The sequence below is a fragment of the Eulemur rufifrons genome, chromosome 5 (assembly GCF_041146395.1).
Source record: "Eulemur rufifrons isolate Redbay chromosome 5, OSU_ERuf_1, whole genome shotgun sequence".
In the NCBI taxonomy this organism is placed as follows: domain Eukaryota; kingdom Metazoa; phylum Chordata; class Mammalia; order Primates; family Lemuridae; genus Eulemur; species Eulemur rufifrons.
In genome coordinates, this window is record NC_090987.1 from 13385792 (window position 1) to 13500245 (window position 114454).

The 114454-nt window shown below is 41.7% G+C and overlaps 1 protein-coding gene and 1 pseudogene across 2 annotated transcripts; both read right to left on the minus strand.

Annotated features, from left to right (window-relative positions):
* Positions 1-35984: 35984 nt before the first annotated feature.
* Positions 35985-36085, minus strand: LOC138383528 (U6 spliceosomal RNA; annotated as a pseudogene).
* A 5222-nt stretch (positions 36086-41307) lies between these two features.
* Positions 41308-97620, minus strand: MALT1 (MALT1 paracaspase). 2 transcript variants are annotated; one of them, XM_069467962.1, is made up of 17 exons: positions 97427-97620; positions 89495-89661; positions 78251-78372; positions 73939-74089; positions 70280-70458; positions 69769-69865; positions 69148-69180; positions 66284-66310; positions 64270-64302; positions 56514-56717; positions 48779-48956; positions 47933-48007; positions 47169-47296; positions 45888-46037; positions 44076-44233; positions 42763-42888; positions 41308-41748 (listed from the first exon to the last, which is right to left on the minus strand). In XM_069467962.1, exons 1-17 carry the CDS (start codon positions 97618-97620, stop codon positions 41308-41310), a joined length of 2463 nt encoding a protein of 820 aa, XP_069324063.1. The 2 variants fall into 2 exon arrangements, with proteins under 2 accessions (XP_069324063.1, XP_069324064.1); XM_069467963.1 differs by lacking the exon at positions 69148-69180.
* Between the last annotated feature and the right edge of the window lie 16834 nt (positions 97621-114454).

The following is a 114454-nucleotide window of genomic DNA, read 5'->3' on the forward strand; positions in this document are numbered from 1 at the left end:
GTGGCGGTCACCCTCTGCGGTCATGATGGCTGGGACAGAGCCCGCCCGGAAGACTCCCACCCCCCAGGCTTTATTGGGAACTCGTTGTCTCTGACATGCATCCCATTTGAGCGCACTGGCTTCTCTGCTTTCTCAGCTCGCAGTAGGTTTACAAAATGAAACAGCAAACGTGAAAGGAAATGTTCAGCTGCTGGATGCAGGACACTAGGGAGGAGACAGGAAAATCGGAAAGCAGACAGGGTAGTAGCTAAGCCAAGCAGTGCAGGACTGTTTGGTAACGTGATGAGCCAGCTTTTGGCCACCAACCTCGAGAGCCCTCACAGCTGGGGGTGTGACCCTCAGGAGAGGGTGAGGGGGTGACTGGTCTGCCCTATTTAAGGAAGCAGGAACATGTGTCATATGTTGGAGAAAATTTCCATTAAAAAAAAATTTTTTTTTTTTACTTGTGAGGTTTGAGCTATAAGAAAAAAAGATAAAAAAAGAAAAATAATTTTTCTAAAAGTTTGGCATTTAAAGGGATAGGACAAAACATTTCTTAAAATGCATCTTTTAAATTGTGGTAAAATATAGACAATACAAATTTACCACTGAACTATTTTTAAGTGTACAGGTCATTGGCGTTAGGTACATTCACACTGTTGTGTAACCATCACCATCGGCATCTCCAGAACTTCTTCATCTTCACAAACAGAATCTCCACATCCATTAAACAATAGCTCCCCACTCTCCCCTATCCCCCAGCTCCTGGTAACTCCCATTCTACTTTCGGTTTCTATGAATTTGCCAGTTCTAGGCACCTCATATAAGTAGAATCATACAGTATTGGTCATTTTGTGACTGGCTTATTTCACTCAGAATAACGTCTTCAAGTTCATACATGTTGTAGCACATCACAATTTTCTTTTTAATGCTGAATAAATAATCCACTGTATGTATATACCACAATTTGTTTGTCCATTCACCTGTCTGTGGACACTTGAGTTGCTTCCCCATTTTGGTTACTGCGAATACGCTGCTGTCTATAAACATGGATGTAAAAGTATCTGAGTCCCTACTTTCATTTCTGTTGAGTGTATACCCAGGAGGGAATTGCTAGATCATATGGTAATTCTGCAGTTAATTTTTCGAGGAACCACCATACTGTTCCTATGGCAGCGGCACCATTTTCCATTCCCACCAGCAACGTACAAGGACTCCAATCTCCCTGCACCCTTCCAACATGTGTTGTTTTTCGTTTTGTTGTTTGTTTTGGTAATAGCCATCCTGACAAGTGAGGCTGAAATTTTGCTTGCATGAAGAAACTTGTTCTTCAGTGGTACCCAAGGAAATAAATGAGACTTTTCCGTACTTGGCTGAAGGGAGCATTTTCCCAAATCTGAAGGAGTAGCCCAGGGATTCTCCACTGGAGGTAGGGCGGGCACCCTCCCCTCCCTCTTCCCTTCTCGGAAACTGTGAGAATCTCTCGTATATTCTTGAGAGTGTGATACATAGAACAGGAAGAAGGAAAAAGAAAAGGTTGAGAACCAGCTCAGAAAGATGCTTAATCTATTTTGTTGACTTTACTTTTTCTAACTTGTACGGCTTGGTGGCCATGAGCCAATATTTCCACTAGGTATCCGTTGACATTTCCACCACTCTCTTCTTCTTGTTCTGTCCAGTTTCTTTTCTTTCCTAATCTTTAAGTAGCATTCTTGTCTTAATTTCAGTATGCATTCTGTCCTTGTGCATAAATTAGGTATGGTTTTCTGCTCTTTATTCTAAGTAGCCTATTTCTATTGCAAATTACACCATTCATAATTTCCAGTTTACTGCTTTTCTCCAAGCACTTTTGCTTTCATTACAAGTTCATAAATTAAAAGTCAGCTGCCCTAATCCCAAAGATTAAAGAGATAAAAGCCTGCAGTGTGGGGAAACGTCCCTCACCAGGTATGCATGTCACATGGAAGAGCTGGCTTTGCAATCCTACAGTCAGCTTGAGCGCCAGGGTTGGAGAAAAACAGGCACAGTCACAGGGAGCCTGAGCTTCCAGTAGCTCGACAGTTCCACATAAGTGGGAATCCGAACAAAATGTGAACACGGCATTGTGAGGCCGACCTTGAGCTGCGTGGTAATCGGCCAGATGATCCATGAGACATCGATATTAACTTTTTTTAGATGATCACCAAAAGGGAAACATAGAGCTGGGCGCGGTGGCTCACACCTGTAATCCTAGCACTCGGGGAGGCCAAGACTGGAAGATCACTTGAGGTCAGGAGTTTGAGACCAGCCTGAGTAAGAGCAAGACCCCGTCTCTACAAAATATAGACAGATTAGCCAGGTATGGGGGTGCACGTCTGCAGTCCCAGCTACTCAGGAGGCCAAGACAGCAGGGATCACCTGAGCCCCGGAGTGTGAGGTTGCTGTGAGCTATGATCACGCCATTGCACTCTAGCCCAGGAGACAGAGTGAGATCCTATCTCACAAAAAACAAAAGGAAACACAAAAGTTTTAAACCTGCAAAGAACACTCAGGGCCCTTCATGGAGAAATGGCTACGTCATGTGGCCAGTTGTGAATTCTGTCATGCTTTGTGGCCACGGTTTAGGGCACCCCACCCTTACCCATGGTTTCGCTTCCTGTGGTTTTAGTTTCCCTTGGTGAACTGAGATCCAAAAATATTAAATGGAAAATTTCAGAAATAAGCTAAATTCTAAGCCGTGCGCATTCTGACAGTGTGCTGAAATCTCATGCCCCGGTGTGATCCTCCCTGTGTCCGGGGTCCCCACGCTGTCTGTGCTCCCCCCGGTGAGCCACCGGGAGCTGCCTCGGTCGTCAGATCGGCTGCTGTGGGACGGCAGCGCTGTGTTCAGGTCACCCTTATTTCACCCATTCCGGCCCCAGAGCACGAGAGCAGTGATGCCGGCAGTCGGGGTGTGCCAAAGAGCAGCCCTCCGGTGCTTCCTTTAAGTGAAAAACGAAAGTTCTCGACTTAATAAGGAATGAAAAAAATTGTCTGCTGAGGCTGCTAAGACTTATGGTGACAACAAATCTAATACCTGGGAAATTGAGAAGAAGGAAAAAGAAACTTGTTCAGTTTAGAATTGGTGTCATAGGTTTTATAGTCTTTCTTCTCTTGCTTCCTCGCTTGCCAGGAGTGTGTCTGAGAGCAGAGTTGTGTTTGAAAATTTAAGTTTTATTATTATTGGGGTACGGTGAGGCCAACCGATCAGGAGGTGACTGCCACTGAAAAGACAGTTACTCACGGTTCCCTAGAAACAGGAGGCTTGGGACGCCACTCGGGAGCATATGGGGCAACACCAGGCTTGGTCAGGAGGCCGGAGCAGCCCGGGAGAGCATGAAAGAGGGCCTTTATTGTGATTTTCATGGGAAGGAATGGGTGAGGCAGGGTGAGCAGGGTAGACAGGTTTAGGATTGGCTGGTCGAATAATTTCTGCAGGCTCTGGGGCATAGAGACTGTCTCTAGTCACCTGGTACCTGGTACGTGGCTGGTGTGTAAGAGCCAGGTACAGAGGGTGGCTTGGACTATGGATCTGGACTGGCTGGTTTGCAAACGGAAGGCGCGCTCCCAGGGCAGTGGTTTGCTATCTCTAGAAGTTGGCCGACCTCCCCTGGGAAGGGCAGAGTGTCCTGGTTCAGGGAGGTCCCCGACACCAGAGCATCAAGAACACAGAAAGCAACAAAACATAACGAATATGGTTAGTGAGCGAGGAACACAGACTGGCTCCCAAGTAGGAAGGTCCTGGCTCCCTTGGCCCAAACCTGCCCCTTTGGCTAAGTAAACAATCTACCGGCCTGAGAACAGGAGTCAGGAAGAAAAGGGGCTCTCTTTCCCCCAATTCCGCAAGGATTCTGACTTTCTAGTCCCCTGCAGCTTTCCCCTTTCTTCACACAGAAAGGTTTTAATCCTCTAATGATAAATATCTAGGCAAGGTTAAAAAATAATGACCTCTATGGGAAGAAAGTGAAATCCTCGCTGGAAAATTTCAGGGCAGAATGGCTCTCTTTCAAAGAGGAGATCTTTAAAAAACAAGAGAGAGGGAGAGAAAGAGAGATGATCAAGAACAGTAATAAACATTACAATAAAACATATTTTCAAATGAGGGTTGCTACTTAGCTGTAAGGCTTCACTGAAGTCTAATCTTGAAAAAAGACTTTGAAATAATAAACCTAGCTCCAAATTAGGAAGGCCTGCAAATGTAGTAATTTCTACCTAAGAGGCTTTGTGTCCAAACATGTCATCCGAGATCCCGGCGGACAAAGGAGAAGGCCCTTGGAAACAAGGCGGCCATTCAGCCCGGCAGCCCGAGGGCATTGATCTCCTCCCTGGGCTCAATAACATTTTCAGCCACATTAGGCACCAGCTTCAGACCTGGTGGGAAGCAAATTTAAGTGTCTCTTTTAGTGGAAAACAATGCAAATGCTGTAGTTCACAAAAGAAAGGAATGCCAGCACTTTTGGGATTGGCAGACCTGGCGTCAGAATGATTCCGACAGTAGCTTGTACTCTCGGTGCTGATTTTTAAAGACATTTTTGGGCTTACCAAACGTCCCCCCCCAGGGAAGAAATGCCCCAGATCCGCAATGAACACAAGTTTTTCAACAGCCTAGGAAAAATATTTATCCTCTTCACACTTATCTTTATATTCTCAGGGATAAATGAATGAACTCGGCAATGAATGATCCGTCCTATAACCAGAGAGGCAGAAGGGCTGGACCCACGGGCACAGGAGAGGGTACACAACAACAGGTAAAACGAGGTCAGAGAGCAGGGAGACCTCTGGTCAACAAACACAAAATAAAACAAAAAGACTAACACACCAAGGATTGAGACGTGAATGGGACAGATTTACTATCAAGCAAGGGCCCTAGTTCAGGACAGCGTCTAGGCTCCAGGGGATGAAGTTAGAGAAGGAAATGGTGTCTTTTAAAGCCAGAAGACAAGGACCCATCTCTGTCCCAGTGTAGTCTCTGAGTGGGGCTGAGAGATCTCTGCATTAGGTAAGCCCTGGACTTGCTAGAGGTGAGCAGCTGCGGTGTTGGAGGCGTGTAGCTCCCTCTCCTGTGCGTGTGAGGTGCCCAACTGGGATCACGGTGCCCCGTTAGGTCTACACAGTTGTCAGCAGGCCAGGAGGCCTGGTCGGGATTTGTCATGCCAGGGAGGGTGGCCAGAAACTGCATGGGTGGAGAGCCTCCTACCTCAATAACTCCTGCTCTTGCATATACTCTGAGGCCCTTGTGGTAGGAAGAATCCTAAAATGCTGCCCACTCTCAAGATTCTCTGTCCTAATCCCAGGGTCTAGGAACATACCGATTATGTTCCATTCCGTGGCAAAAAGGGATTTTGCAGATGTCAGTAAGGCCACTAATCAGTTGATTTAGAGTTAATCGAAGGGGGATTTTCTGGGTGGGCCTAATCTAATCACACATCCATTAAAAGCAGAGAGTTCTGTCCAGCGGATGACAAAAGGGGAAGTGGGAGGGATTGAGAGTATGAGCAGGTTTTGCTGTAGACTTTCTAGCCTGAAGATGGAAGGGTCACACGGAGGACCAAACAGGAGACTCTAGGAGCTGAGAGTGACCCAGCTGGCAGCCCACAAGGTCACAGGGACCTCAGTCTCAGCTGTGAGTTTATAAATAGATGCTAGTTTTCTTGTTTTTATTTTATTTTTACAGACAGGTCTCACTCTGTTGCCCAGGCTGGAGTGTAGTGGCTCAACCACAGCTCACTGCAGCCTCAAACCCCTGTGCTTAAGTGATCCTCCCGCCTCAGCCTCCCGAGTAGCTGGGCCTACAGGCGTGTGCCACCACACCTGGCTAATTTTTTAATTTTTATTTTTGTAGAGATAGGGTCTTGCTATGTTGCCCAGGCTGGTCTCAAACTCCTGGCCTCAGACAATCCTCCTGCCTCAGCCTCTCAAATTGCTGGGATTACAAGCGTGAGCCACTGCGCCTGGCCTAGGTGGTTTTTTAAACAGCTGAGTTTGTAGTAATTTGTTATGCAGCAATGGAAAATCAACACAACCTTCTTAGAGTCAAACATTGGGCTGGATAGTATAGAGACATAGCTGTTGCCTTCAGGAGTCTTTAATCTTGTGGGGACAACAGATGCAGGCCAGTGCAGAAAAATGCAGTATTAAAGGCCAAATGAGCAGGGCACAGAAAATCACTGAGCAATCACTTCTGAGATGTTCTGAGAAGAGAGAGGGGACAATGGGCTGTGGCGATGAGGACGGTGTCAGGGATGAGCTGGGTGGCTCCAGTGATAACATAACCCCCAACATTTAGCTGGTCCTGCGGCCCCAGGGATGATCTATGGAGGGGCGGGTATACATACGGGAGCAATTCCTCCTTCTCTTTTTGACATCAAAATCAATGGGGGAAAAAAGCCAAGAAGTGAGAATTTAGTTAAGGAGAGGATATAGGGCGAAATGCTGCTTGTTCCTAAGAACTAATGACCTGTTTCCTATGATGTTTATTCCAGATCCCATTCATAGACTGTATCCGTTTTGCTTTAAAAGATGCTGCTGCTGCCCAATTATCCAAAATTCTGTTTCTTTTCAACAGTACTTTATAAAAAGCCAGCACATTAAAATAAAAGGACTGTTTGGGAAGCCCGGGGAGATTAAGCTGTCAGCCAGCTGAGGCAGGCCGTCTCCTGGGAATAGATTAATTTCTTCTCTTTTTATCTCTGCAGACTCTTCCCAAGACCTCCAAAGGATGAGGATGTCAGTGAAGAAAATACACCTAACTGCAGACTCCTCCTTCCTCTGGAGGGCGAGGGGAGGGGAGCGGCTGGGGGAGGTCGGGCAACGACAGATGGGCAGAGGGAAAGGAACCAGTGCTCACTGAACTATGGCCTGAGAGGTCCCCGGAAACATTACTCAGAAGGGGGCCGTTTGCATCCTGCCAATTAGCATCTCCAAAGACCTTGCTACACCAATGGCAAAACAGCCATTCCGCTGCATGTTGCTACATTCAGTTTGCTCTGCCGTGACAGTGGGTCTCTCCCTCAGGTTCACAGAACATTTTCCCTCTTCCTTCCCGGCCTAAAATACAGCAGAGGATTAGAGACCTCAGATTATGAAGGAATAATCCAGCGACAGAAAATAGTTATATTTGTACAAGTCAATTTCTGAGCTTCCATTCACAGGAGTATTTATCTTGGGTACCGTGGGACTTATTTCGGGTTTTGGACGGGGTGGGGCATTGAGGATGGGCCTGGCGTTGACTCACCCATGGGGGTGTGGCTGTGTCCTTGCCTTCCCTCGAAGGGATTCCGTGGGTGCTTGGCGCAGGACGTGTCCTCAGCCTTTGCGTCAGTGTCTCCCTTAATGGCTGTCCGCAGGTTTCCTCCGCGTGGCCTGCTACGACTCGCTCCTGACCATCTGTCCAGTTTCATATTTGGAATTCTTCCCTACATACTGACTGCGGCAGCCACTCTGGGCTGCTTTCTGCCCCCCAGATACCCTGTGCTCTGTCTAGAAACTTCTGGACACCTCCTCCTTTCTTTACTGGGCAACATTCTACTGAGTCTTCAAGTCTCAGCACAAAGTCTGGCTCTATTAGGCTTCCCATGATTCTCCCAAACACGCGGCAGGAACTGGATCCCCTGCTCCTGCCGGCCCTTGGTTGGCACAGTGGACTGTGACTGCGTCTGTCTGTACGGCTCTCGCTTGGACTCAGCTAGTGGAGACAGAGATCCTCTGTCGTTTCCTTTTCATATCTGTACCACTAACATTATTAATCTTCTGGAGTTAATATTTGCCAGCTGAATGACCACGGAGATGAGGGCTGTGGTATAGGTGGAATTTGTGAAGAGTTCTGCACATCTTTGTCTAGCTTACCCACCGCTGGTGCCCAAGAAATCTTGGGCTGCTTGGGGAAAAGGAGTGAAAGGACTAATAAAAACGCGGAGTCCTTCTGAGTGGAACCACTGACGGGCTAACATACCTGGGGGGAGGGCTTATTTGTGGTGGGAAAAAACAATAACACTCTGGAAAAGGAGTGTGAGACATTCTGCTTTTGAGAATTGTACTTTGATGACCCATGAGAGCAGGAAAAAAGGAGTAGATGCCAGTGTCCCGTTGGCTCTGGTGCCCATCTGCAGTCTTGCTGATTTCAAGTGCTGTCTCCTTCTGGCAGGCCACGCATCACCTCCCTGGCGTGTCTTTTCTCTTTTAACTCAACAGTGGGAAGGGCCAGAAGACTCCTAAGTCATAGCCTCGACTCTGCCACTCTCTGCAAAGGTGACCTTAAGCTCTCAGTTCCTCAATTATGTCATCCTCAAAAAGGAGGCGTAACAATGACAGTGGAAATAGCCCCACAGGGCTGTGGTGACTGTCACATGAGAGACCTTACATGTTGTTAACAGATCATTTTTTAAAAAAATGATAACATTGGCCTGATGCAATGGTTCGTGTCTGTAATTCTACCACTTTTGGAGGCTGAGGCAGGAGGACTGCTGGAGGCCAGGAGTTTGAGGTTGCAGTGACCTGGGATGGCATCACTGGACTCTAGCCCTGGGCAACAGAGTGAGACCCTGTCTAAAAAATAAATAAAAGAATAAATAAGATAAAATCATTCAAACAATGATTTTCATGCAGCTACAAAATAGACATGTGTCAAAGATTTTATTTAACTCATTAATTAATATGGGAGCCAGGGAAGTATTAAAAACCAATTCAAAGGAGATGCCAGAGAGCAGACACATACCCGGTCATATCAGCAATGCCAACAGATGCAAAACTGGCTTTGTCATGGGGGGAGGGTTGCGGGGAGGGGCAAGGTGGTGGTGTTGGTTGTGGTGGGGATCCATTGCATCTCAACTGGACAAAATTCATTTGCTTGTCTATGCAAGAGTCATTACTATCAGTTTTCTAAACTTACAGGCTTGTAAAATAGCTCTTAGAGCTGATAAAGCAACGTGCAAATGGTAGTCCTCTTAGCTCCCAGACAATGAGTGGCACAATGTTTGTGGAAGAGGCTGTCAGGCTTAGTAAGCCTCAAAAATCATCTTATATTTTGTGGGTTTTTTTTTTTTATCTCTAAGACTCTGTGTTGTTTTTTTTAAACCTATGTTAAATCCTAATTTTCAAAAAAGTAAAATCCTGACTCTCACGCAGAAATAACATGAACATGTGTCAAAGATTTACGTAACTCATTGGTTAATGTGGAAATCAGTAAGATGTTAAAACTGGTTCATTACGAGAATACAACTTACAGAGATTTTTATTCTTTATAGGACACAATTCCTTTGCATTGTCGTGAATAGGCTGTGTGTTCCTATGGACAAGAAAAATTTACGTTGTCAGTTTTCTACAACTTAACTTCTATCCCTGCAGAGTTGCTAAATAGCTTAGTTAATCAAAAACAATCCAAGGTGCACACCCTTACAGAGTCAAATGTTTCCTGAAAGGCCCACTAGAAACACCCAGCACCTCACTACAAGGACACCAGGATTCTCTTGCCCACTTCCAAGTCTTTGATGGGTTTTCCTGATGCCCAATGGCTGGGCACTGCCCAGCTTCCTGGACAATCCCGTCTTGTCCTTCGTTGACTTTTTCTTTTTCTCCTTGACAGCTACATCACACCTTTCTCTCACTCCTGCCATCCCGCTATCTTCTCCATCGAATGAGATCCCAACCCGTTTTCACCGGCCTTAGAAAAAAAGGTATCCCGTTGATGGGGTTCAGGACGTGCTACCCCAAAACATTTTAAGATGAATTTGAGAAAGAACATATGCAGGAAGTTATTTCTGACTTTTCTCTGCTCTTTTTCCCCTGAATCAAATTATAAAACCTAGGAACGATTTTCTGACCTTCCCCTGAAGCAAGTTATAAGACCCTCATGTGAGAGGTTCCGTCTACGCAGAGAAAAGGAGCATCCTTACCTCTGAAGACCCCGGGACACAGAGAAGCTGAATTAACGGGGGTGCCAAGCTTCCCCCAGTTTATTACCATTAGATCAGACTTTTTTGCTCTATCATATTTCTCAATGACTATGCACTCTTTATCAAACCTCGCATAAAAACACTCATGTTTAACTGTTTCTTTGAGTCTTCATTTGCTTGTGAAGGCTCCCATGTCATGTAAAACTTACATTAAATAAATCTGTATGCTTTTCTTTTGTCAATCTGTCTTTTGTCGTTGGAGCTGCAGCCACGGACCTAACTGAGATGGGTGGTTCCTCCCCTGCACCTTCTTCTTCAAGACCGTTCTCCTTTAATGAACATTTCTTTCTTCTGCTTTTTCAAGTGTAACTCAAAGTACAAAAAAAACCCCCAAAACCAAACAAAAAAAAACCCTTGACATTTTGATGGCAAAGAGCAGGGATCAACAACTTTTTTCCTTAAAGTGCCAGGTAGTAAACTTTTTAGGCCTTGCGGGCCACATAGGGTCTCTGTTGCATATTCATTTTGTTTTTCTTTACAACCCATAAAAAATGCAAAAGCCATTCCTAGCTTGTGGACAGTACAAAAATATACTGCAGACCAGGTTTGGCCTGTAGGCTGTAGTTTGCCGATTCCTGGTTTGCAGAAACAAGTATTGAGTTTTCCCTCATGCCTCTGAGACAGAGCGGAAGGTCCATGCTTTCCCCCATAAATGTGGGGCGTGGCCATGGCAGGTGGAGTGTTAGCAACTGTGAGAAGATGATGCTTCAGGGACCTGCTGGTCCAAGAAGGAGAGACATATGGAGCTGCCCTGGATATAGACTCCAGCTTGGAACCAAGCCCGACCGGGCCCAGCGTAGATCAACCAAACCTCAGTGACGCTGTGCAATTCGAATGACAGACTACTTAAAAGTAAACTGCCAAAGTAGGGGAATTCGGTAATTTGCAGTTGTTTCTATTTTGCTCAAGAAAGTCTTAGTCCCAACACAAAGAAATGATAAGTGTTTAAGATGATGGATATGCTAATTACCCTGATATGATCATTATACATTACATACATATCGAAACGTCACCATATACCTAGGAATACATACACTTTTTATTTGTCAATTAAAGAATAAAATTAAAATACTGAAAAAAGAAAGTCTGACTAGTGTTTCTCAAAGTGTGATCAGGGACCACCTGCAAAGTGTGATGAGCCAAGTATGAGTTTCCTGGGCCCTCACCTTAGAAGTACTAATTCGAAATATCTAGGGAGAAGACTTAATAATGTGCATTATTACTAAACTCCCTGGGGAGTTTGAGAATGACTGTCTCAGACTTTTTTTATAAGAGTTCTTTGGTTCAGCTTGGTAATAGCTACTTTTGCTGGGCACCTACCATGCATCACTTGCTTTGTGTAGATACATGATCTCATTTTTATTTTTATTATTTTTTAAGAGGCAGGATCTTGCTCTGTTGCCCAGGCTGAAGTGCAGTGATACGATCATAGCTCATTGCAGCCTCGAACTCCTGGGCTCAAGTGATCCTCTTGCCTCAGTCTGCTGAGTAGCTGGGACTACAGGTGTGTGCCACTCTGTCTGGCTAATTTTTAAAAACTTTTAAAAATTTTAAATGAGGGTCTCACTATGTTGCCCAGGCTGGTCTCAAACTCCTGGCCTCAGGCAATCCTCCCACCCTGGCCTCCCAAAGTGCTGGGATTACAGGTATGAGCCACCCCAACAGGCTGTCATCTTATTTTTAAACCTTGTAACAAGAAGTCTATGAGGTAGGTATGACTATTTTACATGCTACATTTTACAGCTATGACCGTTTTACAGCTAAGGACACTAAGGCTTAGGAGAGGTTAAATAACTTACCTAGGATCACATGAGTAGCAAGGAAGAGGGTCGGACTTACCCTGAGATTCTTCTGCTCTGCTGCCTGCTGGCATAGCTAATTTGGTTTGCAGCTTTAGTCTTGGGTTATATAATTATGCAAGCGGACTTGTGCAGTCAGTCCTTGTAGCCAGAAGAGTCCAGTGAAGCAGAAGAGAGGACGAGGGCAAGGGGTGGGCAGGGCAGTGATCCCGGGAAGCTGTGCCCAGGGCTGCTGGCCAGGGGCAGGGCCTGGTCTACTCCGTCGGGGTGGACAGGGCATTTCCGGTTGCTGGGGACGTACAGAAAGGAGGTAGGGAGAAGAGTAGGGTCAGCCGGGAAAGCAGGCCCAGGGCAGGGTTGAGTGGTCACACCTGCCACGTCTCCCAGCGGCGACAGCCTGAGAAGCAGGCAAACGTCCACGCAGACGGCGCAGGCCGCTGTCACGAAGCACCAGAGATGGGGCGGCTTACAAAGCAATCGTCGTTCATTTCCCACAGTTCTGGAGGCGCAAGTCTGCGGCCAGGGTGCCAGCGTGGTCGGGCTCTGGCGAGGTCTCTCTTCCAGGCTGCAGACTGCCGACTCCTCCTCCTCCCCAAGAGGGAGAGAAGGAAGGAAAGAACTGATGGCAGCTGTCTGTGAGACAAGTTCTCACGTGGTGAGAAGAGAAGGAGGAAGTTCTCTGGGGTGTCTCTTTTCAAAATTGTTTAAAATTTTTAACTTTTCTGGAGGCGGGGTCTCGCTGTATCACCCAGGCTGGTCTCAAACTCCTGAGCTCAAGTGACCCTCCCACCTCAGACTCCCAATTATCCCGGACCACAGGTGAGAACCACTGTTCCAGCTCTGTGGTCTCTCACAGGGGCACTAATCCCATTCACGAGGGCTCCACCCTCATGACCTAATCACCTCCCAAAGCTCCACTTCCTAAGACCATTACCTTGGGGGCTGGGATTTCAACATTTGAATTTGGGAGGGCCACAAACCTACACCAGGTGGATTACATTACATTGGAGTCTCCCGTAGAGGTGTTTCAAACACTGCTCCTCAGGCCTTCCTCCTCCCCCCAGGACTCTGGTGCCTGGGGAATCATTTTCAGCAAACTTTCTGAGTCTCATCCTAGTGTTTTCTAAACCACATTTTGAAAAATGCCAAACAAAAGAAATGATTCATGAATTTTTTTCTTTGAAAAAAATTACATAAAGAATATGTAGCATAAGCAAATTCCAAAATGGAAAAAAATCACTCGAAATCCCAACAGTCAGGAGTACGACTATTAACATTTTGATGTATATTCTTCCACATTTTTCCTGTGCGTGTGTGAGTGTGCACATGCGTGCATCCTGTGTACAGATGGGACCATACTCTATATAATACAGTTAACCCTTGAACAACATGCCAACCCCCATGCAGTCAAAAGTCTGAATATAACTTACTTTGTTGTTGTTGTTGTTTTTTGAGACAGCTGCTCACTCTGTCAACCCGGGTAGAGCTCAGTGGCGTCATTATAGCTCCCTGCAGCCTCACACTCCTGGGCTTAAGCGATCCTCCTGCCTTAGCCTCCTGAGTAGCTGGGACTACAGGCACACGCCACCATGCCCAGCTAATTTTTCTATTTTTTATAGAGACAGAGTCTTGCTCTTGCTCAGGCTGGTCTTGAACTCCTGGCCTCAAGTGATCTTCCTGCCACGGCCTCCCAGAGTGCTAGGATTACACACCTGTGCCGCCTTAGTATAACTTTTGACTCCCCAGACTTAACCACCAATCAGCTCCTGTTGACCAGAAGTATTACTGATAACATGAACAGCCGATTTCGTACGTTCTATGTATTATACTCTGTATTCCTACAGTGAAGTAAGCTAGAGAAATGAAAATGTTATTAAGAAATTCACAAGGAAGAGAAAATATACTTACTATTCATTTAATTGGAAGTGGATCCTTATAAAGGTCTCCATCCTCATCGTCCTCATTTGAGTAGGCTGAGGAGGAGGAGGAGGAAGAGGAGGGCTTGGTCCTGCTGTCTCAGGGGTGGCTGAGGCAGAAGCATCCATGGCTAGGTGAACCCGCACAGTTCAAACCCATGTTGTTTGAGGGTCAGCCGTGTTTTGTAGCTTGCTTTTTACTCTTGCTGAGTCTTAACACACCCTTCCATGTCAGTCAATACACATGTACATCGTACTTACCATAGATTCAGATATCAGGGGAGATACTTGTTTGGGGGGACTGTCTGTGACCTTTTACTTCCTCTTCAACTCACACTATCCAGCACCCCCCCCACTCTGACCTGGGTACACTTACAGCACCTAACTGGCTCGGAGGTGAGGAGCTCTGGCTGGTGCTGGGCCTGGCGTGTCCTTTACTGGCTGTGAATCAACGCTCCTGGGCTTCCCAAAGTAGTCAGGGGTGTTTTAGCCTGTGACGCTGACACTGAGGGTCTTCCAGCTCCATGGCCACCGTGATCTGCACGGCTGGCAGCTGTGGGTTACACAGAGTGTTCATCCCGGTACCAGCCCCCTTCCTCCCGCACACGCGAGGCCAGCGGGGATTGAGTTTGGGACTGAAACCTTGAGCCAGTGAAAGCAGAGCCTTTGAACTGTGGAGACGGCTCCCCCAGCTCCCTCAGCACCCCCGTCCCACGGAGGCCCCAGGGCCCCAGCAACCATGCAAAGTTCAAATCTATGGCTCCCTGCAAGCCCATTTGGGAACCATTAGGCGGCCCCTGACCTCCTCTCACCCTGGGACAGACGTGTGACCCCGGGGCCACCCGCCCTGCCACAGAGACTGGGCGTGAGTCCTTGAAACCAAAGGAAAAACTGCTGTAGTGGCCTGTTTGGGAGAAGAAATGAATTTAAAATATAATCTCTAGTAAACTTTTTTTTCTTTTTTAAAGTAATTGGGATAATTGGCTGCAGTTTGAGAGATAAACAAACAAGAGAGCAAACCCTTTAACCTGCTGTTGGGGGCCACAGAGGGCCCTGCATTTGTATTTTCCTGGCGCTTTTTATGACCCAAGGGCTGGCCTCTCTCTGCCTCTGGGCTGGGGCTGGCACAAAGCCAGGTTAATCACAGAGCAGTTTCGGAAATGAGGGTCTTGAATGGAATTTCCTCAACACGCCCTCTGCGCCCTCCGCAGTCTGCAGCCTCCTTGCGGAGCTGCCCCTTCTGGAAGGCCCTGGGCTGGACAGGCCCGGAGAACAAAGGGGCCATTTCTCTGAGTCTTCCCCGGAGCCCAGAGAGCCTCATGTCTGTACAAAACTTCAATAAAAGCGACTCTTCTGTTTCCTTCCCTGTGCCAGAGCCATCAGAAGAAAATAAATCAAGTGCTGCATATTCATGTAGAGTTCACAATGTGTAAACCTCCGTGGGGGGAACAAAAAGATTGTATATTGTAGATAGGTGTCTTGCCCTCAAAGAGCTTAATGTTTACTTGGAACGTCATGACTAGTCACAGCAAGAGGGAAAAGTCAAGTCACAATTCGTGGCAGCAATCCAAGCAATCTTTGGACAAATGAAAGTTATAAGCTTTAAGAGTTCAGTGAGGGTAAAATATTCGTTGTGCATCTCTTCTGCTAGACAAGGTTGCGATACCCCTAAAGTGGTAACTTGTCCGCCAGATGGCTGCCATCAATTCTTTCCTTCCTTCTGTGCACCTTCTACTCCCTCTTGGAGAGGTGGAGTCTCTCTCTCCACCCCTTGAGATCTGGGCTGGCTTACGGCCGGCCTTTAAGAGGACTGGTAATTTCTGCTTCCCCTCTCTTACAAAGGACCCAGCTGACATGCCCTCAGGAAGTCGCACAAGCCACCTGGAAAGTCCAAGTGGAGGACAATTGAAGCTCCACAACCATGGCCCCAGCTGGGCTCCCTTCCAATAGCACAAACCCGCCAGCTCCCTGAGTGAGCCACTGGGCAGCGGTAGATCCTCCCTCCCCTGGATCCACCTAGGCCGACACTACCCGGAACAGGTGTGAGCTGTCCCTGCCAGGCTCGGCCCCAGCTGCAGAACAGTGAGCAGACAGACGATAGTGGTAGTGTTCCTACATCTGCTTCGTCCTCACCGCAGTCTTATAAAGAAGACATCGTTAGTGTTATCTCCACTTTGTAGATGAGGGATTGTGGTGGAAGACGTTGATCAAATTGTCCAAGGTCACACAGGTAGGAGGTGGAGGAGGCCCAAGGACACAGGGCATGTCCTGGGATTGGAACACACACCAATTTGGCAGGAGCTAGAGATATTCGTGAGGAAGTTGTGGGATATATTAATCAAACAGGAAGATGGATGGATTGGGATCAAATTAAGGAGGGACCCCTGTGCCAGGATAGGAAGTTAGCACTTCATTTATTAATAGCCATTTACAAGCTGCCATCGATGGCTTTTGAGCAGGTGAAGGGACAGGGCAAACTTGAGCAAGTGGTTGAACATGGGATAGTCTGAAGGGACAAGAGGCTATAATCAGATGGCCCAGCAAGGAGACAGAGTCGTTCAGGAGGGAAGTGATGGGGGAAGGCTGCCCGTGGTGGCTGCAAGAGGAATGGAAGGAGACACATGGAAAGATGTCTAAAAACCCAGTGCAAGGATTCCACCAGGGACTCAAGTGGGTGTCCCAAAGGAGGATGGGCGATGCCACTGAAGAAACTGGCAAGGCAAGAGGGAGAGCCAGTTTGGAGAGTTTGGTTCACTAAAAGAGATGTTTGTGGAGTTGGCACAGAGTTGGGGGAGATGAGTTTAGTTTTGGATATGCTGAGATTGAAAAGTTGGCAAAGAATGAAGGTGCTCGAATCATGGCCCCAGCCCTGGAGCGGTTAGTAATCCTGTGTCCTCTCTCTCTTACATACACACACAAATGTGCTCACGCATACACATTCTTGCACACATACACACACACGAGAGAACTAAGTAAAAGTAGGACATAATAAATAATAATAAAATGAATAAACTGCCGAAAACGTTTGGTACTGAGAATAATGCTATGGGTGATTTGGAAGGAAAAGATCAATTGGCCCTAGATGACATCTAGCATCCAAAGGTGTCACAATAGAGACAGAGGAGGGACATTCCTGTAAGACATACATACAGGCTTTGAGCTGCAAGACAAACGTCCCGGATGTGCAGGGATGGTGGGAGAGAAAGATTATCATAGGCGTCACACATGCTCTGAAAATGTGATTTGAATGACCACAGAATATTCTACCTCGTGAATAACCACAATGTATTAAACTATGCCTCTAATTTTTTCCATTTATGAAGTTGACAATTTTGGCCATTGTAAATAACATTACAATGAAAATCTCTGTAAATAAATGTTTGCGTGCATCTGATTATTTTTGGAAGATAGATTCCCAGAAATGGTATTAGTAGGCTGAAGGATGACAATTTTAAATATTCTTGCTACTCATTGCCAAATAGCCTGATGAAAAAATTCGTCCATTCACACTTTTTCCAGTGGTATACCGGGGCCCAGCTGGCCACTCAGGTTCCAGCAGAGAATGAAGAGGACATGCAGCTGTGCATTCTGTGTGGCTTGTTTTCCACATTAAATACAGGAAAATAGGTGGAAAGATAGCACAACACCAGATGTTAACAGTGTCCAACTCTGGGTGTTGGGGTTTGGGGTTTGTGGGTGTGATATTTTCTTCTTTTTACCTTTCCGTATTTGTAAAGTTCCTAAATAGTATGTGTGTTACTATTGAAAAAAAATTTTTAAGTAGCAGAAGTAATAGGGCAGAAAGAATACTGTGCTCAAGTCCAGAAAACTGCGGTGGTTCCAGGTGTCCTGCGGACGGTGTAGACTTGGACAAGCCACCACGCCTTAGCTCACCTGAAACAGCCTCCGGGTCTCAGCCCAGGGACACCTTCAGATTACCTGGGGCACTTAAGGAACACCTTTCCCTGAGTCCCTCAGACTCCCTGAATCTGTATTTGTTGGGTGGGGAGGTCTGGGCATGGGTATTTTTAAAAGGCGGCCATGAACACTAATGTGCAGTTCGGGGGCGAGCGTCCCCAAGCGAAAGGCTCCAAGGAAGCCTTGAATGCCACCACGAAGACCCCTCCCCGGGAGCTGTGGTCACCTTCAGAGCTGGGAGAGAGGAGGCAGCGGGTGGAGACTGAGGCGCACCTTTCCGCCTATGTTGGCGGCAGCTCAGCCGCAGGTAGAAGGTGGGGTCCGATTCACGGCCACCCACGTTTACAGACAATGAGTCAGAACCAAAGCAAAGCACGTCTCTCAAGAGGGCAGCGCGTTAGAGCCCAAGCGCTGGGAGAGATCGGTGCAGCCAGGCCAGGCGGAGCGTGGCTCGGGCCTTCCCTTCCAGAGCCGGGAAGCAGGGCTGGTGGTCCCCCTTCCTGGGGGGCTGCAGGCGGTGGAGGATCGGGAAGTGTAGACGGGGCAGGGGGCAGAGGCAGGATTAGGCCTGCGCCCGCTGCTTCCTCTGGGCCAACGGGGAGCTGCCCCCTCGCGCTGGCCGGGCGCCGGGCGCCTCTGAAGCCTGGAGATTAGGGCGATTTAATCCTCTGCTCCTCTCCCCGGGCTATTTCTGTGCAGAAGGGGGCTGGGCGGCTGTGGTTCCCTCAGCAACAGGCCTGGCCTGGCTCCATTGTGCGGAGGGCCCCAGCTGGGAAAAGCAGGGGGGAAGGAAGGGAGGAGATGGCTTTTCCAGGCCTTCCCTTCTCCGGGCTGTCGACAGGAGAGCCCTTGGGTCCAGAAGGGGAGGGGGAGGCCGGAGCGGGGCCTGTGGGCATGATTGAGCTCATTGTTTACACGTGGAAAATTAGGGTGCAGCCAGTCTTGGCTGCATCCGGTGGGAGGAGGTGTCAGAAAGAGGAGCAGGGCAATCTTGCCCTTTGATGGTGCCGGAGGGGCAGACTGCGGGGCTTGGCGGGCTGCCGGGCCTTCAGCCTGAGCGCCACGCTGGGCATTTTCTGACCCGTGCCCCTCAAAATGGCTCCACGTTCGTCTTGGCATTTCCACTCGCAGAGCTTCTGACAGGCTTCTGCCTCTCAAGTCTCCTGGCGGATTCCCAAACCTTCACCCTCTAAGCTCTGTCTTATCTCCTTCTCCTCCATCTCTGTTAGGTCTTGTCCACGATCCCGCATTCCTTCCTCCCACTTAGCCCCCATCCGCAAACACACACAAATCTCCCACCCTCTTTCCAGTCTCTGTTTATTCTCAGGATAATAAAAGTCCTCTCAGAGGTCAATAAAACCATCCAGGCTAAAAGACATCAGCAAACATTGTGAGCTACGTGTGTGATAGACTTTAGAAAGCTTTTGTCCACGGTCATATTTAAACGCCTTGGTGTTTAAAGATTTGAGCTGCCAAACCTAAAATACAGTCACTATGAAAGTCACCACTTTTCTGACCATACCCGATCACAAGGATGTCAGTGTATTTTACAAACGTGATTTAATTAAGTCCCTTAAAGAAGAAAATAAATAAATGCCTTCTGGAGAGATACGTTGCTATTTTTAGTAATTTCCCATAATGCCATTTCCTTAGGGACCATTGTTTCAACCTGGAAAACGTCATGTTATTATTAAATGCCACACGGAGGAGACTCAGTCTCCCATTTTGTGAGTGTTTTTAGCATCACCAACATAGAGGGACACTCCCAGGGACCAGTAGAACAAAGCAGGTAAACCCATATCTAACCCCTCCTGAAGGCTCCTCTCCTCACTGTTCTCCCCCAATAAAAATATCCCAGTTTATTTCTCACAGGAAGGAGTTAGACCCCCTGGGCCGGCACAGCTGTCCTCAGACAATTCACACAGTCCCTTCAGCACTCAACTTCCTTAGGCTTCACTTTCTACTTCTGCAAAATACGGTCTGTTGTGAGGGTTAAGATAATTTATGTATGTTGAGCACTTAGCACAGTAAGCAATATTAATATGGACTTTGACCTTTTTGTTTTGTGAATATGCTTATGTTATATTACCGAGACAGTAAGATATTAGATGATCAAGACTCACAATAAGCTAGCGCACAGGGATTATTAACTTCGATTTACAGAGAGGTGGAAGCTTAGGCACGTTCAATAACTTGCCCAGAGCCACCCTGCCAGTTAGATGGTGGAGTCTGGATTTGAACTCAAAGCGCTTATCAAAATAAACCACAAGCTCCTTCCAGAGCATCAGCTGCCCGCTCTGCACCACGGAAGTGTAATAAATGGCTTGCCTGACCCGAGTCCCTGGAGGTTTGTTCTTTGCAGACAAGTCCATTATGTCAATACATTGGAAAACTGCCGGAGGCAGTTCCTGGGTGGATGGCTTTTAGTGCCTATTAAGCAGGTGGGGACAGAGCTAGATCAATGCACAGTGATGTTTTTGCAGCTCCCGCACACGGGCTCGCAGTCCCTTGTGTGCCGCCCAGGTCCTCTGCTCCGCTGGAGTCTCCCAGCCTTAGAGGAGAACGACTTTACACAAAGACAGTGGGGGTGGGTTTCCCACGCTGGTGTCATCTCAGCGGGATGGGAAGGTTCCCTACGGAAGTATCTTCTAGATCCAGGTCGTCTAACATGGAATGTGCCCGAAGTGCCCACGTTCAAGGATCTCTCTTCTGAGGTCTTCGCTCTGTCCTCTTTTCGAACACACGTGCTGACAAGCAGGAAAGCAGCAGAGTGAGGCTGACTCCATGAAAGCACTGAGGCTCGGCTGGCTGGGGTCGGGGAGGCCCGGGGGTGGGGACCCTAGCACAGGGCCGGGGGGAGAGAACGGGCAGCAAGGAGGGTGCTGAGGACCCGCTGTCCTGCCCAAGGCGTCTTCAGAAAATACCTTCCATGTGACATTTGTTTCACAGTCGCTGCTGGGTGTTCTCACTGCTCTTTGCTAATTTTTCACCAGAAATGGAGAAGAGGGATGAGGGTGTGTGGTGAGCGGTGGAGCATGAGGAAGAGTAAGAACTGGCTGCCGGCTGAGTGGCAGCAGGGTGGAGAGAGGAAGCTGTCCCTCAGCCCCATGCAGGTGTGTGCACGCACGCTACACACACCACACACACACTACACACGCCACATCACACTCGGTCATATATACACCCTGCACCATATGCCACGCACACATATACTCATGCACACACACCGTACACACATACACCACAGACACCCCCCCACACACCCTTAGCATTTTAAAAGAATAACAGTGCCACCTGGTGGCTACTTAGGTGCAAAGACCCTGCTAAACTTTAAAACATTAAATAACAAGTTGTGTTACTCTGTACTTACTGACTCTGGTTCCCCACAGTCAAAATTCCCTCTAGTCCCTCCCGTCCTTTTCTCAGAAAATGAGCCAAACCATTAATGCACTTCCGAGAAGTGTCTGACAGTATTCCCGGGAACTCTGGGTGGGACGGACACTAACTCAGAAAACATCTTCCGAGCAGAACTCCCAATGCTCCCAGCGCTCTGTCTTCATACCCAGAGAATTGGGCTTATCTGGAATAGTGGCGGCAGACTTGAGGAAGCAGAGAACGGCGAAGAAAAGGCTTCGATGTCAGGAATTGGTTCCAGCCACTGTCCAACACTGCACATTTCTTAGCTATGGATTACGAGAAAAGCAGAGAACCCTGCACTATCAAATATCAATTTCTGCTTCTCTGACCCAAGCTTGGTATCCCCAGTAATGGTGATAAGGAAAACCGCCATCTATTACTTGGCACAGCAGCCACCTGAGACCCCCACCCCTCACGGAAGACCCACATCAGCATAATACTAACCTAACACCTGGCCCATCAACTACTCTATCACCTGGCACATCAGCATAACACTAAACCTATTACCTGGTGCATCAACCTAATACTAACCTATTACCTGACACATCAACTAACCTATTACCTGGCGGGCATTAGCCACCTGAGACCCCCACCCCTCGGACCACCCCAACATAATAAAAGTGGGAAAAGTCGGGTAGACGGGGCTCAGAATTTGGTGGTGAGACCCCTCTGAGCCCACTGGCAAATAAACCTTGATTCTCCACCTCTCCGTGTGCTGCTCGGTTTGTCCTCAGGACCACCCGCTGTAACACTTGCTGTAACAATGGCTCATCTCACTTTGTGATAATTAAAAGAGATGCCATCCATTTGCATTAATGAGTTCCTGCCCTGAGCCAGAAACAGTGCATGGGACTCTACCCGCTGCTGGTGACTTCAGTCCTCCCAGCAGACGCAAACACACGCCTGCAGCTTTGCTATCCAACCAGTGACGCAGCAAGCCCGGGCCACAGGTGGTCTTTATCTGCACCTACATCCATGCAGTCACAGAGTGCAACTGAACGAGATCACATGACAATGAGTGTAACTCACTGCCTGCTACATCATAAATGTTCTGTAATAGCAGCTAGTTATGTATATAACTAATAACTATCACTAGGGAGCAACACAAATTTTTAAGTGCTTTGGGATTTTATAAGGACCCATTACAAGACATCAGAATTTCCAGGTGGGAGATTTTTGATTTATGAAGAAGTTCAAAGAGTTCTTTCCAAATGCTAACCCATGAATCCTTGCAAAATCCCCTGGAAGTTGCTGCCCAGAAAAGGGGACGCTGGCTAACCATTACTCTGAGTAACACGGCAGTAGAGTTAGGACAAGGTGCAAGCAGTTCTTCAAGCCTCCCCCCAAGTCTAGAGCAATAAAACTACATTGTAAACACTGTAAGTTCTAGGTAAAGGAAGACTCCCTATTTGCCCCCAGGCAGGGGAGGACTACAGTTCTGAAAAATGATTCAGGGTTCATCCATGAGTAGGGGAGCAGGGAGGATTGGAGGGCTCATCCCTTCCTCCTTCTCCAATGCTGAATGCAAGTGAAATCAGGTTAAAATGAGTATCAAGAGAGCCTCAATAGGGAGGACGTAGGAGAGGAATGCAGAAAGGGACATCAGATGGGTGTGCAGGGGCCTTGGAGGAAGAGGTGGCTCTTGTGCACTAGCTCTCCTCAGTCACGGGTTGAGCAGGTAGGGGTTGGTGTGAATTCCTTGGCACTTCCAGGCTGCTGTGCACAGGTACCACCGCCTCTGGAGAAAGCTCTTAGGAAAAAGGTGCAGATATTGGTGTTTGGAAGTTGGCCAGAGCTCACTGAAGTGGTAGCCCTGCAGGGTGTGGGCAGCGTACTGATAATGTCTGCTATGGAAAGGAAGAGGAGGGGAGGGAGGGAGAGAGGGAGAGAGGGAGAGGGCGGGGAGAGAGAGAGAGAAATTATGTAAGCATATTTAAGCCCCCAAAGGAGTACCTGCTCTATTCAGCTTCCTGAAGTTATGTCCATCTTAGCTCCCCTGCAGACAGCACAGCGCCTGGCACAGAGTGAGTGTTCTGTGCACCTTTGATTGTTGAGGAAAAGGGGTTTCTCAGTTAGCAAAGCGCAGACGGTGCAGAGGTTCTATGCCAGGCAGTGGGAAGAGCAGCACATGATGGGACTATCAGCCTCGTCCATACTGGCCATGGTTCCTACCTCTTTACAGACTCAGGGAGGCCTGCGCCCTAGGGTGGGTGTGGTGGGGGCCTGCGGCTCTAATTGCCGGTGGGACCTGGAGCAAGTCACTTGAGCCTTGGTTTCTATATCTGTAAAATGGTGATAATATTACATACCTTTCAATGTTACCTAAGGTTTAAATGAAATTATATTGGTAAAAACTGTGAACACAGTGCCCATGACAATAAACGGTACCAGCTCAGGAAATGGTATTTCTTACTCTTTCTTACTATGCCTGGAAAGGTGGTGCGCATAGTAGGTGACTATGCATAGGTCGATTATTAAATAAATGGTGAATGAGTGAAGACACATACTAGGTGTGTTAGTTTTCTATGGCTGCTTTAACACGTGATCACAAACATCCTGGCTTAAACCAACACACATTAATAAAATATTCTCATGCAGGTCTAGAGATCAGAAGTCTGAAGTCAGTTTCAGTGGGCCAGAGTCAAGGTGTCGGCAGGACTGGGCTTCTGGAAGCTCTGAGGGGAGAGTCTGTTTCTTGCCTTTTCCAGCTTCTATTGGCGGCCCGTGTTCCTTAGTGCGTGGTCCCTTCCTCCATCTGCTGTCACCACATTGTCTTCTCCTCTCTGGCTCTTTCCATGGTCCCGTTATAAACACCCCCCTCACCCCACCCCCACCCCACCCCACAGCGTGAACTGCCACCTGTGCAGGCCCCGAGCACACCGGCTTTATTGCTGCCCCTCTGTCCTAATATTGTGGCTTTGAAGTCCTCAGTGGGAGACCTCACAGACACCACGGAAGGGGAAAGGTGGCCCCTTGGGGAACCATTGAGGTTGTTACAATGACCATCACAGCCTCTATGCTCTGCGGGTCAGTTTCCCAGAGAGCCTCCGTTTTGTGCTAAGCTTTCCCTTGGGAGGGGTCGGCTATATCTCTACAAAGCTGTGGACAGACCCAAGATTAGGGTGAGCACACTTTCCTTCTTCAAAGCCTTTACTCTTTTAGGGTCCTTTCATCCCCTTTGATTGCATCAGGAGAAAAATCTTAACGAGGGGCGTGTGAGTTAGGAATTTGTTAGGCTGCAAAATACAAAAAACTCCACTAATGCCAGGTTAAACAGGGCAAGGTTTGCAACCTCAGCACTATTATTTTGGGGCAGATACTTTGTTGTGGAGGCCGTCCTGCGTATTGGAGGATGTTCTGCAGCATCCAAGCTTCTATCTGCCACCTTAGTGATCCTTAACCAGGGACAATTTTGCCCCCCAGGGGACATTTCTGGTTGTAACAACTGGGGATGAGGCTTTGGGGGTGGTGCTACCGGCAGCTCATGGGCAGAGGCCAGGAATGCTGCTAAAATATCCCACAATTCACAGGATAGCTCCCAACAACGATCACCTGGCCCTAAAATGCCAGCTGTGCCGAGGTTGAAATGGCCTGCTCTAAAGGAATGGAAAGGGACATTGAAGTTGATCCCACAGGGTGCCCAGGAAAAGATCCCAAGGGAATGACATCCCCAAACACAGAATTCATATGGTATTCTCTCTGCGAAACCTGGCCCCGTGCTGAGAAAGGCAGAAATAGTTGGTTTAACTGATGATTACTGGCACGAAATTCCTCACCGGCCCACTCCCTGGGAAAAGGGACTGCAAAATTCTAAAAGCCACCAAATGCAGCTGCATTTGGCAATGGGAGCCCTGTAAATACGCTGAAAAACAAAACAAAACAAATCCTGAAAGGACCAGATGCAAACACAGCCCACCTGAGACAGCGGGCAGGGCGGCCCCCGCGTCCTTTCTTCCCCAGTACTCAACATCTGTTGAAACACTTCTGGCTCTAAGTGCATTCGAATGTCACCCACTCATACAGATAAATGAAAGCCTCCATTACAAAAAATAATGAACAGATACCGAAGGGAAAAAGGAAGGTGTATAAGCACAAATGCCTCAGCTACCAGTGGATCGAGCCCTGGGCATGAAAGGCTGTACTTTCTGTTCATGATAAGTACGGCTAAGCGATGAGAAGTAAGTAGACATGGGTTGTCACCCATTAGAATAGCTGCTGGTTCCCTCCCCACACCATTTCCCCAGTGACAATGCAGTGGGTACAGGGGGAGGCGGAAGGTCAGGTACGAAGCCGAAAAAAGGAAGGTTCATTAAAGTCAGGGTGTGCATAGCTGCCGTGGGCACCGGAAATAACATTGTTTTCAAACCTTTTTCTTTTCCACCCATCACTAGCTTGAAATCTAAGAGCTCATATGCATTTTTAGAAATCAAGTACAGGAAAATAGAAAATCATTCCAGACATCCTGTTCTCCTTTTGCTTTTGGCCCCTTTGGTGTTATCAAGAGATATCACTACCCCTCGGGCTGCCCTCCGGCCAAGAGTTCTCAGGCTCAAGCCCTTTAAAGGGCTGGACAGGCAGAGGAACGTCCTCCAGAGGCAGTACATCTCCAGACATGCTGGGCTATTAAAATATTCCAGATTTTCTCAGGCCTTCCGTCAGCATTAAAACAAAATTTCTTGTACTAAGGCTGAAACAGAAGGAACGTAGTGGCCAGAGGCAGGATGGTTGGCGAGTGCAGGTCAGCATGCCTGTGGTTGCACTGTTAATCCTGGTTAAAGTATTCAAGTGAAAATTTACCAGTCAGAATGGACAGATTTAGGGCAATTCTATTAATAGCTCCCCAAGACTGGTGACTCTGACAATGTTCGAAGTCAGTGGACTCACCCTTCTACCAGCTTCTGAGCCTCCCAGGGTGGGAGCTGCCCGGTCTCCCCAGCACCTTGCACAGTATCGGGCAAGGATGTGACGTCACTGGAGCCAGTCTACCTGGGCCCAAATCCAGGAGCTACCATCTACTTCCCCTGTGACCCTGAACAAGTCAGCCAGCCCTGCGGCTTCAATTCCCTTCTCTGTAAAATATCAGCGTCTCCATCACAAAGAACTGAATGAGCAAAGCGGTTAGCACCATGCCAGGCTTATAGTACATGCTCTCTGTGTTAGCCAATATTATTATGAGGGGGTCAAGTTCTGTCCTGCTCTGCTTTCTAGCTCACAGTAGGCCAAAGACCCAATGCATTTCATTGTTGAATATTTTTTGTCACAATTACTCATAACTTCCCATTTACATACTGCACAGATTATTTCCACCGTGACATTGCAGAGGTTTTTGATTAGCCTTGCTCCTATTTCTGAACGTGGCCCGGGATCCCTTCCGGGTACCCACGACCCACTCTCAGACGAGCCACGGGTTCTGTCTGGCCAGTGTGTGGGGAAGGCGTGGTGGGGAGACATGACTGAGACGTATAGGGTGTAAACCCTGGGTGGAACAGGTGTTCTGGAAAGTTCTTAAGTGCACAGTGGCCTGCCAAATCTTTCATGCTTACCTTGGAATTCCTTCTGTATTTTTCTCAGCAAAGTCATCCTTCAGGTTCTTTGAGGTTGACTGTGTCTCTCGGTGGGGCATTCTGTGTCTGAGAAATCACAGTATAAATCTGGAGTGAAACAATGTAAAAGTACTTAACACTATGGAACTGTACACATAAAAATGGTTAAGATGGCAAATTTTCTGTTATGTATATTTTACTACAATGAAAAGTAATAGTAAAAAATTCAATCATTAAAAAACAAAAACAAAACTAGAGTGGGAGGGATGTACGGACCTTCATGCGTCATTTGACGCCCACTTCGGAGAGGCCCAAGCCCAGAGTCCGGTTCTCTGGGAGCAATCACCGCATCCTCCTTTCTTTTTCCTTGTGGGCGGCTTGGTGTCAGCTCAGCTAGGACGCTGCCTTCATTTGCTTCTGTGCCCTGACCCCGCCCAGGGGGGCCCCGCGTGTCTCGATGACTGTCGGAGCAGGAGCCCTCAGAGGAGGTCGGGTGGCCGTGGCCAGGCTCGGCCCAGGAATGGCGCTTTTTGACATTTCTCTGCCCTTTTTCGGGGCGGACGTGGGAGAGGAAAGCAGAGGAGAGAGGAGAGGCGGCTGCGAGGGCTTGTTCCTTTGGCCAGAGTCTGGCGGCCACCCCGCAGCCCCGGGCGCCCTCCCTCTGCCTCCCTTCGCCCGCGGGCTGCCCTGGCTTCCCTCGGCGTCCCGGGCGCACGGGAGCACCTGCGAGGGCAGCGCGGGAGCACCTGCGCGTGGTCCTGGAGCGCACACCGCCGGGGGCCTGGGGCGGGGCGGATGGGGCACCCCAGAGGTGAGCGGGGCACGGCGCGGGCCTGCGCTGCCCTCGGTGGGGACCCGGCCTCGGCCTTCCCCAGCTCAGACGCAGAAGGGGGCCCCAAGGCCACGCGGGGGCGCCGCAGAGCAGGGGCAGGGCAGGAGAGGCAGCGGCCTGGAAGGGGTGCCTCGAGTCCCCGAAGACCCCCAGGCCGGCTCGTGGCCGGTTCCCCTCCCCTGGGCCCCAGCGATTCTCGCGGGTCCGCCCCCGCCTCTGTGTGGGTGCAGGCTGGCACGTACCAAGCCATTTCTAGGTCACCAGGACGTGCTCTCTCCACTTCGGGCTAGGGGAGCTTCACCTCTCCCCGTGGGGCGGCTGTGGGCGCCCTGCATCCCGCTGGCCCCATTTGCTTTCCAAAACAGAGGTGTAGGCACCTGCCCATCAGTCCCCAATCCTTGCAAGAGCCAACCCCCACGTGACTCTGCAGCCAGACTGATCTTTCCAGAACACTAATCTGATTCACTTCCAATTCGGCCAATGCACTCTCATTCGCGGCCACCCCAGAATGGGTCCGCCTGGGCAGCGACCAAACTGTTCTAAAAATCGTAAACTTCAGAATTCCACCTTCTCACAGCAACCACCCATCCTCCTAATGTAAACTCTTTAATATTTGCTCATTTTCTTCCCAGATAATCCAGATTTTTGGCCCCTCCTTTTCTTTCAACCCATCAGGTCTTCCTAGCTTTTTAAAATTTCCCTGCTGAGTTTATATATTACTGCTCATTTGAACTCTTTTTTTTTTTTTTTGAGACAGAGTCTTGCTTTGTTGCCCGGGCCAGAGTGAGTGCCGTGGCGTCAGTCTAGCTCACAGCAACCTCAAACTCCTGGGCTTAAGCGATCCTACTGCCTCAGCCTCCCATGTAGCTGGGACTACAGGCATGCGCCGCCATGCCCGGCTAATTTTTTCTATATATATATTTTAGTTGGCCAGATAATTTCTTTCTATTTTTAGTAGAGACGGGGGTCTCGCTCTTGCTCAGGCTGGTCTCGAACTCTCGACCTCGAGCGATCCACCCTCCTCGGCCTCCCAGAGTGCTAGGATTACAGGCGTGAGCCACCGCGCCTGGCCTGAACTCTTATTCTTTTATTCTCTTACACATTCATTCATTCTTCATTCACCCAGTAAATACCCATTGAGTGCCTTCTACGTGCCAGGTACCGTGTTAGGCACCAAGCACACACTATGTCTGCCCAGAGCTTAGAGTCTAGTGGAAGAAGACAAAGCACATTAAAAATCCCACAGTTAGGAATTGAGAAAAGTGCTAGGAAAGTGGTGAACAGGGCGCCGGCATGGAGAATGAAGTCGAGGACTGAAAGAGGAGGGTCTTCAGGGATGATGACAGAAAAGTATCACTGAAAAGCATTCACCACATTGAGGCCCTTAGAAAGTTTGACAGGGACAGTTTCAGGGGGAAAGTGCTGGGATTGGAACACGTCCAGAGGTGGCGACAGTGAAGAAGCAGAGATGCAAACGGAAGTAGAGGTGGTTCCCACAGGCTGCTCTTTTGACAATTTAGAGAGGGAGGCAGAGCAAAATGGCAGATGCTACAGCCGGCAGGACTGGCCTCTAGTTCAAAGATTATGAAGAATTTATAAACAGCGACGGCAGAGCAGTAAAGCAAGCACGGTGCCCTGTGTGTGACTGCAGGGGTCCTGTGCTGTGAAGCTGGTGCCGACGGTGGGTGTGCGCCCCAATGGGAGTCATTTGTTAAAAAGAGCAATATCGATACTGTAACAAAGAGAGGGGATGCCCATGAAATGAAGTCAAAAAGGAGATGGGACCCCAAGTCTACGTGGAGGGGCTGGTTAGACAGGAGGAGGCCTCCACCCTTGTAGCAGGAAGAGAAAAATGTAGATGCAGGAGGGTTGGTGATACTCTGTGATGGCTTCTGTTCCTCAACAACAGGCAGGGCTCTCAGGAGGAGGAGGAGGAGGAGGAAGGCGGGTGTGAGCAGACAGAAATAGTGTGGAAGGTGGTGGGGCTGGAGCTTTGCCAGTTAAAAGAAAGTGGGGGAGAGTGGATCGAGGGAGCTGGATGTGCGGGCGAGAATGATGGTGAGATGAAACAAGAGACTGGGTTAGGCAGGAAAGTTAGTTCAGTCCAGAGAGACTCATCTGGCATCAGCGGGACCACTGGGTGAGCAAGTTGATCCCGGTGAATCTTCACGATTGGAGAAAGTGAGCTGAAGCACAGGACATTGTGATCCCAGAGGGCACAGTTTAAATCCGAGCTGTTGGAAGTGTGCACTTACTGTGAGGACATGGCCGGGGAGGGCATCTCCAGGGAGGCTTGTGGCTGTGTTACAAGAAGTCTCTGTGGGCGAGGAAGTCAAGGCATGGAGAGGACCAGGGACTGGGCTGTTAACAAGGAGTGGAAATGACCAAGGATGACCAGAGGGGACGGATGAGCATGAGGCTTCAGGACAAGTGCTAAAGTCTTCACTTTTTTCTCAAGGAGGAAAAAATGCTACTTAAAAATTTATTTAAATTTACTATTTAAAGATTTGTTCTTGCAACCATATTTCTAAATTTTCAGATGGCCTCGGTTCTCCCCTTTCCTCTGCGAGGGGACTAGACTGTTCTGCTTGTGGGCCAGGAGGGGGCGCGCGAGACTGCAGCGCGAGGGCCGCCCCTCCGGCGCCTCTCGGAGAACAAAGAGGTGCGTGATGAAGGCGCTCGCAGCCCCTCCGCCCTTCTGTATTCGTTTCCTAGGGCTGTTACAACAAATTTCCGCTAGCTTGGTGGCTTACAGTAACAGAGAGTTGTCCACGCATAGTTCTGGAGCTCAGAAATGCAAAATCACTGTGCTTGGGCGGAAATCCGGGTGCCGGTGGGGCCTGGCTCTGGGGGAGAATCCTCCGTTGCCTCTTGCAGCGGGGGTGGCTCCGGGTCTGTCTTGCCTGTGGCTGCATCACTCCAGTCCCCGACTCCATCCTCACGTGACCTTCTCTGTGTCCATGTCTTCCCTTCCATCTCTCACAAAGACATTTGTCACTGGATTTAGGGCCCACACTAATCTAGGATGCTCTTATGACCAGATCCTTAACTTAATTACACCTGCAAAGACCCGATTTCCAAGTAAGGCTACACTCACAGGTTCAGGGGTTAGGAGGTGGTTATGTCTTTTGGGGGGGCCACCATTCAGCCCACTACATCTTCCTTTTTTCTCCTGCGTAATGAAATAACTCAATGGGTGGCCCAAATTTTGTTATTTATTTTTTGAGTCAGGGTCCCCTGCCGTTGCCAGTGCTAGAGTGCCATGGCGTCATCATAGCTCACTGCAATCTCTTTCAAATTACCTTATTTAATGCTCACAGTTAGCCCGAGGGCAGATAGTACTGTTTACATATAAGAAAACTGAGGCTTCGAGAGGTGAGTCGGCTGCAGAGCCCGGCTTCGAACCCAGTGGCACTGCCCTCTAATCCCAGGCTGGTGCTACCTGCCTCTTCACAGCGGAAATGTGTCCGCAGCCTCTGCCGGTCACAAGGACTTGTTCCATTGTATTAATAATTGATTGCATTTTCTTTTCAACAGGTGAAGTTTGCTTGTAGTAATTTCATACATATGATAAAAGGAAATATCAACAACTTACCTGTAGTCAATTTAAATTGAGATACAGGCCGGGCGTGGTGGCTCACATCTATAATCCCAATACTTTGGGAGGCTGAGGCAGGAGGATTGCTTGAGGCCAGGAGCCCAAGACCAGCCTGGGCAACATAGTGAAATAATGTCTCTACAAAAAAAATATTAATAGAAACATTAGCTGGGCGTGGTGGCATGCACCTGTAGTCCCAGCTACTTGGGAGGCTGAGGTGGGAGGATCACTTGAGCCCAGGAGTTCAAGGCTGCACTAAGCTGTGATCGTGCCACTGCACTCCAGCCTGGGTGACAGAGTGAGACTCTGTCCCTAAAAAGAAAAAAAAAATTTCATTCTATTTATGGAGGTGCTCTAAATACACTGCTGTGAAAGATGGCCCAGAGCTGTCATGAATTGAAGAAGGAACTATAAAACAGTGCTTAGTGCAATAGCATATATATGTACTTATGTGTACATACAAGTGTACACATGCATGTAAAATAGACATGTCTGTACACACATCTGTGTTTATGCATAATACACACACTCTTGTATGTGTATGTGTGTGTGTCTATATGGCTTGGAAATCTTATATATAATATAATCAGAAGGAAAACACACCAAAGAGTTAACATTGATTATCTCTTAAAAGTGGAATTGGAATTATGGGGGAGGAGGGACTTTTAAAGATCTTTATTTACAGAAAATAAATAAGTAAAAAAATCTAGTCCAATACATCTAGAGTAAGTTTGAGGCCTGGGCACCAGGAGACGTTTTGACCTTGACCAATGCCCTCTGCCAATACCACGCTGCCTGTGGCCTCGCCCTTGGTGTGGCCGTTTACGACCTCTCTTCCTGCAAGTGGTTTCTTACGATTGCTGAAGAATGCTTATGACATCGTCCATCTCCATTTCTTCTTAATGAAATTTCCTGGCACCCATAGTTATTATTTTGGGAGATGCTTAATTCCCAGTTGCTCAGCGCCATCACTCCAATTTGGCTTCCCATTCTGCGCTCTACAAGGATGGCTGCTCTGACATCAGAACAGGAAATGTCAGCAGGCAATGGTGTCATTAAAGGTGCGAGTGTGAGCTCTGAGATAAAATGTGTCCATATCGGAAGTTTTGCAACCACCGGGAAATGCTCCAGTGAGCGGGGCTGGGTTTTGCCGGGAGGAGACGGTCTACGCGGAGATGCTCAACGCGCTGTGGTCTCCTTTTCCTCCCGGCTGCTCTCAAGGTCACTTGCCCGCCACAGCGCCTGAAGTTAAATCACCAGAGGCTCAGCTCTCGGGTCTGTGTGTGGCTGTTTCTAGGAGAGATTTCTCACTCTCCCTCATTCCCTTCCTTTTTTCTTTCTCTCCCTAAAAATTTTCCACGGCTCCTGGGAGGGCCAGTCAGCCACACCTCGGCGTGATGTCGCGGTGGGGGTTTGAAAGCTGAGGGGTTGGTACTTTATTGTGGCTGAATGGAGGGATCCTGCAGAGACCAGGGCAGCCTGGGGACAGAGGACAAGTAAGCAGGAGGTGGCAAGAAGGCAGGGACATCTTTCTGCTCTTCCCCTCACCCTGTCTCTTCCTCCACGAGTTTGCGGTGTTGACACCGAGTCCCCAGGGTGCCCCAGCGTGAGAAGTGGCAGAGACCTTGGGCTGCTCCCACTGAATGGAAGACTTTCCCTCAGGAAGTCACAAATGGCAGCAAGATTTTTCTGGGCGTAGGAAATCTTGATACTCGAGGGGGCAGATCATGCCCAGGAAGAACTCTGACAGCAAACAGGAGCATTTTAAAATAGTCACCTGATGACACAGCCATGGAAAGATTCTCTGGGAGATCTCAAAAGAAGCATTTGCCCAGGGATTGAGAACCTTAGGTCGGCTTCAGAAGGTTGGCTGAACCTAAAGCAAGTCCCTCTTTCCTTGCACCACGCACCTGAGGTTGGGACGCATAGGCCTTCCTCATTTAGCTTTCGCCAGGAATTCATTATTTAAAAAGGCTTGAAGCATCTCTACAAGTAGATTGTAGCACGCCACAAGCCAAAAAAAAAAAAAAAAAAAAGCATTCTTTGTTCTTCCTGTAGTTGAGGTCAAGTTGGGAGACGCGTGAGCAGGATGTGAAGAGAAGCGCAGGAGAGGAGGGAAGGAGCGTTGGGGGGGCGCCCAGGATTGAGGGGCACCTTTCTGGGCGATGTTGCAGCCTCCGGTCAAGAAGCCAGTGTCAAGGGACAGGCTGCACACGTGAGGAGGGAGGAGGGGCGAACCACCTCGGTGGGAGAGCAGGTGCAGGTCCCCAGTGAGCACCTGGGCAAATGTGGCAACAGACGGCGAAGGCCCAGGGGCTGAGGGAGGAGACGGGCTCTAAAGGGAAGCACCGCAGGCCTCGGAAAAGTGTCTGAAACTCTCACCTCGAGGGGAGGGAATGGGGGAGGGGGCCCCTCGTGGCCTCTGTGCCCTGTAGAGGGCTGTGTGGTCACCTGCTGAGATTGGGGTAGTGGGAAAGTGACTGGGGTTCAGGAGAAAGGTCAAGATTTGGGACAGCCACCGTGGGTACCAGGTGTCCCTTTGAGGAGGCATTTTGAAAGCCCGCTGCTCCTTGTGGCCCACCAGAAAGACATCTCTCTCTCATCTCTCACCAGCGGGGCCTCATGGGACAGTCTTCCTGAGCCTTCCTCGCTGCAGGACTTGCTGGCCTTCTTTCCCGTCTGTGGACAGAATCAAAGCTAAGAACCGTGGTAGTTTCCACCGCCCTCAGCCCTCTCTGCTGGCCAGATCAGCTTGGCCCTTGGTGACCAATGCTGCCAAAAGGCATCCAGGACATGAAAATGTGGGGAAAGGTAGTCCTGAGAGTCACACCATGATACGGACACCCATGGGTCAGCCCCGAGATGTGGGTCAGCTTACACGGCCAGACCGGCTCCCGAGGCAAGTCTGGGAGCTGATCAAATGAATCACTACAGCCAAGAAAACTCTGTCGGGAGGGGGAGTGGCAGCAGACACTGGCAGTGCCCTGGAGGTGCTGTCCAGGACCCAGGGACTCTGGGCCTGGAAGCATTCCAGGCTCATTGGCAAGGTCCGTCAATGAGAGGGACATTTGGGTCATCTTAGCCTGCTGTCATTTACCATCAGATTCATCTACATGACTCCCCTGTTCCTGTCATGGTCACAAAAAACACCTTTGATAGTGATTTGGTTTTCCACACAGCTCTGCTGCCAAGAAGAGCACGTCCCAGCTTGCTGGTCCCAGCACACCGCCCACCTGGCCTGTCCCAGCAAACATACTTCTACCTGGAAACTGTTTCCCTCCCAAAGCCAGAACCAGGTCAGATAACACCAAAGGGCAAAATCAGGTTTTAAGAAACTTAATACCTAGTTAGCAATAACACAACAACTGATTCCAATGGGAGGGCACCAGATGGTTCCTTGCCTTGTTAGTAACACCCACCAGCAAGCCACATCTTGAATGACAAAGCCAATGCGAGGGCCAGGTTTGGTGCCATTTGCTCCAGGGGCCCAAACTGCAGGCCAGGACCTGCTCACATGGCCCTTCCTTGTCCTCAGCAGCTCAAACCGACCGGCTCACAGGACTCTTTGCTGTAGCAGGGAGGCTGGACGCCTCTAGCACTCACTGTGCAGTTGGGAAGCTTTTCTTCCCCTACTTTCTCAGCACTGTGGTCTCCCAAAGGCACCCAGCTGGTGTGGGTGTGGCTGTGTGTAAGGGGAGAGTCCCCAAGCAATGGCAGGGCCCAGCGAGAGGAGACCGGATCCATGAGGCAGGGCAAAGCCCCCGGGGAAAGGCAGTGCGAGGGACAGGGAAGCAGGGCTGCTCTCCATCACACAGGTGGGGGACCCACTCCCGCCTCCCGTGAGGAGCTACTCCCAACAGTTTGAAAACTCCACTGGATGCAGATGTGGGTCACTGTGTGAAGAGGAAAGTGGGAAGGGAAACAAAGCCACTTGCCCAAGTTTCAGCGTAAAATAAAGGATGCCAACGTCAGACAGTAACATAGGAACCCAAGTCTGCCAGTAAGAGGAACAGAAGTATAAATATATATAAAAATTGTCAACCTTTAGGGGAGACACCAAGTCTTTGTAATACAGAAATGACCATTCTACACAAAGTTGGAAGTGGTAAAGCAAAAGTTTATGCAAATATTTAAACAATATTTAAAAAACCCCACATTTCCCTATCAGAACAGCCTACTCTATTGAGGGTAATGCAAGAAGCAATCTTAATTTTTTAAGTCAAATCCTTTGGAAACTTTTCCAGTGTGACCTGTGACTTTCACACTTAGAGATGGTAAATTACTTCCTCTTCTACAATGTTTCAGTATTTAAAAAATATTTTTTCGTGGAAGAATGAAATATTAAGACACTGTTAAAATGTTATCAGAAACCACCGTTGGCTTCAAGCACTTGAAGTTATCTAACTCAGGGGCCATTTCTTCTGTTTACAGAGTAGGACAATGTCTTGCAAACTTCAGAGTACTATCTCTTAGATACAATCTGTAATACTCCAACAATTATGAGCATTTAATGTCACTGCACTTTTGCACCGATGGATTCAACCATTGTGTAGCTTCTCCATGACTGTATCCTGACCGTATCCGCAGCAGCAGCAGCAGCACGTGGACACAAGGGCTTGCATCATCCCGCCCCTGCTCTTGCCAGCTGGGCTACCCTGGGCAAACTAACATCCCAGCTTAGCCTAACCATCAGTTTCTTAGTCTATACATTGCAAGTCTGTTGAGGGGTAAGTGAAACTGTGTATAAAATGTTTGTAGCTGGCATGCACAAAGTGATACCATCTGCCACCCTGCTGCCCTGCTGCTCAGCAACTTACTAACGTAGAAATACTCACCCGACCATTTTTGCTACTTAAAATGCTGTTTATCAACTACGCATGATGGGGAAAAAAAACTGGGAATTACTTCAGGTTTATGGATATAATCAACTTTACTCATATTGTAACAGGTAGCATAAGCACCTCTGTAATTACTCACCATATTAAAAATTACGAGTCCTGCGAACTTTTTTTTTTAAAATATGGAATGCTTCATGAATTTGCATGTCATCCTTGTGCCGGGACCATGTTAATCTTCTCTGTACCGTTCCAATTTATGTACTGCTGAAGTGAGCACACTCCTGTGTACTTTTAAATTTAAGATTGTCCTTATGAAAAGTTAAAAATGTGTTCTAAAACCAAATTTATTGAAGCTTAGCATATTTACATTATATAATTGTGCATATCTATATTTTAAAATTATACAATAGTTGTTCACTGGGTAAAATTTGGAAAATACAGGTAAGCAAACAAAGAAAAATAATCCCATGAGAGATAAACACTGTTAATCTTTCAGTAAATCACCTTCGAGCTATTTTGGGGGGTAGATATATAACACTAACAACTGGTGATGTTAAATCTGCATGCTTTTTGAAAAGTGATTTTGGAGTGAATAAAATTCACTTGCAACTTACTTTAAAAGATATACATTGCCAACACTATGACAGTACTTTGTAGGGAGTACTTTAATAACAAATGCACTCTGTACTGCTTGCAGGTATGGTTTTGAGAATGACACATTGGAAGAGCAATGCTGATCCTTCTCAAATGCCAGCACTTTATAGAAATGATCTTATTTAGTCCCGCCAGCTCTGTAAAGTATTATAAGCCCTTTGATGTTATATCATCATTTTATAGGTAAGGAAATATAGACAAGTAACACACTTTAAACCACACTAATTAGTAAGTGCTGAAACCCAGAGTTGTCTCAGCCTCTTCTCTGTAGCAAAGACAAACTTTGGGTCTGATGCTGAAGTACGTATTCTTAATGAAATCAACTGGGAAAAAATATGTATATTTATACAAACATTCTTATGTTCTGGGTATATTTTTTCTTACTAATATTTTATTAACATGAGAAATGTCATATAATTCAAGGGGTGAGAAATAAAAAGTATACTTTAGTTAGACCTGGATAAAATTCACAATGTCAAACTCTGAATTTGAATGCCAATGTCAATCTGAGAAACAGGATGGAATGCACAAAAGCAGTGTAAAAATTCTGAGTATCTGACATCAGTTGACAGTTGAAAGCAACGATAGTACGTAAGTATCAGGAAACAAGTTTACTAGGCCATCTTTTTTTTTTTTCAAAAAACCTAAAAAGTAAACAAAAAAAATCAGATTTCATCCTGATATTACACTTACGCCGATATATATGTCAATGATCTATATTCTGGTTACATGATTGAATTCCTTGAATTTGACAAGTCCAAAAATTGTGATTACTGAATAGGCCAACTCATTGTTGCTTCATGTGCAAGTCAGAGATTTGAAAAGTAATAAACACTGGAGATAAAGGAAGAAGGCAATGACTGAATGCACTGGCACTTTTCTGTGCTAGTTATTCTTCTTGAAAGACTTTCTTTCCTAGAGCATGTTTTGACCTATTCATCACGGGATGAATAACAACTCAGAGTTTTACATTCAAATGATCCCATGTATTGACATTTGGTTTTCCTTTTATTAGAAAACATAATTTATAACTGCTACTTTGTAATTTTTAAAAATTGTCTTCCAGAAAATAATATAACTCTCTTCCCCAGCATCAAATATTGGCTTTGGATTTAGGTGAGCCTTTAATTGCTCGAGCCTCTACTATTCTAATTTCTTTCTTACGTTCTGATTGGTATTGATAGATTACTGTTCCTAATTCCATGTTTGTGTAAATCCTATCCTAATATTACAAAGAAATTGGCATAAGAAATTCAAGTAAAATAAAAACATAGCTGATAAAAAAAAACTGTACCATTCTTCTTGTTTTTAAAGCCAGTTTAAAAATTCTAAATACAATACATGCTTACATTTTTAAAAATTCAACTATACAGAAGGGTACAAAGTGAAAGGTAAACGTTCCTTTACCCCACCTACCTTCTAGTCCCATTCGAGACACCTGCACAGTCCAGTATGGAAGCCACTAGCTGCATGTGGCTACTTAAATTAAAACTAAAATTTAAAAATTCCATTCCTCACACTAGCTGTATTTTAATTGCTCAACACCCACCTAAGGCTAGAGGCTGTCACGCTGGCAGTGCAGACACAGAGCATCTCCACCACCACAGATGCTCGCTGGGCTGCTCTAGAGTAACCACGATTAAGCACATGCACACATACGCCTTTTAAGAGTTCTTTATGTATTCTGGATACTACAAGTCCCTTATCAGATCTGTGAATTTTCCTCCCATTCTGAGAGTCATTTTTTCACTTTATTAATAATGGGGTCTGTCAAGGCACAAAAGTTAATTTTGGTGAAGTCCCATTTGTCTATTTTTTCCTTTGTTGCTTATGTTTTTGGTGTTGTATCTAAGAAACCATTGCTTAGCCTAAGGTCACACAGATTTACTTCTACGTTTTCTTCTAAGAGTTCTATCTCTTATATCTAGGCCTATGATTCATCTTGAGTTAAAATTTGCATGTGGTATGAGGTAAGGACCCTTTTGCGCTGCATGTAGCTACCACTTGTCCCAGCACCATTTGTTGAAAAGACAACTCTTTCCTCATTGAATGGTGTTGGCACCCTTGATGAAAACCAGTTGGTCAGAAATGTACGGGTTTATTTTTGGATTCTCTGTTCTCTTCTTTTGATCTATATGTCTATCCATATGCCTACACTGTCTTATTTTAGTAAGTTTTTAAACTGGTAACAGCAAGTCCTCCCAACTTTGTTCTTTTTTAAAATTGTTTTGGTTATTTTGAGTCCCTTGCATTTCCACATCAATATTATCATCAGTTTGTCAATTTCTGCAAAAACTCCAGCTGGGATTTTGACAGGAATTGTGTTGAGTCTGTAGACCAATTTAGGCAGCACTGCCATCTTAACAAAGTCAGGCCTTCCAATCCAGGAACATGTACATCTTTCTATTTATTTGGATCTTCTTTCTTTCAATAAGGAAGAAATTAAAGTTTTATAGTATTATTTTGTAGTTTTATTTTTCTTGATGCTATTGTAAACAGAATTTTCTTAATCTCGTTTTCAGAATGTTTGTTGCTAGTATAGAAATAAAACTGATGTTTGTATTTTGATCTTGTAGCCTGTAACCTTGGACTCATTTATTAGCTTTTAAATTAGTTCCTTAGGATTTTCCCTATATGAGTATATGTCAACTGTGAATACATAAAGTTTTTTACTTCTTTTCCAATGGGGATGGCTTTTATTTCTTCTTGCCTAACTGCCCTGGCTACAACCTCAAGTACAATGCTGAACATAACTGGTGACAGTGAACACTCTTGTCTTATTCCCAATCTTAAGGGGAAAACATTCAGCCTTCAGTCTGTCACCATTAAGTGTGATGTTAGGTGTGGGTTTCCTATAGATGTTTTGTTTATCATATTTGGAAGACCCCTTTTATCCTCAGTTTGTTGTTTTTATCATGAAAGGGTGTCAGATTTTATCAAATGCTTTTTCTGCATCTATTAAGACAATCAATGTGGTTTTGTGCTTTATTAATATGGTATAGTTGATCCTCATTATTTATGATTATGTATTTGTGCATTTACTCACTTAACTAAAATTTATTTATAACTCTTAAATCAGTATTTGTGGCACTTTGCAGTCATTCATGGACATGTGCAGACCGGTGAAAAATTTGAGTCACCCAATATGCATGTTCCCAGCTGAAGTCAAACAAAGACATACTTTGCTTTCTTTTTTCAGCTCTCGTAGATGATGGGAGGATGGAGATGGCAGGGGCAGTTCAGTGCAGTACAAGAAACTCTAATTCTGGGGCCAGATGGGTGGGATTTGAATTCCAACTCTGGCGCCTGTTATTGGGATGGCCTCAGGCAAGTCACTTAACACTTCTGAAACTTACTTTCACTTTTGTAAAATAGACAGAATGGAATCTACCAGGGTGAGTTGTTTTTAGGGATTCAAGTTCATAATCTATGTGAGTTTGTAAACACACATACACTTCTCCCAAAAGCAGTGGTTCCATATTCACTAATTCACTGTTCGTGGTCAGTTTATTGAACGTAACTACTGTGAATAATGAGAATTGACTGTATATTAGCTTAATTAATTTTTAGATGTTAAACCAACCTTGAATTCCCAGGATAAATCCCACTTGGTCATGATGTATAATCCTTTTTATATGTTGCTGGATTCAGTATGCTAGTATTTTGTCAATGATTTTTGTGTCTGTATTTGTAAGAAATATTTTTGTTTTCTTGTGGTATTTTTGTTTGGTTTAGGTATCAGGGGAACACTGGCCTCAAAGGGTGAGTTGGGAAGTGTTCTCTCTTCTTTTCCTAGGAAGAGTTTACAAAGAATTAAGGCTAATTTTAATGTTTGGTAGAATTCAGCAGTGAGGCCACCTAGGTCTGGGATTTTCTTTGTGAGACTTTAAAAATTACTAATTCAATCTTTTTGTTGTTGTTATTGTCAGTTACCTTTTTAGCCTGCTTTTAGGTAGAACCAATGGTGATAAGGCTACTATTGCTTAAGGCCAGTAAAATTCAAGAACAAAATACATGTTATCAAGGAAAACACTTCCAATGTTGGGAAGAGTCGGATAAGCAGCTATCAAAATTACCCAATTATATTTTGATTCTTAACCTCTGTTTAGTTTTAACATAGACAAACAGGAAATCCTCACCTCTCCTGTGGTATCATAATCTTACAAACAAGAAATTTCAGCCTGTTCTACATAAGACTTATACATAAATCTCTTAACTGACGCTTGCAGCAAAGTTCTATAATCACAAACTAAAATTTGTACTTGAGATAATACACAGATATGCATATCTATATATTTATACATATATAAATATATTCTAATCTATCTACAAAAATACTACCTGTCTCAGAACCTGTCAGGAAGGCAGTGTGTAGTGGCAAAAACACTGGACTAGAATTCTGGAGGTCTCGGTTCTGGTGCTCTAATTTAGATGCCTCTGTTTCTCCCACTAGTAAAAGTAGGTTAAGCCCGATCATCAGCAAGGTTATTTCTGGTGCTAAAAATACAATACACGTATTTGACAATAATGCCATTCCCACTGCTCTTACTTCAGAGTGGTCCAAATGAAAATATTTTTGTTATTTACACATAAACACATACACACCCATACTTCATTCTTATAAAACAGATCAACCAACTCACAGAATCTTTAAAAAGAGAAAGAAGTGATTAAATGATGTAATGCCAACATTTCAAAGTCCTGAGTTTGCTATAACCAGCTGTCACTAATTTTCTCTCTCTACATATTTCTATTTGCCTTTTCACGCTGCCTCACTTTACAAAGGTACAGAACTATTTCATATGAGGCATCTAGTAATTATGCTAAATTCAAAACACAAAGAGGTCATTTTTCAGAAATTCTGAGCCTGTCAGAGAAACTAAATGGTATTTCGTCAGTTGTTTCTACTGGCACATTACTTCTCCCAAACTGGCATGAGTAATGGTGAGCACGGTAACTTGAAATAAACGCATCTGGAGTCCGACTGCAGTGACAACCATCTGACGGCATAACATTATTCGAATTACCAAGATGCGAATGGTAAACGCCACGGAATGAGTCTTGAGATGAGTGATAATGTCCTGCTCCTCCCGAGGTGGACACAGAGCTCTGGTAAGGGCCATTAGACATAAGGCAGGTCTGAAAGCAAGTCTTCCTTCCCAAACCTCGATGGATGTCCAATTTCGCAATGAGAGGTTTCCCCACATTCACTTCCTGCTTTTCCTCTACGGTATCTTCCAATCCTGAGTACTGATACGATAAACAAACTGTGAAGATCAGATGTTCCTGAAAAGGAAAAAAAATCAGGTTCATTATCTACATCAACAGTGAAAATATATCACTCTTAAAGTATTGTTACACACACACACGCCCAACACAAAAATCCAGCCAGCCCTTTTTCCCAGGTTCCAAATCATCAAGGTATCCTTTGCATCTACCCTAAACTGAGAAAGGCCAGCTATACTTATCTTGTTTTTCCTTCATTCAATACTCAAGACTTTAGTAGAATTGTAGTCCTTACTACTGTAAATAGTCGAAATCATAGATATCTTATATTCTATTCCTCATGAACAGTGAAAAGGTATTTTCTAAGCAGTGGGGCTTAGGAAACTTATCTGTCCCTATTGTTGGAGATGGGGAGTGCTCCTTTGATAAAAAAACGATCTAGCTTTACACCTAGGTCAAAAGCTTAAGCTATTTTTAAGATATTATAAATAATAATCCACAATCATAGGTAGAAAATATAACTGAATCAGATAATGGACTAAATTTCTAAGAGAAGAGGAGACTTGAAGTAGATGAGCTAATAAACAGGGTGACAATAGATTTATGCCTATTGTCCTTAAGTAACTCTCAATACGGCCCTTTCTATTCCCTGAGTTTTGGCTGATACGTTTTATAGTCATGCAGCTATGAACAAATTAAAAACTCAATTTCTGTAAGGATATGCTTTTATAAGGATGCTCAACCATGCAGAACTAGCTTCTCATTTGTAAGTCAACTAGAAATGAAAAAAGATTGAAAAGAAATTCCAATTCTACTTTGTTGTATGTTTTATAGAAAGTCATAGAACTAGGAAATGATTATTTGAAAATACTAAGATATTTAAAAGTAGAATATGCTCTATGTTCCTAACTTTTCAACAACATGGAGGGTAAGCACTGATGAGACCTGGTGCAGATCAGTTATCTCTACTGCAGTTTATTGCCCAATAAGCAGCATATCTACGGTCTATGCTAAAATGAACTTCCAGTTCCATGAAGTTTTCTATTAGTAGCTACAAACAGGAAAAGTAGTAACCTTTAATTTTTGCAGTGAACTGAGTCTAGTATAGAGGCAATGCTTGGGAAGATCCTTTGATACTAAGTAGCTGCCGGTTTCTTCAGGTGTGCCTTTATTTGCATCTTTTGGATCAATATCTAGGTCCTGTGAAAAATCAGGGAATGTAAATGATGAGGTTAATGACAGTCACAACATAGTTTATGACATAAGATATCTTAACAGGTATTGCTCTCTCATGAATTTTGGTCTGAGTAGGTTATCCCTAATTGAGGATTAGAGAAACAATGAAACCGACATTCTATGGTTATAACAGGAACTCTCAATTCTGCACTAAGCCATTTAGAAAGTGAGCTCTGAAAGGAGAGTTTCCTTTCAAACCATTCCTAGGAACACTTCTTAACCTACTCATGTTTGTTTTTAAAAAAGTGGAGAGAGCCCCATTAGTGTTTGACTCCTGGGTTCTCTCCCTCTCTGTCGTCACTTTTGGGAAGGTGCAGGGGGATGTATATGATTAGGATATTTAAGAAGAATAAATGGGCATGCCGAAGGCAACCTTTCCCCTTTTCTTCTTTGATGGCCAACCCACCGGCCAAGAGCAAGAGGTGTTCTGCTCCTCCAGAGAGAAGCCCCCAGCCTCTGCCCCTGCCCAGCACCCTGGGAGGCCTAGCCCTGTCCGGTGCTGCTGCGACTGGGGCGCAGGGCCGACTAATCGAATTCTGGGCTTTGGTGCTAGACCATGTGCTCTCACACGAAGCAGTGTCCTCCGTGAAGCCTCTAGCAGTAATAAAAGTGATACGCTGGGTTTCTGTTTGTCTTACTCCTTGCTTACTTCTCAGTTTGTCACACCTATGTAGGAAAGAGGGGTTCTATTTATTGGCTTCTTTACACCAACATAAAATAAGTACCACACCTAAATGTTTGAAAAGACAGCTAGATTTCTGTTCTTCTGGGATACTACCTTAACTTGCCAAATAAGACATAACTTACAATAACATATTGGAAACAAAAGTTTTTAAAAGGAAATTATTCTTGACATACGTATTACACATTTTATTTCTTCACATTTGATATTCTATTTAGGATATGAGAAATTAAAGGGATCCTTCTGGAGTGAACTTTAGATATTTCTATATTTGATAAACCTGAGGTGTTTTGGTAATTATTAAATATTATGATCAGTGTTACTAAACTACAAATAAACATACATATATACACTTATATAAATATATACATATTTCCTTTATATTTACCATCAACTTTGTTTTTAAAAATTTAGTCTTAGTGAGAATACATCACTGTATTTTAAATAAAAGAAAAAAGGAGAGACTTACCAGTGGAAAATCGGTAACATAGGCATCACACATTATTATTTCGGGTGGCTTGTAAACTATACTTGTATAGATTATCATGACGTTGGAAAATTCAGCTGCAAATCCTAATTGAATCTGAACACCACACTGAAATTTAAGACACATACTTTCTGGAAGTTCTGAAAAAGAACAGTACAAACAACTTACAAAAAATTATTTAAAGAGTGCTTGGTAAGTTTTCTGATGACAAACATAGAATACCTTTTATGGGGCAGAATATGGTTAGAGCCTTTCTTTTACTTAAAAATATCATATAACTAACATCATATTGTTTAAACACACACATACACACAAAATTAATGGTCACACTATAGTTTGTTACCTTTAACCATTCTGCTAACTCTTGAACATCTGTACTACCTCCGTGTTTTACTGTTTCTCTATTGTAATCAGTATTTCTCATACACATATTTAATGCTTTAGGAATGTTGACTTTAGCTATGTAATGGTTCCTCACATATAGGATAAACTGCTTTCAATTTACATAGAATATAAATATACTAGTTTCATTGTAACATTTCCAAAAAGGATAATATCAATTTTTAAAGTATTTGTCTATTTGATGGGATTCAAAAAAAACAAGAAATACATCATCAAAGTTTTCATTATTCCTTAATTAGTATTTAAATCCACCATTTGCTAGATTTCTTTCTTAATTATTAATTTATTTCCAACTGTGTGGATTGCTGAACTTAGCATCATTTACTTATTTATTGAGGAAGGAGTCTTAATATTTTTTCTCTTACCATTTTGTATGAGCTCTTTATTATTAAAAAGTTACCTACGTATTACATTTGTTACAAATACTGTTTGATCTTTTAGTTTCATTTTATAAAAGGTTTTGTTCACTGTTGGTCTGTACCACTGTATTTTTGTTATTGTTGTTTAGATCTTTTTTAGGGAAAATACAATTTCAATTACTTATCCAGTTATCTGGAATGGCAAGATAATACATTTATGGTATTTTACATTTAATGTGCTTAAACTTAAATTTATCAAAAATATATCTTAGAGAACAAAAACTATTTTGAAAATAAATATATTTTATAGAAGCTCAATAAATACAATTATTTTTCAATTATCTATAATAAGAGATTCACAGAACAGATATTTGGGACTCACAGAAAATCCAAAATCTTTATTTCAGTCAACAATTTAAACTTATTTTTTCACTAAATCACACGGAATTACTAAATGGTAATTAAGTAAGATATGATTTTTATCTCATCTTCTTTACTCTTGATCACCCAAGCTACCAATACCAGTGTCTGAGAGAATGTTCAGTAATATTTATGAGCACAGAACATTTGCTAAGCTCCATGTGTGTCTCTACAAGTGTACTCCCATCTGATCTCTACCACCGTATAAAGTAGGTGCTATTTCTTATCCCCATTTTATAGGTAACATGTTTGTATCAAGTGATAGAGACCAATGAGAACCCAGACCTGGCTGATTTTGACAGCTGCACACTTCAACAGGTCACAATTTAGGATACTCATATTAGACAAATGGAAAATTAACCCATTTTAAAAATAGAAAAATTTAAAAATCATCATTTAAATTTTACCAATGGTGAAAATAAGCTAAATAATTTGATATTTCCAACATCAAATAAATCAGTGTAATATCCATAATTAAAACATTTGCTTAGTTTGGGATCTGCCTTACTAGGCCAAAATAGTTTCACTATAAAATTGGGAGAAAAGAAAAAACTTAATGATTTAACATAAGTATATTATAGAAAGATCTCACAAACAATAGACTTTACCATACCATGAGCCTTGGCCCACTGTAAATTCCGCACCAGAGATTCTGCAGAATGTTCTGTTCCTTGTATTGGATCAGTCAGTGCTCTCTTCTCAGATAAACTACTTCGAATCTCTAGTGCCTGTTTGCCTTTGGTAAGGTGGCATTTCCCCATATCTAAAAGATAAGAAAGTAAATATTATTTTTAAGACCACCAATTCTTTTGTTATGTTTTAAATATTTAGGCTAAGAACTTTCCTACAAATCAGGTTATATTCTCAATATCGTTCATTCACTCAACAAATATTTCCTGAGCACCTACTATGTGCCACATGTGGTTTAAGGTACTGGGGATATACCAGTGAACAAACACATAAAATTATTGCACCAGTTCACTTTTAAAGGTTGCTTCCTAGCTTTTGTCTTCCATAAGTCTACTTAAAGATCCCTAATCTCCTAGGCCTTAAAATCCACAAAGAACTAAAAGTATATTTCTTTACTGAAAGAGCAGCCATGATAATTTGCATATCTATGACCAAAGTTAAAACAAGCCACATTTACCTCAAATATCTTTATTTTTAAAACAGGAAATAATGTGTTAAAACCACCCATCTGGTTAAAGCACCACCACTCCTCTCCCCTGACTTGAAGTAACCATTACCAAATGTAGTATGTATATTCCCATGCATATCTTGATTTTTAGTCATGGATAGGTATCCATAAACAATGGACATATGTAGAGTTCTACATGCAATAGCTATAGAGAATTTCCATTTTTTTCTCAAGCACATATGTGATGTAGACAAAAATTAATCTTGCACTTGGATATCCTTAAAGGAGGATTTAAAAACTAAGTTCATCAAGAAAAAAACAAACTCAGCTTTTTCTAGCAGGGTCTCAAAATTTCTGTAAAGTCTTCTCTAATCCTGGGAGAGACTACTCATGGGCCTTTTTCTGGGCAAATAAGCAGATTTGGCAGCACCAAGGCACTAGGTATAGAAACAAGGTAGAGCTCTGAGGATTCAACCTGATTTCACAATGGTGCCTGGGGTCAGTCCTGTAGTCTAAGTAATGCTGCACAGACGGCCTACAGCTGAGTCAACACGGAAGGAAGGAAGAAATTAAATAGCAGGAGTGTTGTTGAACATTACAGAAAAAAATTGTTTTATAAAGTAAACACTAATTCCAAACCCATACAATAACAGCAAGAATAAAATAATCACCAACAGGGAACCCTGAGAAGGTGTATTTCCCTCTCTCTCTCTCTCTCCTTTTTCCAAGTAATTGTCTCTTTATTTTTTATTTTACCTTCTGCAACTTCATCCAGTAACACAGTAATTTTCTTGTCTTCTAATAATCTATCTTTCAAAAATTTCATAAAGATCCCATTTGCTAATCCAGAATGCTGGATTTCAAAAGCTTCTGCTCCTTGACACCTTGAGAGCAACAAAATAAAGACATGAAATGAACCAGGCACAGAAAGGCAAATACCACATGTTCTCACTTACACGTGGAAGCTAAAAAAAAAAAAAAAATGAACTCATAGAAGCAGGGGGATGGGGGCTGAGGAGATGCTGATTAAAGGGTAAATGTTCCAGTTTGACAGGAGAAAAAATGGCAAAGTATCTGAGGTGGTAGCTATGTTAATTAACTTAATTCAGCCATTCCACATTAAACACATACATCATAGCATCATTTTGTACCCCACAAATATACAATTATAATCTGTCAATATCCCATAAAAATAATTAAAAAAAAGAAAATTTAAAAAAGGCAACTTGCCACATGGGACTTCTGTACACAGTGGAGCCTCCTTATCTCTCCTGCCCCTTGCTTGACATCCCTAATTAAAGAGTTAATCTTTAAGCAGGAGCTAAATGCTTTCAGGCTTAGTGATAAGATAGGAAGACATGAAATGCTAAAGTCAATTACTTAGAATTTTCTACCCAGAATGTCAAGGAGGCAAATTTATGCCTAGATGTCTATGGATATTTCTAGGCCTTTGATCTACAATCAAAAAGAAGACATGAAAGAATAGTGAAATCTTCAACATAAACATAAAATTTTCTTACGTGGCATATCCAAACACAATATTGGCAGTGACTTTTAGTGCATCCAAGATTGGAATGGTATCATCATAGTCATTTCTATTTAAAAGGGGGGAAGAGAGAAGGGCAGATACAAATGTGAAACTAAACAGCATTCTTAAAAGAGTATAAATAACATAATGCTATTTTAGTATATATAATTTAAAACTATAGACTCAAACTTCTTTCGTCTTGTCAGCTACAAATTAACCCGAAATAACCGAGGGCTCCTACACTATTATTAAGACAGTAGACAGTCATATCTTTCCTTTTAGCTTTAAAACTGGAGTTGCATTTGAACTCTGGCATTGAATTTTAATAGGTAAATGCTGAGCAAGCAAAAAATAGTAAATCTTGGAGGAAAAGTCATTGCTTCTATTCCTTAGTAAGGCAACGGCAGACAAATGGGATCTGAATCTTCAAACACCTGCTTCAGCTATACTTTCTGTATCTCCAAGACCAGGACTGACTAGTGACCAGAGGCCCTAACTCTGCAGGTGTTGGTTTTGTTAAGTCCCGAGGGAGTAACTGTGGTGATTAGGACAGACATCTAAAGGCATTCCTGAGAGTTGAATCCCTTCTAGTATAAGCACCCACGCCCCTTAGTTCTTCACTTGTGTTCTATGGTAAATAGGAAAAGAATTAATATAATCACATATAAATGGAATAAATATATTTTCCTCTAGTTTTATTCTTTCGGTTTCAAGGTATAATTTAAAATTCACGAATTCAAATGGTTCTTAGCATATCACAGGTTTGCCTTAGGGTTTAATTTGTCAAGGTTGATAGTTAACTCTAATATAATTGTTTAAAAAATATTAGAAATTTTACCTTTTCCTACACATATCCAACAAGAACACATTGAGTCCAGTTTCTTTTTCTTGCATCAATTTCAGTATGTTTTGTACACATAGGCAATTTTCAGACCTGTAGGGATTTGGAGCATCAATAGGGACCATAAAGCTGTTCCCAAAGTTTTCGTAACCATGTCCTGCATAGTATAATAACCCTGAGGAGAGAGAGAGGAAAAAAGGGAGGTGTTAATTCTATATACACCATAAACACATAGCATCATTTTTCAAAAAAAAACTATGACTTTTATTTTCTTCAAATTGATGTAAGCCTACTTAAGCAATACCCGATTATAAAGTCAATGTTAATTTGCATTTAAAATTATTTTGTCAATAGTCTTAAATGATGCATTTAAAACACCAAAATGCTATCTGAAGTGTATTCTAATTCATAAATGCATTAGATTTGTAATCAATGGTGTAATATGAAATGCAATTTTATATTATGATGTATAAAAGAAGGTGGCCTAGGGCTTCTTTGACTCATCTGCCTCCTACATGAAGCTAGGAGATTTTTCAGAATAGAGACAGTCTTACGTTTATTCGTGTATCCCTAGCACAGAGCAGGGATTTCTTTATAAGGTATTTTAAAGTTAACAGTAAAAGGCACTTAGGGAACCAAAAAATAGTTAATTCATTATAATTATAGCCCCAACTCTCCCAACAGAGAATGTGGCTCTGAGAACTAAAGACAACTTGCTTCACATAATCCTAGAGGGCAGAATCTAGGTTCTGCTTTTCCTGAATTTCTATTAAAATGAGGAAAATTACTCTTACATATACAACATTTCTGGTAAAATGAGAAAACGGATACACCCATTTCTTCACTGTGGGTTTATACTGCAGCTCATGTGTGCACTGAATACAATCATGTAGCCACTGAGGGAAATGAAAAAGACAAAGTTCCTGCCCTTTAGGATCCTGTAAACTAGTTGGAGATTCAGCCATGCTCATGTTATGATATGAATCAACAATGAAAGTCAGCATATAATTAAATGCCACACATCATGTTATTAGGGCAACAATGTATGAAATGAGCAAAGTGCAGAGGGGAATATCAGTACGAGGTAAACAACAGGGGATGGTCTTGAGAGAATGGGTAGAATTTGGAAAGGCAGAGAGAGAGAAAGTGAGTGAGTGGGCATGCAAGGTACATTAGGGGCAGGAGAACAGAAACTAACAAGGCTTGGACCTGGAATGACTCCTAGCAAAAAAGAGACTGGCCTAGCAAGGAATTAAATTATGGTTGTAAATGAAAATAAGAGTATACAGATAGGGAAAGTAAGAGTGCACAGTTTTGAAAATCATGACGAAGGCGGTGCATCTACTTTAATAAGCAAAAAAGATGAGGTAAGTGAAAAGATAACCACACAAGAGGAAAAATATCTGCATATCATTTATTCGATAAGGACAACTTCCATCCAGAATAAATAAGAAACTCTTCAGCTCATCAACAAAAAGAATAATCCAATTTTAAAATAGGCAAAGGATTTGAATAAACACTTCTCCAAAGAGGATATATGAATAGCAAATATGCACATGAAAAGATGCTTAACATCATGAGACACCAGTGAAATGCAGATCCAAACCACAATAAGATACCTCTTCATACTTATTAGGATGGCTATAATAAAAAGAACAGACAGTAATAAGTGCTGACAAGGATGCAGAGAAATTGGAATCCTTACTCATTTTTAGTGGTAGTGAAAAATGGTGTAAGAACTTTGGAAAGTTTAAGAGTTCCTCAAAAAGTTAAATATAGGATAACCATGTGAGCCAGCAATTCTACTCCTGGGTATATACCCAAGGGAAGTGGGAACTTACACCCACCCAAAAATGTGTACACAAATGCACATAGCAGTATTATTCATAATATCCAAAAATGTCCATCTGCTGATGAATGGATAAACAAAATGTGGTATAACCATACAATGAAATATTATCTAATTCTAAAATAATGAAGTTCTAGTACATGCTACAATATGGATGAACCCTGAAAACGTTATGGTAAGTGAGAGAAGTCAGACATAAAAGGCCACATATTGAATGATTCTATTTATAAGAAATGTCCAGAACAGGCAACTCCACAGAGACAGACAGAAAACAGATTTGTGGTTGGCAGGGGCTGGGTAAGGAGGAATGGGAGTGACTGCTAACGGGTATGGGGTTTCTTTTTGAAGTGATAAAAATATTACGGAGTCAAGCAGTGGTGACTGATGCTCAACTTTGTGAAGATACTGAAACCACTGAATTACACTTTAAAGAGTGAAATTTATACTCTTCTATCAAGTATTCAAAATATGATTCTACTTCCCATCGGTCTCTTTACTGCTTCTAGAGTGAGATAAGCTTATTTTTAACTTCCATGATTTTTCTCCAGCTATTATGTCTCCTTTCTATGTACTCAAACCTTAACCAACCCTCAAAGGTTATCTCAAAAGTACAGAATCTTTGGCAAGTTATCACCTGGTTTCTAGCTTTCTCATGCATTTCAATCTCTCCCTCCCTTGACATGCTGAGCAGCACTTTTTGACACTTAATCACATACTGGCTTTTACGGACATTGTACAGTCTTACATTTACTTAGTTTTTTTGTTTTGTTTTGTTTCTGAGACAGACTCTCTGTTGCCCGGGCTAGAGTATCATCATGTCAGCCTAGCTCATAGCAGCCTCAAACTACTGGGCTCAAGCAATCCTCCTGCCTCAGCCTCCCAAGTAGCTGGGACTACAGGTGCTCACCACCATGCCCGGATAATTTTTTTGTTTGTGTTTTTAGTTGCCTAATTTTTCTGTTTTTAGTAGAGAGTCTCATTCTTGAGTCTGGTCTCGAACTCCTGACCTCAAGTGATCCTCTCACCTCAGCCTTCCAGAGTGCTAGGATTACAGGCGTGAGCCATCGCACCCAGCCTCTACTTAGTTTTTTGGATTAAAAAAAGACCATGTTGACATTAATCTTTTACATTTGTACAGGCTGAACATCCCTTATCCAAAATGTTTGGCATAAGAAGTGTTTTGGATTTTTCAATTAGAGATATTCAACCTGTATACCATTTTCTTGGTTTTCAAAGTACTTTGACACACAATCTAATTTTAATCCATGTAACAATCTTTAAATGATTTCTACCCTTATTTTACAAATGAGAAAATTAAATTTAAAAGAGTAAATGATCTGTTTAAAACTACATAGCTGATAGGTGTTTGGCCTCGATTTATGGCTTTTTCCTCCCTTATATTAAGAGACTATAAAATTTCCATAGGAGGACAGATCATGTTCTTTATTTTCTATATCTCCCTCAGCATGTAGCATACCCCTTATCTGGATTATGGATATGATGGGAACTCAGTAAACACTTTACTGTGTTGTATTAGATTAACAATGCAAACCAATCAAGACAGAGTCAGATCTGGAGTCTGACTTCTAGGAGCAATGGTGCTATTTCAACAACAGGTATTACTTAGAGACAACCGACCAGAAAGCCTGCCTGCCTCCCTCAGGTCATGAAACACATTCTGGCTCCAGCAAGACTTGACTGGGGAGAAGCAACAACATCAAAGACAGGCTTAGCTTCCATTCATCAAGGGAAAAGCCAAGTGTAGTTCCATGATGTCAATGCCACAAGCCCAGCCCTACAAATGCCGAAATTAAGGAACTGACACCAAAATACTTTTTCTCCTCCCCAAAATGACTTACGAAATGGGCAAGCATTTTGTATCAAAGTCTGCAACCAAATTATATTGAGGGGGATTAAGTACTTTAATGTAAAACAAACTAGCCCATATCATTGTTTTTTTAAAATTCCATCTCTAGTAATACTCATTCATTTAATTAACTATCCCATTACTCAATGGGCTATCTATATAAATGTCAAAGAACTTAAATGTAGTTAGAAATATAATTCTGCAGATTAGATCTTTAGGGAATTTTATTTCTCAGGAACATGACTTCCAAGAATATAATTTGTCACAGATATTTATTTTTGTCTACAGAAAAAATAATCATTTAAATAGAAAACTTTCCCACTTGAGTGAATTTGCACTCCACCTAGCACATGCTCGCATGAGACCAGCAACCACCACCACCGGTGGACTTGCACAGCACTCACTATGTGCCAGGCATGGTTCCAAGAAAGCTCTTTAGTTGTATTACCTCTTATAATTCTCAGAACATATAGTTCATAACAAGGTAGGTGATATTATCACTCCCCTTTTGCAGATACAAAAACTGAGACACTGTGAGGTTTAAAAGCTCACCCAAATACAAATCATTAATAAGTGATATAACCGGAATGTGGATGCAGGCCAGCTTAACTGCTGTGCTGTTATATTGTCTCTGTAATCGACTACTGGCTTTTTAAAATTTTATTTCAGAATATTACAGGGCTACAAATGTTTTGGTTACGTGGATTGCTTTTGTACTGCTTGAGTCAAAGTTGTAAATGTCCCCATCACCCAGACAGTGTACACTGTACCCGTTTGGTATGATTTCACCCATTCTCTCCTCTCCTCCCACCAACTACTATCTTTTTGGTTCACTTTACTCTCAGAAAATATAAAATGTCAGTGTATCAGTTTTTTATTGTTTTACTACACTACTGCTTTAAACTTCTTCCCCCTTTTCCCCCCAAAGAAACCTCTGGCAGATCCTTAATACGTAAAAACTGATGAAAACTGTTTTCCTATAATTGAGGCCTGAAGTAGAATGCTGCCTAGTCCAAATCCCCAATCTAAAGGCGAAAAAGTGTTTAAATTTCTTTAATAAATTGTCAGGAAACTACAATAATAATGGCTATAATATTTTGAGCATTTTTAGTATTCCAGACATGGGGATAATTATTTTATCTTGCTTATCCTGTAACAACCTCATTAATTCAGGTCACTCCACTTTATAGATCCCTTTTGGCTTAGAAAAGCTAAATAACTCAAGCACAGTTATACAGCTAGTAAGCAGAAAAGCCAAAGCTTTGGCCCACTGCTTAACTACTGAGCTACGTGCACCGAGACTCTTCCAGGGTAAACAAGCCTTTGCCATATTCTGACCAGACTCTCATATTCTTCTCACAAAAGCACAGCTAAGCTGTAGTAAATGAATAGAGAATGGCATTTGGTGGGGTAGATTTCAGGCCAAATAGTTACTCTTTATCCTAGCTGTTTATATAAGATAACTAGAAATCTTTATCCTGATTTATCAATATCTTCCAGGACATATAAGTCAGTTGTTTTTGTTTTTGGTTCTTATTTTTTATGTCTATATGTGTTTAAAAGTGAATTATTTTCTGTTCTGTTGTAATTTCTATTTCTTTTACAAACCTGTGGGCAATATAATATAAAAGGGCATAAACTTGAGTCCTTCTGTTGTCCATATCTAAAGTCGTTCATGCTGAAATTCCTGTGACTCTGCATTCCATCCTCCCCCACACCCCTCGAGTACTATGAGTCACTTGGGGAGATCAACTAAAGGATTTTGGACTAAAGGTATAGTCCAAAAAAAAAAAAAAAAAATTAAACGTTTCTTTATGGTATGCCCTAAACCCTCAAGCCTCTACCACACTTACATTTAATGTAGATGTGTCTGGTGTTTGGGATATTCACAATACTTCAAAATATAATGCAGCCATCCTGTTAAGACATGAATCAGTAGGATTTAAAAATTTTCTAACTTTCTTAAGCTGCCATTTTGCTTTGATATGCCTCTTTATTCTGTACTCCAAGATGATGTATTTATAGCGGGGCAAAGCTTTAGCCTAAACTGAAATCTTGACACAGTTTTTTATATTTCTGTTTCTCTACTTAGCAGGCACAATTAAAAGTTTTGATTTAAAAAGCCAAACAAAGGGCTTAAAAGCCTGGATGACAATGTCAGTAAGAAATGAAAATAAACAATCAAGATCATAATTCTTCACATAATTCCCTTATTCTTTAAATACTTCACCAATCCAGAAACCTAAATTGGCCAATATTTTTCCCTTGCACCTCATCACTTCTAGTGAAAGCCTTTTCCTATTTAAGCCATGCAGGCACCTTAAAAACTGAGAAAAATTATATGAAATATATAAAAAATACTCAAAACAATTCACCTGATTCTAGACTGAAAATACAGGTTGAGTAACCATTATCTGAAACACTTGGGATCAGAAGTGTTTTGTGTTTTGCATTTTTCTGGATTTTGGAATATTTGCACACACATAATGACGTATCTTGGGGATAGGACTCACGTCTAAACATGAAAGCCATTTATGTTTCATATACATCTTATACACATAGCTTAAAGGTAATTTTATACAATATTTTTAATAATTTTGCGTAGAAACAGTTTTGATTGCAACACGTCACATGAGGTCAGGGTGTGGAATTTTCCACTTGTGCTGTCATGCTGGCACTCAAAATGTTTAGCATTTTACATTTTTGGATTAGAGATGCTCAACCTGTATAAGCCAATTACCAAGGTGGCACATTTATATAGTATATTCTTCCATATTTTCATAAGAAAAATGGATAGATTCACCCATTAGTCATCACTTCATGATGCTCACAAGCAAAGTTACGTTATTACAACATCAGCATGACAGCTGAAATCTCAAATCTGAAGTGTTTATCTTCCTAATTTCATTTGTGTCACAACAGTAATTCTCATTATTTAGAGGAGGAAACTCATTTAAACAAGATTTTAAGACTTTTCTCCATCCCTTATACAGCAGTGTGGTGAATCTTGAAATAATGGCTTTTGTTCCATTAAAAATTCTACTTTGAGAATCACTAGAAATTCTACCAAGCTTATCTCATCATATCAATCTAATTATAAGTAATAAAGCTAAATCCAGAAATTATTAAAGTAGAGTAATTTGAAAGATACAGAAGCTAAATTGATACTTTTTATTTATCGCTTGCATGTCTAACAACATGCCTGGAAAGGCCACTTTCCTGGCAGGCCGATGTTACTGCACAGTGTCATGGGAAGCAGCACTATTGTTCGAAACACAGTTCAGATGACCTCAACGGCTGGCCTTCCCATAACAAGAGATGTATTAAAACAAACAAATTACCAAAGCAATGACTTGCGACTGACAGCATACTCTGTCTCTTTAAAAATTCTTTACCATACATGCAGCATTCTTAACATATTTAAGAGAAAGAATGGGAAAAACCATTAAAAATTTACTGTTACAATTTTTGTAGGGATGCATCTCTAACTGTAACTGTATAGATATTTAATTTACAAATTGTTTTCATACGCCTCATTCACCAACATTTCTTTATTCAATTCTAGTTCCCATTGTAAGACTAGAATATACCATACAATAGTTAGAAAAATGAAAAGGAAACAAATATAATGTACATTATGTTAGATCCTTTTATACTAAAAAACCCCAAAAACCACACACAGTAACATTTTACATATATGAGTACATACTTTTCTATTTCATCATCAAGCTTACTATACTGTAGCTCTGGTAGTCAACAAAAAAGAAATCACAAAAGACAGGTAAGAATTCTAATAAGAATAATATTGTTTTGACAAAATAAGAAACAAAAAAGTAAAGACAGTAAGCTAATTTTATCCACATGGCATGAAGATCAAATCTACCATTTTTAACAAGAAAAATAAAACTTGTGTTCAACAATGTGTTCACTTTACCTTTATCTGATTTTTTAACTCTTAACCTAACTCATACAAGAATAGCAAGTAATTATAAAAACAAAGATTGTAAATATCTTACCGTATACTCCTTTGTCTAAAAGTAGCAAAAACTCATCCACAGCATTACGCATCTCATATTCAGTAAGATCCAACAGTGAAACAACTTTGAAATCCAGCTGTCTTAATAAGTTGGTCAATTCATAAACATCCACCAAAGGAGCTTTAAGTTTGGGGTGCTCCCAGTAATTCATATTTCCTATCAAAAGAGCAACCTTGTCTTTTGCTGCTTAAAAAAAAAAAGGGAAGGGCATTTAAAGGAAAATATAAAGATTAAAACAAAACCTATGGAATGGTATCATTACATTAATAATAAAAAAGTATGCTTTAAGATTGCATTATTTCATTTAAGATTTCATTATTATTTAATTTCATTTTAGAACTATTACTTTATGTAGCAGACCATTATGCTCTGATGAACACAAGAGGCTAAAAAACTCAAACAACTGAAATTAAACTTATGGATGCTTTTGAGAACCAGGCAAAGGATATTTGTTATTTGAAGCATAATGGTAATTAATATTAAAGTATATTTTTATGGAATTACAACAACAGTAAATAATATTCAACTAGACTTTTAGAGCAAATTTAAACAAGGAATATTTGAAATTGGGTTCCTGTCAAATTAGGTTCTGTTTTGCTGAGAATGGAAGAGGCTAAAAACAACAGAAATACCTAAAGGGACAGGAAGAATTCACATGAGAGCAAGTAAGGGGAAATACCAGGGACGACAGAAAGCAGAACTTCACAAGCACTGTATTCTTCCTGGGCAGCCAGGTGGACGTACTGTCTCCTCAGAGCTTCTTTAAAAAATATTTCCCATTTGACTGACATGAGGCTACTTTAGGGAAATGTGAAACTTTTTCTATGAATGTCTTAAGAATTCATTTTCTGAACTTAGTGCACTGAGATTTTGCTAAAGATAATGTGTTCCGATAGAAATAGTTTTCTTATTTGTAAGAGGGAAAAAGATCTATATCTATACCTTAAAAAGTACCAATAAGCTTAATCAGGTGTGTGGCCTGTCCAACAGTCGTGGAAGGGTGGACATAGCTTAGTGCTTAAGTGGTCTTCAAAATTATATCTTTCTTAGACAGTCTGGGGTGGGGTCAAAGGTTAAAAACTCAAGACCATCCCATGACAGTAAGAAGCTACAGTAACTTTTTTCTTGAGGATCGACAGTGAGGTGTGTGAAGCAAAAGCCACAGCAGACACCAGTGTAGACATGCCAGGGAGGGGAGGAGATGGTGCGACAAGAGCACTTGGTAGCACCAGCCAACTGCTGAAGACCCAGGTGGGTAGGATGAAGACCACCTCCTCTGACATAGGCCAGGACTTGCTGACCAACCCCCATCACTAAGTGCTGCTAAGCAGTTTATTTGTAAGTTATTATGAATACTACTCTTAGGAAGTTGAAACAGGCATGAATAATCACATTCCTGACTTAATGTCTATAATATATAATTCTGATGTTTTAAATCACTAAGATTAAATTTCACCAAAAATCTCTTTGGTGAAATTTCTTGTGTTTCCATTGAACACTTCAGGCTACTGTTAAAAACTAGCCCCCACTTAAAGAATGTGACTCTCTCAAACAGGCAGAAAACCCCACTTTGTGAAAAGCCTCAATAATTTTGTCACAGTATCTTCATTCTATTTACATTTTTAGAGATTTCTATCAAATTTCCTATTCTTATAAATATGCACATTTTAGATAAAAATGAAATGACACTTATGCCACATTTTTAGTTCAATTAAAAAGCCGAAAATACTCAGGATGGATTTCAATAGGAGGCAAGAACACTTAGTATCACTTGTGTGATACTTTTTTAAGTTTCTTCTTAAATAAACTCGTACTTTTATACCAAAGTAAGACTGTTGGCCAGTTAATCTACAGAAAGAAAATTTTCATTGTGCTTTTCTGTGAGTTCATCAACCCTATCAGAATTCAGACCCAATCCCGATAGAAGGACAGATTCAGTTCCACCTTCTCCTAAGCGAGGGAAAATAAGAGAATGTGCTGCCTCTGGTTTACACTATTATAACCCAGTGATGGATTTAGAGCATGAGGTCACCCAAGCTTTTAAGGTAGTAAAGTGCTTATAAATCATTGTGGTCTTTTGTGTGGAACACTGTAGTTTAATTATATACATCTTAGACTGAGTTTTACTGGCAGAAAACAATTATAAAATATGTAATAGAAAAATATCACTGGGTTCTTTAGGGAAAAAAATTAGCTGTCAAATTAAGCATCATGGAATGTTTCTGCTGATACCAATTCTTGATTCCTTAGTTTTGTGATCCGTCTGTGAAAGAACACTTGGTATTGTTTACAAAATGCAAGGGTTCAACAATTTGAGAACTACATGTCTTTTTTTTTTTTTTTGAGACAGAGTCTCACTCTGTTGCCCAGGCTAGAGTGAGTGCCGTGGCGTCAGCCTAGCTCACAGCAACCTCAAACTCCTGGGCTCAAGCGATCCTCCTGTCTCAGCCTCCTGAGTAGCTGGGACTACAGGCATGCACCACCATGCCCGGCTAATTTTTTTCTATATATATTTTTAGCTGTCCATATAATTTCTTTCTATTTTTAGTAGAGATGGGGTCTCGCTCTTGCTCAGGCTGGTCTCGAACTCCTGAGCTCAAACGATCCGCCCACCTCGGCCTCCCAGAGTGCTAGGATTACAGGCGTGAGCCACCGCGCCCGGCCAGAACTACATGTCTTAAAATGTATATATTGATAATTGCCTATAACTCTTCTAAAATTTTTTTCCAATGATAATTTTTAATTGCTAGTTCCTAAGATGTCTTAGAGTATATTTTCTTGAATTTAACAGTGATAAAGATGATGGGTAAGTAAATCTTACCTTGTCCAATCTACTTGTAAAAGTTTCTGGATGACAGGAGAATGGGGGTGGATTTAAACAGAGAAGCTGACTGGTGTGGTCCAAAGAAGAGAGGACAAAGACCCATTCCGGAAATCAGTTGTAGAAAGAGAGAAGAAAAATCAGACTTCAGAGATATGACAGAGAAAGGAACAATAAATCTGAATGTGAGGAGAAAAGAGTGAGGAACAAAGAAACTTCAAGATAGCAAGTATGTAAACAATTGGTGATGGTTTTCAAGTGATAAAATAAATGGAAGAAATTTCCTGTAGAAAAACATTTACTGTAAAAGCCACCCACAACTTCTTGAGCACAAACCATTTATTGGAAAATGGAAACAAAAATGCCAGTTGATTAAGCAAAAGAATAATGAAACCACTAAAGAAAGATATTTTAACTGTAAGATCCGAGACATCTTCCAAAGCTTAATGCAATATATTCTTCGAAAATTGGTACAGTGTTATATCATTAATTTCATGTCCTATACTTCTAATTATTATGTTACTTATCCAAAATGAGTTAATATTCAGAACCACCTAGAAAAGGGCCTGGTACATATTAAATGCTATTAAGTGTCTGTTAAATAAACTCTTTGGATGTCTATCAAAAAATTGAGTTTTGGTAACAAGTTTGGTTGAATATATAGTTCTTGTTATTCTCATGCACTAAGTCTTTTAATGACTCTCCATGTCCTACAAAATAAAGTCCAAGTTCCTTAGTTTGGCACACAGGGCCATTCACATTCTAGTCCACTCCTACCTGTCCAGCTGTGGTAACAGATGGCCCCCAATGAACCACAGTGTCCTTGCCCTTGGGTAGTGTAGTCACGCAGCCCTGTATCTGGGCTGCATGTGACTTTGAGTCTAACATGGTGTGACATTCTGCCAGTTCTGAATCTAAGCCTTAAGAAGCCCTGACAGCTTCCACTTTGGGGATCTAGCCATTATGTAAAGAAAGCAGCTCCATGGAGAGACCACTCAGGGAGGGAAGAGAAACCGAGGGAAGGAAAGGGAGAGGAAGAAGGTAGGACAGAGAGAGAGAGAGACTGATTTTTAATCTTTCACCAATCCCCACTAAGGCGCCAGGTATGTGAGTGAAGCCACCTTGCATGCTGGAATCCCAGCCACCATCTGACTGCAGCCACGTGAGAGGCCCCAAGAAAGACCAGCCATTCCCACCTACAGAATCATGAGAGATAATAAAACTAATTTCTTTCTTTTTTTCCAGAGACAGGGTCTTGTTCTGTCACCCAGGCTGGAATGTAGTGGCCTGATCCTGGCTCACTGTAACCTCAAATTCCGGGGCTCAAGCGATCCTCCTGCCTCAGCCTCCCAAGTAGCTGGGACTACAGGTATGCACCACCATGCCTGGCTAATTTTTAAAAATTTTTTGTAGAGATGGGGTCTTGAACTCCTGGCCTCAAATAATCTTCTCACTTGGGCTTCCCAAACTGCTGGGATTACAGGCATGAGCCCCCACACCTGGCCTGATATTATTTTTATACAAGTAAATTTTGGAATAATGTTATTCAGCAATAGAACAACTGCTGATTATTCTAATCCCCAGTACCCCTTCCCTAGTACTCTATCTTCCAGCAGTGCTGAACTGCTTGCTCCTCACCCACACCATCTATTTCATGCCTCCGTCCTCGACATGTCTTAGCCCTGTTTCCCCCTCCTTCATTTGTGAATGAAATCTGATCCTTTCTGCCTCAAACACACCTGTTCATTTTATGCACTGTGGGATCTCCCTATTTATCCCTGAAAATCCTCACCTGGGCTTTATCTCTTAGGTAAAGCCTTCCCTGACTCTCCTAGACTAATCTGATCACCATCTTCTATGAACAATTTCTAGATTTTTACATATTTCTACTATGGCATGTATCATGTACTATATTTTTCATTTACCATCTGTCTCCCCTTATTAAGATTGCAAGGCCTTGAGTTTAGGAACCAAGACTTATTCATAGAGGGCAGCACAGATGAGACATTAGATAAATGTTTGGTGAATTTCAATGATAGAAACCAACTTGACATTCAGTTTGCTATTCTTTCAATTAGGAGGTGTCTGACAAAGTATACCTGGCATAATGAAACTAACAGGCGCTATGGAATGAGAGACACCTGCGTATCAATCCTGGTTCGCCTACTAAATTGTGTAATTCTGAGCAAGTTTTATTAAACAGTTTTAAATTTCCATCTACCAAAAATCAGAAAAAATATCTACATCTTATGGTTAAATTATACATTACACCAAGTGCAAACACTTAGTTTATTAGTATTACTATTAAATGCATACTTGTGATTAAACCGTCTTCAGCAACTAACCCAGTTACGTTTGGGTCCTGTCATCTTGTGTACTTGCAGACATACACATGCTTCTCACTAGAGAACAGGATGGCTATGCCTTTGTTTGGAACACATTTTAACAGTTTATTTTTTTTTTTTTTGGAGACAGAGTCTCGCTCTTTTGCCCTGGCTACAGTGCCGTGGCGTCAGCCTAGCTCACAGCAACCTCAAACTCCTGGGCTCAAGCAATCCTTCTGCCTCAGCCTCCTGAGTAGCTGGGACTCCAGGCATGCGCCACCATGCCTGGCTAATTTTTTCTATATATTTTTTAGTCGTCCAGATAATTTCTTTCTATTTTTCAGTAGAGACAGGGTCTTGCTTTTGCTCAGGCTGATCTCAAACTCCTGACCTCGAGCAATCCTCCCGCCTCAGCCTCCCAGAGTGCTAGGATTACAGGCGTGAGCCACCACGCCTGGCCTTAACAGGTCTTTCTTAACCAGTGAGGTCTGGGAATTTAGAGGAAAGATAATGGAGCTGGAATACACAAAAACTCACCACTACGAATGAAACATAACAGATTCTTTTTTTAAAGGTGGTAATTCACAGTCCCTTGTCCTCTTCAATATCAAGAGCCTTCACCTTCACTGTCACCCAATTCCCTGATTATAGCCTGGACTTTGCCAACACCTAAGCTGCTCCAACTCTGAAAATCTAAAATGATGTATTTCCTCTCTGTGACCATCAAAATCTTCCTATTCTTTTAACAGTTTTGCCCCTACTACACTTGTTCTTCCAACTCAGTAAACTTTTTTAAAAATAGAGATGGGGTCTCCCTCTGTCACTCAGGCTGGAGTACAGTGGGGGATCAGAGCTCACTGTAGCCTCCCGAGTAGCTGGGACTACAGGCACACACCACCATGCCCAACTAAATTTTTTTTATTTTTATTTTTTGTAGCACCAGGGTCTGGCTATTTTGCCCAGGCTGGTCTTAACCTCCTGACCTCAAGCGGTCTTCCTGTCTCCACTGTGTGCCTAGCTAACTCAGTAAACTTTTTTAATCTTTTGACTCCTCCATTTTCTCTTAGTTTATTAGCCTTTTCAAGGCTTTCTTTCTCTATGCAGTCTTTAACCCTTGCTTAATTCCTCCAAATCCCTGCTCTCTTGCTCCCTTCTGGATGTGCCCTATAAAACTCTGACTACCATAGTGCCTGGCACACAGTAGACACCTGATAAGTATTTCTTAAAAGAACAGAAGAACCAGTTCATTATTCTCTATTTTAAAGCTGAGCTTGGCTACAGAAAAATTACACAACAATCTGTACCATTATAAAGTCTTAATTTTTAAAATTAAGTCTTAGTTGGACTCTCAATATTCTTTCACTTGTAGATGGTCAGACATTGCTTCCATTTTCCTTAGCGTTTAAGCCTCTGCCACTGCCTAAGTTCTCTATTCAGCCTTAGTCTACTCTTTTCCTCAATCCTTTAAGCATCTTACTATACCCAATTACCTAGAAAGAAAAACCATCAACTAAAAGTGTACTCAACTTCCCAGTAAATCTGTATCTTCACCAATCTCTCCTTCCTTCTAATCTCAAAAGAAGAGGTTTCAACTTCCTGTTAAAGCCAGTGTCTCTTGTTTTTACCTTGGCCCAAATCTCTAACATCTCTTCTAGGAACCTGCTCCACAAATTGTCCATTCTTTAACAGATCACTCTAACCTATACAGTCGCAATAGATCTTCCTCTCCAAATGTAAATATCCTCATTATTTCCTCACCTCTCTAAAAACTCTGAATATATGCCCCATCTAGGTAACCTCAAATCACTATTTTTAAAATAGATTTATACTCTTATGTCTTCAGATGTTCACTTCTGAATCATTATTTACCCATTTCATCCATATTTTAATGCCTCGCTTACCTCAGTAACTAACACATTAGCCACTTTCAACATTTCACTGAAAGTCCTCAATTATTTCTTCAGTAGCTGAATCCAGTGGACAAATTTTAGACCTTAGTTTACCTGACTTCTGTCAGGATCAAGACGTTGACTACTTTTATCACCTCTAAATATTAATTTGCTAACCTTTTATGGTATCAATCTCTTGGCTATTTTATTAGTTTTCTCCCTTATGTTTTGTTCTCCTAGGCACTGTTTAAGTACCGCTATTCATTTACATTTTATCTTAAATTCTCTTTCCTTCCCATGGGAGAAGATGGGGAAGCAAACTCTAAAGCTTACTACAAACCCCTGTGATGCTTTTCGAATCTCCATCCCCCGCCACAACACAGTACTAATCACGTCTTCCTCTATGTTAATTATGTTAACATTTTTGTGACATGTACATGTTTCTTTTTGTTTACATTTGCTTGCATACTTCTAGAAACTTACAAATCATTCCACAGAAATTGGCTTGACCCAAGAAACTGATTTTGTAATCTTCCTTAAGCCTCCTCTTTTGTACTTTTTTTTTTTACAAATAAAAAAAAATTAAACACTTGGTCCCAACATTATTAAAGTATTTACAAGAACAATCAAAATGTCTTAAATTCCTTCTAGAGTTAAATACGATAATCATATTTTAATCATGCACTTAAAGCTCTACTCACCCAAAGGCTGGTCAGTAGTTTGCTCTTTATTATCTGCACAAAGATAAAAAAGCAAAACGTGTAAGATGTTGTTATCCATGATACGAATATTTTCAGAGTTAAAGATATCTGAAAAGTAATGAATAACATCATTAAGATGTTGTGGCATCATTAAGATAACAGCAAAACAGTTTCTAATAGCTAATGTACAATTTTAAGATCTTCAGATTTTTGATAAAGACATTCATGAAGAGACAGAACTGGAATCAAGGCAGTGGAACTCTGTTGGTAACTGACTGCCACAGTTGGGGTAATAATCCTTAGCAGGCTGGTGGAAATTACAATCTGAAAATGATGGTGGTGTTCATAATAAGCAGCAGCAGCAGTAGTTGTTAACATTTACTGATGCCTTGGCTCCCATTGTTCTACATGCTTTATATAAGAGATCTAACGAAACCTCACTCTCTCCTATGAGGTATGTACTATTATTAACCCCATTATACAGATAAGGACATGGAGGCAGTGAGAGATTAAGTCACTTGCCCAAAGTTATCAAGCCCGCAAGTAGCAAATCTGGATTTTAATTTAGGAAGCCTCACTCCAGATTCTGTGCTTTCACCATCTATTACACATGAAATGAAGTCCTGCTCCCACCTTGAGCACCCCCAGGAAGAGACGCAGGGAAAGGTGGAGTTCAGTCAGGCATGTACCTACCACTATTTAAAGGGTAACTTTGCACTTTTAGCAAAATAAATGCCACTGGAGCCTACTAAAAGCTTTTCCCACACATCATTCTTTTTTTAAACTCAAGTTTTTGGTACTCTCTGAACAGTGGGAGATAAGGAGATAATCAAACAGGGGGCTAGGAAAATTTTAGAATTTTAGTGGTGGTTGTTCACTAAAGTTTTTCTGAAATAACTTTTTATAATATTCATTAAAGAAAGGCAAGAAATGAAAGGCAAAGTCAGGAAAAGGGGATTCTATCCAGACCAAGAGAACTAATTACTTGGATGGTTTTTGACACTTTCTAGTTTTGGATGTTTGAAAGCAGGTCTTATTGAGAATACTACAGCAAGGATAATGATACACAGGTAATGGTGGCTTTCTGCTGTGTCTAATTTGCTCATATGCAATCAGCACAGCCCAAAGAGCATTCACAGTAATAGATGTTTATTAATGAAATATGAGGATGACACTAAGCAAACTAGTTGTGGTGCTAAAATAATGAGAAATAACATGTAGAGAAATAACTGGGCTTTCTACAAATATTAAATGACATCATTGCCTTCTTAATCTACTCCTGTAAGGTTTTATTTTTGGGTATACTCACAGGTTCCACCACTGTCTTTCAGAATCCCCGTAACCTACACTGATGTCCTGTCTTCACATCGTCCTCATTATTGATATGCCTTTTACCTCAGTGAAGGCTTTCCCTTTAGCTTAGCTTGTTCAGAAATCTGTTCTGATTAAAATTGGTCTACAGAGCTCTGCATACTCCTGCCAACCAACTGTCAGTCTTCAATGGTCGCTGACCAACTCACCTGTGCAGAGCCAACTATCTCCACGAACACACTTCTTACTTCAGATAAGGATGCCCACCCAGTGAGTTCCGATACACTCTACAATTGAGCAATGGAGACAAGGTCCCAGAGGTCCGTCCTGTTCAGAACTGCTACCCATCACTCTTTCAAACACTCCTGCTGTCTTTCAGATGAAAGATCATGCACTTTCCCCATTAACTTACTTTTTATGATATAAGGAGTAATATACAATAATAATAATAAATACATTGAGGCTTTATGTTGCCTCCAATACTTATTTTTCTACCCTTATAGTTTTTTAATCTAAAATATTTTTAATGTTTCACTTGCATGAAACTATATTTCATGAAATTTCAAGTTATATTATTGCAATAAAAAAGTTGCTAGTATTACTCTAGCAAAAGAGTATTTTTGCTAGAGCATTGCTATATAGTATTTTTATTATATTCAACAACTTAAAAATCTAAAACTAATGTTTTGTTTGTACTACTTACCAGGATGCCCAAGATTATTTAATTCATCTAAAATGGAATAAGAGAAAATAGATTAATTTTAAGTAATCTAACCGCCAATTTAGCATAAATAGTAAAACTAATCAAAGTAGTAATTTTTGAGCCATTAAATCATGTTATAATGTTTTATCAGTTTAGAACTTTTCAAATCAAATGAAGAAGCCATGCAAATGCTGCATAAGAAAGACTACTGTTAGGCATATCATTTAGGACATCTACACTATTAATGTTTTTCATTAAATGACAAAACACTAAGCTCATTCACAAGTTGTTCAAAGTTTTAGACAGTCTGGCCAATTATGAGACAAAAACAGTCAAGAGACAGGTTTGTCTGTAGCCTCAACTATAAACTTCTTGAAATTAACAATCTCAAATGATCATTTTAAAAAATAAGCAAATATCTATGACATTATAGCCATCTATTTTTTTTTTTTGAGGTGGGGTCTTGCTATGTTGCCCAGGCTGGTCATGAACTCCTGTGCAAGTGACCCTCCTGCCTGAGCCTCCTGAATAGCTGGGACTAAAGATGTGAGCCACCACACCCAGCTTATTTTTTTTTCCTTCATGAATTTAATGAAGACAAAAAATTAACATTTAACAGTAAATTACAAATGTTATACTATTCCTAAGATGTTACGCAGGAACTTTATTCTTATATGAGACATAAAATCAATGAAGGAGGGTATCAACCAGTGCATGAGACAGTGCAATTTCTTTTGCCTTCAGTCTTACAAACTAGACTCATTTCCAGTTACTTGGGTCAGTAGTACCTTATTATTCCATCCCTCCTCAGTGAGGTTGTTTCAGACATTTATAATACAGCTAGAGTCTTGTCATATTCTGCAGTCCCTCTTGGGGTCTGCCTCCTCTGGCCTCCTGAATGACTGTTTAAAATTTGTATACATGTGTTCACCATTACAGTTAATCATACAGACTAGTTCCACTGCCCTAAAAAATATCCACCTATTCAACCCCCACCCCTGATCCTGACACATAATACTTGTGCATATTTATAGGTTACATGTGAAATTTTGACACATGTATAGAATCTGTAATATTAAATCAGGGTATTTAGGATATCCATCATCTCAAACATGTATCATTTCTTTGTGTTGGAAACATTTCGACGCTTCTCTTCTAGCTGTTTTGAAATATATAATAAATTATTATTAACTATAGTCACCCTATGGTGCTATCAAACACTAGAACTGTAGGTTTGTTTGACCTATATCCCGAGAGTAACCACTGACCACACTCTCTTCATCCTCTCCCCACTTCCCAGCCGCTGGTAACCATCAGTTTACTCTCTAACCTCCATGAGGTCAACTTCTTAAACTCCCACATATTAGTGAGAACATGCCTTATTTGTCTTTCTGTGCCTGGCTTATTTCACTTTAATAACCTCCAGTTCCATCCATGTTGCTGTAAATAACGTAATTTCATTCTTTTTTATGGCTGAACAGTCTGATCAAGTATCTTTAACAAAATACGTAAAATGAAGTAGAGGACACCATGAGCGCGCGCTCGCACTCTCTCTCTCTCGCTCGGGACACTGTTTAAACACAAAGTCTCAACTTGGTAGACTTTTACAGAAAAAGATTTGGATCTAATTTTTCTATGTGAAATTTTTGGAGCAACTTCATAGCTGGATTTTCATCTCTATGTTCTGAATAGAGTTATTTGAAAATTATTGTTTAATGGTATGTTTGCCACTGCAAAAATTATATGAGAAATCTTTGAGGTATAGAAGTAGCACAGCAAGTGATAATTCACATGCACCACCCTGAAGAAAAACAGCAGTGCTAGCTTATATTTATTTATTCTTAGAGGTCTCCAACATTGAGAAGTTTTAAAAGCCATGCAACTAGGCAAAAAGAATTGAGAGAGGAAGATTAGAATTTCTTACATGGCTTATCATAGTTAACAGATCATGGGATTGGAACTCCCTGATGTGAGAAAATTCTTGTTCACAAGTATTAGGATGAAAACAGTAATTACAGTATTTCAAAGTGATACCACAGAGACATGAAGGATAGGAAAACCAGGAAATATAAATTTAACATTATTTTCTTACTTTAGCCAAGTAGAGCTTAAGGTTGTTTAATAAAGAGGCAGAAATTGAAAAAATACTTTGCTGTACACAAACCTAATTTTGCAAACCAATGTGACACCACACTAAGAAAAGTGATCTAAGTTTTAAAACTTACTTATTACAATTTAAATACAATACTTTGGTTAATTAAAACAAATGGGAAGTTTATGCTGAAATAGATTTTTAGTTCTCTTTACATATGGTAAAGGGGACATGGTAGATTAATCTACAGCTTTGTAGCTTCAAAAAATTCTATGAATTTTATATTAAAACAGAATATTTATAATTTTAAACACATAAAACGTGTTAAACAATAAATTTCCTGCCCTGAAACTTTCATAGAAACTATATTTGTATTTGAGAGGCATCTTACCATGGCTGAAAGATAAAATAATCTAAACAAATATCCAGGACAGGACAGCCACCTATCTTTTTTAACAAAATTTATGCAGATAAAAATTAACATTAAGAATTAATTACAAATGGTCACTACTGAAAAGATATTATGCAGAAACTTTGTTCTTATATGCGATAAGAAGGCAACTGCAGATTATTGTAATAGTGTGTCAATTTAATAGTGTCTGTGGCAATTTATAAAATTTCAAAGACTAAGATATAATACCCCTCAATCATAATCCTTTCTTAGAGTTAGTATTTTTTCCATTACTGCACTCAGTAAGCTAAGAGCACTGCACCAATCCAGAGAGTAACCAGCATGCAGGAGATCTGGTTTCAAACCAAAGAATTACACTACCTTCAGTGCACTCCACTGCCTCATCTGTTCTTCCTTGTTTCAGAGAAAACAAATTTGAATACATTGAAATTCATGATCTTAGGAAGGGCAGTCATTAAGCACAGAGATAAATATCATAGAGATATACTGGCAAATCAACACATGATCAATATGAACATGCATCCTACCATTTACAGCCTAACTATACATGTGTTAAGCTTAAACAGAATTCTCAAATTACGCAGTTTATAATGGGGACTGTTGATTAATAATCATTTTTCTTTCATGTGTCTATAATGTTTGTTTTAAAAATGTTTTATTAGAACTTTTTTTTCACTAAATCAGTATTTAGTAGCTAAAGCTCTGAAGAATATATTTTAGCCATAAATGTTCAAAATAAACTGTAAAATTAAATAACTAAAATGATCTAAATAAAATAGCCTTTTCCCCTGGCTCTTTTTGCTCTTTGTATGTGAACCTAGATTATGTATTTAGTATGCATTCTCTCAAATTTCTTAACTCCTGATACTTAACACACACTTAAATCGTAGGGGGTAAAAAGAATTTCCTTTGCTTAAATGTTTCAGTTTATATAGCTCATGTTAAAGTCCACTTGTGAGAACACTGAGTAACACTGCTTACCTATGATGATTTCTACCTTCTTGCTATCTTGGCTGTCTCGATCATTATACACATGACACCAGTAGGTTCCTTGATGTTCCAAATCCACATAAGGCACCTATATCAAGATCAGAACATATACATATTTCCTCTTTAATTTTAATTTAAATTGGCTTGGAGAAAAAGTCATTTTGTGTTTTAACAAAACTCTCTAAAAGATAACATTCAGAAGGCTTTAAACATTGTTAGATTAGTTTCATTAGGTTAAATATTAGCAAGCAAATGATATAATGATTCCAACAGTGGTAAGTTTGATGCAATACTATTTGACATTTTGTATATGAGCCCATGATGAATTCTAGTGCTTTTGCAAATATAAAAGCTTATAATTAATATTAAATCCTAAGAGGCTTGAAAATACTGAAAATATTAAATCACAAAAAATATGAGTTTTAATGTTCACCCAAATATCAACTGTATAATTTGTTTTACATATTAATCCCCCAAAGCACCCCCCAAATCAACTTCCTACCATGTACAGCTTTTTTGTCTCATGTGTTAATGGTGATTCATTTTTGAACCACTGGTAGTGAGGAATAGGGCTCCCAATAGCAACACACTGTAAAACCAATGTGCTGCCTGGCATCAGCTTCTGGGACCTTGGTTCAACACAGATTTGCAACTTGGATTCAGAGATGCCATCCAAACTTCCTTGAAACAGCTCTAGGTTAGAAATAAAAACAAATTTGTCCTATAATTAGAAAAAAATATAAGTGTCCAGGTTCACTCTTCATTTGTTATAGTCTTTAATAACATTTCCCAAACTATGTTTCACAAAACTATAGCACTTCTAGAAATACTAAGAGATATTCTATGGACAAAAGAATGCCGTGGACAAATAAATTTAGAAAATTCTGGGTTAAACAAGGTTAAACACGTTTCTTTATTACAAGACTTCTCAATGTTAGTATGCACTGTGAATTAAAGTGAGGAATATAGTTCAAGTGTTTTCCAAATGTGTCTGAATGCAGAATCTTTTTGATGGAGCAAATAACTTATTAACATCTTGAATGATATTCATATTCAACATGGAAAGCTCTATGTTCAGTTCTTTGACTTACTGAATTAAGTTTTGTTATCAGCACTGACTATATATGGAAAGGTTATCACTAACGTTTCTTCCCTAGGCAGATATCAGAAATAATAATACTCATTTTTTAACTCTTTAAGTTCCTTGAGGGCACAGGGTTTGTCAGTTTGATGTAGTACCAAGTCTCTATTATAAAACTCAGTGTCTAACACATTGCAGGTGATCAATATTTGTTGGATATGATTCTACTTATCAATATGTTAAAGTTTATTACATGCACAGAAATAGTCTAGAAAGATATAAATTGCTCTCTTAATTGTAATTATTTCTGGAGACGATGTCCCACTCTCACACAGGCACCTTACCTGGGCTTTGATACCCTGCTCTGGGCCATCACAGACACCGCCCCAACTCCTACCCAAATGTCCACCCTGCTTGGCCCCACCTTTAGAACTGAATGGATGAGGAAAAGTAAGCCAGCTCAATGTTTTACACATTTTTAAGGGCAGAGTGTGGGCTGGCATTAGTGTGGCCAGTGATCTCAGTCAGCCTGGGACGGAGGGTTTCCCATGATGCAGGTGGTAATGCAAAATGGTAAGACTATTTTGGAAACTATTATATTTGGCAGTTTTTAAAGAAAATTAAACATACATCTTACTCTGTGACTCAGCAATTCCACTTCCAGGTAATTATCCAGGAGAAATAAATACATATGTCCAGAAAAAAGCTCATAAGAGAATGTTCATAGCAGCTTTATCCATAATATTCCAAAACTGAACACAAACTAAATGTTTACCAATAAGAGAATATATAAACAAACTAATCTATTCATATTATGGATTACTACTCAGCAAAAAGAGAGGGCTAACTGCTGATATACCTAACAACACGAATAAATCTTAAAAATTATGCTGAGTGGAAGTAGTTGGATATAAAAATATATGTATATGACTATTTATCTGAAGTTCTAAAACAAGGAAAACCAAAGTCAATTTGTGGTGAAAGCAGTCAGAAGAGTGACTACAGGTGAGAAGGGCAGGTACTGCCTGGGAAAGGGCACAAGAGAACTCGCTCAGCTAAGGAACATGGTCTACATTTTGATAGGGGTGTGGGTTAAACGGATATGTATTTGTTAAAACTCACTGGATTGTACACTTAGGATCTGTATATCGTATTGTACGTAAATTATACCACAATAAAAATAGGATAAAAAAATTAAAATTGAGAGAGGTATATGAGATATTTTTTCTTTAAAGAAAATGGTGATATTCTTTTATTCTCAACAACCCTGACATTATTTATCTGAGTTAGGAAAAGCCAAAATGAGAGAGAAGAAGGGAAGACAGACTTTTTTTTAAAAAAATAAAAAGCCTGTTTCCCTCTCTATTCTGTCTAGCAAACACAACAAAGAATATGGTCTTGATTGTGCATGTGAATAAACAAAATATATCTGATGGCTACTCTAAAGAGTAGACTGGCTTTTTATCTTGATCAATACTAGTTGCAGGACTAAAAGATGGAGCACGATGAGTAGATGAATGATGAATGTTTTGTTGCAGTGAATGACATATTACACAGCCTTTAGTGCTGACATCAACTCTAGAGTTTTTCCACAATAGAAATTTTTAGGAGCAATATAATAGTTTGGGAGAAAACAGACATTATAGGAAGGAACTGAAAAGTGAGCAGCAAGACTATGTTAGGTAAGAGCTTTTTCTCCTCCCAAACCAGAGACCACAACATCCAAATCCACAACAAACTGACCTCTACTTGACTCACACCCGAATCACAGAATTCAAGACTATCAAGTCTTACACGCTTTTTCTTTCTCTAATCTACTTTTTACAATGATAGTATTCAGCACTCATGAGTAACTTCAAGAAGTAGATTTTTCCATGATGTTAGTTTCACAATCTGTTTCTTAAAGAAAAATAAGTTTTGGCTACAATGAACTCTTTGGAGATTTTTAGATAACCCTGAATATGTGCTTTCAATGTAAAAATATTAAATGCTCTTAATGGAAATATATCCATCTCTGCCTTGTGAAACAGAATTTACCCTGGTTTTTCATTCTGTCGACAAACATCTATCGAGTGCCTATTGGTTAAGTGTTTGGATTCACCAAAGATTGTTAAGACCCAGACTTTCCCCTCAGAAGCTTAGTCTAAAAGGCAGATAGGCCTGACGATAAAAACTGAAAGATAGAAGTATGTTCAAAAGATTAATTTTGGGGAGGAAAAGAGGTAGCAAAGAAGGCTCTGAGGAGGTCTTTCTGCTTCCTACTGCAACAGGTAATCTTTCCTTCCTGATCACTCTGTAAGTAATCTGGGTCAGAGGCTCCAATGCTTAGTTTAGAACAGCTTTATCACCTAAGCCCAAGACTGTGCCTCATGAAGGTGTTCAGTGAATTGTGAAACTGATGAGTGACCGCTACCTGCCCGGCTTTGTTCTAAGAACTAGAAGGAGAAACGGGAACTGTGAGCTACTCCTTACTCCTACACAGCTAGGCAAACAAATAATTTTAAAAGTAATGCAACAAGTTCTATAATAATAGAGGTAAAATCAGAATGTCAAGGGAGCAGAAGAGGAAGCGGAGGCTTGAAAGAATCGTAAGAGTATGCCAGCAGACGAGGTATTCAAGATGGAAAGATGAACTGACGCAAAGACGTGAGTTGTGAATAAGCAAGGCACATTCAAGACAACGGGAGTGGCAGGGAGAAACGAAGCTTGAGTACACACAGGTGCCGTGCATGGGAGTAGACAGTGGGCCACGAGGAAAGGCAAGTTTGAAGAGGCCAGTGCAGGAACCAGACTGAGGGCCTATGTCATCCTGAGGGATCTGCACACACACGTGTGTGTGTGTGTGTGTGTGTGTGTGTGTGCGCGCGCGCGCGCGCGCGCGCACATAGAGGAAGACAAAGCACATGGAATCAAATCTTAACAACTGTTGACATTATATTGGATGAAGTACATTTGAGAGCTTTTGGCACTATTTCTGGTACTCTGAAATTATTTAAAAGTAAACATTTAAAATAAAATAAAATAAAATAAGGCAATCCTCGTCCCAACATTCAACTTCTTTTATCACCTACCTCGGAAGCTTTCTGTTCCGTCTGTGACATCGCAAACATCCAGCTGTGACCACTTGCTGAATTCAAAGGTGAAATTATTATTAACTCGACAGACATAAAAGCCTGCATCTTTTACATGCACCGTGTTAAAAATAAGTTCTGATGTATTTCCGTATGGAATCTGTGAAACAATCAATAAGAGAATAAGTGAATGACTCATCAAAAACATGTCATAAAATATACTGTGGAAGATCTATGATTTCAGTACTGAGATTTGAAAGTATGTCTTGTTTCCCCCCACCTCCACCAAGTTCTAAAATATTTTTGAGTTAAAAAACAAACAATAACATTTTTGGGTTATTTAGGACTAAAGTATTAACAATCCACACAGTCTTTTATAAATCCATTAATTAAAGTTGTTCCCCACACATCTTCCAAACGCTAACAGAAAATCATCTGTCATTTAAAACAGTTCAATCATTGAGTGCTGAAAAGATCTATAATCACAACATTTACAAGTTAAGCAGCCATACAACAGGACAAACACCACAGTGGTGTGGAGAGAACACAGAGAGTTAGACATGACTATGATTTTCAGCTCTGACCAAATTAGCTGTGAATTCACAGACAAGTTAGTCACTTTGAGATCTCACTTTCTGATCTGCAAAATTCTCTAAGAGGAGAGACTCCTCAACCAAACAATATCCACTCTCTTTCAAGGTCTGTGCTGAGAAGGGCTATGGAAAGCTATCAGTGTTGGGGGGAGCAGCCACCCACGGGTTCCCAAACTCTTCCCCAGGGCTCCATCACCCCAGTAAGGTTTCTTTCACTTTTTCTGCTCACAGCAATGTATCAGCTACACCAACTTTGGCACATTGCTAAGGGGTTACGCAAGTGCCTCATTGTATTACAATAACTCCCTTGCAAAGGGCAGGATGAGCATCACAAATCCGAAAATCCCAAATCTGAAATGCTTCTAAATTTGAACCTTTTTGCACATCGACATGACACTTAAAGGAAATTCTCATTGGAGCACTTGTAATTTTGGACTTTCAGATTTGAGATGGTCCACCAGTAAATATATAATGCAAATATTCCAACATCTGAAAAAATGTGAAATCTAAAACACTCCTGTTCCCAGGCATTTCAGGTAAAGATATTCAACCTGTACTTCAATAAGCTCACCCCTCTTCTTCTCCAATCCCCAACCAGCTGAAATCAACTCTCTCCCTCTCAGTAACTGCACCAGAGCAGGAGCACTCCGCTGAAGGCATCACTGGACTGACAGGCTGCATTTAGCACTGCCTGACAATCCTATGTTATCCTGCTCAGTCTGCTTGCCTACTAGACTATTAAGGTATACTCGCTCTGCCTCCTCAAACCTCCAGCAATCCTACTTCTCTCAGGCATTGACTTCAGATAAAAATTATCTCTTTTTCCTGCCACCAAATCACAGACCTATCCCTCCTGTTAAAATGGAAGATGCATTTTCCTAATAAAGGCTACGTGAACTAAAGATCTATGGGGATCCACTCAGATCCCCAGGGTTGGTATGAAGATTACATTAAACTGAAGACATGTGGGATTCAAGAGGCAGAAAGAAGTCTTCTCGGGCTCTCCCTATCTGACTAAAAGCAGAAAGTTCTGTGAAATGGGGCTGCCAGAAATTCCCTCTTAGGTCAGCTTTTACTCCCAGAAAGGAGACCAAGCATAAAACTACCATAAATCCCCTTTGGGGAGTTTATGGCCACAAAAAAGGGCAAAGACCACTGGCATTTGCACAAACAAACATTATCACAAACTTTCCTATTTCCTGTTGTTCTTCTAGAAATCACTTTGTCTTTCCAGAAGAAACCTATTTATTCTTCCCACAGAGGCTCCCCAACACCTGCCTTTTCCCTACTAAGTTATAACTTAGCCATTAGCCAGCTATTTCTTTTGTGAGCTCCTATATGCATATAAGTAAACTTTTTCTCCTGTTAATCTGTCTTCTTTCAGTTAATTCACGGGCCCTCAGGTACTGAACCTAAGAAGGTAAAGTTTTTCCTCCCCCCAAATTCTATCTTCTCTTGATCTTGTTCCTGCATTCTTTTCCTCTTTGCTTTAGCATCTACTCCCCCCTTTTACTATATTACTCTCAAAACCATACACTAGTACCTTCTATCTTTAAACCAAAACACCAAGCAAGCTTCTCTTGACTCCACACTCTCTGAGCAGCACTGAAGAAGCTGGCCACCTCTTTCTTCTTGAAACAGTTTCCTCTCCAGACTTCCACACCGTCCTCTCTTGGCTTTCCTCCTATCTCTCTGGCAGATTCCTCTTAGTTATCTCTTTGCTGGTTCCTGCTCCTGCATAGCTCTCAATGCTGCCTCCCCAGACACCCAAACTGCCCAGCTGATTCATCTGGATGTGTACTAGGCACTTCAAATTTAACGTCTAAAGTCAAACTCTTGAATTTTCTCCCTAAACCTGGTCCTTTTCAATCTTCAACATGTCCTTGATGTTCAATTGAAAAACCTAAGGGTTATCTTGATTTCTCTTCCTTTCTCCTCATGCTCACATCTAGTCTGCCAGTTGGGCTAAACATATTTCTAAAATACATACTGAATCCCCCACCGTGATCCACCTCCACTGCCATACCTGAGCCCACACTATTGCTATCTCTAGTCAAGCACAGGCATTAGCTAGCTGGGCTTCTTGCTGTTTTCTGCTTCTTTCAAGAAGCAAGTTTGTGTTTTAAAAACATAAATCCTATTGCCTTACTTCCCTTGCTTAAAACCTTTAGTGGCTTCTCACCTTATGTCACCACCCTGTTGGTTTTCCTCATAGCTCTTCACTCAGAGAACTGACTATGTTTCCTTACTGTCTGTCTCCCCTCTGGAGTGCGATGCTCTCGCTCTGGTGTAGGTACTGAGAGGTGCTGACACCTGGTGGTCACTGCTGCACCGTCCTGCCTTAGAACATGGCCTGGCACAGAACAGGCACTCAAACACACACCTGTTAAATGAAGGTCTCCTGAAATAGACCTATCAACATCTTATAAACATGACAGTGGTTTGACAAAACTTGACTTGTTAAGAGTTTTTAAATCCATTACAACTCTTCCAATCTAAGACACACTCCCCACCCACTACATTTCTACCTTTCTCCAATCAGGACATATTTTACAAACAATACACAAACGTAGCAGGTTTTCCCCATTATTTCCCCTTCAAAAGTCATTCATTAAAATGAAAGGAACTTTGCAATCGAGAAAATATGGTAAAAATACCTTCAGCTACCATCTCTCAAGAGCCTAGGTACATAAAACATCCTGTCTACTTAATTCTCACAACCCCCTACGATACGAATTCACGTGGCTAACAAGCGTAGTCAGGGTTCCAACACAGACCTGTCTCTCTGGTGCCAAAGCCTACATGCAATCTTTTTACTACATTCCATAGTTCTTTTACTTTATCTCTGTGCAAGAGATAGAAATAAAAAATTGTATAATACCACAAAATCTATCACATGAAGTGACCAATTAAAGGGAAAATCATAATCTGAGAATAGCTCTTTTATTTAGTTTTAGGTTTGCAAATGGAGACTTAGCATCAAGTTTGGAAGGAAGCTGAATTACTGTGACTGAGGTTGTGACTAAATACGGACTTTTCAGATATAACTGAGGAGGGTAGAGGGTGAAGGGAGAGGGATGAGGGAGAGGAAGGAAAAGCCCACAAAAGTGAGACTCAACACAGGGCAGCCAGACCACTGAGAACTCCCCCAGTGGCAGGTGGTCTGAAGAACTTTGAGGAAAAGAGAGTTCTAATATTTGATTGTAGATTATCTGCTGAGTGGTGCAGGGGTACAATCCTTCCACAAAAGGAATAAATGCCCCACTCCGCCAACCTGAATTTTACTTCAGAAGCTACACAATGTTCTAAATCTTTTGAGAGAATACAGTTACGTGGAATTCTTAAGAAAATAAGGCATTAGCTTTCCATGTAGCCTTGAAAATCTTTTAAAGATTTTGGTTGGAACATATCTGTTGCAGAGTTTTGTATAGATATGTAAGAACGTACTGGTGAGGTTTCATACTTGCTAATGTTGTTGCCCTATATGTAATCCCTACTTTCTACAATTTTTAGAGTGGAGAACTGATTTCATTACTGTTTTATAAGTTTTTGGTGAGACAATTTTGGAATTGTCTTACCAAAATAATAATTATTGAATACTTTGGCAATAACCTAGCAATGTCTATCAGACTCTTAAACCAAAGTCGTAAAACCACATTTAGGACAATAATGTTAATTTCCTATCATCCTCTCTTATTACAGAAGAATTAAAAGACATTAAAAAATACCTCTTTATTCATTTTGAACCACTGATATTGCACAAAAGGATGTCCAGTTGCCCGGCAACACAGTTTCACAAACTGTCCAGCCAAGACTGCCTTTGATTCTGGGTTTACAATGATCTTTATTCCTGAAACAAAAAATTAATAAATAAAAATAACAGAAGAGGATTTTCCCTGTTTATGTATCTGAAAACAAAAAATGAAATATTTTGGAAATAACCTACATATTTATCTGTTATAAATCACCCATTCACATCTCCTAACCCAGGCTTTGTAAAACCATGAGGAAAGAAACTTACCCAGGAGACTTTGATCTCCTGTACTTCCCCATGATTAGGCGAGAAAATTATTTTCCATATTTCTTCAATTCTTAGAAACATTTTTCCCCCACATTCTAACATTGTGAAATCAGGATGCAACTTATAACAGATGCCTGCCGGTCAGCAGTCACAGTGTAGTTCTGCGTCAGTTCATGCAAATACTCGGTCACAAATGCTCCTATGGCTGGCACTCAGTTGAGTTAGGGGCACTATTAGTAATACAAGTGTTAAGTTGAAATGTCTGCTGTGGTCTGAATGTGTCTCCCCAAATTCATGCGTTGGAAACTTAATTCCCAATGCAACAAGTATTGGGAGGTGGGGCCTAAAGGGGTTATTGGGTTATGCGGGTTTTATCCTCATGAACAGATTAAGGTCCCTATGGAAAAGGCTTGGGTTTACTCTCTTCTGCCATGTGAGGACATAATATTTGTCCCTGCTTGCCCTTCTACTTTGTGCCATGTGAGGACGCAGCAAGAAGGCCCTCATCAGATACCAGTTGATCTTAGACTTCCCAGGCTCCAGAATTCTGAGAAATAAATATTTGTTCCTTATAAATTACCCAGTCTGTGGCATTCTGTTAGAGCAGCATGAAACAGACTAACACAATCCCATTGAAAGTGTCTTTAAATTATCATGATTTCGCATTCAAATGAAAATTATTTTGGAAGCAGAAAGTCACAGAAATTGGAGCAGCAGGATATAAATTTGATACCTATGATAAAAACATTTCTCATTTGAGGAATAACTACCAATATCAAAACTTGGAAACTTTCAACAGGAGCTTGGAAGGAAATGCTAGAGTCAGTAACGGAACACCCCTACTCCCTCTCTCCTGCCTCTCTCTCACGTGCTCACGCCGGGAAGCACACTGGCATGTCAGGAGCACACTCAGGTAGCCCTGCTGAGAGGCCCAAGTGGCAAGAAAAAAAACTTGGGCCTCCTGCCAACAGCCAGTGAGGAAATGAGGTCTCTGACAACCTCCATGTGAACGAGCCATCTGAGAAGAGGCCTTTCCAGCCTCAGTCAAACCTTCAGCTGATTGCAGCCCTGGCTCATGAGAGACTCTTGGCCAGGAACACCCAGCTACGCCACTCCTGGATCTCTATCCTCAGAAACTGCATGAGATAAACGGTCGTTGTCTGAAACTTCTGGTTTGGGAGTAATTTATTGTACAGCAATAGATAACTGATATAAAAGAAACCAAAGTTAGGAAATTTTACATTTGCCAATGTTATAATACATAAAACTGGGTTGGTTAGCCTTTAGAAAGGAAGCAGAAAAGATCATTAAAACTTGTAAAACTTAATTTCCTGCACCTACTTTTATTTTCTTTCCTTGTCTATTCTGAATGTGATCTCGTAACATTGTCTTTGTTTTCTACCACCCACTAATTCAAAGGAACAAGATTATAAGAGGAGATAGTGTAAATAACAGTAATATTAATATATCAAAGGTACTAAACATTCTAGAAAAAAAGGTATATAAAATATGTATGTGAAATTCATAGCAGAAAGATACCAAATAAAACCAAAATTCAAAACCCATATTTATTGCATATCTAACGTATTTGAGGAATCCAGAGAAATCCTAGAAAATCTTCAGTAAATAGAGTAGAATCTCTCAAAAAATAATTTAAAACTCTTGCCAAGGGAGAGCTTTCATATTCATTAGTCCTTTATGTTGAGGCCAAATTAGCAAAAGATGGATGAAGTTCAGAATTTTTCTGAATTCTGTAATACAAGCTGGTAGGAAAGTTGGAAAATGGGAGAAGCACTCTCGCTGAAGCCAGCAAATTCACAACGCTGTATTTTAATGGCCCCATATTTACTGCTCATCTGCCAGAAGAGTCTTACATCACAACCATAAGATACAAAGATTCTGATTTTCCAAAGTTTAGGTGTGAAAAGAGGAAAAAAAAGTTGCAACAAAGACAAAAGATAGTAAGTAATACACCTGAAAAATAAGAGTTTTGGCTAAATGGGCTCTAAATTTTGATGTCTTACAGCGACCTCAAACTTAACATGGCCCAGATGCCTTGTGACTAAAAATCTACTCCTCTGCCATCCCTGCAGTTTCCCCATCTTACGGAAGGTAAACCAGTCTTGTTGCCTACCATTTGTCCAGGTACTCTGGACAGAACCTTAGTAGTCATCCCGGAATGCCACGTCCTCCCTTCCTCATTCCTCCTGTGTACTTTATCTGCCAGTTCCGTCAATTAAGTTCCACATCTCACCACCTTCAATGTCATCTTAATCCAAGCCACCGTCAGCTCTGGAGTGAACTATTGTTATGGCCTGCTAACTTGTTTCCTTGCTTCCAGCAGCCCAAATGTCTTTTTAAAACATAAATTAATTCATATCACCCTTGCAATTAAAATCCTCTAACGCCTTCCCACTGTACAGGTATACCTTGGAGATACTGTGGGTTCAGTTCCAGATCACCCCAATAGAGCAAGTCACACAAATTTTTTGGTTTACTAGTGCATATAAGAGTTATGCATATACCATACTATAGTCTATTAAGTGTGTGATAGCACTATGTCTAAAAAAACCAATTTACATACCTTAATTTTAAAATATTTTATTGTTAAAAAATGCTAACGATCATCTAAGCCTTCAGCAAATTGTAATCTTTTTGCTGGTGGAGGGTCTTGCCTCAACATTGATGGCTGCTGACTGATCAGGCTGGTGGCTGCTGAAGGCTGGGATGGCTGTGGCAATTTCTTAAAATAAGACAACAAGGAAGTTTGCCACATCAACTAACTCTTCATTTCACGAAAGATTTCTCTGTAACATGCAATGCTGTTTGATAGCATTTTATACACAGGAGAATATCTGTCAAGCTTGGAGTCAATCCTCTCAAACCCTGCCACTGCTTCATCAACTAAGTTTCTGGAATATTCTAAATGCTTTGTTGTCATTTCAACAATGTTCATAGCATCTTCATCAGGAGTAGTTTCCATCTCAAGAAACCACTTTCTTTGCTCATCCATAAATAACTCCTCATCCAAGTTTGATCATGAGATTGCAACAATTCAGTCCCATCTTCAGGGTCCACTTCTTTTTTTTTTTTTTTTTGTTGAGACAGAGTCTCACTTTGTTGCCCAGGCTAGAGTGAGTGCCGTGGCGTCAGCTTAGCTCACAGCAACCTCAGACTCCTCGGCTTAAGCGATCCTACTGCCTCAGCCTCCCGAGTAGCTGGGACTACAGGCATGCGCCACTATGCCCGGCTAATTTTTTCTATATAGATTTTTAGTTGTCCATATAATGTCTTTCTATTTTTAGTAGAGACGGGGTCTCGCTCTTGCTCAGGCTGGTCTCGAACTCCTGACCTCGAGTGATCCACCCGCCTCGGCCTCCCAGAGTGCTAGGATTACAGGCGTGAGCCACCGCGCCCGGCCAGGGTCCACTTCTAATTCTAGTTCTTTTGTTATTTCTACCACATCTGCAGTGACCTCCTCCACTGAAGTCTTGAACCACTCAAAGTCATGCATGAGGGATGGAATCAACTTCTTTCAAACTTCTGTTAATACTGATATTGTGACCTCCTCTCATGAATCATGAATGTTCTTAATGGCATCTAAATGGTGAATCCTTTCCAGAAGGTTTTCAATTTGCTTTACCCAGATTCATCAGAGGAATCACTATCTGTGGCATTTATAGCTGTATAAAATGTATTTCTTAATACAATTTCAAAGTCAAAATTACTCCTTGATTCATGGGCTGCACAATGAATGTTGTATTAATAGGCATGAAAACAACATTAATCTTTTTGCACATCTCCATCAGAGCTCTTGGCTGACTGCATGGTCAATGAGCAATAATATTCTGAAAGAAATCTTTTCTCCTGAGTAGTAGGTCTCAATAGTGGGCTTCAAATATTCAGTGTATCATGCTATAAACCAACGTGCTGTCATCCAGGCTTCGTTGTTCCATTTACAGAGCATAGGAAGAGTAGATTTAGCCTAATTCTCAAGGGCTCTAGGATTCTCAGAATGGTAAATGAGCACTGGCTTTAACTCAAAGTCACCAGCTGCATCGGCCCCTAACAAGAGTCAGCCTGTACTTTGAAGCCAGGCATTGACTTCTCCTCTCTAGTTATGAATGTTCTAGATGGCATCTTCTCCCAATATAAGTCTATTTAGTCTCCACTGAAAATCTGTTGTTGGCCAGGCGCGGTGGCTCACGCCTATAATCCTAGCACTCTGGGAGGCCAAGGCGGGAGGATCACTCGAGGTCAGGAGTTTGAGACCAGCCTAAGCAAGAGTGAGACCCCGTGTCTACTAAAAATAGAAAGAAATTAGCTGGCAAACTAAAAGTATATATAAAAAAAATTAGCCAGGAATATTGGCACATGCCTGTAGTCCCAGCTACTTAGGAGGCTGAAGCAGAAGGATCGCTTAAGCCCAGGAGTTTGAGGTTGCTGTGAGTTAGGCTGACATCATGGCACTCTAGCCCAGGCAACAGAGCAAGATTCCGGCTCAAAAAAAGAAAAGAAAAGAAAATCTGTTGTTTAATGTAGCCACCTTCATCAATGTTCTTAGCTAGATCTTCTGGATAACTTGCTGCAGCTTCTCCATCAGTACCTGCTGCGTCATCTTGAATTTTTATATTATGGAGACAGTTTATTTCCTTAAACCTCATGAACCAACTCCTCTTCTGAGCTTCCTCACATCTCTGAGCTTCAAAGATTTGAAGAGAGTTGGGGCCTTGCTCTGGATTAGGCTTTGGCTTATGGGAATGTTGAGGCTGGCTTGATCTTCTATCCAGACCACTCAAACTTTCTCCATATCAGCAATAAGGCTGTTTCACTTTCTTATTTGTGTGTGCACTGGAGTAGTACTTTTCACTTCCTTCAAGAAGTTTTCCTTTACATTCACAACTTGTCTAACCGGCAAAAGAGGCCTAGCTTTCGGCCTATCTCAGCTTCTGATATGTCTTCCTCATCAAGTTTAATCATTTCTAGCTTTTGATTTAAAGTGAGAGACACGCAACTCTTCCTTTCACTTGAACACTCGGAGGCCTACATGTAGTGTTATTAATCGGCCTAATTTCAGTATTGTTGTGTCTCAAGCAATAGGGAGGCCCAAGGAGAGGGAGACAGAGGAACCGCCAGTTGGTGAAGCAGTCAGAACACATATAACACTTATCGATTAAGTTCACTGTCTTATATGGGCACGAGCCAAGGCACCCCAATTACAGAAACAATTGAGATAGTAACATCAAAAGTCACTGATCCCAGATCACCATAACAGATATAACAATGGAAAAGTTTGAAATATTGTGAGAACTACCAAAATGTGACACACAGCATGCGTTATTGGAAAAATGGCACTGATAGACTTGCTCGACACAAGGTTGCCACAAACCTTCAATTTGTAAAAAATGCATTATCTGCAATAAAGTGAAGCATAATAAAACGAGGTGTGCCCGTACTTACAATGAAATCCAAACTCCTTACCGTGGTCTACAGGGCCTCACATGAACTGTGCCCCCCACCTCCACCCTCCTCCCGCTCTCCCCCAGCTCACCACACTCCAGCTGCACTGGTCTTCTTTCCTTTCACAAGCCAAGCTCTTTTCTGCCTTTCTATTTACAGTTCTCTGCTGGATTCTCCCCCAAACTCCCACTGTTTCATGGCAGCTCTGTCTTTTCTTATCATTCAGTTCTCTTACTAAAATGTCCAGCTTCTCTAGGAAACATCTCTAAATTAGCTCCTCCTCCACCCCTGTTGTCTACTGCATTCACCGTTTTGTCTCCTTCATTGTACTAATTGTTATCTGAAATCCTTGTTTCCAATGGTCTGGCTTACTTATTAGAACAGAAACTCCATGAGAACAAGGACTTTGTTTGTCTAGTCACCAGTTCATCCAACACCTAGAACAGTGCCTGGCATATGGCTATACAGTGGGTGTTCAACATGTACTTGCTGAATGAATGTGTATAATAATAAAAATTACTATAGCACCAACTTACTGACTGCTTTATTACTAACCTTTGAAATATCCATACAAGGTAGATATTAACTAGATGGTTACAATGAAAAAAAGTTAAGTAATTTGCAGAAGGTCACCCAAATTACCTGGGGCAAGTTACTTAAAGAGTAATTTTTTTTACTCTTGAAATGCATAAACAGGATGCAAACCTAGGTTTTCTTGGCTTGAAAACTCTTATGGTTTGCTATCTCAGTGACTCTTAGAGTATCTCCCTTGTAATCACACCTTCAGACTCAAAAAGTCTATCTTACTGAAGGGAGTGTGTCAGGCAGGGAACAATCTTGCACCATGACACTGCTCATAAATTTACCAGGGCAAATACTCTCTGCCATTATACACAGAGACAAGAATGATGAAAATGAAAAGGCTTTCTCCCCTAGAGTGTCTTACAAAGAAATGAATGATGCTGGAAAGGGACCACATGGCCAGGTTCTAAATAGTATCTTTCCTCTGTGTGGGACACAAGACTAAGTGATTTTTAACGTACATTCAAACTCACAGTTTGTAAGTCTGTCCTGTATCATCAGCTTTAGCAGTCTAGTCTAAAATAAGTCTAGTCTAAAATAAGTAAATATATATATTTATTATTGCTTCAAAGACTGAGAATTGACAGTCAAACTGTGATTTGGAAACCACCCCTGCTGAGTAGTAAAGAAAAGAAGTTACAATACCTCCCATGTTTTAACCACACGTATTTCCTTCCTCCCACATAGCCTTGTGCGCAGGGACCCATGGTCAACCCTTAACCACCCTAATGCAGCACCCACTAGTCAGAAGGTACTAAACAAAGGTAAGGAAAGATTATGGCACAGTGCTATGTAGAATGTACCCAAGGTATACAAACAAAGTTCTATTTTAAACGGTGAATGCACAGCTTCCTGGCAAACGAGCATATTTTTCAGATAACATCTGCAAAGAAGTCAGAGAGGTTACTTGATTTCCTGTAAGCCTGGGAGAATGTGATTCGGTACGATGGGACTAAGGATTGTGCTTTCAACACACACACACATAGATAAACAGACATGATATTAAGCAATAAAACAAAATTTAAAACCCTGCTGGAATTACAAAAAAGATAAATTAGGATAATTCTCGACTTGCCAAAAAGTAGTCATCACAGGCTCCCTTTAAGTTATACTCTCTCATAATGCACTTAAATATTGATACAATTTACAAACACCTTTTCCAGAAACAGACCTACTGCATACACTGTCTACTTTAGGAGGCCGTGAACCCAAAATTTTTTCATCAGCTTCCATCTATAACTCTTCCTCAAAGTTACTCTGAAATTTTCTAAGCTATTACTGAAAAGCACCTACGTGCCCCACAGTGTGACGGAATATCGCTCCTCTTCCTCCAACAATCTCCTCCATTACACAACCAAAGAATGTCCACATGTTCATCCCACAACATTATACAAGGTATGTCCACATATGTCTCTCTTCCAAGTGAATTTACATCTGTATCGACTGTGGCTCCCACATAACATCCCTTATCCCGTTACACTGCCCGCGAGGCCCTCCGAACACTCCATGCTGAGAAGCACATTCTTTCAGGCCTTGCTTACCACCCCTTCCCCTATTTCTCCCTTATCTTCATTCCCATCCATACCATCTTGGTCTCTTTTCATTTCTTGATATTTTCCTCACAGGAATAATCATCAATTTTATGATGTTCATGAAATAAGAAAAGTCCCTTATAAATAAGATATAGTATTTGAATACTTTTTAACTTAGCAGGAAGAAAAAATTGAAGTCCACGGGTCAAAGAGGCAACTGAGGCAACACTATAACTAAGTTTCTCAAATAACCTGGAATTGTCCGAGCATCATGGAAATGGCATTGAGTTCAGGTCAGGGACAGTAGGCTGGTTTTTAATCCTACCTTTGTCAATAACTAACTGTGACTTTGGTCAAATGATAACTTTTAGAAACTTCATTTTCCATATAAATGTTTTCTAGTAAAATTTAAATGTTCATAATAGTACTGTTCTGTCTCTTCACAGAATCGTGAGATAAAATGTGAAGGTATTTTAGAAATTAAAGAATAATATTCAACAATCCCTTGCACTTAGAGACAAGAAAAATAACAAAAAATTGATATCAGAAACATAACAATGAGTATGCTACAAGGGATTTGAGAAAAAAAATAAAAGGAGGAAGGTCTAAAAAAATCATTACAGATCCCTGGTTCAAAACAATTTCAGCACACTCATTTAACCCCCCTCTCCAATTACCACTGATATGGGAACAACTTATTAGTGCTGGGAAATGGGGATGAACACTATCCACACATAAAAAGTAGAAGCCATTTCTCTAACACAGTTCAAGCAAGGCCAGACTGAAGGACAAGCTGGCCGACCTCTGTGCTGTGGAAGTGCCCAATGGCAGAAAGCAGAAGAGGGTAAACCTCAATCCTATGAGGCTCCTTCAGAAAACTTATTGGGTGCCAGAGCCCAGAGAGCAAGAATTTCAGGGTGAGTGTACATCATCTTAGACTTCATGCTGAGTGCCCACTGAAGCTGCCTCGGCATCACAGAGATCGTCTCAGTTAGAGATGGGGGACCACTGCCCTAGCCACTTCTGGACTACCAAAACAAACATATGAAGGTCACTTGGTCAGTTTCTCGAGAAACTCCATGTTACAGTTATCTCTTATAGCTATCTCCACAAACACCTGGAACTGAATATGGTAAAATAAGACTAAAGCTTCTCCTTTAGTTGAAATAAATCTAAAGTTTCCCCTTCTCCCTGCATTTAGACCCGAAAGGCCTGTTCAGAAGCTCACAGCATAATCCAAACCAGAGCTCTCTCTGTAAAGACAATCACAGAAAAATCATCAGACTTCCTGTGGAATAAGAATTAATGCCCAGGCCAGGCACGGTGGCTCACGCCTGTAATCCTAGCACTCTGGGAGGCCGAGGTGGGCGGATCGTTTGAGCTCAGGAGTTCGAGACCAGCCTGAGCAAAAGCGAGACCCCATCTCTACCAAAAATAGAAAGAAATTATATGGACAGCTAAAAATATATATAGAAAAAATTAGCCGGGCATGGTGGTGCATGCCTGTAGTCCCAGCTACTCGGGAGGCTGAGACAGGAGGATCGCTTGAGCTCAGGAGTTTGAGGTTGCTGTGAGCTAGGCTGATGCCATGGCACTCACTCTAGCCTGGGCAACAGAGTGAGACTCTGTCTCAAAAAAAAAAAAAAAAAAAAAAAAAAAAAGAATTAATGTCCTCCTAGGAAATGGCATTACTGCAGAAAGGAGAGAAAACATTAGAATATTTTTATTTTGTATTTTTTCTTTTTTTGAGACAGACTCACTCTGCTGCCCTGAGTAGAGTGCCGTGGCGTAATCAAAGCTCACTGAAACCTCAAACTCCTGAGCTCAAGTGATCCTCCCACCTTGGCCTCCCAGAGTGCTAGGATTACAGGTGTGATGGTACCCAGCCTATGTTTTTAGAGGCAGTGTCTTACTATGTTGCCCAGACTAGTCTCGAACTCCTGGCCTTGAGTGATCTCCCACCTTATCCTCCTCCCAAGTTGCTGGGATAATAGGCGTGAGCCATTGCACCTGGTCCAACAGGTTCAAATTTATTTGGTGAGCCATGTGGTTCCTGGGAAGCTTACTTAACCCAACTCCACTCCTGGCTTTAAGCCAGGCAAGTCAGGACATTCCATCTCCTTGGCCACAGTGATAGGTTTAGGGACATGCATGTGACCAAAACTGGTTAACTAGAGTGAAACTTCTGGGCTTTGCTGGGAGAAGGATGAATGAACCCAGGAACAGCTAGCAGACATCTTGGAGTATGTGGAGAGTTAGTCTTTAGAAGAAAGCCAGTGCCAACAAGAAAGGAAGAGTAAAGACAAAAACACATCCCACTCCTTGGAAGCAGGGCACTCTGCCTCTCGAGGCCCGACCTGCTTCTAGGCTTATCAGTTAGAAGAAGAAATATATTCCCTTTATTATGGCAAATTGAGTTGGGGTTTCTGGTACATGTGATTGACAGCACACCACTATACCATGTGTCCCTAATTCCCCAATCCCAGAACCAACAAGGCAAAAGTAAGATCTAAATTATAATTTTAAATTCCTCATGTTGACTTAAAAATAAACCTTAAGAAAGCTGGCTATAGAAATGGCATACATCAAAATCATGTAAAATAGAGAGCATCAGGTCCTTAGTCCATGGCCCTTCCAAGCCTGTCGAGCCTCTTTGCTTCCAGTGGGACAAATAATGGCCAAATGGACCTTTTGGAAAGGAGGCCAGCAGCGCTGCTGCCATCAGGCAACTCTGATGGCATGTCCCTCCTGCCCGACACCACTGCAGCTGCCCAGCTCTAACTGCGGCTGTGGAGAGGAGGACTGTTTCCTATTCCTCACCTGGTGTGGGAAGTCAGAAGCCTCACTCCGTGTTGGTATATTCAGGAAAAACTCACAGTTGAGTTAATCAACATTTGAAAGCATCACGTCAACAAAAATTTAAGCAATAAACATTTGTCATACTTGCTTTATCTCATCCATATACACAGATATATAGAAATAAATATGTTCATCTTTTTGGCTGCGCTATTTCAATGTATGTTATAGAAATCTTACCCCTAAATACTTTAACATGAATCTCCTTGGAATAAAGGACATTTGTCTATAGACCTACAACATCATTACCGCATGACAATTTCTTAATATCAAATATGTAGGTTATATTCAATTTTTTCCACCTGTCTCAAAAATATCTCCTATAGCTGGTTTTTGAACCATAATCCAATTGATGTTCACACATTATATTTGCTTTTTATGTGATCTTTAGCCTCAACCTGGGAAAGAAAATAAGGTGCTATACATTTACAGCTTCCAAAAATATTCAACATTTCACCTGGTCAAATGAGACATTTTCCTTTGACTACCTCCTGGGGAAGATTCCTAAGGGAAAAACCTACCTGGGGGGCTGAGAAGCTGAAGAACTTCAGTGTGTTCCATAGCCTGCAGGAAGTCACTCAGTTCCGTGACTGTACAACCTTTTTCACCCATTAGCTTCAGTAAACACAGGCTTGGGCTCCCTTCAGGCTCCAATACCTTAAGAGAACACTGCTCCAGGTCCAGGCAACTGAAAGCAACAGATTTAATTCATGTCAACAACTTTCTTCAATATGATAGGCCTGCTATATATCTGGACTGCTGTAGGTGCTGCAGGGAGTTGGTGAACTGTGAGAAATTCTATACATTATGAATACTGTGTCCTTTCCTCCTCCTGCCCATCATAGGGGATTCCTCTCTACTCCTTTTTCCCACTCAGCTCCCATGATTATTAAATCAGGAGAATGAGAGAGAAAACTTGAAACAGGATGTGAGAGAAATTCAGCCTTGATACTGAGAAAATTTTTTGCCTTTAATTTGGGAATGTGGGATAGGAAGACCAGACAAACTTCTTTACTCCTTCTTCCAAGAGGATGAAGTGCAAAATAACCCAAATCCCGTGAATTCATTAAAAAAAACTGAGGCAGAGGCATAGGTCTTAATGACATTGAAAAAAAATGAAAGAACATATAAAACAGTGTGTATAATGCACCATTATGTGTCTTACCAAGGTAGTATGTCCATGTGTGTATTTACATTTTATTACCAAAAATATGTGTGTACATGTGTGTGTTTGCATGTGTGTTCTTACATACACAGAGTAGGGAGAGGAAAACTAGGAAAGTAGAGTTCATAGCTGAATGATTTTTCACCATAAACCCTTTTGTACTGTTCAATTTTTTACTATGTACATTAATTTTTCAACAATTTTTAAAAAGTAAATTTAAAAAGAGAATCAATATTATTGACATTTGAAGTACTTCTAAGTACCTAGAAATACCGTATCACAGGGACAGGCAAACTATGGTCTGTGGGCTAAATGTGTTCAGCTACCAGATTTTTGTAAACAAAGTTTTACTGGAGCACATCAATGTTCATTCATTTACATATTTACATATGTCTATGGCTGCTTTCCTATTATAACAGCAGAGTTGAATAGTTGGCTTGCAAAGCCAAAAATATTTACTGTTTGGCTCTTTACAGAAATAGTTTGCTAACCCCTGCTCTAAAGGATCTTCACATTCTTATTGTCCTTCTGATAAAACTATTCTTTTTTTAGTATCAGTATTTAATATACATATACAATTTCCTTCTCCATGTTATTGTGTGCACAAGTGGTACACAAGGTTAGAAAGACAGGTTAAGATCATACTACAGAAGGCCCTAAATAATGGGACAATATAGACTCCAATGATTTTGTAGAAGGGGAAAGTATGACACATTCAAGAAGAGAAAAAACAATTAAGTAAAAATCTAACAATCAAAAAAACAAAATCTTTCCCAAAGAAACATAACCAACGACAACGGCCAACCAAGTGTTTAGATATTCACACTGCAGAATTCACACCTCACCCATCTTCGCAGTCCTGATCCTTTCTCTGACAGTTTGAATTACGGTGCAGTACAAACGCTAGAGTCTCTGTGGGGTCCTCCCAGGCCACACCAGTCCACCAAACACGCTTTAGACACAGTCTGCTTCCTAACTGGGCTTATTTTATAGAAGAGGGGTTGCAAATTGTTTCTCTAAAGGACCAGAGAGTACATATTTTAGGCATTAAGGGCCATAATAGTCTTTGTTACATATTCTTCTTTGTTTTGTTTTACAAATTTTAAAACACAAAACCAGACTTAGCTCATGGGCTGTACAAAAACAGGCAGCACCTGGATCTGGCCCTCAGGCCATCGTTTGTTTTATCTAACACAATTTGGCTTAAAACCACAAGCTTTTCTTGATGAGCATGTCTTCTCTGTGCAACTGGATTATTGTAAACTTGAAAACAGAAACCTCACCTAACATATATATTTAAATCCCTCAATACCTAAAATCCTGTCTTGTCCATATCAATTATTCATAAATGAATGATTACTGAATGAATTTCAATCCTAATGGAAAAGGCTGGAAGACTGGGCGGGTGGACGGGGTCAAACACAACAGTGCCACAGCTGTGGCAGAATCAAGGTCAGCAAGCTTTCTTATTACTTGAAATGCTCTTAATCCTCATTCATTTTGATCAGTTTTATCAAAACGCTGTCATAACATTTACATTGTCATCCAAGATTTATAATTCTGTGATAATGTTAATGACCTCACATGGAAAAAATGCATTTAACCAAATTAATTTCAATAGTAATATTATTACCTGACAGGGTTATTAGAATTAAATTAGATAATCCATGTAAGAAGTGCTTAGCACAGTGCTTAGTAAGTAATAAACACTCAATAAAGGTTAGCTCTTATTATACAATAAAAATATGGGGATATTAAAAGAATACCAAGGTTAATTTCTTAACTATGCTTATTATGAAACTATTTTAGCTTTTCCTTAAAAATTTTTGAGTAGCTATTACTTTGGTAACCTGACAATGTCCCCCAAGACCTCCTATGATCACTGTATTTACTATGTATTCCTTTTTAAGTATCCTAGTTAAATTTCTATTACATTCAGTACACTATTCTTGTTGAATGTGAATCATATTATAGATCAATCATTCTCAAATTCTGGACTGTAGACCAGTGGCAGCATAATCTGAAGTTCATGGTAAAATGATAAAAATAAGGACAATAAAACCCATTTTTATTCTAAAATTCTTTTCTATTTTTAAATGTTAAAGTGTCTCTTCTTTTATGAAATAATGATGACTACGATGGCAGCAAAAATAAAAAGCTGAAGATGCCTGTTGGTGCTATTTTGTAAAATTTTCTTTTACTAGTTTCTGAAATGCCCAAGAGAAGGAACCTGTCTGTGTTAGAAACAATATAAGGATTACTAATTCTAAAATAAGTAGAATGAGATCTATAAAAATAAGGATGCTGTATGCTAAACATAATTTCTCATGATTCAGAAGTTTATCAGGATCTGATACATGAAATTAAGAAGCCATCTCATCAAAAGCAACCAAGCGATGCTTTAATTAATGTTTATACTGATATAGAGAAAACGAAAAACAATTTGACTTTTCTTTCCCCCAAAAGAACAAAGATCAAATTGAAGTAGATGATTTCTCTTCCAATACAAGAGGTACAGGAGAAAAACAAGATTCTGTATCTCCTTTCGTCTTACTGATTTTCCACACGGACACTGGCTTTCGGCTAAGATGATGCTTATACAAACCCAACTTTTATTTCTTTCCTTTTTTAGTTACATTCCTGTAAGAGTATGCTTTGAAGTGGTTTCTACAAGCCCCAATTTGAATTTTTGATTTAATTTAAAACTGCTTTATCACTGAAACAAATGCACTTTGCTTTTAAAAAAAATCTATTTTTATCTTTACTTTTTAAAATATATAATCAAATAGTATATATTACACACCCTTTAGGATACAAACCTAGCATTGCTTTTAGATTCTTTTGCTTCTCCTCTTCCCACTTGATCTTAGTCCAAAGGCTGAGAAGCGATATTTTGCTTCTCCTTGTGGTACATTTACTTTTTTGCAATCTTTATTCATTAATTCAACCTATTTATCAATCACCTAAAATAGGCCAACCATTTTTTCTAGGTGTTGAGGATACAGCAGCAAACAAAATTCCCTAACCTCCTGGATTCTTTACTCTATAGGAGAAAGACAGATAAACACACACACACACACACACACCCCCAACCCTGTGTGTCCATCCATCCATTGGTCATAAATGTTTTTGAGAAAACTAAGGCAAAGCAGGGGTACAGGTATTGCTGAGCAGATGCAGCGGCTAATTTTAAATATTATGATCAGAGAAGAGCTCACTGAGAAGATGACTTTTCTGCAAACACTTGAAAAAGTGAAGGAGAAAGTAAGTCATGTGGTTATCTGTGGAGAGCAAGACCATCTCAGCCTAAGTAAAGCAGCAAGTACAAAGACCCTACTGTGTTCAAGGGAAAGCGAGAAAGCAAGAGAAAGGTATGGAGAGAAGAATAAGGTATCAGGACCAAGAGTTAACTGGTAGCTACAGGGTGTTCTTAATCTGAGATGGAAAAGTGATTAGAGGGTTTTCTAGCAGAGGAGAACAAGATCGATACAATGTTTTAACAGCATCATTTGTACTGCTATAACAAGAACAGACTGGGGATGGGGGAAGCAAAAGGAGAGAAGATAAGTGGCTACTGGGACAATCCAAGGGAGGGACGATGGTGGCATGGCCCCATGTGGGAGCGGTGGAGCTGGATTCTAGATGTATAGTGAAGGTACAGTAGGCAGGAACTGACGACAAAAATGATGTGGTGTGTAAAAGTGGAGTCAGGAACGACTCTAACGCTTTTGGCCTGAGCAACTGGAGGGATACGGAAACCATGAGAGAAAGGTTTACAAAGAAAAGCAAGTTTTGGACATGTTACGTTTAAGGTAACCACTAGTCATTCAAGAGAAGGTGACACGTAGGCATGTCCATACATGAGTCTAAGATTTCAAAGCAGAGGTATGGGCTGGAGAGAGAAATTGGGAGTCCTCAACCTAAATACGTGTAAAGGCATGAGACGGAAGGAGAACACTAAGAAGGGCAGTAGGTGAAGCAGCACAGATAAAGAGAGACAGAGCCTGAGATGGTGCTCCAAAATTCAGAGACTGAAGAGAGAGAGATGAGGAAGAATCTTTTGTTAGAGCTTTTTACATACATTCAAATTCCTATTTTAAGTTGTCTTGAGAGCAGAATTTCTGCAGCTAAAAGAGAACCTTCTATTCAGCAGGTATGCAATGACTGGCTGTTTTTGCTTGGCCCAGGTTCCATAGCCCCATTTCTAAGCTCCCTGCTAAATGGAAGTTAGGCAGCATTTGAGAGCCCCTTGAAAGCTCTGCCATCCTTGGGGCTCAGATGTTTCAAGCCACCAAAGAATTTACATAGGTTGGGCAAGACACTCAGGGTCTGTACCTATCTACACTGATGGCAAAGGGTGTTCAATATCAGATCAGTCTGGAAAGGAACTAGGGCTGGGTTTGTGGCAAACCGAACTATATGCAAGGATTTACTGAGTCATCAGTAACCATCTGACAACATTTATAATTATTCCTAATCCCTGGTGGGAAGTTCTGAATGGGCTCTTTTCTTGTGGTTTACTTATTTTTATTATCAAATAAATTCTCATCCAGTTTGAGGAAAGATGTAAAGAATCAGAAAAAAAAGTAAAGAGAAGAAAAAGAAACAAAATAGGCCATGTTTTGAGATTCTAGGGCCATTCTTGAATCCAGTGACCGAGGAAAGCACTTCCCAGCCTCACAGGGCTTGTTATCCGCTTGGATTGGACACTCATACTACATCTTGGGTATGATACTAGAGAAAAACGCCTCTAGGACCATCTACTGTCACAGGTGTTCTTCTCCCACCAGCATGAAATCACTTTAAAATAATTTTTTTCGACCATAGAGTGAGCATCACCAGCCGACCACCCCTCCACCCCGCTACCACACCACTCCAGTCGTCACTGTGCAGCCCCCAAGTTCCCAGTGCTAACCATTTTTTTATGTCAGTTTAATTCTTCGATCTCAATAGGTAGATGAGCTTAATGTTCCCAAATTCCCCAACCCACCTCACCCCACCTAACCGGCTTGGAACTAACCTTCACCATCCTAGAAGACTGGTGGAACTCATCTGTCTCTTATCAGACACCCCATCCTGAACTCTCAGATTGCTTGTCACCTCTTACTAGGCAACTGCCCTTCTCTCTGTGCTACTCCACAGAAAAGTGGCCTCAAATCTTTCTGTTAGTTCCCCAAACAAAGCTAAGACCACTTTGTAGCCTTTAACAGTTAAAAAGTGACTGAAGGCTTGGGGAGGAAAACATAACACCTGGCATCAGGTATCCACTACTTTAATACGACTCCACCAGCCGGGCTTCTTCCCTTGCAGGGCCTTGCTCACTTTCTTCTCTCCTTTAAGTAGAAGTACTCGATATCAGGCTCTCTTCAGGAAGCCGAGAGCCTTCCCTAACTAGAGTACTCTGGAGATCTGCCCCCAAAGAAGACAACTTTTTACATTGTAAGTCTAGATATTCAGAAATTTATGGACCTAGAATACTACTTTGGATTTTCTTTACATAGCCAAAAGCCCAATGTTTTTCCTAGAACAGAAAAAAGTTATGTCATGTCTGCTTGACTTTGTTAATTTACACTTCTTGATTCCTTCCTCACATCATTACTCTCCTGTATGAACAATAATCCCAAATCATTATTCTCTTTGTTTCAACCCTAAACTCTGAAACCAAGGGTTGCTGAGAGGGTTAAAGTAGGTAATATATGTAAACACTTAATACAATGTCGAGTATATACTATGTGCTCAATGAATGAGAAACATCCATTATTGTGGTCATCCACACTTCATTTGTTATCTGTAAATCTACAGATAACAAATGAACAGATAACAGTCCATTACTAGATAAGCCCTTATAAAGAGAAGCTAAATATTTGTTAACTTTTTATCTCATGGAACTTCTAGCAAATGAGAAACACTTAATAAATATAATTTTGAGTGAATGGCTTCCCTTTCAATTCATCAAGTATTTGTCGTCTAAAATAGGTTCTACCCATAACACAGAATATTAAGAGATGGTCCTGTTCTTAAGGAGTCCATAAACATGTGCACAAATAATTATAGTACAAGACAAACTTAAATCATCTGAGAAGTTTAAAAAACTGCTAAGGGGTTCAAAGACAGACCCAAATCATAATAATGGTATAGAGTTAATGGTTCTAAGTGTGGTTCTGGGAACCCTAGTGCTGTTCCTGAGACCCCTGCAGGGGGTCCACAAAGTCAATACGATTTTTCACAATAATCATACTAAGAACTTATTTACCTCATTCATTCATTCTCCCAGGAGCGTACAATGGAGTTTACAGTGTTCCCTGACCTGTGATATTGCAACAGACTGAACGCAGAAGCACATAAAAGAATCCAGCTCTGTGATTAAGCCAAGACATTAAAGAGATCCTCAAAATGTAAACCAATGTCACTTTTCCAATTAATTTTTTTGTTTTATTTTGGAACGTTTTTCCACAAAAGTGTTATTTCTATTACCATGTAATGGGTTGTTCTTTTTAAGCAAATATTTTGAAAATTTCTTGGTTTTAATGTCAAATATGGTAAATATCAGTATATTTTATGTGTATGTAATATATAAAACCCACATAAGAGCTCTCGGGGGTCCTCAATAATTCTTAAGAGTGTAGAAGAATCCTGAGACCAAAAACTTCAAGAACCGCTAAGCGAATGGTTTCCAAGCCTGGTAAGGAAAATAGTTTTACTTAGAGTTTAACGTTCACGGTGAAGTCAGGAAGAGAACTTGGTAACTCGGTTTGATGGAGGAAGAGGATGAGTTCAGTTTCAGCCTTTCCCACCATCCTTCAAAACCTTCAAGAGTTCCTGCCCCCAACCCTTTGCTTTCGTCCTCTTCACCTGCGCTCCCAAACTTCCTTGGGTCTTCCAGGGTTGTGTCCACAGCCCTTTCTCTCGCGTTTTAAGTCCTTTGGAATTCCTGCCCTAGCACGATGGTCTCCAGATAGCTCTCCTTCTCTCTATACCCTTTGGGGTCAACCTCGACGTCTCTCTCTCAGCCCAATGGGCGGAGGGTAGGACAAGGGTGTGAAGCAGCCGCCCTGCCATTTCTGCCTTTTCCCTTCCGGAGCCCCGGCGCCGCTTCGGACCCTCGCGTTCCCAGGACTCTGCTGGGTCCCCTTTAGGCTCTCTCTGAAAGGTGCCTGCAGCTGTCCCCGCCGCCTTCCCTCATTCACACCGGCTGCCTCTCCCCATCTCGCGCGGCCTCGACGCCCCTACCCACCACGGGCGTCCACCCCTCCGGCCGCGCCCCTCGCGCCCCTGCGCCCGCGCTCACCTGAGCCGGAGGCGCCCCCGGCTCCCCGCCAGCTCGGCCAGCCTCCGCCAGCCCCGGCCCTCGGGCGCCCGGTCCAAGCTCTCGCTCAGCCTCCGCAGCAGCGGCTCCCGCAGGCGGTTGAGGGTCGCGCTGGCCGGAGGGGGTTGCGAGGACAGGGACGGCGGGCCCTGCAGCGGCTCCCCCCACAGCGACATGGCCCGCGCCGACGACCCCCGACCGCCGCTGCTCACGCCGGCCGCGTCGCGGACCTCGGCCACGCTGCGCCTTCCGCTCGCCCCCTCGCTCGCCTGCGAGCTGCGGAGGCCGGGGCGGAAGGACTAGTCGGGCGGCGCCGCGCGGCCCTCGGAGGAGGAAGCTCGGTTCCCCGCCCCGCCGAGAGCGGTGTGCAGCCGGAGTCGGGCCGGCCGGCCGCGCCAGCCGCGCTGGGGGCGGGGCCTCGAGGGCCCGGGCGGGGCCCACTGCGCGCGTGCGTGCGGCCGCGCGCCTCCCTCGCTCTCTGCGCTGCCTCCGGGCTCGCTGTGGCGCGCGCTTCAAACACGCGCGGTGGGGGCCTGTTAAGCAGGAAAGGACCCGGTGCAGCTGGAGGAGGAAGCGGTGGAGGAACTACGCCCGGGCGGCTCCTCCATGGCGAGGAAGCCTGCGGCGTCGGGGCTTCCCGGGACCGTGGGAGGAGGCTTGCCTCACACCTGCGAGGGGAGCACGCGGTCCTCGCTCGCCAGCCCCCGTCCGCTTGCCCCGGGGCCGCGCTCCGCTGTGGCTGGGACTTGCGTGTGTCCGGTCACGCCGCCAGCGCTCCTCGTTGTAGGGTTAGACGTGCATGGATTGCCAAGGCGGGTAGTGCGGGAGATCCAGATACTTAACTTGGCCAAAACCTCTGCCTAGACTTAAAAAAAATTATTTAAAAAACTGAGCCAATCAGGCCTTGAAGATGATGGTTTTTAGCAGGAATCATCTGATTTCCTCTGGGTCAGACTGCCGCCCACAATCTTCATACTCTACGCATGCAATCTTATAGATAATGCCCTTCCCTGGAATGATCCAGAGTAGATGAAGCAATAGATGAAGACTGCACCTGAGCACTTGTTCCCAATCTTACCAATTTCTAAGGCCATTATTCCGTTGAAAACCATACCTTAGTTTGTGACAAAAGCAAGCAATTTATAAAGTGTTACCAACCAGTAGCCGCTGACACAAGGCTTCCTGGCCCAATTTTTGTTGCCATTAGCTTTTTCATCACCCGAGGCAGCAGGATTTTGCATAGGAATAATTCGGATACCTAGATTCTCATACCTTTTGGTGAGATAGGTGCTCCATACAACATTCTAGCACAGTCACTAAAGGTTTTCACTCCAGTATAAGTTCAGAGTTCAGAATGCATTGTATTTGCTAAGAGCATAACCTTTGGATCCAGAAAAATCTGCTGAATTCAAGTTTTATGAGCTTGAATGCTTAATTTTTTTGCCTCCTCTATTAAAACGAGGCTGCAAATATGGTTTATATAGGTTGTTGCCAAAATTAAAGGAGGTGATGTATATGAAGCACTTACTGACTGGCACATAGTAGGTACTCAATAGATGCTATTACCCTTACACATACAAATGTTGGCATGGCAAGCCTTTTCCAATCACTTCTAGTGCCTTATTGTTTTGTCCTCAGTCATTGAACAAATATTTTCTGAGAGTCTATTACCCGCATGTGCCAATTATGAAAATCAAGTCTTCTAGTCTTTATTGGAACCCTACTTTTTAATTTAGCTTCAGAAGACTTCTTTTAAACATAGACTTCTTAGAAAAGTCTGCCATGTTCAAGGCGTTGCGTATGCAGCTTCTCATTCATGTGTATGGGTTAAAATGGGTGCCTTGTTATTTACCAGGGAGAATATCCGTCCCAATTTGATCAGCTGCTTCCTTACCCAGTGTAGTTCAGTTGGACACTGTATTGACACTCCCTTTCCCTCCGCTTCCCGGTGCTTCCCAAGCGAGTTCCTCCCTCATTTCATCTCCACCTAGCAATTTTATAATCTATCCAGTCACCCTACCCATTACCCTCCAACCTCTACCCTGAACTGACATTACATTTTTTGACTAGTCTTTTTCTCCTCTCCATCAAATGTTAATGTTTCTGTTATACAATTGCACTCCTGTGGTTCTCTTCTGGGGTATGATGTAGTGTAGTGGAATGTAACCTTTAGAGTTAGCCCTGAATTGGAATCTTGATGCTGCTACTTATTAGTAGTGTGACCTTACGTAAGTTACTTAACCTCTCTGAGTGCCAATTTCCACATCTGTAAAAAGCTGGAAATAATAGTACCTAATAGTATTATACAGTGTCAGGGAGAAGTATATGCATTTTATATTAGTACTCTCAAAATAGCCACATTACTTTTGGGAACAATGTAATAAACAGCAATTCAGCTTCCTTTTCTGTGTCAATCATTGTGTTTACATAAAGATAGGAGAAAAATTGAGGGTGGAAATTTGGCTTTTAAATGTGCCTTAAAAGTTCATACATGTCTACATGTATCTTTAGGAGTTCTTCCTGATTAATTAAAAGTTATATAGATCTTTGTGAATGCAGACAATTTTCAGGAAGCTTGTGGTTTCATTTTATGGAACTCCACTGATGTAATCTTCAAAACACTCATAGACCTGGAAACTGACTCATAGGGTTTTTTTCCCCTTTACACAATTTAAAGACGATACTCCAACTAAAAAATGCTGGGACAATATATTATTTCATAGGTGGACAGGTTTTAAAAGACCCATGGGAGGAGAAAAGCTGCAGGTGCTTGGATCTATATACAATGGAAGGAGAGGAAGCCGGAATTAAATGGCATGTGTTGTCTCCCATCCCTTATTCCATGTCCAGCACTCTTCATGACCTCTCTGACTGAGCCTCTGTGTTGGAGCCATTCGGGCCACCCTTAGACACAAGACCCAGCACATTCCCTGCAGCCCATTCTTGCAGTCACCTCCCAAAGGATCATGGGAATTTCCTCATTTCGATTTCAACTTTGCAATAGTAGCTCAGCGTCACACCAGTATCCCACACCCTTCCTTCATGGTGAATCATCTAGACCTAGATACTTGATACTGACCATAGCAAAGAGACTATATTTACTTGTCTAAATTCATTCATTCAATCATTAATGTGTATTCATTGGGTGCCTACCTTGTGCCAGGCTCTGTGTCAAATGTGTACTGTTAGAGTAACAATCAGAAATGTGTTGCAGCCACTTCAGAGGAGAATCTAAAGGCCAGATAAATAGGCAGCTCCACTGAAATGAATTTGCTTCATAGATACAACACTGGCTTCTTCCACAGTGGAGGACGGAATTCAACTAAACCTTCACATGAACGAATTTATTTAATAAACAAGAATTATTTGCATTATAATCAGTTCTCTAAAGTTCACTTCAATCTCTCCGAGTTGTAAAATAGCCTATTCAAAGACAATGAAAAGCGAAGACAACCCAGATAGATGAGCTACTCAGGAGGCTCACTACATTTCAGTCTGTATCACTTTTTCCCTTAGAGTTTTTAGGGTACATGTTGACTAAATCCAATGTCTGTTTGAGGCAAGGAAAGGGAGTAGTGAGTAGTGTGCTGATGGCAAGAAGGAAGTGTAAAAATACCCTTCCATCCATGTGGAAAGGTGAGAGGAGATGGTTTGGGAAACAGGATAGAAGAAATACCATAGGCACAGAGCCGTAAAACATCATGGTGAGGTTGGAGAATTGCAGTGGGTGCAGGACAGCTGGGAATACAGCTGAGAAAGGGACCAAAACCCAGATGAAAAAGACAGTGAAGACCAGATTATGTCATGACAAAGGACTGACTTTCTATTCTGTAGGTCTGTGCCTACCACAAAGTCATCTATGCCCCATTGCTGTCACACAAGACACTTTTAAGTAGTACATGGAGGAATGTTTTTATCTTAATATTTAATAGTTATATATTAATACGGAAGAAATATCTGCCAATCAAAATTGGCATTTCACTTATAATATCAATTAGGACAATGTCAAATTTACTTAAGTTAAAAATGTGATTTCATATAAAGAAGTATATTAAATATACAAGAGTATAGTTGGTATGTGGATATGTCAAAACTCGTAAAGCTGGTAAATGTTTAAAGTTTGAGAAATCCTTCCTTAAGTAAATGATGGGGAGTAAATGAAATGTTTTAAGCAGAATCGTTCTAGGTTTTCAAAAATTCTCTTGGGCACCAATGTAGGGAGAGGGCAAGACTGGAGGCCCAAGAAGTATTATAATAGTGTGGGTGAGAAATAAAGGCCTCCGTCAAGAGCCATGAGACTGGCCACGGAAAGGAGGGACAAATTGAAGAAATATATGGGATTATTTTTTACTAGTCTGTGGTAGTGCTGGGTTGCATGAATCACTATGCTTTAAAGAATGTTGTTTAAACTTTCACATGTATTATTCATAACTTGTTTTATTCAGGAGGAAACAAAACAAGCATTTCTGGTATGTGGAATATTGTAAAAGTGCAATAGAGAGGGCAAAGGTATTAGAAGATTTAGCCCCAATGTTGAATGAGTAATCATGAAAGGTGGAGATGACAAATTATTTCCAAGAGAAGAATTGTGTAGGGCACAGTGGCTCGTGCATGTAATCCTAGCACTCTGGGAGGCTGAGGTGGGAGGATCGCTTGAGGTTGGGAGTTTGAGACTGGCTTGGGCAAGAGTGAGACCCTGTCTTTACTAAAAATAGAAAAATTAGCCAGGTGTTGTGGTGCACGCCCTCGTCCCGGCTACTTGGGAGGCTGAGGCAGAAGGATTACTTGGGCCTGGGAATTTGAGGCTGCAGTGAGCTGTGATGACACCACTGCACTCTACGCAGGGTGACAGAGCGAGACTGTCTCAAAAGAAAAAAGGAAATTGAAACCCCTGCTTCACTCCCCCCTTCATATGACATAAATAAATGTTAAAAAAAAAAAAAAAAGAATTGTGTAACTATATACCATCAGCAGGTTCTCTGTGATACACGAGGATTAAATAAAGTAGAATTTAAATAACTGATCATTCTGAGTAAGGCTTCCTAGAGGCAGAGTTGAGAGCTGGACCTTGAAGGAAAGGATGGATGTGTTCCTAGTGGGGAAAATGAGAAGGGCCAAAGTTCAGGAGCACATTTTCCAGAGATGTGTCCTGCATAATGTGACACACACACACACACACACACACACACATATATGTATTCCTTGGGAACCATGCAGACATTGGCAGGGAGACACGGGATACTGGATCCTGGCTATTCATTCAGACACAGCAGACAAGGGACACAAAATATAAAACAGAACCCATGTTTTCTAGGAGCCTATGATCTAGTTGAGGAGGTAAATTATATCAACACAAAAAAGTGACAAAGCAAGATTTTAGACTTTAGAATTTATGTATTGTTGATGTATGTAGTTCAATAGTTTTCCAGAGACTTTTGTCAAAGGGGCTAAGTATGGGCCAGGAGCAAAGAGAAATAACCTGGAATTAGCAATGGCGAACCAGAGAGTTGAAGGAATCTGACCAATGAAGGCATGATTATTTCCTGGGCAATAATGGTATAATTTATTATTAATATTTTGAATGTGCCAACCATGATCATTCCTGGTTAATGACAATGTTAACCTTTGCAGGTGTGCACACTCCAGTAGAAAGGTGTTTAAATATTCTACTCCATGCCTCCAAGGGTGACTTGTTCTCAGTCTCCTGGGATTCCTGATGAAGGGACTTAAGCAGACTCTTCACAACATGTTATGTGCCAAGAATTGATTCAAAGCTCGTGACCATCGGCTGTCCATTCAGAGTGTGGGCATTCCTCGGCCTGGTACCCCATGGACACATTTGGTGGGCCAGATGGGAGTGTGGTCTGAATGCTTTCTAAGGTCCTTTTCAATCCTGAGGGTAAGGACTTTGGAGGAGGGAGAAACCAAAGAAAGTTACAGTGGCTGAAGAAGATCTCAGAGAAAAGTAGGGGCCTCAATTGTACCCTGAAGGCTGGGCAGAGTTGGAAGGGCAGTAGTTCTGGAGGCGGGAGAACATATGATCAAAGACCAAGGTGACAGTGATCACGGATCAAAGACTAGCTGTGGAGAATGATCACAGTGGCTGTAGACATGCAAATAGGATTTATTTGTGTGGGGGAGAGGAGCAATATTTAAATAACTGACAGTCGAAAATTGTAACATATTAGTTATATGTCTAAAATTAGATTTTGAGAATAAATGCAGCTATTTCGGAAGGATAGACAGATATTAAATTAAAATGCAAGTAAGATTTATTTGTTGGGGAAAAGAGGAGAGGAAGGTATGTGTTTAGTTGACCAAACAGTTTAAATCACACCTAAGGCAATTTACGCATTAGTTACGTGCTAATCCTTATAGGATAACTACTAATTAAATTTGCTCTGCAAAACAATATCAGTGAAAGCTTTGCTTTGAAAAGTTTTTGTAGGAAGCTATTTGAAATTATGAGCAAAAGAGCATTTATTTACAAGATCCTATAATTTAAGCTTTTTGCTAAGTGATTTTAACAAGTTGTATGTAATGAGGTTCTGCGGTATATAATCAGAGCTCTGAAGCTCTTGGAAATTTTTATGGTCTCATAATAAAGTAAGCAGTCCATGATTATTTAATGATAATAAAAATAGCTTGGCACAAGTACATATTTAATCACCCATTTAACACTATAATCATGGAATATCAGCCCTAAAGAGCACCTTAACTGACCTAGTCCAAGACCTTCAAAGTCAGATGAAAGCCCTGTAGCCTAGAGAGATTGTCTCTGCCCAAACCTCTGCCACAGCACTTCTCAAAGTGCAGTCTTGGACCAACAGTGTCAGCATCATGGGGAGATTTTTAGAAATGCAAATTCTTGGGCTCCACCCCGGATGGACTGAATCAGAAACTCCAGGATGGGCCCAACAATATGCGGCTTAATAAACCCTCTGGATGAGTCTACTTGTTTTATTTATTATTTTTAGAGACAGGGTCTTGCTCTGTTGCCCAGGCTGGAGTGCAGTGGTGCGATCATAGCTCACTGTAGTCTCAAATTCCTGGGCTCAAGCCATCCTCCTGCCTCAGCCTCCCGAGTAGCTGGGACTATAGTCATGTACCACCACACTCGGCTAATTTTTTATAGAGCTGTGGGTCTCACTCTGTTGCCCAGGCTGGTTTTGAACTCCTGGTTTCCCGCGATCCTCCCACCTCAGCCTCCCAAAGTGCTGAGATTACAGGCGTGAGCCGCTGCGCCTGCTGGTTCTGATCCACGCTGATGTTTGAGAGCTGCTCCCCCACACCTCAGCGTCAAAATATTTTGGGGCAGTAACTTCTCTTAGATCACTCACAGCCACATAGAGAATTACTTCCTGTTTTATGTCTAAATTTATCTGCCTAAAGCTTTGAAGGGTGGAGCACACAATCTTCGCAAGTGCAGATACTTCTCTCACGTTCCCTCATGAGTAACAGGCCTGCGAGGGTTTCTGCAGAAGGAGGAGCCAAGCCTAGGAGGAGAGGAAGGCAGAGCTGGCCGTTGGCAGGGACGTGGGGAAACGAGGGCTGATTTCAGCCATTTACTTGATAATTTGATAATCCAAGATCTACTCCAAAAAGGAGCACAGCATAGTCTGATTTGGGACCTGGGTTTTAACACTAATAACATTGATTCAGAGGAGCATGGGGTTGGGGAGGATGGACTTTGGAGCTAGGTAGTAGAGATGATGGGAATCTCTTATATTGGCCAGCGTTGTTCCAGAAATTGTCTGAATAAAGCAAGATAGAATAGAGGAGGGCTCTGCCCTCTGGAAACTTAGCATTGACAAGGAAAAAATGGCCCCAAAGGACTGGCTACGATTTAGGGCAGGAGTCAATTGCTGCCCACTCACTCCTGCCAACCCAGTGTTAGCTGAGAAATCCAGGAATCCAGGAGGCCCAAGAGAGGAGGGCCGAAGGGAGTATGTAGGTGGCCTGGCTGTGCTGCTGAGATCTTCACGACGCTGTTGGGGATCAGTTCCAGAGGAGGGAAGGCCTGCACAGCGGATGGCGGCTACTGTCTTGTTTGCCTGGAGCAGCACTCTGCTCTCAGAAATACGGCCTCCCAAAGTGTGGTTTAATGGGGTCCCCCAGTTTCTTACCCATCTGCTTCCTTAACTCAATGATTGGCCAGAGGTAGGCATGTTTTTCCAAGCTCAGCCAGTCCTGGGATTTCTGACCTTCAACCTGATGGATGGTCTCAGGCTTGCTCAGGTGGCAAATCTGTGAAGTATGAATCTGAGCTGTTTGGTGGCCATGTCCCCACAGGCTGTGCAGAGGAAGCCGGTCTGCAGTGAAAGAGAGTGACTGGTACACCGAGAGCAGCAGAAATGAGAGGAGGGGAAGGAAGGGTGGTGTTCCAGTCCCCAGTGTGGTCACCTTGAAGCCCAGCTCACACCCACCCTTCCTGCAGCTCAGCCGGGTGAGCCAAACAATTCCCCTTTTTTGCCCAAGCCACTTTGTCCCTCTAGCTGCTGTGTGTAACTTCTCCACATCTTTCTGGAGATGTCTGAACTGGCAGAACACCCAGCAAGATTTTATTTTGTTTTTAAAAATAATCATTATAATTTTATTCTATTTTCCAAGTAGATAAGCAATCATTCCATACTATTTTTTTATTGTGGCAAAATATACATAACATAAAATTTACCATTTTAACCATTTTAAGTGTACAGTCCAGTGGCATTAAGTACATTCACAGTGTTGTGCAACCATCACTACCATTCAGCTCTAGAACTTTTCATCTTCCCAAACTGAAACTCCACACCCATTGAATAATAACTCCCCATCCCAGGCAACTACCATGGCAGCTTAAAAATTACACAATTTATAAATTTAGAAAGGAGAGCTTGATTTCTTATAAAGGGTTACAGTCTGCAAAGTGGCCATCATGATAGGCTGGGAAGCACAGTCTTCTGCAAGAGCCAAAGGCAGGCACTTCTAGGAAAGGGAGAGTGGATCAGGAATTTATGCTGAATACGTTGGCTCAGCATACATATTCAATAGGTCATAGGAGGAGCTATGAATATTCATGACAGGGGTTCCTAACATATGCATATTGAATAAACATGAATGTTACATACAACCCATTTCACTTTAGGGTGGAGACATAACATTTAAATGTATTACAGTGGCCTGGAGCAGTGACTCACACCTGTAATCCCAGCACTCTGGGAGGCTGAGGCAGGAGGATCACTTGAGTTTAGGAGTTCTAGACCAGCCTGAGCAAGAGCAAGACCCCGTCTCTACTAAAAATAGAAAAATTAGCCCGGGTGATATGGTGAGCACCTACCTGTAGTCCCAGCTACTCAGGAGGCTGAAGCAGGAGGATCACTTGAGCTCAGGAGTTTGAGGGTACAGTGAGTTATGATGATGCCACTGCACTCTACCCAGGGCAACAGAGGGAGACTCTGACTCGGGGGGAAAAAAAAAAAAGCATTACAATTAGGCCCTACGCATCAAAAGGTGAAGCAGGGATACGAAGTTACTCAATGCACAGCCTCTCACAGCCTCTGAAAACTGGCTAGAACTAGTCCAGGGGTGGTGGTCTTCTTATTAGCAGAAAGGTGCTGAACTCAGTCTTCTGTCCAATCAAAGAGGTGGTTATGGCTTGTGGAACAGGGGACCAGTTAGTCAGCATCCAGCGGTGCAAGAGCTGCTCTTGTTTCAACCTTGATTATCTCAAGGCCAGTGCTTGTTTAGCTGCTAGAGAAAAAGAAAAACCTTGTAGCAGTTAGAACACAGTTTATTCTTAAGCGTAGAGGGGCATGGCTTAACCTTCACCTGACATGGCCTTGGATCCTGTTTACAGTCTGATGTCTTACGGCCACAAGACTCTGTTCTGTCAGTCTTATGATCTCTATTTTAACGTTAATGCTGGTCGGGGAGGGGGCATAATGAGGCATGTCCAGCCTCCTGCCCTGCCATGGCCAGGAACTCTGTTTTGAAGGTTTCTGTGGGATCCTTTTGGCCAAGTGGGGGTCTATTCAGCTGGCTGGGGGGCTTAGGATTTTATTCCTAGTTTTCCACCAGCAGGGTTTCTAGCCAAGAGTGGAATGGTGGTTTTATCTGCATCCCAAAACCTCCCTGAGCACAACGCTAGAGGTCTTTGATGCTTTGGGCAGCTTAGGAGAGTGCTGGATCTCTCTTGCACGAGGCCCACAAAGGGTCCAACATGGTGTGAAAATTACTTTGTAATGAAAATATTGGAACAATTAGCAACCACAGAAAAACATGAAACTTAACCAGAGCCTCTGGAAAATACAGCTGCCATTGCCCATCCTTGGAGGCAGTTTCCCGTGTAGGAGATGACTGCCCTTAGCACGGGCAAGTTTGAATTCAGCTGTCCTTTAGCATCAAAACACCCAATGGGACCTTCTACACTCTCCCATTGAAACCCCCCTCCTCCCTTTGTTTGTGAAGTTGGTATATAAACTTTAACCCTGGCTATTCAGCAAGTTCCTGAGTGCCCCTCCAAGCCTGTGAATAAACCTTGTCTTTTCTCCTGTTAATCTCTCTACTGTCATAGGCCCCTGACCTAAATTGGCAGAGAAAAAGTTTTTTCTCCCCATGCCCCCATCTCACTCATTGCTTATCTCAGCAGACCCTGGGGTCCAGGCCACCCAAACACCCACCTCTCCTCACCACCTGCCCTAACAATTTCCAGATGTGCAGGACAGCTCCGTCTACGGGAGACAAATACTGTTATCTGAGTTCTCCTGGAGTTCTCCTGAGCATCCTGGATCAGATATCCTGAGTTACCCTTTTTGCTAAAGTTGAGGTGAGAGGTAGGCATTTTATCCGCTCCCCCTCTCTACCCTTCCTAAGTGGCAGGAGGCTCTGAGCATCCTTCAGTTCTCTCAAAAATCCTTTTCTTATCTCCAGCACTGGACCATTTTATTCCCTTGGGGAAGCGTTTCCAAATCTAATCACCATTTTTCTGCCACCCGCTTTGTACTATACATCCTGAATTTAAGTGTCCTTATACTTCTTTAGAATGTGGTGTCTATTTCAGAAGTCTCAGTTGAAATTTTCATTTTAAAACCCGATTAACATTTGTCTCCCTTAACTTGGCATTTGTCCACGCTCACTGATACCTGCAAACTTGTAAACTTTAAAACTCACACATTTTCATCACGTATAACAATGACTCTCGGAAGGACTATCACCATTCCCTTGAGAAGTTTTCCCTTCCTTCCTACCCTTCATTTCCTGTCATAAAGCCAGTGCTGGCACCTGTGCACATTCTTTAATCCTGTAATGACTAGGCATTTCAAAAAATTTGCTGTTTATGTGGAATTTGGCCAAATAATTTTTATCACTGTAAATAATTGACTTCTAATTTGCACAATATCAATCAGTTATGCTTTTCTTTTTCTGTATTCCATGTTACTATCGCTCTATAGATTGTTCATGCATTTAGAGGGTCCTGTATTTCGTGACAGATTCCACTAAGAGTATCCTCTGGAATATGGGGACACTCTTAAAAAACATGGAATTTTTTCTTTCTATGCAAGTAGTATTGGCAGCTTGACAGCCTCCCAGCTCAGTGGTCATTTGTAACACCAGGTTGACTGACAGTAACTCAGTTTCATCCTTAGCTGCTGTCCGAGTTCTTCAATGGTTACTGCCTCATTCTCATGACTTAATATTCAGGTGATTTGAGAATTGAGTCTTAAATAGGTTCTATTTAACTGAATGCTTCAAACCGATTTGCTTCAAAAGACATTTGGGAATAATAAAACTATCCCTAGGATATGGAGCAAAGACTAAAGCAAAGAAAGCTTAAATGCTCTCATCCTGTCATTCCTGAATGCACATTTGCCCTGCGTTTATCTAGTACAGGATGAAATAACATGGACGCTAAACTTTGACTGTAAACTTTTGGTTTCACCCTGTTGTGTTTCCTCCCTTTGTGGTTAGCCACTTGGGAGGGGATTTCCGGAGATGCAGGCTCTACAGTTTGTTTCCCAAAATATTTTGCATCGTTTTGGGTGAGAGAGTGTACTGCCTACTCTGCGATAGCTAGGTCTCAGAGAGCTAATATGATTTATAAACATAGTCACATGATCATAATTTGTCCCAGTGGTGAAGGGAGGTGCTTCTGTCAAGACCTGTTCTTTCATAAGAAAACCTAATAAAAATATATTTTTATTGTAGCAAAATATACATAATATAAAATTTACCATTTTAACCATGAAGGGTATAATTCAGTGGCATTAAATTCACAAGGTTGTGCAACCATCACCACTATGTATGCCCAGAACTTTGTCATCATCCCAAGCAGAAACTCCGTCCCCATTAAACAATAACTCACCATTATTCCTCCCCCCAGCCCCTGGCAACCACCATTCTGCTTTCTGTCTCTATGAATTTGACTACTCTAGGTACCTTGTATAAGTTAAGTCATGTACCATTTGTCCTTCTGTGTCTGGCTAATCTCTCTTAGCAAAACATTTTCTAGGTGCATCCATGTTGTAGCAAGTATCTGAATGTTATTCCATTTTAAGGCTGAATAATATTTTGTTGCATGTATGTGGGTTTATCCATTTTGTTTATCTTTTGATGGACTTTTGGGTTGTTTCCACCTTTTGGTTATTGTGAATAATGCTTCAAGGAACATTGGTGTACAGGAATCTGTGTGACCCCTGCTTTCAGTTCTTTGGGGTATATACACAGCAGTGGAATTGTTGGATCATATGGTAATTCTGCTTAACTTTTGAGGGACTGAAGAAAGGAAAACTTTTGAAATATCGTATTTTTTCTTCACCAACCACAGGTTGGCTCTCCAGGCCCCAATCTACTGCCATTAGAACCATGGGGTGTGGGGTCATGGGTACATCCCCTTGGTCTGTCATTTGCTGCAGAAGCTGGTTTGGGATTCCTGACACAGGGCATAGGGGGGAAGGCAATTCAGTTTGGGGTACCTTGTCTGAACCCATGCTATCTCTGTACAGAAGAGCTCCATATCTTTTCCCATGAGGACCCTGATTTTTAGAGCAACTCCAAAACTAACCCTGCATCTGTGGATTGATGCAGACTGGGGCCTTTCCAGAACTGGACTAAATCCTAGGGTTTTTCTAGGCAAGACTAGAAAAAAATCTACCTCTTCCTAAACTGCCAAATCACATTCATCACCAAGTCCTACCAGTTGTCATTTCTACATATCACTTGATTTTGTTTTTCTTCAATCTCGACTGCCAAGATCCTGAATCAAATTATACCCATGTCTCTTGTGAACCTCTGCAATAGCATGTCTTGCTGGTCTGCCCAAATGCACTCTTGTTCTCCACACTATGGCCAGAACGACCTTTTTGAAATTCATGTCTGATCATGTCATCAATAGGATTTGGGCTAGGGGGAAACCAAATAAAATGATTATGATTTTTTCCCCCTAAACTCAGGGTCTCTATGATTATGATTTTAAACTTGGTGATTATAAACTTCATATGGAAAAGTAAACAGGTAACAATCAGGAAGTTTTTGAAAAACAAGCATAATGAGAAGAGGCCAGCCCATCAAATATCAAAATGGATTATAAAAGGCATGAGTACTAAAATGGCTTCACATCAGTACGTGGATAGGCAAATCAATGGAACAGAATACAGAACCATAAATGAGACCCTAGATAGATGAGAATTTAAATTATAATGAAGGTGGCATTTAGAATCAGTGGGGAAAATTGGATTTTGAATTGAATGTTGAGACAATTGGGAATAAAAGAAGTTTCCTTAACTCATGCATCACACCAAAACAAGTTCCAAGTGTATCAAAGATTTAAATCATATTTTAAGAAATGAAATAATAAAAATACAAAAAAAGAATTCAGGAGAATGTCTTTGTATTCAGAGTAGGAAGGGTTTTCTGAAAATGGAAAATCTCAGAATCTTTCAAACAAATGATTGGTAAATTTGTCCACATACAAATTAAGATTTTCTTCATGGAAAAAGTCAAATGAAAAACTGATAAATATATTAAGGACAAGGAGTACTATCCTTAATATATAAAGTACTCTTACAAGTAAATAAAAAAAGACTATCAAGAAAAAGGACAAAAAACATGAACAGACAGTTCACAGACAAAAATAATTCAAATGGCTTTTGAATATGTACATGAAAAGATACATGACCTCTTTTTTTAATAACAGAAATAAAATTAAATAATAAAATAGTTACTAATTTCATCTATCAAATTAGCAAATAAAACTTGATACTACATTATGTTGGCAAAAATGTGTTTTAAATCTGGCATCTCATATGAGGAAGAAAGTAAATTGGCATTACTCTTTAAAGGGCAATTTGTCTATCAAAATGGAAAATGCATTTACTGTTCTATTGAGCAATTTCATTTCTAGAAAGTTTTCTGAAAATTATGAAGGACTCATATATAAGGATACCATGACAGCATTCTAGAAGCAGTTATTAATTCTGGCAGGTGAAGGTACACAAAAGACTTTCAGAGAAGAATCATCACCGGAAGAATAAAATATCAGACACTTTCTTAGCTATGATAAAAGAAATCCCCCACCTTCAGTCGATGTGTGATAAAGTTCACGTACGTTCATATGGATGACTAACAAGACCCAACCAAGGCAAAAAACTATTGTTTGCTGAGTTCTAAGGTTGGAGATTAGGTTCTAAGGAGTTCTAAGGTTGGTCAAGATTTCTTCTGGGACCAAAATTAATCTTTACATGAATTCCCCCCCTAAAAATACCTGTATTTTCCTCTGAGTAACTTGTCCATAATCCCACACGTACACGGGTTCTGGTGAAGCATATATCACACCTGCTTCCAGGACCAGCTCTATAATTTGCAGGGCCCATTGCACAATGAAAACACAGGCCCCCTTGTTCAACAATTAAGAATTTCAAGATGGTGACAACCAAACATTAAAAAAGCATGGGGCCATTGTAAACAAGGCCCCCATTGTCGTTCACTGGCCACTTGCACTTGGGGAGCCTATTAAAAATGTAGATTGGTGACCCTGGATTCAGACCCACTGAATGGAAATCTCTGGGCCCCTAAAATCTGCATAGGAACTAGAGCTTCAGGTGATTTTGATGCATAGTAAAGTTCAAAACTAAATGCTTTAAAGGTCAAAGTCAACTTCAACTAAAATGAGACGAAAATATCCTGCAATCTGTTTTGTTTTGATCACTACTTTTATATTGATGATGAAAATTATAGGGGGAAAAAAATCTCAGAACATTGAATGGTCAGGACAGAGGAAATACTAAAATGGGGAGCAAATGGAATAGAAAGAAAAGGCCTAGCAATCGACACTTCAAAAATTCCAGTCTTTCCTGGGGCTGGTGCCTGCGAAGGCTTCTCAGAATAACTATGGCTGATTTTACATTCCACCTTAATCAGCGCCATTAATCAGACGCATCCATTCATTCTCTCAAGGACTATGATTTGGGCCAGTGCCAGCCAGGCACTGTAGTAATTGCTGAAAAATGAAAATATTAAAAATTTTCAGGAATGAGTATGTATTGCTCTTATAATCAGGAGAAAAGTCTTAAAAAGTAAGGCTTAAGTTAGTATATATAACATATGCAAATATTTATAAAAATGTAAATTTCCATATACTGTCCAACTAGATTTAGCATTTGTCAAATGGGGCCTCGGGCTCAATATACAAATTTATAAAAATTGGAATTTTGTTCCTGTTCAGAGAGTTGCAATGCTCTTTTTGTAGCTGTTTTAAAATTGAAACTGAAGCATTGGAATGAACCATGACAGAATTTTATCTTGGAAGTTTAGGTACCTTTTTTTTTTTTTTTTTTTTTTTGGAGACAGAGTCTTGCTCTGTCTCCCAGGCTAGAGTGGCATGGTCACGACTCACTGCAACCTCAGACTCCTGGGGACTAGAGGCACAGGCCACCAGGCCTAGCTAATTTTTCTATTTTTTGTAGAGATGGAGTCTCACTTTTGCTCAGGCTGGTCTCGAACTCCAGGGATCCTCCCACCTCGGCTTCCCAAAGTGCTAGGATTACAAGCATGGGCCTCCTCGCCTGGCCTTATTTAGGTACTTTTTTCAGGTACTTAGACTCTAATATTTAGTTAAATTGAAATTTAACTTGGTTTTGATATTTTAGTTTTTAGGTAGCTGAAATACAGTACTTTAGGGACATAATCTAACTACCATTTATAATTTTGCTACTGTGGGGGACACTGAATTCCAAGATCTGTGCCACCCTGCACAGATGATTTTTCTATTTTTTGTAGAGACAGGGTCTCGCTCTTGCTCAAGCTGGTCTCGAACTCCTGGCCTCAAGTGATCCTCCCACCTCAGCCTTTCAGAGTGCTAGGATTACAGGCATGAGCCACCACACCCGTCCTATTTTTATTTTTTTTATATTCCAATTTGTGTGCATGTGTACCAATACACAACGAAACATGTTTTCATAACACATTTGTTAGTTCACATTCTAAAGGATTTTTCTTGTCAAAATTGTCTATTCACTTAAGAAAACAGATTATGATGCATCTTTTAGAAACTATGTTTACATTTGTCTTCTATATGCAAATATCTTTAAACTTCATCTTCTCATGAAGAATTTTACAAAAATATGTTACCTGGGATGAAAAACCGTGAGAGAACAGTCTTATTTATATTAAAATTTCTTTTGCCACTGTACTGAAGGCAGGAAAAAAATGCCTCCTGTTTGGTCAACCTACCTGAGTCTCTAGCAGCCTTTTTAAATAGATGAGCTGAGCAAAGGTTGCAAACGCACGATTCAGATCACATCCACTGAGGAGAACCCATGGACCCTGGAGAGGGTCGTATTGAAAGAGGGAGAGTGAGTAATGCTTGTGGAGTTAGGGGACTGTTCCCAGACGTTGACAGCTCTCTGTAGCAGGAGTGACCTACTCAGTTCCAGCCTGGCCCAAGGACCCTGGCAGAACGTCTGATCTGACATGTGATTGGTACTAAGCCTCAGGCAAGAATGTGCTCTGCTGGGAAGGGCATGCCGCCTCCCTTGC

Coding starts and splice junctions, on each gene's coding strand:
- MALT1 (XM_069467962.1), bottom strand. CDS start 97,620: ATGTCGCTGTGGGGGGAGCCGCTGCAGGGCCCGCCGTCCCTGTCCTCG. Junction 69,181..69,768: donor GAAGGTAGAAATCATCATAG/GTAAGCAGTGTT, acceptor CTCTGAAACAAG/GAAGAACAGATGAGGCAGTG. Junction 42,889..44,075: donor ATGTTACCGATTTTCCACTG/GTAAGTCTCTCC, acceptor GATTTTTCACAG/GACCTAGATATTGATCCAAA.